Source organism: Eschrichtius robustus, chromosome 19 (assembly GCF_028021215.1).
Source record: "Eschrichtius robustus isolate mEscRob2 chromosome 19, mEscRob2.pri, whole genome shotgun sequence".
In the NCBI taxonomy this organism is placed as follows: domain Eukaryota; kingdom Metazoa; phylum Chordata; class Mammalia; order Artiodactyla; family Eschrichtiidae; genus Eschrichtius; species Eschrichtius robustus.
The window spans coordinates 57,620,345-57,742,240 of record NC_090842.1 but is presented as its reverse complement, the minus strand read 5'-3'; the positions used below and the strand labels follow the sequence as shown (position 1 = coordinate 57,742,240).

The 121,896-nt window shown below is 48.6% G+C and overlaps 3 protein-coding genes across 9 annotated transcripts; all 3 read right to left on the bottom strand.

Annotated features, from left to right (window-relative positions):
• Positions 1 to 699: 699 nt before the first annotated feature.
• HNRNPUL1 (heterogeneous nuclear ribonucleoprotein U like 1) lies at positions 700 to 36,057 on the bottom strand. Of its 6 annotated transcripts, none has more exons than XM_068529460.1 (15): positions 36,005 to 36,057; positions 30,214 to 30,339; positions 28,050 to 28,206; positions 26,241 to 26,314; positions 24,549 to 24,688; positions 22,423 to 22,522; positions 20,533 to 20,645; positions 15,620 to 15,886; positions 14,373 to 14,495; positions 14,147 to 14,275; positions 6,460 to 6,628; positions 5,545 to 5,826; positions 4,119 to 4,408; positions 2,516 to 2,710; positions 700 to 1,925 (listed from the first exon to the last, which is right to left on the bottom strand). In XM_068529460.1, exons 2-15 carry the CDS (start codon positions 30,332 to 30,334, stop codon positions 1,809 to 1,811), a joined length of 2,277 nt encoding a protein of 758 aa, XP_068385561.1. In that variant the 5' UTR covers positions 30,335 to 30,339; positions 36,005 to 36,057; the 3' UTR covers positions 700 to 1,808. The 6 variants fall into 6 exon arrangements, with proteins under 6 accessions (XP_068385561.1, XP_068385558.1, XP_068385559.1 ...); XM_068529457.1 differs by lacking the exon at positions 36,005 to 36,057 and adding an exon at positions 34,071 to 34,533; XM_068529458.1 differs by lacking the exon at positions 36,005 to 36,057 and adding an exon at positions 34,071 to 34,529 and having other exon boundaries at positions 28,050 to 28,203.
• Positions 36,058 to 37,341: 1,284 nt separating this feature from the next.
• On the bottom strand, positions 37,342 to 67,540 carry AXL (AXL receptor tyrosine kinase). Of its 2 annotated transcripts, XM_068529463.1 has the most exons (20): positions 67,002 to 67,540; positions 65,618 to 65,840; positions 65,188 to 65,288; positions 64,459 to 64,635; positions 59,221 to 59,301; positions 58,974 to 59,089; positions 54,999 to 55,209; positions 54,546 to 54,685; positions 53,685 to 53,835; positions 53,444 to 53,470; positions 51,166 to 51,298; positions 50,776 to 50,867; positions 48,122 to 48,217; positions 47,892 to 47,969; positions 45,948 to 46,040; positions 45,442 to 45,563; positions 44,724 to 44,833; positions 41,083 to 41,242; positions 40,423 to 40,559; positions 37,342 to 38,652 (listed from the first exon to the last, which is right to left on the bottom strand). In XM_068529463.1, exons 1-20 carry the CDS (start codon positions 67,063 to 67,065, stop codon positions 38,301 to 38,303), a joined length of 2,664 nt encoding a protein of 887 aa, XP_068385564.1. In that variant the 5' UTR covers positions 67,066 to 67,540; the 3' UTR covers positions 37,342 to 38,300. The 2 variants fall into 2 exon arrangements, with proteins under 2 accessions (XP_068385564.1, XP_068385565.1); XM_068529464.1 differs by lacking the exons at positions 65,188 to 65,288; positions 65,618 to 65,840.
• A 7,903-nt stretch (positions 67,541 to 75,443) lies between these two features.
• On the bottom strand, positions 75,444 to 87,248 carry CYP2S1 (cytochrome P450 family 2 subfamily S member 1). Its single transcript, XM_068529465.1, has 9 exons — positions 87,075 to 87,248; positions 85,662 to 85,827; positions 83,648 to 83,797; positions 82,988 to 83,148; positions 82,670 to 82,849; positions 80,263 to 80,404; positions 78,752 to 78,939; positions 75,961 to 76,102; positions 75,444 to 75,867 (listed from the first exon to the last, which is right to left on the bottom strand). Exons 1-9 carry the CDS (start codon positions 87,246 to 87,248, stop codon positions 75,686 to 75,688), a joined length of 1,485 nt encoding a protein of 494 aa, XP_068385566.1. The 3' UTR covers positions 75,444 to 75,685.
• Between the last annotated feature and the right edge of the window lie 34,648 nt (positions 87,249 to 121,896).

Here is a 121,896-nt window from a genome sequence, read left to right as displayed (position 1 = left end):
AATCAGAAAGTCTTTTATCCCAGCTCATTCCTATCTTTGAAAAATTTCCCTTCTTCATGAGGCCCTCACCTCAACCCCACCCCCACCCCAAGCTCTCACAGCTGACCTTGGCGCTGTCACCATTCCATGACAGGTCCGTGTTACCTCTGGACGGAGAGCCCCATGAGGGCAGGGTCCAGGACTGCCTTGGTCATGCTGTGTCCTCCTCAGCACTGTCCAGAGTGAGTGTGGGTAAGGAACAGAGCAAGTACCTAACACTACTGGCTGGATAAAGAAGCTCCTGGAATCCCCACTAGCCTGGATCCAGGAGCACGGTCAAGAACCATCCTAAGTCCAGCACACAGGCCAGGCCTAATGTGGATGGGCGGTCACACCAAGGGATGACCCCAACAGTCCAGCCCTAGTCTCCAACCATCACCCTACCTTGCTTGCTCTCTGCCTAGGGACTTGTTCCATCCTTTTCTACTCACAAATTCCGGGAGGGATTTGGGACTGTGGGTGGACTGGAAAGGGCAGAGACCAGAGAACCACGTTAAAAATGAACTAGTGGATTTTAAACTGAGGACCCCAGGTTTAAGGGGGCATCCCCAGCACCAAAAATGGGGACAGGCACACAAATCCCACAATCAGTGTTTAATGAGTAAATAATGTCCCCTTGAAAAGGCCCCCACCCCAATTAAAGGCCAACTGCAGTAACACTTCAGGGTTGAAACCTTGCTTCCTTCCTGCTAGGAGGTGCCATGTCATTTATTGAAACAAAACAAAAACAAAACAAAACAGGGCAAACACATTTCTTAATAAGTGCAGTTTGTTAAAGTCCTGTTAAAACATATGGGTCAAGGGGAAGTAAAAATAATCAGAGGATCACTGTAGGAAAAACCTTTAGGTCTGGCACCTGGGAGACCTTTGGAGAGGAGGCAGTGGGAGAAAATCCATGTTCTGAAAGGAAGGAGCCCCCCAACTCCCTTCTTCCCTCTCACCCGATTAATCCCACCAGAAACTACCAAGACACCCGGAATAAAAGGTTTCAAGTTCAATAGTCACACTCTCTCCAAATACAAAAGGCAGGTACAATTCAACGCAACACAGAAGCTTGTGTGCAAAGTTACGGGAAACTGAGACATTGTATAAAAAGTTAGGTTAAAGATGATTCTGTGGTTTTGTTTTGTGTGTGTTTTGTTTTGAGGGTGTGGCTCTTCCTCGGTCACCTGAACTCAGCAAAGAAATGGTTATCCTGATGAAGTGTCAACAGCCGACCCACAGTAAAAAGGGACAAATTCTAAAAATTAAAAAAAAAAAGCATAATTACCAAAAAAAAATGTCGCTTCTTCCTCCTTCTGCATTTTGCTTTTTTAAACTTGTGTGTGTTTTTAAGTTTTTGATTTTTTTTTTTAAATCCTGAAAAGCAGACAGTCAAACAGCTCCTGGAAGAATTTACAACCAACTGCATGAGAATCTGGGAAGCTGAGGGGCTGGAGCAGGGCTGGGACCGGAGGACAGGAAGGGGCCCTCCCCACAGCCCTGTAGCCTCACTGTATGACCAAGGGAGGGGGGTCTTTAGTCAAAAAGGAGGAAGGGAGGAAGAGGAAGAGGAGGGGGGTGGGGGGACAAACAAAATAAATGGTCATTGTTGCCTGTTTGAATCCGGAGGAAAATGCCCGGCCCTGTGTGGGGGAAGAGCCCCTTGGAGGGGAGGCAGCCCTGGGAGGACCCGTCCCCCAGCACCACGTGACCCGGTGGGGGTGGACAAGGGGGGCCAAGGTGGGCGCTGGTGGAGGAAGCCGGCAGGGGCCTCCAGGACACACTGGCTACTGTGTGCTTGTGCCCCCCTGTGTGTTCCCGGAGTAGCTCCCGTAGTCGTAGTTCCCGTAGTACGGCGGCCACTGGCCCTGGTTCTGATAGTACTGGTTCCACTGCTGGGCATACTGGGGAGAGAGAAACCAAGAGCACCAACCAGGTTGTCGTTCATCCAGACCCACATCTGGCTTCTCCCCTGACGCCACCCTCACCCATGGTGGAGATGGGTACGGTGATGACAGTCAACACATAGGTCTGACAGAGAAATCAAGGTACCTTGGGAGGATAAGTGAATGACCTGATGTCACATGGGTGGGCAGTTAAGAGACTGAAGCCCAGGTCTCCTGGCTTGCCAACCTAATGCCCTTTCAGGTATAGCTAGATACCATGTTCAAAATACTCAAAAACAGGCATGGGGCCTAGCATCAACCAATCAGAATGGACACTGGCCATGGTGCTGAAGCAGGGTTTGAGGCCCCCTGCTAAGCACTCTGCTTGCTGCACTGGGGAGAGGAACTAGGATGGCAGTTACTTAGCAGCCAGTGTAGAAGCGTTCAACAAACGGCATGGCTATACTGTACTAGATGCACACCAGCCCGAGGCCAGAGGGCTGCCCATCTTTTCAGGGATAAGCAGGGACACGGGTCTGGGAATGCACATCCCTGTGGGGCCCCTAGAAGTCTCCCCATTCTCCCCCCCCCCCGCTTCTGGCACTCACCTGTTGGTACTGGTTATAGCTGGGCTGAGGGTAGGTCTGCGCGGTGGGGGGCGGCGGAGGGGTGTAAGGGGCTGGGTTGTAGCCGCCGTAGCTGCCATAGTTGTAGGCAGGCGGTGGCGGAGGTGGAGGTGGTGGAGCTGTGTAGCCCTGGCTGTAACCTCCCTGGTTGTAGGGAGGTGGCTGGCTGTAACTCGGCTGGAAAGTGGAGGGAAAAAAACAGGTCTCTGTGAAATAGCCAGCTCAGCTGGGATGGAGGAAGGGCCTTTGTAAGCAGTGGGTCCACAAAGGAACTTCCCTGGTGGAGGCTGTTTCAGGGCTGAGAAGGAGGTGGGTCAGCTCTGTGACATGGCAGGACAGGGTAGGATCAAGAGCTACATTCTGGACTCTAATCCCAGCTCTGAGACCCTGGGGGAGCAAGGCACACAGCATCTCTTGAAATCCCAGGGTTTTTATTTTTTTCTGTAAAATGAGAATTACAACGGAGCCACCCCTTTGGATTGCCTTGTGTATTCACTAAGCTTACGTGCACCATCCACTGGGCACAATAAATGGTGGTATTTGTTACAGGAAGACCTGCTAAGAAAAACAGTAGTGGCAATTTCCTAAGTGCTTCCCACATCCAGGCTGGATCCTTAACTCCTCTAATCCCCCCATCAACTCTCTGAGGCAGGCTCCATTGGCTTCGTTTTACAGAGAAGGAAGCTGAGGCTCAGGGAGGTGAAATCACTAGGCCCAAGCCACACAGGTAAAGTGGCAGAGCTGTGACTTGCCCCCAGGTCCGCCTAGTTCCAGAGCCTTACCTGCAAAGCTATGATGTCATCTTCCCCTCACAACAAACCTTGGAAGTGAGTTCTACTACTAACTCTAGTCCTTTATGAGGAAAACGAGGTCCCAAGAGGTGAAGCTGTTTGTCCAAGGTCACAAAACCAGAACGCTGTGGGGCTGGGGTTTGAATTTGTGTCTGCCCAACTCCTGTTCTAGGAAATATTCTGGTTAGACCAGGACTAGAACCGTTCATCTGTGTCTCCTGGCAGCTGCCTCCAGGCCTGGAGTGTGGAAGGTGCACAGCAAATGGGGACTGCTCTGGTTAAGGGGCCTGTGCGTACCAGAGCTGAGCACTGGCTCTCTGAGAACTCAAACCGAGCCTGGAGCTGCTCCGCAGTGAAGCTCTCAGGGCAGAGGTCAAGTCCTCATCAACCTCAGAGTCTGTCCCTACATCCCGAAGACAAGGGGATCAGCCCCTTCAAGCCTAGGTTGAAGGGGTAACTCCAATTGAGTGCTTTCTTGGGGATTCAGCGAGGCCAGTGACACAGCCAAGAGAACGCAGCCAAGAGAAATGTACTTGCTTGTGGGACCAACACATACAGCCCGCCCTCAGAGGGACAACAGAACAGGTAGGTCCCCGATTTACTCTGGGTCTGGAAGGCATCTGGGAATATCTAGGGTCTGTCTAAGCCAAAAGCACTGGCAGGGAAGGGAGAAAGGGCAGGGCTGGAGGTAAGAGTGAAGACCTGTGGCTGGAGCACATGTTGGTGATCTCCCTGGACCCACCTCCTCTCACCTGTTCACACACACATGCACGCACGCACGCTTATCCTCTCACCTGTGGAGGGCTGTAGCTGCTGACAGGAGGGGTGCTGGTATTGGCGCTCGAGCCAGGGATGTTGCTGCTCTTCGTGTAGCTGCCGGCCCCCGGGGGGTTCCGAGCAGGGCTGTAGCTGGGTGGCGGTGGAGGCTGCTGAGGCGGCGGCTGTGGGGGCGGTGGCTGCTGTGGCGGCGGCTGTTGCTGGGGAGCCCGGTTGTAGCTGCCTCGGGTGTTGGAGTTGTTGTTATCCCGGCTGTTGTTACCCCAGCGGTTCTGGTTGTAGCCACCACCTCCACTGCGGTTGAAACCTGCATTGGAGAAGCAGGTGAGAGGCCCCGCTGTTCTCAGTTTGGGACCCTGAGGAGCCGGGCTGTCTTGGGGACTGCTGTAGCTCCAGTGTGACCAGGCACAGAGCAGGAGCCCGGTCCCAGTGGACGAGTAAAGCACCCCCTCCCGCCTTCCCCAGAGCCCTGGGAGCACTCCCCCATGCCGCCCTGGTAACACGCAGTTGTCACGGCCTGCTGACAGGTTTGTCTTGCCCATTGGACTGAGCCTGGGACCAGGGCTGTCTTAATTTCTACTGTGTCCCCAACATCTAAGCACTGGGGACAGTCCTTTTCAGGCTTGGCCAAATGGGCTGGCCTCTTCTGAGCCTTTGTGCAGTTTTCGTGAGCCCAGAACCCTTCCCCCAGCCAATTCCTACTGGCTCCTGGACCTCAGCTTAGACATCAGCACTTCAGGAGGCCTTTCCTGAGCCCTGCTCCCCTGCAGGCTGGATCAGGTATCATTGGAGCTCAAAGTACCCCCGGGCTGTGCCATTCAGCCCAGAATCCTTCTGCACCGTCACTACAGGGTGATATGGTGCCTGGGTCAAGGCTCTGTCCCCAAAACCACCCAGCACAAGACTGAAACAGAGTAGGGCATGCTTATTAAATCATGATCACACACTTCAGAGATAGCATAACTTAGTAAGAACCTGGGCTCTGGATCCATCATCACTTGATCCCAACTATGGATTCAGCTGGGTGAATCCTGGGCAAATTAACCTCTCCAAGCCTGTTTCTCCATGTGTTTTAGAAGCAAAACCAGTCCTGATATTTGCCCTGTGCCAGGTCCTGAGGTGGGATCCAGGACTGGCAGTAAACTCGGTCTGGCCCCTCTTCTCAAGGAGCTCATGGTCAGATGAGGGGTGGGAAAGATTCATAAAAATAATAGCGATGCAACATACAAATGGGCAAGGGCTTCAGGAGCAATGTCCAGGGGGGAGCATGACAGTGGGAGAGTTTCCCTGAGGCCCCAGACTCTGATTTATCTTAGTTCTCTACCAGAGTTCAGCCCACAGCGGTGACAGGGAAGCGTCATCTGCGGACTGAGGACGCAGTCACAGAACGCAACCCTGAACCAGGAACCAAAGGCAGGGACAGCTCAGTGTGCGATGCCTCACCTCCTCGGTAGCCGCCTCCTCCGCTGCCTCCTCCGCGATTCTGGAAGCCTCCTCGGTTGCCCCCGGGGGGACCTCGGTTGTCATAGCGCTGGAAACCGCCGCCACCCCCACGGCCCCGGAAGCCGCCACCGCCTCGGTTGTCAAAGCGCTTTTCAGGGGGTGGCCCAGCCTTGCGGCCTTCCTCATTGTATTGCCTCACCAGCTTGTCTGCTTCCTCTCGCTGCAGCTCAATGAACAGCACCTCGTCCAGGAAGTCCCCAACATCTGGCAACGTGAAGTTGGCTAGGAGGAAGGGAGGGCCCCAGAGGGAACAAGAAGAGGTGGTCAGCACCTTCTGAGGTCTGGTCTCCTTCACCCCCAGGACACTGGCCTGCCAGAAGGGAGGAGCAGGAGGGGACTGCAGTATGAGCGACAGAGGAGAGACAGGGTCCCAAGCTCGGCCTCCCTGACAACAGTAAGGGGCTAACAAAGACCCTCTCCTCCCTTTCCTGAAGAGGTGGCTAAGCCCCACCAAACCGATGGTTTATATATAACCCAGGGAGTGAGCCTGGCAGGTGGAATCATCATCCTTATTTTTACACAGAAGCAAACTGAGGCTTGCTCAGCCAGCCCGCCCAGTGGGTGCCAGAGGCAGACGACCAACCGTGCAGGTCTCTCAGCACCTGTTCCCACACATCCTCTCCCTCATCCTGCCCCAGCCCCATCTAGTCTGAAAACCCTGCCCCAGGAGGGATACAGGCAGCTTTTCCATTCACAGCTGTACCAGACAGAGAAGGGACAAAGCAGAAGCACAGAAAGAAAGAACAAGATAAAAAAAAGAATAATCAAGGAGCTGGGAAGGGAAAAACCGTGCGAGACCCTTTTTCTCTTAAGGACCCTGCTGCGATGTTCCTCTGGGAACTGCTCATCTCCTACCTTTCATTTCTAAGACCGCGTGATCTGGGACATCCTTCCCTTCTTCGTCGGTTCGCTTTATTGTTCGGTCTTTTAGGTCCTCATCAGTGGGACAAATTACAATAGCTTTGCGCTGGAAGCCTTCAAATGGTCTCATTTTTCGTCTCTGGGCTGACCCATAAACATTTGTCTAGGGGTAGGTAACAGAAGAGGCAAGAGATGGTCATTACAAGTTGGTTTTTTCCTCTGTGGGGTATTATGTAGGCCAGGGACTGAGAAAGGGATACTAGTTCTCCTAAGCAGAGAAACTCAGGAAACTGCTCCTCTTCACTTTTAAGATTCTTGAGACTACCCTCAGAAAATGAACTGACTTGGGAAGTGGCTGCTGACAGTGACAGGACAAGGGATTCCTAAAGTTTGGGCTTTGCTTTTTTAATCCTATTTGTTCGTGGTATTGTGCATTACAGCCCCCTCGGCCCCCATTCTAAAAGTAACACATGCTCACAGTAAAAAAAATTCAGAGTACAAGCTGTAAAGTTCAGAGTAAGAATCCTTTCATCCACCTACTGCCACTCCTACTTCCCAGAGATGACCTGTATTGAATTTCTTATGTATTTCTAGAAATATCTGTGTGATTTTTAACACTAATGGAATCAAACAACACACACTCTTCTGAAGCCTTTTTTTCACTTAATGTTTCTCTGTCATTTTTCTGTGCTGGTGTTCTCCTTTTTTTCCTTTTGGGCCGCACCACGCAGCTTGCGGGATCTTAGTTCCAACCAGGGATTGAACCTGTGCCCTCGGCAGTGGAAGTGCGGAGTCTTAACCACTGGACTGCCAGGGAATTCCGTGGTATTCTCCTTTAATAATATTTATAGAATGGATGCCATAATTAACCAGCCCCTTTGACAGTTGTATAGACCGTTTTCATCAACACTGTGGTTCTTTTATTCCCTTAGTCCTGCTCTGAAACACCAGACTCACCCACAAGCTTCTAACCAGGGAGCTTGACAAGGCAATAACCCGTGCTTTTAGCAAGTGCAGTTTTGCTACTAACTTCCTCTTCCCTTCTTCTAGGTGATGGTTAGGTGCTTCCTGGGCTGGTGCTGGCATAGAGCAGTGCTCTACGACACATCTGATTGAGAGCCGTAGTAAAACAGCTTCCGTTCATTGAATACCTCCCACATGCTGGGCCCTTTGGGACTGGTGCCCAGATCCGTAAAACCCCAGTGCTCCACGGACTCAGCCTGTGTACCTGAATCGCTCGGACGCTACTGAAAAAGAGAGTGGCTCAAACCCCACCAGAGTATTCCCCAACCCCAGTCTCTGGAGGTGGGACCCAGGCACCTGTATGGGTATCTTTTCCCATTCAGACGCTCAACAGAACTGGAGTAATAAGTAATGTTGCATTTAAACAACTTTTAGTAGCTCTGAAAGGTACTCAAGGGAGAAGCCACAGAGGGGAAGAGATGTGTAAAGGGGCATGCACAAACAGACAAAAAGTGTTGTATTTTGCAGCTGCAGCCTGGCGGGTGGAAAAGCCCAGCATCAAGGCCTAGTGTGGCCACTCACTCGCCGTGGCCAGTCCTGGTAGTTGCTTCACCTGTTAAAATGGAGGGGAAAAAAGCCTCCCTCCTGGGCCTGGTGAGGACTGAGCGGGAAAAGGACCACAAAGCAACTGACCAAGTGTGAGGAACTCCTGGAGTGGGGGCTACATTGTGGCCTTCAGGGCGGAAGCTGCCTGGACAGAGGCAGGTAGCGCAGGGGCGATGGCTCAGCACATCCTGGCTCTAAGATGACTTGGTCAAGTCAAACTGTGTGGCCCTGAGTGAGTGACTTCCACTCAGAGCCTCAGTCTGCATACCTACTAAGTCTCAAGCCCTGAAAGGGGAAAACAATAGGAAGTTCATATGGTCACTATTAAGACTGAAGGAGCTCATGTGAGTAAAAGCCCTTGGTTAGCCCAGGGTCTGGCTCACAGCCAACACTCAACAAATGGAGGTCACGGTTGATATGATGTGGCGTCACTGGGTGGGGTGCACTGGATCTTCTTACTGTAAGGTTGAGTTGAAGCAACTCAGACCAAGGGAACGTCAAGCTATAGTGACTTCCCATCAGAAAGGCAGGGACGGTGAGACAGGGTGGAAAGAACACAGGCTCTGGGAACAGGCTCGAGGTTGAAATCGCAGCTGTGCCCTCTACTATTTGTGAGGCTGTAGACAAGTCACCTAATTAGTCTGAGTCTCAAATTTCTACATCTGAAAGACAGAGATCCTATCACCCTCCTGGTTCTGGTGAGGATTTACAGATGTGAAAATGGCAGGGAAAGAAGTCTGCAAATATGACCAACAGGACTGACACTGTCCTAGGAGAGGCTTCCCAATGGAAAGGACCAAGGAAAGTTAAGTTTGAGGAAAGGATGAGGCACAAGACAGCCTATTCCAAAACACAAGGAACAGGAAGCTGGGTTATGGGTCAGCCAGAGGCCAGGGACGCCAGTGCACACCTGTTGGGAGGTGTGGGCTGTGGGTACACCTGTTTTCTAAACCAACCCAACCCTGTGGCCCTGACACACACAGCAGGCAAAGATGGTCTTCCCTGTTCCCCAGGGAAAGTGTCTCAACATTAACTGGGGGTGGGGGCCCGCAAAGTGGGTATGTGTGGTGGGCATACACATGTTATCTGTGCCTTGAACACTGGCCCAAGGAGAGGGCTTGAGCCACAAATGGTTGAAAAGCACACAAGTTACAAAGGAAAAGTCAAGTCCTTCTCCTCACTGCTCTTCCTAGACTCCATTCCTAAAAGCAAATCAGGTGGCATCTGGTCACAGGAAGATAGAATTTGCTTTCCTCTAGCTAAATAATGAGGTTTTCTCCTGGCACAAAACCCAGAATAGGCGGGTGCCAGGGGTGACTGTGGCCCCAGCCACTCTGTGGACAATCCATTCCACTGTTTGCTTGCCCATAAGAAGTGATCCTATTTTGATTCCTTTGAACCCCAAGGACATGGATAAACACCTCTTGGTGGTCTTCTATGGATGAGACCTACCCCGTCAATGTCCTGATGAGGGGACAGAGAAGAGAAGCATCACTGCCAAGAGGGCTAGTCCCTGCAGCTTCACAACGGGAGGAATGGGGGCAGAGCAGACAGCACTCATCAACAGCTGGCCTCTGTCCTGGGAAGTGGCTAGACTCTGAGGAATGGCTCCTCAGACATTCTGGAACTGAGGTGCTGAGAACCCTCTTGGTGACAATTTTCAAGACCGCGCCTCCCTCCCCTCCCTCCTCGGCTTGAGGAAGGAAAGAAGAGCATCTAGGCCAGCCAGCAGAAATGCAAATGCTTGGCTTCCCTGGAGGAAAGGGAGTTAGCTGTCGGTGCTGTTGCCACAGCAAACACAGTGAGGTCAGAGCCCCTGGGCTGGCCCGGCGCTGCTGTGGTCACTGGGGGCTGCTGGGGGCCGCTGCTAAGAGACCAGCACAACAGCAGGTCGGCTCTTCCGGCTGTGCAGGCGCCCTCCGCCTAGCTCCTGCTTCTCCCAGTCCCACGCTGCTTGAAGATGCGGACCCTGAGGAGGTCTGGGGCCGCCTGTGTTCCCTGGGCCCAGGCTACTTCCATTCCCCCGTGATGTGGGCCAAAGGACAGGGGCTGGGTTTCTCAGAGCAGCCGTGGGGGTAGTTTTGGTGTGTGACAGTCTGGGGGAGTAGGGAGGAAACACAGCAGGCCGCTCACAGCCTGAGGTCTCTAAGAGCCCCTCTGTCCCCTGTCAACTCTTGTCCCCCACCCACAACTCAACAAGGTCAGGCTGGCAGCAGGAGAAACAGGGTTGGATCCCAGGGGAGCAAACTTAAAGCTGGTGACGCAAGAGTTCACTCTAGGCTCAGCGTGAGGTGAACCCAGTAGAACGAACCACTTGTGAGGGAAGAGACTTCGCCAGAGTGTCAACAATGGAATGGGCTGAGGCTCTGGGGGTGGGGAGGAGAGAGGAAAGAAACATCCTCTTCTCCAACGCCTGCCAACAAGAGGCAGTTTACTTTGGGTCTCCACTGTAGCCCCGGATTTCTGTTTCAGGCAAAGGCGTGGCTCTTGCTAAAAGGGATGCAAAGCAGGACTACAACCCTTTGTTCTGAGGGCGAGGCAAGGTCGCATGTTGTCATATCCAGCCCTGCCTCTGAGCACTGCCTGGCCTAGCTCTGGGCTGTTAGACTCCTAAGAGAACTCCTAGGCTGCAGACCTCAACCCTGGGGGTGGTTTGGGCCCTCACATATGGCCCTGCAGGGGCCTTCTCAGAAGCCTCCAGGAAGGCAAGTTTGCTGCCTCACAGAGGCCAGCTCCTACTCTGCACCTTGGTAGGCAAGGGACAGGCCAGGCAGCGTTTCATTCCAGAGGATTTCCACTGGCAACAGAGCCACGTGAAGCAACGTGGCCTACCTCTTCTTTCTTTTCTTTTTCTCCTCGGCTGTTCCACTGCTCTAACACCCACATGATCTGAAGAGGGTACTCAGGTCACCATGGAACGTAGGTAAAAGCCCCAACTACACGGTTCACTTGGCCTAGCTTGGCTTCTGTAGCTACGTTCTCCTCCCCTCTCAAGGAGGGGCATTTCTGAGGTCAAACTACCAACAGGAGACCCAGAAGAGCCGAATGTGAGGAGGTCTGACCACTCAGGAAAAACCAGAGAAGAAAAAAGATGGTGCTGGGCTGAGACGCAGGGGCCGCAGGGACTTTGCCTGTAGTACCAGTTTCTGCTCTGGGAACCCCGTGTAACTCAGGAGACAGCTGAGCATCAACTTACCCTCGCTGCCAAGGCTGCTGGGGTAGGAAATGCCAGGGTCTGGCCTGGGGCCTGCTCTGTATCTCCTACACACACGCTCACCCACCCAGGGTTTTCTGGAACACGCTTTTTGGGGTTTAAGCCAAAACAGGTCGAACCACTGGCTTCAGACCGCTTCCCAGGCTTCAGCAGTCTCTAGTTTCGGGCCCCAAGTCAATCCTCCAATCTGTGGCTAACCAGAGAGCCCTGCTCCCCCACCTTCCGAGTTTAGGTTCTTTGGCCTCGCTGTTGGCCTAGAACACTTGCCCTGACCTGCATGTTCCTCCACGAGGAGGCCAGCAGCCCTGAAGACCGCAGGTGCACCTGGAACAGCCCTGGACCCTGTCCCTGAACAAGGCAGCGTAAGCTGAGAGGGCCAATGACAAGTCTTCACTGGGCTCAACTGTGCCTGGCTGAGGGGCTGGGGCCCTGACCTCTAGAGAAAGCCCACTTTGAAACGCTGGACAGAGATGTTAAGACAATTATAACCCCTAGGATTATAAACTTTCTCCACGGGCCACATATTTGAAATGGGTTTCACAGCTGATTTAACTAGTAAACTGAGAAAAAGACAGGCAGGGAAGACTTGCTGGGGTATCCAAAAAAGGAATTCTCAAGGTATTAAAACACCACTGCTCTCTCTTTCAGGACAGAATCCCACTGGGGCCAAGCTGGACCAGAACTCCAAAATGCCCTGACAAGAAAAACGGGGCACAGGGAGGCCAGGGTTAACAAACAAACGAACAAACAAAGTCTTCAACGGCGGAGAAGGCTGGCTGTATGCGTTACGGACGGGGCTGAGCTGGGGCAGCAGCCCTGAGTAGCTCTTGGACTACCCTGTGCCCAACCGTCCCCTTCCCCCATAAATATATTCTAAACTTTAGCCCAGTTAGTAGTTTTTTAATCAAACTTTACTATTATGGGATCATGTCCTGTCTTCTTCACAAATGTGAGTCTTCAGGGTTCAATCCCATGGTTGCGGCATTGGTCACTGGATAAAAGTAGTACACCTTTTCATGTCTACTTTCCAGAAAAGCAGAACCCAGAGTAAATCTCACATCTCCACCATCACAGAAGAATGCCAATTGTATTGCATAGCCTTGGCCAACTGAGCATAACTGTCTCATCAGCAAACCAGATTTCTACTCTCAGTACCTAACTGCTTGGCAAGATCATTTAATTTGTCTGTCATAAGGAACTATCACCAGCCAGCAGCCATTTTTTGTCTTTAAGAATAAGTTCTTACTATGTACTCCTTTCAAAGGTTGGATATCGAGGCATCAATTTTTCAACTCTAAACACTAGATTACCAGTATATTATAAAAGGATATAATGCAGGAGCAGCCAGATGGAACAGACGCAAAGGGCAAGCTATGCGGGAAGGGGCACAGAACTTCCATGCTCCCTGAAGGTGCCACCCTCCCCAAATCTCCACTTGTTCACCAACCCAGAAGCTCCTGCTTAATCGTTTGTTTTGTGTAAGATGCTCACTCCTATGCAAAAGCACCTTGATCCCCTGGAGTTTCCAACCACTTTTCTTTCTTCCTTTTTTTTTTTTTTTAAAAAAAAGGTTGGAAGTTGGCTTTAATTTAATTTACTTATTTATTTTTGGCCTCTCCATGCGGCTTGTGGGATCCTAGTTCCCTGACCAGGGATCGAACCTGGGCCCCCTGCAGTGGGAGCGTGGAGTCCTAACCACTGGACCGCCAGGGAAGTCCCTCCAACCACCTTTCTGATCAGTCAACCACTAAAGCCAGCTCCACCCTCATCAGAAGCCCTCTGAACTCATGGTAACCAAGTACCCAGGACCACACATATGGAAGGCACTCCAGTTAAGGGTGCCAGGCTGGGGGTGCTACTTAGTTTACATTATTTGCACACTTACAGGTTTTTAAGAAAACATAAATACAAGGCTGAGGGGGAACAGAGGCTTGTTTGTACATCCTCAAATACAAAATCTGCTACTTGAGAAAGCCCTCAGGACAAACGTCAAGGAGGTCTCATAGGTGGTAAACATGAAGCACTCATTACTCTGAGACAGGGATCTTTAACCATGTTTGGGTCACTCATACTTTTGAGAATGCCGAAAGCCATGGACGATCTTCCTATCCCAACTCGAAACTTTTTAGTTAAAAAAAGAACATATCTGGGACTTCCCTGGTGGTCCAGTGGTTAAAACTCCACGCTTCCAATGCAGGGGGCATGGGATCCCTGGTCAGGGAACTAAGATCCCACACGCCATGCAGTGAGGCCAAAAAACAAAACAAACAAACATATCTGCATCTTCATACAAAATTCTGTGTTTAATTTCAAAAGTTCCCAAATTGCCTAATGTTAAGAACCTTGCTCTTCATTGAAATGCAGGTAAAAAATACGTGACATAGAGGTACCTGACAGTCATAAAACATGCTAAGGGAAGCTGGGACACACCTATTCTGTAGGTTAACAACCACCTCCAGCTACTATGTGCCAGTCCCCATGTTAGGTGTGTGGGCACCATTTTGAGCTGTGTTTTACAGACCAGGAGACTCAGAGCATAAAGTCAGCTGCCCACAGGCACGCAGCTAGGAGGCGGCAGAGCTGGGATTCAAGCCCAGGTCTGTCTGGCTCAGAAATCCATGCTTTTCCACTTCACAAAATTTGCTCTCACAAAATGTTCTTTTGTGCTGCTTGGGGCCTGAGCTAGGCCTGGATTGCTGCTCCAGACCCCTGCTTGCAGACCAGACTCAGAAAGCTGTGTTAAAGAGTCTGGGACTGTGCCATCATGTGTGGCTGACCTCTAACCAGTACTGCAGTCCAAGAGCATTATGGGGAAAAAAATACAAGGACCAGAGAGGAATTCCCAGGCACCCAATGGCCCCCTCCCTCTCCTGGGGCGTGACAGTCACCAGTAAGTACCTGATCTAGGATATAGTTGCGTTTCTTCCGGGCAGCGATCTGGATGAGGCGGTTGAGGCACTGGGTGGCCTGCTGGATCAGGACGTCCCAGCGGCCGGCGTAGTTCCTCTGACGGCGTAGGCCCATCACCTGTGGGCAGGGGGTGGTGAGGGGTGGGTGCTCCTGTTTGCTGAGCAGTATTCAGGGAGTGGGAGGTGGATAAGGAGAGACCAGGGGCTATCCTTACCCGCATCTTATCCATGATGGCATTGGTACCCAGGATGTTGTACTTCTTGGAGGGGTTGGAGGCTGCATGTTTGATGGCCCATGTGGTCTTACCAGCGGCAGGCAGGCCCACCATCATCAGAATCTATAACAACAGGCCCAGGAGGGACACTGTGAACCAGGAACAGTGTGTGGCATGGCAGCCTGGCATCACCCTGACTTGACGGTGACCGTGAGGGTGACTCCAAACCTCATGGCCACCTCTGGGAAATGGAAGCAATAAGAGCGTCTACCTCATAGTACTGTTGTTGGGATTCAAAGAGATGAGGGTTGTCAGACTCTCAGCAGAGGGCCTGCTCTTATGAGTATTTACATTTGTTTAGGCAGGATTCAGGGGCCTCTGAAAGGGAAAGGCCCACGGAATAGGCACAAGGAGTGGTACAACCTTCCTGGAGTCTCAGATGGGGACAGACTGTATGCATAAGGACGAGAATCATTTCTAATCAGTACGTTTACAATTTGGCAAACACTGGATGTAACCAAAATGCCCAAAAAGAGGAAAACGGTGAGGCTAATAACAATGAGTTTCAAAAGACGTGTTCATATGGTGGGACAAAGCTCACAAAATAACATTAAGTGAAAGGGCAGGATATCAAAATGCTTATACCATAAGATCTCAACTGTAAGTGTGTGTGTATAAATGGCACCTAGCACAGCAAAAGGCATAGGATAAGCTCCAAAACTTTCAAAGGAAACTTATTTGTGGATGGTGGAATTAAAGGAAACTTTAATTTTCTTTATATTTCTTAATTTTCTAGAATAAACACAAAATCACATATATCAGAAAGAAACATTATTTGAGGACAAAGACCACCAGTACAGCTTCTGCAGCCAAATCAGCTCTAAGTCCAGTTGCCATTTTTGTCCTCGGAGAGCCCTGGATGGGAGCGTGGAGCTGCACAACCTCCTCCAAGAACTCGCTCACCAGGAAGTGCCTTCACACCCTCTTCCGCTGGGAGGAAAGACTCCTTTTCCAAGATTCTGACCACACCCGAGGAGCAGTGTGGCAACTTCCTTTTGGAATCTTTCTGACATTTAGGTGTCTTACTTCGGCCCCTCCCTCTTTGGACTAAGCCGCACACCCACAGCCCTCACCTCACTCTCACAGCAGCGTTCACCACACTCAGCTGCTGAATGTCTCCCCTCTGTCTTGGCAGCAACATGGCTCTGGAGAGGCGGCCACCAATTCAGGCTTCCGGGCCCACTCACCTCACACTCTGCCTTGCTCTTTGGTCCGACAGTGCCCCGGATTCGCTCACTCAGGGGAAGGTGCTGGATGAAGGTGAAGCCTGGCAGGACAGAACAGTAGGGCTCTGCCCTCTGCCCGAAGTTGAACTCCACTGCACAATTCTTCACCAGGACATGAGGGTAGAGGGCCTGACCCCCTAAGGCTTCCTTCTGGATTCGGAAGGCAATGCCCATCCACTTCCCATTTTTGGTGAAGGAAAGTTCCACGTCATTTCCACATTCAAAGTCCTAGGAAAAAAAGCCAGAGAAAGATAACTGCCAATGTTCTGCTTAAGGCACTGGGAGGCACAAGTCAGAGCAGATGCAGGGAATGAAAACAAAGCTGGCATCCCAGATTCAAGTGCGTCCCTCCTCAATGTACAGATGCATCGGGAAGCACCAGGGAACAGCTCAGACAACATGCAGCCCAAAGCCCTCCTTGCCCAAGACCCAAAAAGCTGGTGGATGTGAAGTGTGTAATTTTAGGAAGCTCCAAGTATTTGAGTCTTGTGCCTAGCCTGAGATGGAGAGGAAGGCAAAAGCGGTCCTGTCCATTCTCATCCCCAGCAAGATAACAGATGGAAAGAAAGCCACAGCAGGGCCTTTTAAGTCAGGCCCAGCTCTACACGTGCATTCATTTATATGCTCTTCTTGATGCTTATGTCTACAGTGATCCGGGCCTGACACAGCTCAGAGCCTAGTGGGGAATTAGACAAGGACACCATCCTAATTCAGTAAGAGCACCTACACAGGAGCAAGATTCTCTGAGGAGGAAGTCAAGTCCTGAACAATAAACGGGAATGAGCCAAGTCTGGGGTGAGAGGAGAGAGTCCAAGAGAAGTGTTGTTTGTGCACAAATCTGGCAGTGAGAGAACGTAGGGTCAGACTGGCTGAAGCATACAGGATTGGGGGTTGGGGGTTGGGGAGTAATTTCAGGTACAGCTGGAGAGCCAGGAAGGGACCATATTCATTAATTCAACAATTTATTGAGTCCTTACTGATCAGCTTAGTGGTTAAGATCCTGTTTTGGAAGGCAGGCTGCTTCAGCTCTACCATTTACTCCATCTTCAGTTTCCTTATCAAAAAAGAAGGGCCAGGGACTTCCCTAGTGGTCCAGTGGCTAAGACTCCAAGCTCCCAAAGCAGGGGGCCTGGGTTCGATCCCTGGTCAGGGAACTAGATCCCGCACACCGCAACTAAGAGCCCTCACGCGGCAACGAAGATCCCATGTGCCACAACTAAGACCCGGCACAGCCAAATAAATAAATAAATATTTTTTAAAAAATTATTAAAAAAAAAAAGAGGGGCCATGATAAGATTCTACACTGCATAGAGTTGTTCTGAGGATTTAACAGGTGAACGTGCTTACTACAGAGTGAGTGCATAATGAATGCGTGCTCTCATTCCAAGATGCCAGGCACTGCTCTGGGCTAAAGTGGTGGGGAGGAGACATGGTCCCTGCTCTCAGCGAGGGAGGGGCTCTCTGTTACCTCAGAAGTTTGGATTCGTGCTGACAGCAGCAGAGCAGAGCCCCTGACTTGTTTCAAATAGGGGAATGGCCTGGTCAGAACTGTGTTTCAGAAAGATCACTTTGGCTGCAGGGTAAAGGTTAACAATTACGGGAGACTCAAAACTTGGGATCATACAGGAGATGGAAGCAAAGGTCGGGTTCCTGATAGAAAAGTACAAGATGTGGTATTCCCTCCCTTTTGCATGCAGAGACCACCTTGGGACTTGCCCTTTGAGAAGCTGTGGAAGCCCCTTCCCCCAAGGGGCCTCCTCACCACCCTCCTCAGTGCTCACAGGGCACAGTTCTACACAGTCCTTTATATCTGTAAGTGTCCGTAAGCGCCCACACAGGTCGAGACCACGCAGGGCAGACACACAAACATCTGTTGGACTAAATCCTGCCTCGATCCTCACAGCACGGTCCCTGCCATGTCTTCTCACCTGAGCAAGAGTGGCCCAGGTCACCTTTGCTCTACTGCGGAAATGAACATCGTGGGGGTTAGCCTTCCTTACGTCCACCAGCTTCACTATAGGAACTTACCATGTTGTACACAAACCAGCACCCGCAACTGACAAACCCACCACCGACAGCGCCAACTGTCAAAGAGGCAAGGGTAGCTGTGTCACTTCTGCAAAACCATTCCTGAGTGCCACACCAGGGCCTAAGGACCCAAAGTCCTTAAGCCTGGCATTATTCAAAGTGTGCCACTTTTGTAGCCTTACCTTTCACATCTCCTAGTGTCGTCCCTGAGGTTCCAAGTATTTTACTCCTTATGGTTTGCTTAAGTGAGTTATACTGTTCTCTCTACCTGGAAGGCCGTTTTGTCCTTTCTGTTTTGTGAATGTTGAGAACTCAAGTTCTGACACAAACGTCCTCCCCACCAGTTCCTTCAGGTCACTGATTTTTCACACCCCTTCTAACCCTTCACTCTGAGTCTTTTAAAGTGATGGCATTCTTTAAACAAAGGAAACTGAACATAGAATCTTAAAAGTAGAAGTAAAAATGAACAGGCTGAAGCAAGAGTCAGGCCTAAAGTTCCAAACTACCACACACTCACAGAACCTCACGCTCAGATGGGACAGAGTCTGGGGAACCCAGTCACATGCTGATCAAACATTAAATTGCTACAACCTCCCTGGAGTACAGTCTTGATGGTAGCTATCAAAAATTAAAAATACACCTTTGACTCAGAAGTTATACTTTCAGAGGTAAATGTTACAACCATATTCCCACAAGAATGCAAAGATGTGCAAATTGCTCATGCCAGCACTGCTAAATGTGCTCCAAAGGGAAAGTGGGCGAGACTAAATCACACAGGATATCCATGTATGGGAACACGAAAAGCCCTCCAAGATACTCGGGTAAGTGGGAAAAAGATAAGCTGTCACTGCAGCACTGACTTCCAGCAAATAATTTCCAGGTCCACCAGGGGGAACTGACACCTGCATCAGAATACTAGGCAGCTACTAAGTAAAAAGGTGAGAAACTAATCAAATGTCCGTTAATAGTTAATGTCCGTTAATATAAATATGGTAGATCAACACAATGACTACAGACTATATAAAAGAACGAAGAAGTCCTGTGTAGCGATATATTAAAAAAAATAACTCTAAGATATATAGTTAAACAAAAAAAGATACAAAATAACATGTATAATATGCTACCTTTTGTGTAAAAGAAGAAAAATAACAATCATCTTTCTTGTATTTTGATAAAGAAATCCTGAGTACCAGTGGGCTTACGTGTAGGGGAGGGCATATGTGAACCATGGGTGGAGGGGGAAGGTCTGAAGAAGACTTTATACTGCATACCTTTCTGTATTTCTGGATATTTGTGGATACCACAGGAATTTATTAACTATTCAACAATGGTTTAAATTGAGCTAGATCTATACTATCTGTGCATACAGGGAAAGATAGCTGAGATTTACTGTTAAATGGAAAAAAATGCAAGGTCTGGAACAATGTGCAGAATATAAACATGGTTAATTTTTGTTTAAGAAAACATGCTTTTTATTAAAAAGATAATGAGGTTGTGAAAGACAAAGGAAGACTGAGAAACTGTTTCAGGCTAAAAAGACATGACAATAGAATGCAATTCGTGATCCTGAACTAGAAACCAAATTGCTCTAAAGGATGTTGTTGGGACAGCTGACAAAATTTAAATGTGGACTATGGAGTGGGTAATAGCACTAAATCAATGTTAAATTTGATAACTGTACTGTGGTTAAGATAATAGCTCTATTCTTAAGAAATGCATGCTAAAGTATTAAGGACTAAAGACACAATGTAGGCAACCTACTCTCAAACAGGTCAGATAAAAATCATATATACACATGTACATATATTTGGGAAAAATGGTAAAGCAAATGTCAGAATCTGGACAGGGCTCTATGAGAATTCCATGGCTTTTCCTTAAGTTTGAAATTATTTCAAAGAGGGGAAAAAAAAGAAAGAAAGAAAAAAAAAGAGTACCTGTGCACAAATATGAGGACGGAGAGGGAACAAAACCAAGAAGAAGCATCCACCTGGGTAGCCACTCCTCCCTGGGGCTTCATGGCACATTTTACAAACATTTAACTTCTAGTGATAATAGTGTTAAGTAGTATTTACTGAGCATTTATTATGTGCCAGACGTTGTTGTAAGTGCTTCTAATGGGTTAACTTAATGACTCCACATGAAATTCTAGGGTAGATGCAAAGATTCTCATCGAGAGGAAACTGAAATACAGGGAGGGTAGTCCAGGGCTGTGAATGGAAGAGCAGGGACTGGGTCTGGGTCTAGGGATTCTGGCCCCAGAGGCAACAGCCACACTCCACAGCACTGTGAGTGCTGGTCACTGCTCTTGGGGACTGAACTTCAGCAGCAGTTCAGGCACCCTCTATCTTGTTCTGCTTTGCATCCATCCCCACCGTCCTCAAAGGCAACGCACTATTGGAAGCCTGGCTTAACCAATGTGAGGTGAAGGAAGGAAGAAGTTTTGGGATGAGATGATGTTAAAGTGGGACAAGAGCCAACATCACTGCCTTTGAGAACAGACAGGCTATTCTGTAGCAAAGGAAGATAAGAAATTCCTCAGTCTGTTTAGAAAATGTAACTCTGGTATCTAAGAAGGGAGGAAGGTTGTGCACACCTGACATCCCCAAACTTCTTCAGGGTGCCACCTGACGGCTTTGCACAAAAGACCTGAAGGGGTAGAATGGCAGAATTTCGCACAAAATGACTGCAAACATTCCAGTGCATCAAAGAGAGAGAAAGAGGTATGGCGAGAGTGGTTGGACACAGGGCAGACAATGGACAGAGGTATTCTGAAAAAGAAGTCTGCAGGTTGACCTGACAGGACCAACATTCGGTTCTGCCAACTCCCACAGGCTGCCAGCACTCACCGCAAAGCAGCCAATCACATCATTCTCTGCAAACTTGTCTCCGTAGTTTTCAAACCGGCTACTGGTGGACTTCTTCCCAGTGCCTCCATAGCCATAGGAGAAAGGCTCTTCGCCTGATGGAAGAAACAGGCAAAGGCAGGTTAAACCTGCGATGGTCACAACAGCCTTTATGGCTGTCATGTAGTTTTAAATAAAAAAATCATTTTCTTTACTAGTTTTACTAATCAGATGCTTTTGGCAGGGAAGGTAAGAAAGGTTCCGTTGAAAGGAAGCCCCTCGTTATGCAGAACTTCTGAGGGCTTGATGGCTTTAGATGTTAAGTCTGGGAGTAGGAGCTGAACTGAACTGCTTTGCACAGAAAGGGAGAATTTGGAAAAAAAAAAAAAGGGAGGAGGGAAGAGAGGAGCTGGGATGGAGGAAGGTTGTATACTGTGATGCATCCCTTCGCTGTGACATTCAATATTCAGTTAAGTCTCCTAATGGCGTCAACTTTTGGTCAGAAATCAGTAAAAGGGTTTTGCTTCTGCAGACCATGAGGTCTAACCCCTAGGAAAGGTACTGGATTGCCTTAGGCTACAGAACTGGGTGCCGATGCAATATGACTTGAGACCCCAAGGGCCCTGGCTGACATCTGGGTTATAGAGAGATCCTAGGCCAGGAACCCAAGGAGCATCCTGCCAGTAAAGCAGGAGCCAACAGCATGAATTCCAGGCCCAGTTCTAGTATGAATCAGCTGTGTAACCTTGGACATCTGCTCCACTGTTCTGGGCTTTGTATCTTTATCTGTATCAACTACTTTCCACTTATTCCTCAAAACTGAAAGAAAGATAAAAGGAGATGACACATGAATCTTAAATAAAAACTGCTAATACGTATCAAAATGAAAAGTGCTCACTGTTTTTAACCTAGCATTTCTACTTTTAAAGATCAGACTAATTACACACAAGGACAGCTCAAGTGTTTAACAGCAAAAATTTGCAATCAACTTAAATGACCTACAAAACATTGATAAATAAGTGATACAACTGTAAAGTGAAAAATTATGCAGTGGTCAAAAAAGCTATATTTATTTACAAAAATACACCCATGGATATTAAGTGGGAAAAAGCAATCAGGTTACAATAGTCCGTATAATGTGCCCCATCTGAGAAACACAAAGGACAAAGGAACTGTCTGGAAGACTACAGATGAAAATGTTAACATTGGTCGTTATCGCACAGGTTTAGAAGGATTTTCATTTTTCTCCTCTGTAATGGCCTGAATTTTCACAAGGAGCACACAGCATTTTCACTTTTTTCTTTACACGTTATTTTCATAATCAGAATGTTTTTATGACCAAGGAGGAAGGTCTCAGCACTGGTCACTGAAATCAGTCACTTGGGGTCAGAAGGTCACTGAGGCCTGGGGTTCTGTGAAAATTCAAAACCTCTCAAGGCAGCCCCTGCCTCTCTCCACCAGCCAGCCCTGGCCCCACTGGTCTCTGCTTTCTCTTTTACTCTGGGTTAAGCTCTGGACAGAAAATTCCAGATAGGATTTAATGGGACTTGAGGAACTTATTACTTTCAGCTTGGTTTGAGAACAGGAGACAACTGGTCTTTTTTTTTTTTTTTTTAAAGAAAGGGAACAGTTTTCTAAAGAGAACTTTGGACCCTCTTCTTAAAGATGCAGGATAAATTTTTGTAGAAAAGTTGTTATATCACTGTGGTCCTTCCAACTGAATCCTGTATGTCTGAAGATGGGCAGCAGCACAAGCCTAATCCTTGTTGTCTGTTCCATCCCAGGGTAGTTCTGTTCTGGGTCCAATGTGGGAAAGAGAAACTTAGGAAGCTTGAGAATCCAGGGACAGAGGCACCTGCTCTACTCTGGATTGTTTGGCTGACCTCCTCTTACCTAGCTGAGTGCTGCAGGAGTCCAGGGACCAACCAATACGGACAACGTGTGGGTCGGGCTCTGTAGATGGAAGGTGCTTCACAGAGATTTCCTCATTGATCTGGGAACAGAGAACGAGAGGGCTCAGAAGTGATTCTCTGGAGGCTGACGGGTTACGAGGCAATACAGGAGGGAAGTGCGCAGATGTTAAAGAAAAAACAAAACAAGAATGGCTTTTGTTGCTGGGGAAAAGGTATCCACACTGCTCTGAAGGGCCTGTTGTACTGAAACCAGGGCCTCTAAAGGGCTTAGGAGAGTTCAGGGCCACAGAGAAGGGAATTTCAGAAAGTTATTTTTTAGTTTTAACACTTGCTGCAGGGGAAACAGGGACTCCCATAACATTTGGTGTAGAAACATAAATTGGTACAACGTCTTTGGAGTGCAAGTTAGCAGTCTTTATTAACTACAAATGCACATGCTCTATAACCAAGCAATTCAACTTCCGTTTATCCTATAGATACATACACACAAAAATATTCAGTGAGGCAGTGTTTATGTTGAAAAGGAAGGAAGGGAGGGAGGGAGAAAGGAAGTAGAAACCACCTGTAAGGCACTGGTCACATTATGGCACATCCCTGACACAGAATATGATGCAGCGGTTAAAAAGAATGAGGCAGGGCTGATACACTGGGGTATGGAAAAATGTCCAAGATACAGTATTAAGTAAAAGCAGCAGAAAGAATAAAAGGTACCTTCTGGGGACTTCGCTGGTGGCGCAGTGGTTAAAAATCTGCCTGCCAATGCAGGGGACACAGGTTCGATCCCTGGTCCGGGAAGGTCTCACATGTCGTGGAGCAACTAAGCCCGTGCGCCACAACTACTGGGCCTGCGCTCTAGAGCCTGCGAGCTACAACTACTGAGCCCACGTGCCACAACTACTGAAGCCCACGTGCCTAGAGCCCCTGCTCTGCAACAAGGGAAGCCACCGCAATGAGAAGCCCACGCACCGCAACTAAGAGTAGCCCCTGCTCGCCGCAACTAGAGAAAGCCTGAGTGCAGCAATGAAGACCCAATGCAGCCAAAAATAAATAAAAACTAAAAAGAAAAAAAAAAGGTACCTTCTGACTTAACCTTTAATTAAATCAGAGGTTAGACTGTCTAATAACCAATATCTATCTGCATTAGATTGTGGCTTTCGGAAAGTTACCCTATGTCACTGACTTTTGCACACACATTTTTCACATTTTAACATCTCCAAAGTCAGGATATATCTTACAATTGATGTGTGAAAGCCCTCTGTCAGTATAATTGGGAGTGTTTCTCTACGAGTAGCACAAAACAATGTGCAACTTAGAATCAACGTCTTAGCCAAGCAAATACGATAACCCTTGGTCTTAGCTTCCACCTCTGAAAAATGGGGGACAACAGTACGTATTTCATGATGATACTGTGAGGATTAATGGAGATATCCATGAAAAGAACTTGGCACTGTATCTAGCACATGCAATGTGTTCTGTAAGTATCACCTATCATAAATAAGTTTGGATGTGCAAAGGATACACAAGAAATTGTTAACACATAAGGTATCTCTGGAGGGTAGGATGGGGATTGGGAGGAAGTGAGTATACCTCCGGTTTTTACCCTATACTCTTTTGTGCCTTCTGAACTTTATTAAACACGAGCACATATTATTTTCATAAACATAACCGGACGTGGAACTGTGGAGAGATGATGGTAAAGGATGACCTGATGGCAGAACCTTTCTTTTTCCTGCTCTTCCCTGGCCTCCCTTTAATTGGTGATGAGCAACTCTTTCTAGCTCACTGTTCTTCCAAACAACTCCTTTTCCCAGGTCTACAAATACGTCATCCCTAGAGTGGTTGGCTATACAATTCCTGGGTCAAACCCCATCAAGGAAAAATCTGTTTGATGAAGCAATGTATGGTCGGCCTGCTTTCCCCATATATTATTTAGCAATGACATAGTTCTGAGTTCATTTTACTTTTTTTTTCTTTTTGCTGGGACACAGTCCATGCTCAATCAAATCTCTTTTGCAATCATGGCTCTGACCAAGGTGGTTGGTGACAGGCTATTCCAAAGGATGGACCTATTTTCTGTCCCTATCCCGTCCGGTTGCTCCCACTCACCTTCATCTCAAAGCACACACGGCCCCTTCTGACCCCATAGCTGGCACGGGCTCCTGACCACAGGTATGCAAAACCTTCAATTGTAAGTGGGTAGCCACTACTCCGGTCTCGGGCCACCTTGAAGTGGAGGTCGCAGTTATCTGTGGAGGAAAAAGCCTGTATTTGGCTGATGTTTTAATGGTCCCGAGAGGGACAGGCACAGGCAGAGGTAAGTTCCCCAAGAGTGTTAACCAGGAGTACACAAACTGACACACTGTGGGGGCAGGTTCATGAGAAGCCAGCCGCATCCCCTAACCAGTCTCCCTTTTAGCACAAAGGCCCTGGACTACTGCAAACTGGCCTGCACAGGATGAAAGCAGCCACTCCACATAGGAACGAGGGTTCTTCACCTGGCTGAGGTCCCAGGATGGCTGTCAGGGGGGGTGCCCCTGGATATAATACACACATACTTCTAATGGGGATGTACACTTGCTAGGGGAGAGGGTCCATATTCTTACCAGTTTCAAGGGATTTTAGAATTTAAAAAGGTTAATCCCCACTGCCATACACTTCAACCATCTCCCATGCTAACTCTATTAGTGTGGAAGCCAGACTCCTGCTGCCAACAGCTGCACAAACATCTGACCCTGATCCACACCCACCACCCAGGACCACTGTCAGGTGCACCACAGACTCCCACCTCCTCGTGTGGGCCGAGGACTCTGCTGCTCGGACTCTCCCCCCTCAAGTCTTTTCTGACCATCTCGTCCAGCAGGCTCTCTCCTTTCTCTAAAGGCTGAGTGCCATGGTCTGTACAACTGGCATTTGATCAGATGCTGCTTCATGGACCACCGCCACCCAATACTTTAAAAAATGTTTAGCTCTACTCTGGGTATACTGTCTTTGAGATCTTGTGATAGAAGGGACCGCGTACGAGATGTCTTCATCGCTTCCAAAGCATGTAGCCACTGGTCTATAAACATGAGCTACGTGAAGAAGTACATGAATGAACTGCTGTTAACTTTCCGCTCTGTTGAAAAGTGCAGTTCTCAGACTTGATTGGGCTTCTGGGTGTGTTTAAAAATTCGGATTCACAGGCTCTACCACTTAGAATTCGTCTTAGGAGGTCTGAGGAGGGACAGGACCTCTATATTCATTCCCCCAAGTGTTTAGATGCACAGCCAAGGGGAAAGCCACTTATCCAGAGGAAAGAAAACTGAACTGGAGGAGACCAGGGCAGGCCAGGTTAATGCCTGAGAAGACAAAACGGCATTGGTTTCACCAGGAACGTGAGCAGCTGATGGAAACTGGGGAAACGGCCGTCAAAGAGTTAAGTTTCCTCAGCAGCACTCAGGTTCCCTTCCCGCTTAAATGACAACCCTCCGTGTTTACAGGGTGCTAGGGTTTTCCAACTTGCTCCGGTATCCACTCTCTGATGAGTGTCACTCAAAGTCCTCTGAGGTACTAGGGCAGGATTATTCCTCCCTGAAGAGAAGCTCAGAGAAGTAGAATGACTTGCCCAGAATCTCACAGTTAGAGCTGAGAGCAGATCTCCTGTCTCCAAACCAGCACCCTCATTCCAGAGCTCTGCTGTTTCTCACATCTGAACTAACACTGGCTCTGGATGGTGCCGGGCAGGAATTCTGTGAAGGTTAAGGCAGCCTCCCAATACTGACTGGAAGGCAGTATCAAACAGGCACTCCAAAGACTCACATGTGTCGATGGCAACAAGGGTGTCGTCAAAGTCATCTTCATCCTCTTCAGCGGGAGGCTGAGGAGAGCGGCCCCTGTGTCATATAGAGGTATTAAGTTACATGAGAACGGACGGACAAGGGAAGAAGGGAACTGAAGGTTCTGCTTGAATTTACAAGTGGCCTCCAAGCTGCTTCCTGGATTTCAAGTTCTTGCCACAGAGGTTAGCAGAAGAACTCTGGAACCTTATATCCTTGCAGTGAGAGCAATGACTGTTAACTCCTAGGGTAGGGTCAGGGACTGAAGAGGGCCTGCTCTGCTAACAAGGGCCATCAGAATCATTTAGAAAGCTTTTCCAAGAAGAACGCTTCTCTCACACCCCCAGATTCTGATCCACCCCTTTACACGCTGAGAATTACCTCCATGCTGAACTGTGTTACCAGTGGGAGGCTATGGTAGCCCAAAGAGTACTGGGCTAGGAGTGGGAATCTGTAAGAATTTAGATAAACCTTTTATTACAATTTGTCCATATTCCAGGCTTCCTAAAACTCCACATCTGAAAGGATTTGAAATGACCCATTTTTTTCAGTCTCTTTCTCTTTAAAAGTGTCCTAAATTATGAACAAGAGACACTCCTACCAGAATACTAAAAGGGACTATGTGAAAATACTGGTGGTTTCCAACATATGGGAATAAGGGCAAGGGGTGGAAGCGCGGAGTCTAACGTCCAGCGTGCTGCCTGGGGCGGGCTGGACGGCCTCAGCCCACCACGCGCTCAGACCAGGTACACTGTGCCCGTCTAGCTCCCGGCACTCCCCCAGCAGCAGGCGTCCCTCGGGTGGAGTGCCCTTCTGACCCTGCCAGTCCAAGGCTAGCACAGAGCCTGGTGCGAAGAGAGATCATCACATGCTAAGTCTATCCTAGGAAGCTTTCCCTGTCACCCCTGGAGGAAAGCAAGTGCTCTTCCTCTGCTCTGCATCAGCAAGTAGCTCTAGGCCTCTATTCTATGGGGGGTAGTAGGAGAAACTCATAAGAGGTGGGTTCCATCTCCTGACTTTAGTCACAGCCATGAGACCCAGGCCCTGTCTTAAACAGTCACAAGCTAATTAGAGAATGAACTCCACCAGATAGGAAATGAAATGTGTCAGATGACCAGCTCAGATGAATAGAGAAGGAGTGATCATTCCTAGTTTCCCTGAATGGAAAAGGCTTCACACAGGAGCTGAAGGAGGAAAGGAGGAAGGGGTAGGTCTGGGCCTGGGGGCGAAGGGAGGGAGAAGGCTTGTCAGGAAAGGGAAAAGGAAATGACCAGGGGGGAGGCCACTCCCACCCATGAGCTCCTGACCCTCACGCAAAACCCACTGTCCAAATCACCTGTGCCTCCAGGGTCTAGTCCAAGGGTGGGCACGTGTGAAAGCACTATGAGTGCTGATAATGAATGAATGAATGAACAGATGGATGGAAGGGGTGTGTTTCGGAGTAGATGAGGAAATAAATCTTTCTTTCAACTGAGGGATATCAAGCAACCGTTAAGAACAGAACACTGTGCTGGACTGCAGGGCAGTGGGGCAAAGGACTGAAAAGGCATGCTGGCATCTCACATGTGTTTGAACTTTACCCTGCAAGCAATGGGAAGGGAAGAACTGAGGGAAGGACCAAATATTTAGCAAAGTTGAATCTGGTAGCGAGTGCAGGAAGAACTGGGGGAGAGTGTGAGGGCAGGGAGAACTCTGCTCTGCCCCTCCCGGCTAGTACGAAGGTGACGGGGGCACCAGGCTACAGACATAGAGACCTACTGGAAAACGGGTGACTACTGCCTCACAGACCCACCTCCTATCCTCTCGGTGCTCGAAATACCCCCGTCCCCGGTTTTCTTCGTAAGGCCTCTTGCGACTCTGGAACTGCTGTCTGTCAGGTTTGAGTTGAGATGCTTCGGGCGGGAGGAAGCTGGTGGGTGCCTCTTGCTTCATCTCTGTCTTCACTTCTACTGTCAGGACAAATCCAGATGGTCAAGACACTCAGAAACTCCTCAGCTATCACTTTTCTGGTCCCCTTTACCTCAGGAGATACTGGCAGGATCCCGACTATGGTGATGAGGTCTGGGCACAGGCAGCTTGCTGAATTCAACGGAAGCCTGCTGAGGGAGCCAAGACGGCTGTCCTGGATAACAGGGCTAGAATAAAGGGAGGCTGGGGATGGCCATCCAGGCACATCAGCACCAGCAGTTGATGGGGTAACAGATGTCAGTCAGATAACTCTCAGGCTTCGTGGGGAGGAAGCGGGGACTTCAGCACTAAACAAGGACAAGCTCGCTAAGGGCCTACCCAAAGGTGAATGACTGCCTTGGCTACCTTGCCAAAGGCCCCAGGAAAGTTGGCAGCTACCTTGGCCTGCACCAAGTGGGAGGGAGCCCCAAAGACTTCTAAGATTCCACAGTTCCACATTCTCTAATTTCTCCTCTCAAAGAATCTCTTCACTTCAGTTCTTACAAAGTTTCTTCAGTCTAGCAATGGAGGGGAGAAAGTCAATTCAACAGTGTTGTGGTCCCACAGCTAACTCTACCGGCTTTAATCACTCTATTACAAAGCCCAGAATCATTCCAGAAGGGAGGGTCTGCAGTTAAGCCAGCCCACAGGTGTGATGGTCTCATTAAGTCACACCACAAACAGGAAGTCAGGATGGGATACCATGCTGTGGACCACAGGAAAATCCCAGTCTCAGGCAGACTCCAAGAATCCGTGCCTACCGAGAGAAACCCGTGGATGCAGTCCCGCCTCATCTCTCTCACAGCATCTATGGATGCTGTGGATCACTCACATCTACACGTTTCAGCATTCAGCTCAAGACCACCTTGGGTCACTCCCTGGCTTTGGCATGCAGACCAAATCTCTCAGAGAAGGCTCCTCGTTTGCTAGGGCAGAGATGGTGCTCACTCACCTGAAGAGAACTTCCATGGTTCCCAGCACAGCGCTGGGCTCACAGGAGCCCTTCATAAATGTCTGCACGGAAAATACTCTCCTTGGGCCAAATGATCCCACAAGTCTCACAGAGCCTGACACAAATCTACGGTTTAACCTACATTCATTAAAATCCTGAGCCACCCACGAGAAATGTCGGGGGATTTCACTTTGTGGATGAACCAGAATGGAATCAGATAGAAACAGCTAGATTCACTAAGAAAAGGCACTAGGGCCACAGTACAGTGAAAGGAGCACAAGACTGGGAGCCAGTCCTGGCTCTGTCATTACTCAGCGGTAGGACCCTGCTTCCCCAATACTAGGACACTACTGGTGAGGAGTGCTGCTTACTGACCAAGAGCAGTGGCCCAGAAGCCAGTTTCCTGGTTCCAACCCCGGCCCTGCCACCTCCCCCATCTGTAAAATGGGGAGACAGCTACATTACAATTGTATTTCCCAAACTGGCACTACAGGGAACTTTGTTCTACAAAGACACATTTACATGCTTGGGAAATACTGGGTTTAAACAATGTGACACAGAGTTTTTCCCAATCCAGGACTTCTCAGCATCTTTAATGCTCTAATGAGCACAGTGACTCTCCCAGAGGTGGTATAGAATACGCTGCATTTTTCAGATGCGTTTGTCCAAGGAAACTTTTTCTGAGAAGTCCCTAATAACATCTCCTGGAATGATACTCTTCAGAACGTGGGAAACACTGGACTAGATTTAGAAGGTCCTTTCTGGCTTCCACATTCTAAGATTCTAAGACTCAAATATTGGCCTCCAGGTCTCAACTCTCTAGGCTGTTGGTACTAACATCTGAAAACATACCTTGAAGACTCCCCTCTCCTAACACTTGGGAGTGGGACTAAGTTCTTTCCTTCAAAAAGACCTTGCCAGAGTGACAAAGCCCAAGTGGAATGCCCAAGAGAAAGATGCAAAGTCTCTGGGAAGATAGGCACTAGGCAGAAGGTAAGGGCCACCACACATAGATTCCATTTCCTTCAAGAGAGACAGATCACGTGCGTTTTCCCACCTGGGCGATAGGCCTGCTGCTGCTGATCCATTTCCAGCGTTCTCCTCTCGTAGCCTGACTCGTTCTCTTTCTTGATGACCTGCGTCTCATAGAATTGGTTCTGCATGGTAATATTGTCCATGACATCTTAAAACAAAAAATGGCCAGTTAGAAGGGTGTTTCTTGGGACTAGAGGTAGCTTTTTAATGCAAAACGACACCATCCCCACTGGGGACAATTAGTCTGCCAGAGGCTAAAAGGTGTGATAACAACCTCAGATGGAAACCCACCTGGGCAATCAGGGGCCCCAGCTGCCTGAGGACATGCTCTCTTGCCCTTCAAAAGGTTGGAGATCTATCTGTGATTGGGTTCTACAGAATCCCAACATACAAAACCAAATGAAGCAGAACCGCTCTGGTTGAAGCAAGGAGATGGGAGAGTCAGAGAAGGGGTCCAGCTTGACCTCGCCCTCTAAGCCCCCACTAGGGTGGGGGGTAACTCCACGGACACCTGGGATTCCATGGAGCACAGTTTAAAAATTACCAGCCTAGCTGTCCTCTGATGTGGTATAATGCTTGGAGAGTTACCTTTAGGGTACAACCTTAAAAACTGTTCAGAGCACAAACCAGTCCTCTGTCCGACCCAATTCACTATTCCCACCTGCATAGCCAACCCTCTTTAAGAATCTCTTCCACCCTGCAACAGCTGTAAAGATCAGGGGTAACCATCTCAGTTGAAGAGGAAATGGGGGAGGAAGGAAAGGAACTGTTAAGAAAACAGGAGTCATGATAATAGTGGCCTTCAGACTCATTAGGGATAAATCCTAAAATATTTGGAGTTAGGTGGGAAGGGTTTCAGGAAGGTGTCTTGTGGGTCCAGGAAGAACTCAACTGAAGGGTGGCAAGAATAACAATATCAGGGAATTCCCTGGAGGTCCAGTGGTTAGGACTCAGCACTTTCACTGCCAGGGCCAGGGTTCAATCCCTGGTTGGGGAATTAAGATCCCGCAAACTATGCGGCATGGCCAAAAAAACAAGAAAGAAAGAAAGAAAGAAAGAAAGGAAAAAGAATAATAACATCAACTATTTATGCAGTACATACTACATACCAGATGCTGGGATACAGCTGAGAATAAGCTTGCCTCACTAAAAGCTTCAGTTTAGTAAGACAGACACACGTTAAACAAATACGTAAGCACAAAAATTATGATTGGGTTAAGGGCTATGAAGAAGTACCAGGGGCTAAGATCAGGGACCCAGAAAGTAAGAGATAAGCCTTTACTCAAAGGATACATAGGTGATGATAATTCAGTGACGAGAATGGAGAAAACATTCCTGGGCTTGGGATGACACGTGTGAGAGCTCAGAGGTGGGACTAAAACCTGAAACTCCCTCAAGAACCTTGTAGGCAAACCCAGAGAGAACTCTGGAAACCTAGGGTTAGTAGTAAGCAGGTTCTCCACCCCAGGGGCAAGCTTTGCTAGGTGCCTCCAGAGCCCTACTAGTGGCTGTGCCAGGACTAGTGAGGCAGCACCACAGGGAAGGGCAGACTATTCTGCTGCTTGCTAACTGATTGGATTCTTTCTCAGAGGACAAATATATCTGGGCACAAACCAGGTGCGGCCAAAGGGAGGAAAGTCACAGATCACGTGGTCTGCTACAGGTCTGTTTACCAGGGTTGAAGGAACGGTTGGAGGGGGGCATAAAAAGGGACCCAAAGGATTTTGTTGTAAGGAGTAGGGGAGAAAGGAAGACACAGAATAACTCCTTAATTAGAACACAGGGGACCCTTTCAAACCATTTTCTTTCTTCCAGGCTCCAAGCACAGTGTTCTTCTCGCCACGGAAGCCTCACACCTCTCTTTCTGAGAATCTCCTGTGCTCACGGAGGAAGCCGTGCTCAGAGAAGCTAGGGTTCTGGGGCCCTTCTCCACTCTCTAAAACATCCACTTCCTAATAACAGACAGGTCCAGTGCTAAGCCCCTTATGAACATAATCTCATTCATAACAACCCTGGGGGGTGGGGACACTATTATTATCCCAATTTTACACACAACGGAACCAGGGCTCACAGAGGTGAAGCGACTTGCCCAAGACAAAATCTGAGTCTAGAGCCTATGCTCTAAAGCACATCACTTTTCTTTGGAGCCGCCTCCAGCCATTGGCCCTTCTTCCTAGGCATTCCTGCCAGGGTCTCGCCTGCCCTAGGCAGGCACACTGGGCCACTCCTTCCTTCCTTCACAGGTCTCTGCAATGGGAAGTACTTTTCCCAGCATCTGAGTCCTAGACAATCGCTCTCCACCCCAAACCTACCCTCAGATTGCCCTGCTCCAGGAGATTCCATCTCTCTTCAACAAGTAAATACCCAATGCCAACCCCAAATCCAGTCTCTTCTCTGACCCCCTTGCTCTCCCCATTTCCTTAGCCCTATGGCTGAGGATACCCTCTTTTCAGAGAAACAACACAAACTCTGAATGCCAAAGTCCTTTCTACTTACTCTTCAACCTCTCCGATCCCTGTCCTGCTAGAAAGCCACCCTTTTCTAACTCCAGATTTAGTTCTTCCCATACCGGGGTCGCCTCCCTTCAGAAAGTAACAGATCTACTCCATCCCCTCTCCTTCAGAGTCACACCTTCTGGCTGATGCACAGGTTCTCAGCTACCCCTTGAGGCCCCGCCAATCCCTGGGCACAAAAACAACTGCTTCTGGGGACCAAGGAGCCCTCTTGTGGAGATGCTCAGCCCCAGAAACACTTCCCCCTACTCCACCCTGAGGTCCCCAGCCAAGTCAACAGGTTTTCTTTCACCCTCCACATCCTACACACTCTCCCCTCCCCTATATTTGACAGACCAGCTACACACTCCTGTGCTAGACACAAGGATCCTCTATCCCCTAGATACTCCATCGAGTATCTACTTGTTATCTACCGCCCCCGCCCCACCCCCGCCAGCTACCCTTGTTCTCCAAACATCCCATACTGTTAATCTAAGACCATTCAGCAGTAGCCACTGCGTTATCTGTTCTCAGAGCCTTCCCAGTTCTAGACCTCCAGGTCTCTCACCCAGTGAAGCATCCTTCTCTCCCCCACCAGCTTCTGGACACCAAGGTTCCATATACCTCCTCTACAAGTCAACCAGAAGGTCCCCAGATTGCCAGCACCAAATGCCCAGGTTGCCCCTGCCTCAAGGTTGGCCTTTCAGCCCCGGATCTGAGTCCCCCAGGCCATCCTCAGTCAGATGGGAGTCCCCCCTAGTACAATCACGTGGTGGTCTCCCACATCCCCTAAGTGCTCCCCAGTCAAACACCAGAACACACAGTCCATCAGACCCTCCCCGGCCAGACACCAGCACTCCATTTTAACCAACCCGTAAGAATTCTCGGTACCACATCCAGCAGCAAACTCCAGGATCCTCCATCCTCAAAACTCTCCCAGCCCTGAAAACACGGCTCCCAACGCCCAGCCCATAGACTGGGCTAGCATGGCTCCCAAGCCTACCCAGCTGCAAACCCTAAGATCACCATTTCCAAGATCCTCCTCGGTCCCCCGATAGAAAACCTCCTGTTCTTCCGACTGTCTCCGGCTCCAGAAACCACGGCTTCCGGTTTCCGAGCCCTAGGCTCCGGAATCCTCTACACCCCCGGACCTTCCTCATCTCCGAAACCGAGAGCCCCCACTCCAGTATCTCCCCTGCACCGAACGCCAGGATCCACCCCCTGGTCGTCCCAAGGGCCTTGTCCCCAGATCCTTTTCAGCCGCGGATGGCGCGATCCCCCGATCCTCAGATCGTCTCCCCGACCTCAGGCGCCGGAATCCCGCGTCCCACAGCCCTTCCTCGGCCCGGACTCCGGGCTCCCCGGCCCCCGCCCCGCGCACTCTCACAATGTCCGTCCGGCCCCGAGTAGCCGCCGGGCTCCGGGTGCGGCTGCAGCCCGGGCGGCGGTGGCTGCGCGGTCCCCTCCAGCTCGGAGCCCCCCTCGGTCTCGACCTCCTCGTTGTTGTGCCCAGGTCGCCCCGGTTCGTCGTCGGCCTCGAGCTCCCGCTCGTCGTCGGGCTCCTCGGCCTCCAGCGCCGCCTGCAGCCGCTCAGCAAGCTCGGCCTTGAGGCCGCGAGTGTCCAGGCCGCGGCGCTGCAGCTCCTCGCGAAGTTCGTTCACCTTCAGACGGCGCACATCCATGGCCCGGGCCCCCGGGGCGGCCCCCGAGCCCGGCCCGGCCTCCCAGGGCTCAGTCCCCCTTAAACCTTTCCTGTCAGGAGGCGAAGGGGGAAAGGGGGGGGCCCCCCACTCCAATGGCGGCGGCGGCGGCTCAAAATGGCCGCCGCCACCGCCTCCCCCCTCCTCCGTGGCCCCGTGCGATGCAACACGGGTGCCAATTGGCCATCGCATGGGGGCAACGGGCGCGAACCCCGGGGCTCAGCCAATCAGAGCGCGTCTTTCAAAAGAACGTCAAAGAAAGGGCTTAGGAGCTGCCGGGGAGGAAGCGTTGGCCTACGTCGGTGCCGGGGCCGAAGCGGGAGGGCGGGAAAAGGAGGGAGGAGGAGCGCGCGGTGATTGGGTAGTGCCCGCGCGCCCGCTCACGTAGGGTCAAATGAGGGAAAGGGAGTAAAGATTTGGACCAATCAGTGATGAGAGCTCAGAATGAGAGTTTCTCCCCCCACCCACGGCCTTTCCTGTGCGGTCCTTTCATCAAACTAGTGTCTCTGTAACACATATCTTGATTGGTCTAAATCTCCCGCCCCTAGAGGAGTACAAGCGGGTAAAACCACTAGAAACCAATCAAATGGAGGGTCGGCAGACACCCCCGCCCCCCTTTCACGATTGCCTGTAGGAAACCGGAAAGAGATGAATTCACTAAGGACCTGCCCCTTGCCGTTAGGGCGGTTTCAAAACAGTCTGTCCACCAATCTCAGTTACTGTCTTATCTCACTAAAGCTAGTACAGTTGCATCGTTTTAGGAAAACCTACCCAGATTGGCCGTTCTGGTTACGGTCGGCCTTACGAATATTGCTGTAGAGGGAAGTATACGAAATCGAGATTAAGTAGATAAATTATTCTTAATCTGGAAGAAAGTCAGTTGCCTTTATGAAAAGCAACCCTTTGACTTAAGAGAATCCTGAAGGTTTGAAAATAGAGGCTAGACTAACAGCGGGAGAAAAGTTGTAAAGGGAATCGCACTCTCTCCCCTTTGATAGTACATCTCACGGGGCGCCTCTTTATAGCTGCGCTACCGTCTTCCTCTATGGTTGGTATCATACGTGGAATAGGGCACTCTGCACGCGATCATAGAGCCTTCCCCTCCGGAAAGACCTCCACAGTTGCAGGGGTCTCTACCCCACATCCTCTAAACTGCTGTTCAGTAGATCCGCCTGTTCGGTGTCTATATTGACAAGCTCAAACACACAGGTCCGTAGTTAAGCCTCACTCTACTAAACTCCACAGAGTTTCACAATGTCTAACACTGCACCACCTGTCGCCTCTAACTCAAAAGACACAAAGCTTCTGTAAGGTACACTACCGAGATACACAATGCAAACGCCCGCTGCCCACTGAGCCGTACCTAAAGCCCACAAAAGCCACACAAAACCTCTACTTAGACAAAGGCGCACACACAACACAGATAAACAAATGGCGTGTGTGGGATCAGAAGCATCAGTTCAGGGGATAATACACCAAACTTCGGTGTAGATGAGCCCACTAAGGTCGCCACAGGCAGGCGGCTTCAAATGATAAAGACACACAGGACAGTTACACTACAAGCTTACACCACGGCAACATAGACACACAGCACCCACTCAGAAGCGGGACAGACACTCACGTGGGCCCGTAGGTTCCAGTCCAGACACCCCGCCCCTCGCCCACGTCCGACTTCCTCTCTCCTCCCAGCTTTCCACAATGATTTGTTCTAAAAAAGTTTGTGGCCCGGATTGAACCGTTCTCGGTTCGCAGGAGCCACCACCTGGGGGCGTCCGGGCGCTGCCAAGGATTCCTCCATCTGCTGCTGGACACACCCAGGAACTTGTGCCTGCGATGTTTGCAAAACACAGTGGGCTTGTCTTGGCAGGAGTCCCTTTGCGGGCTCGTGATGATCGGAGGTGCTCTGTGCCTGTGTTTCTATGTGAATCTGAACGTTTGGGTGTGTGAGTGTCCTCTACGTACTCTATATTTCTGAGTATTTGTGTATGTATCTGTTACTCTAGTTTCTTCCTATTCCTGGTGACTGCCTGGCTGTGCATGTTTGTAAAGATGTTTGTATCTGTGTAATTTTGTGTTTCTCTGTGTCTGAATTTGTGTCTCTGTATTTGTGACCAGGTGTGCTTGAGTATGTCCATTAATTCATGGGTCTGTTACTTTGGAGAGGCGTAGGGTCTCTGTGTGACCCTGTGAATATCTATGTGCCTATTCCTCACTAGGGGTTTCAGTGAGTCTGCTTTTGTTTGCCTGTCTTTTTGTCTATGTATATGTCCATTTCTACCCTCTTTAGTGAGGGGAGAACTCCAAGACCCCACCAAACCCTCCTTTTTACTGGGGAAGCTGAGTTGCCAGGGAGAGGGGCCATATGACAGCTAAGTGGAGACAAGAGGAGACAGAAGCATGGTTACAAAGTTTTATGTGATCTGAGCCCCTCTGGAGGTTTCAGAGTCCACACTCTGTTCAGGGGGCATAAGGGACTGGCTCAGGGGGGCAGCATGGCCCCAGAGGAGGGAGTTTGTCCTTTGGGGAAAGGAGGCATCCTTAATGCATTGCACAGGCTTGAGGGTGCACACCCCACATGAGGGGAAGAGGAAGCAGAGGTGGCTAAGAAGGGAAGGATAAAACTATCCCACAAAGGATAAAACTATAAGTTTAAAACCCTGGAATTGTATCTTAGAATTCTAGACCTGTAGACTTTTAGAATCTTACAACATGTGAATCTTAGAACTATAGTGCCTAGAATCTTAAGACTTAGAACTGTGAATTCTTGGCCCCTTAACTAAAATCCTAGAAAGACAGAATGCAGCATAGAACTTAAAGGTGTCCAAAATTAAAAATGATTAAAACTTTGGCATCTGGTTAGCCACCACCAACTGTAGAGTCTTATACCATAGATGCTGAGGATCCAGAATCTTGGACCAATAGGATCTAGAGTGCCTTGGAACACAGAACAGAACAACATTAGAATCTTAGAGTTTAATAATCTAGAATCTTGAAGCATATGATCCGGAATCTTAGACATAGAGAATCTAGGTTCTTAGACTAGGTCTTGGAACATTGCATCTTAGAACATTAGACCTTAGAACCTCCATCTTTAAACTCTTAGAACTTTCTAATTGCAGATTCTAGCATTTTAGATCTTTAGGATCCAGAATCTCATAACAAAAGTTTCGAGGACCATAAAGCCTTAGAACCTATAACTGACCAGCATTAGAATCTTAGAACTTGAGAAGATCAAATCTTGAAGCTTTATGATCTAGAGTTTTACAGCCAGAGAAATTATACTCTATGAGGCTCAGAACATCAAATTTTAGAACATCAGACCTTAGAACCTCCATGTCTAGAATTGTAGAATTTTTACAATTGTAGAATCTTACACTCTAGGGATTCAGAACCCTAGAAAAATAAAATCTAGAATCATAGAGCCTTAGATCCTAGAATTAGAATCTTAGGGCTTTAGAACCTAAAATCTTGTGGGCTTTATCAAGAATCTTAGAACCAGAAAAGTCTAGAGCCATAGAATCTCACAGCCTTAGAATATAGGCCTTAGAACTTCCATGTCTAGAACCTTAGCACTTTAGAATTAGAAACTTTTGGAATTTCAGGTCCTTAGAATCGGACTCATCTTTGAAACTTAGAACCTCTGAATCTAGACTCTTTAAACCTTAGAATCTAGAATCTTGGAATGTTAGACCTGGGAGGACCCTTAGGGATTGCAGTCCAATCCCTTCCTTTTACACATGGGGACACTAAGGTGTGGAAAAGGGAGAGGATCTGTCTGGGATGGAAGTGGAATGGGTAGGAGGAGAGGGCTAAGGTTGGGGGTAAATCCTGGAGTGGGAAAGTGAGGGGGGGGGGGTTTCCCCCAGTGGCAGTGCCTAGCTTGGGTCCTGAGAGGGAGTCCCAGGTGGAGGGTTGTCTCAGGCGCCATCCTCCTGCCCTGGGGGTGCTGGGGAGCTCCTGTCAGCAGGCAGGGCGGGGCCAGGAGCTGTAGAAGGGCAGAGGACATAGCGTCCAGCAGGATGGACCTCAGCGGCGGTGAGGCAGCTGCAGGAATCCTTAGGGTCAGGCTGAGTTAGGGGGTCAGCTCCTCCAGCAGCTCCAAGTGGTTCAGGATGACCCCCACCCTCATCCATGTTGACATAGAGGATTTCGTCTGGCTCCTGGGCAGGGGGCAGGGCCTTCAGCGTATTCTCCAGATCTTCCCGAAGCTCTGCAAAACTCGGCCGGTCTCGGGGGTTTAGCTCCCAGCACTGGGACATCAGGGCATACCTAGGGTAGCAAAATGAGGAGTGGGAGACTGAACAGGGGAGCATTCTGGGAGTTTGGGGGTATTTTAGGACACTCAGAGGACTGAGGGTATTACAAGGGAGTGGAGGAAACTGTAGCAGTTCGGGGGCCATCTATGGGGACTTGGGAATTCTCAAGAGTTTCTGAGGTGGGTCCTGGGACAGACACACTCAGGAACTGGAAAAAGTCTTGGGAAATCTCTCTGGGTAGGGGGTGATGTTCTAGTGAGGGTTTGCTAGAGTAAAGCTTCCCAGTGTGGTTCCCCAGAACAGACTCTAGCATCAAAGCTTTGCAAGCTGTATTGGTTTAAAATATGTACTCAGGGACTTCCCTGGCGGTCCAGTGGTTAAGACTCTGTGCTCTCACTGCAGGGGGCACGGGTTCGGCCCCTCGTCTGGGAACTAAGATCCCGCATGCCACACGGTGTGGCCATAAATAAATAAATAAATAAATAAATAAATAAATAAATAAATAAAATTAAATATGTACTCAAATTCTTTGACATTCCTCCCTTGAAAAGATGGAGGCTACCTTCCCTCCCCTTGAGTGTGGGCGGGATTTAGTCACTGGATTCTGACTCGGCAGCAATGATAGTGTGTGTGATTCTGAGACTAGGTTGAAAAGGTATTGTGGATTCCTCCTTGTTCTTTCTCTTGGAATGCTCATCTGGGGGAGGCCAGCCACCATGTCATGAGGAAACTCAAGCAGCGCTATAGAGGGGTCCACGTGGCAAGGGACTGAGGCCTTCTGCCACAGCCATGTGAGTGAGCCACCTTGCAAGAGATCTTCCAGTCTCAAACTTCAGATGGCTTCAGCCCCAGCTGACATCTTGACTGTAACCTCATTAGAAACCCTGATCCAGAATTACCCTGCTGAGCTGTTCCCAGACTCCTGACCTTCAGAAACCATGCGCGGTAATAAATACCTGTTGTTTTAAGCTACTGGATTTTGGGGATATAGATAACTAACACACCAGCTATGCAGCCTTTGGCAAATGATTTTCCCTTGACGTGGACCTCAGTTGCGCATCACCTGCCTACGGGAATAATAAGGGTGCCCACCCACTTCATATGGCTGTAGTGAGGACCAAATGACTTAATGCACGCAGAACACTTAAAACCATACCTTCTAGTAAATTGTATAGAAATGTTAGCTATTCTTCCTGCCCTCAGCTCTTGGAGCACCCAAGGAGGACCTGGAGAGTCTGAAGCCCCAGGCTCTCCCCTCCTTGACCCAAGCAACATCTTCTCTTTACCCCCAAAGTGCTCTCCCCTGTGTGTTCCATGGGATGGCAAAGTTTGATAAGCGCCACCCTGAAGGATTCCGAGAACATCTCACAGGAGCCTGGAGAGTTTGGAGAAGCTCATTATAAGGGTTTGGCAGAGGGCTCTGGGTGTTGAAGAGCACGTGGGGGGGAGTGTGGGTGCTCAGGAGCCTGGGAGGAATTAGAATTCTTTGCGAGTGGGGACGTGTCATTATTCACTGCCCACGGACACCTGGCCGGGGTAGGGGTGCTGCTTCAGCCTGCGTTCCACACACAAAGCAAAGGAGGAAAGGGCACCTTTTGCTAATTCAGGCCTCATGGGCTAATAGTGGTTCCGTGGAGCATGGGTGAAGGGGGCAGGTGGGCTCCTCAACGGTCTGAGGGATCCTGTGGTTTTAGAGGGTCCTGGATATGTCAGGGCCATGCGGGGTGCTCAGGGTTTTGCGGTAAAATCTGAGATGGGGGGAGGGGATACTAAGGGTCCTCACAGTCCGTCCAGACAGTCCACAGGCTGCTTCAGGCGGTTTCCCTGGCGCAGGTAGTCATAAATCTCGCTGTTCTCCACTCCTGGATATGGGGTTTGGCCTCGAGTGGCAATCTCCCACATTGTCACCCCAAAGGACCACTGTGGTGGGGCAGAAGGGAGAGAATTTAGGGGGTGTCTCCTGCACAGATGCCCTCACCCAACATACAGATTCATGGGTATCCCCACACTTACGTGGACACAGCTGTCTTTGTGGGTGCATCACAGCTATTCACAGAAACACTTTGGTACAGGTACACAGTTACAGAGGCAACTTGTGTGCACACATAGACCTGCCCACCCGTGCAAACAATTATACGATCCATGGACACGTGGTCTCGGGTCACCCTCCACACCTTGGCTGTACACATGTATACACTTACCACTGCCCCTCCCAACCTAAACTGTCTACATATCCCATGTAGCAACCTGTCACCATGCACCCATGGGCCTGTGCATACCCCCGGCATGTCCACACCACCGTTCACAGATGCCCGCCACACATGGTCCATGTGGCGGACCCCTGCGCAGGGAAGCCCTCATGTCCCTGTGAGCCCAGGTCTGGTGTGAGGTGATCAGGCCACGCCCTCCCCCTGCTCCCCACTCCTGCCAGGGGTGCACGTACCACATCGCTCTTGCTGGTGTAGACGCGGTCAGCCAGGCTCTCAATGGCGATCCACTTGACTGGCATCTTGGCGATGCGTCCCTGGCGGTAGTAGTCCCCGTTGTAGATCTTCTTGGAGAGCCCGAAGTCCGCCACACACACCGACATGTTCTCGTTCAGCCTACAAGATTGGAGAGAGGAATGGGGTCACGGCATCAGCCCCCTCCACCAGGAAGCCTGCCCTCACTCTCAGACACGTCTCCATCTCTTGCCCTGGCTGTCCTGCTTGGGGCTGGGGATCAGTCTCCCCGCCTTGCCCCAGACTGGGAGGGAACTGTGTTACTTCTTATACCCTCTGTAAAAGGTGGGTGGGAAATGTGTTGCTATGGGCCTTCCCAGCTCTGGCTTTTTGCCAGATTCTAAGGTACTTCCTAGGCTCCTTGGGTTGGAGTCTCTGATTTTTTTTTAACTGTGTTTTTGAAGTATACTATATACACAGAAACATGCACAAATCTTAAATGAAGAGCTCACTGAATTTTTTTTTTTTAACAAATTTATTTATTTATTTATTTATTTATTTTTGGTTGAGTTGGGTCTTCGTTGCTGCACGCGAGCTTTCTCTAGCTGCAGTGAGCGGGGGCTACTCTTTGTTGTGGTGCACGGGTTTCTCATTGCAGTGGCTTCTCTTGTTGAGGAGCATGGGCTCTAGGCGCGCGGGCTTCAGCAGTTTGGCTCGTGGGCTCCAGGGTGCAGCCTCAGTAGTTGTGGCGCACGGGCTTAGTTGCTCCACGGCATGTGGGATCTTCCCGGACCAGGGCTCGAACCCGTGTCCCCTGCATTGGCAGGCAGATCCTTAACCACTGCGCAACCAGGGAAGCCCGAGCTCACTGAATTTTCGTAAACACACCCAGGTACAGAAACCAGATTAAGAAACAGAACATCGTGGGGCATCTGTGCAATGGAATACCACAGAGCAAAGAAAAAGAACTACTGATATGTACAATGACATGGACTAATCTCAAAACTTCATTCTGAGCAAAATAAGCCAGACACAAAGGAGTCAAAATTGCGATTCCACTTACATGACATTTAAGAAGAGGTGACAGAAGTTGATGGGGACAAAAGTACAGAATAGTGGTTACCCCTTGGGGGCAGTGATTGGGAAGGGCAGGAGAGAGCCTGCCAAGGGCCTAGGAATGTTCTTTATCTTGATCTAGCGGTGGTTGTTTCCATGGGTCTATAGACACGTAAACATTCATTGAACTGCATGCATAAAATGTGCATATTTTAGTGTATGTAGAATAGACATCGATTTTTTAAAATGAGAAAGAACGATTACCGGTCCTTCCTTCCTGGCGTATAATTACCCCTCCTAGGGTGATCAAGATCTTCACTTCTAGCAGCATGGATTACTTGTGCTTGTTTTTGTGCTTTATATAAATAGAAGATTCCCTGATTCTTGCATCTGAGTTTCTGGGATTCTGTTTTTTTAAGAATTGATGATTTCGGGGACTTCCCTGCTGGCTCAGTGGTCAAGAATCCACCTGCCAATGCAGGAGACACGGGTTCGGGCCCTGGTCTGGGAAGATCCCACATGCCGCAGAGCAACAAAGCCCATGCACCACAACTACTGAGCCTGCGCTCTAGAGCCCGCAAGCCACAACTACCGAGTCCGTGTGCCACAACTACTGAAGCCCGCGTGCCTAGAACCCGTGATCCAAAACGAGAGAGGCCACCACAATGATAGGCTCACGTGCAGCAACGAAGACCCAACGCACCCAAAAATAAATATAAATAAATTAATTAATTTTAAAAAAAGAATTGATGATTTCTACCCAGGGTGATGGACTTGGGTAATGACCAACCAGAACAGACCCTGGAGGCCCCTAGTATGCTAGGAGTTAACCTTTAACTGCTGTGTCTGGGGGGAGGGGGGTGGAGATGGGTGATATTCAGGCATCTAAGCTGGTGGCTGTGGAGCACATGGGAAGCTTGGGGAAGTGGCCAGTTGCCAACTGGTAAGGAAGTATTTTAATATTTTAACGACTTAACAGAAAACGTGACAGGTGCATAACAATTGATTGTCCGCTCTGATTTTTTGTGTCACTGTTACATTGTGGGCTTGACTAGGATCAGCCCACATTACAGAAATAAAAGAACTTCCATTTTGACTGAGTCTATTCATGCCTTTAGACCTCCTTTCCAGTTTATAGGAAATAAAGGGAACACAGGAACAAGGCAAATGCCACCACAAGGAAACAGACACAACTTATACATGGGACATCCTACAAGAAAACTGGCCTTGATCTCTTCCAAAAGAATATGCCACAAAACTATACACAGGTAGTGGTGGTGGAGGGTAATTCTAGATTCAAAGGGACCAAAGGGGTACAACAACCAAACGCAATCTGGGAACTTTGCATAGATCCTGGTTTTTGGGGAAAGAATATCCCGAAAAGACATTTTGGAGGACAATTGGAGGAAATGGAACATGGACATGATCATAGGTTGTGTTACAGAATTATTGTTAATCTTCCTTGGTGTGATAACAGAATTTTGATTGTTTAGGCATAAGTCCTGATTTTAGGAGATACCTACCGAAGATTTAGGGGTGGAATGTCACATCTTGGCAACTTACTTTCAAATGGTTGAGGGGAGAGAGAGAAAGAGAAGAGAGGACAAATGTGGCAACAACTCAGCAAGGAGGAGCTATGGGTGTTCATTGCACAATTCTTTCAACTTTTCTGCAGATTTGGAATTTTTCAAAGGAAAAAGTTGGGGGAGGGTGTGGAATTCCCTGGCGGTCCAGTGGTTAGGACTCTGCACTTCCACTGCAGGGGGCACGGGTTCGATCCCTGGTCCGGGAACTAAGATCCCACATGCCCTCGCGGTACGGCCAAAAAAAAAAAAAATAACTGGGGGTGGGGCGGGGGTGGGGCGGGGGTGAATAAAGACATTTGTGAACATTTGCATGTCTTATAGAAGATTCTCTGATTCTCTTTTTTTTTTTTTTGGCCGTGCTGCGTGGTTTGTGGGATCTTAGCTCCCCGACCAGGGATCGGACCTGGGTCCTCAGCAGTGAAAGTGTAGAGTCCTAACTACTGGACCACCAGGGAATTCCCAAAGATTCTCTGGTTCTCCAGCTCCTATTTCTGAGTCCAAGAGTGTAATGAGACTAACATTCTAAGCCTGTGTGTACGCACACACATACACACACACACCTCGCCCTCACTTTAGCCCTGGTTCTGGCCTATTTTCTGCTTGTCCCTTGGCAGGGGGTGTGGTCTCTTTATCCAGTGTGGCCCCTCCCCAAGGGGAGCCCCAGGTAAGACACTCAGCATGGAGGGTGACAAAGATGAAGCTTAAATGTCACCACCCTCATCGGTCACCTCTGCCCTTTTGCTCACCACATGCTACCCACCGAGCCCTCCCTCTTGTCACTTTTCTTCACATCCCAGTACTCCTTCAGGATCTCGGTTCAGGGCCCACCTCCTCCAGAAAGCCGGCCCCAGCCTCCTTGCTCACCTCTGTATTCCACGCCTGAGCTCTGACCTGCCTGAAGGCTGTGTGTGTCTAGCGCCCTCTTCCATCCTGGGGAGGAGGGCGGGGCGGGGGGCTGTGTCCCGGAAGGAGGGGGGATTCCTGGAAGGGTGGAAACTCACATGCAGTTCCTGGCGGCCAAGTCCCGGTGTATGAATCTCTTGGTACTCAGATACTCCATACCACTGGCAATGTCTGCCATGAACTTCACCAGCATCTGAGTGGGCAGGAACTGGGGGGACCGGGGCAGGAGGGAGTAGAGGTCAGCAGAGTCCCCGAGGTCTATCCCTCTTCCCTTCCTCCGTCCTAGCTCTGCCCTGCGATGCTTTCCCAGGGCTCCAAGAATTAAATCCCACCCCTTTCTAACACGGCCCTATGTCATCCCCTCCTGCCTTCTTCTCTGTCTTGATCTCCTATTGTTCTTGCCCTTGACATATGCTCCAGCAGGGAGCCCCCTTTCTGGTCTTTAAACAAGCCATGCTTGTTCCCACCTCTGAGCCTTTGCACATGCTGTGTCCTCTGCTGGGACTGCTTTCTCCCAGATCTCCCCACCTCCCACCAACTGGCTCCTCCTTCAAGTTCCCCTCCTCAGTGAGACCTTCCCTGTTCACCCAAATTAATTGCCTGGCCTCCCTGTCACTCATCCGGCTCTATTTCCTTCCTAGCACTTAAATTATCTTGCTTATTTATTTAACTTATTTATTGTCTGGTCCCCCCACTGGCAGACAGCTCCATCAAGCAGGCTCCTGGTCACCTTGGCCTTCCCAGTGTCTGAGCAGCGCTGGGCACCTGCTAGGTGCTCCATTAACACTTGTGGGCCAGACAATAAAATGCTCTCACCACTGGCTGGTCCCCAAGCCGGGAATAGAGAAGGAAACTGTGTAGGTCTCCGTGTTTCATGAAAGGTAAGATGACCACGGGTGCCGGGAAGCCCTCTCGTTCAGAACCCTGGAAACAGACGCCTGAGTGCCCCCAGGCAGCCCTGTCACTGGAGTTGGGCAGAAGGGGAAACCACCCCCTCTCCCACCTCTGTCTCTCCCTCCCCCTCAAGTCTGGCCTCCAAATTGTTGAGGAGGGGGGTGATGGACCAAGCTTCAGAGAAGCCATTTCCAGCACTGTTCCCAGGGTTGTTTCTCCAGCCCTCCTGGGGACCTCAGCTATTTCTGGGAAAGGTCAGATGTCACATTCCAAGCTGAGGGAGAGAGGAAGGGGGGAACTTGCTGACTCTCAGGGAGCGGGGAGGAGGAAGCCTGGAGGTTTGATTTTCTCAGTGCCCAAGGGAGGGGTCTTCCCTCTGCTGCGGCCTCCACGGGGCCTGTCGACCCCCTAAATCTGCCCTCCCTCACCAATGAGCCTCATGACGTTGGGGTGGTCGAATTCTTTCATGCAGACGGCTTCACTCAGGAAATCCTCCAGCTCTGACCTTGTGCAGATGGCAACTTGTGGGGGAGAGGAAGGTGGATGAGGAGGAGGGGTGGGGAGGGAGGACTCTCCCTCCTCCTCCTCGGCCTCATCACCATCATCATCCTCTTCTTCTTTATCAAACGTGATTTGTAAGTACCAGATGCTGTATTCAGCGCTTTACATCTATTAACTCATTTAATCCTCTGAGGAGCTTCTATTACTTTCCCCATTTTAAAGATGGGGAGGGGCTTCCCTGGTGGCGCAGCGGATCTGCCTGCCAGTGTAGGGGACACGGGTTCGAGCCCCGGTCCGGGAAGATCTCACTTGCTGCGGAGCAACTAGGGCTGTGCACCACAACTACTGAGCCTGTAGAGCCCGAGAGCCACAACTACTGAGTCAGCGTGCCGCAACTACTGAAGCCCGCGCGCTTAGAGCCCGTGCTCCGCCACAAGAGAAGCCACCGCAATGAGAAGCCCGCGCACCGCTACGAAGAGTAGCCCCCGCTCGCCATAACTAGAGAAAGCCCGCGCGCAGCAACGAAGACCCAACACAGCCAAAAATAAATAAAATAAAAATAAATAAATTAAAAAAAAAAAAAAAGATGGGGGAGACCAAGGTACAGAGTGGTTAAGAAACCTGCCTAAGGGCACACACTGCTAGCAAGAGGACTAGGCAGAGCTCAAACGCAGGCAGTCTGGCTCCGGGGTCCATGTGCAGCTCTGTGCTAGGCTGCTTCCCAGCACAGTCGCAGCAGCCCTGGGAGCCCTACCCTTGTCCCTGTTTTGCAACTCAGGACACTGGCTCATAGAGGCAAAGTGACTTGCTCAGCGGCACACAGCTGGGATTCAAACCCAGGTCAGGAACATAACCTGGTATGCAAGAGGCACTCAGTAATGAATGAGGGAATGCATGATAACTCCATAACCCAAGCTTTTAGCCACTGTGACTCTGAAAGGATCATTTCTCTCTTACCTCCAGTCCGACCCTCTAAGCTTCATCCCTACGTGGAAAGGGCTTGGCCCTGGACTTCCTGTGCTGTGTGAACCTGGACTGGCTCCCACCCTCTCTGATGATGTAAATAATACGGTTTTAGTCCACATTAATTGTGAGTTCAATGTGCCAACCCCAGCATTAAGTGCTTTGCCACACAACACCCTAGGAGGTAGGGATGTTATGATCCTTTTCTCCAGATGAGGAACGGGGGGCTCAGAGAGGGATAGTCACTAACCTGAGATCACACAGCGAGTAAATGATGAAGCCAGGTGTGCCTCATTCTCGACCTTCCCCTGCCCTGCTATGCATCACAGGGGGCTGGGCCCTTTGAAAACTACATTTCCCAGGCTCCCTTCCCTGCTGTTTCCTGTTGGAGTCTGCCAATGGGAAGCACTGATGGGAGATTGACAGGTGGGCGAGTGGAGGGGAGAAGTCAGGGCATTTCATCCTCTCTCTTTCTGCTTCCAGTATTGCCTTGGCGGTGGCTGTGTCTCCTTTGTGTTTCGAGCTCCCACAAGGTAGCCCCTAACTCTGTGATTCCTAAATCCCATCTGGCTGTGGGCTCTGGCTGTGGGCTCTGGTAACACCACTTCCTGCCTCTGCCCTTCGGGCCTGGGGGTGGAAGTGACATAGTGCTGCTGCTAATTGTCTCACTGCTCCCAGCTGTTCCTTCAGTTTTCCCTACACCTTTGTAGTAATCTCCCTGTATTAAGTTCCCTCTGTTGAAGGACCTGGCAGGGACTCCATTTCCTGTCCAGAAACACTGAGGTTCTGTGGTTGGGCTAAACTGCTGTTATCTTTCCAGTTCTTCTGCTTCCTTAGGGAAACAGGGAAGGGACCTGAGATTAAGGGATGGGGGTCCCGCATGTGTGCACATGCATGTACAGACTCACTCTTCATCGTCTTCACAGCCACCTTGAGGATGGAGTCATCCTGGTTGAGCTGGCCTTCCATCACAGCTCCAAACTCTCCTGTGGGGGACCAGAGAGAGATGCTGACCTCAGGGGGGCGCCGTAGGGACTGCATTTCCTGTGGTTGGGCGGGGGTGGGGAGGACTTCATGGTTCAGGGAGATGTGTGTGTGTGTGTGTGTGTGTGTGTGTGTGTGTTATGGGGGGACTCACCTTCTCCCAGGGTCTTCCCCAGGGCCACCTTATGCCGGTCCACCATCACATCCCGCAGCTTCTCCTTCAGCTCTTCACTGATGCCCAGGCTGTTCACTGCATGGGAGGTAGGGGTAGACAGAGCCACGGAGCAGGGCTGACATCCAGACGACACTCGCCAATAGGGATACAGGCGTGCTCATTTTATTGCGCTTTGCTTTATTGCACTTTGCAGATATTGTGTTTTTTATACATTGAAGACCCGTGGCAACCTCGTGTCGAGCGAGTCTATAGGCGCCGTTTTCCCAATAGCATTTGCTTGCTTCGTGTCCCCGTGTCACATTTTGGTAATTCTCGCAATATTTCAAAACTTTTCATTATTTTTATATTTGTTATGATGACCTGTGATCAGTGATCTTTGATGTTACTACTACAATTCACTGAAGGCTCAGATGGTGGTTGGCATTTTTCAGGAATAAAGCTACTTAAAATTAAGGTATGTACATTGTTTTTAAAGATATAATGCTATTGCACACTTAGTAGACTGCAGTATAGTGTAAACATAACTTTTATATGCACTGGGAAACCCCAAAATGCGTGTGACTCGCTTTATTGCGTTATTTGCTTTATCGTGGTGGTCTGGAATCAAACCCACCATATCTCTGAGGGTATGCCTGTATACCCATTGTTAAAATGCTGAAATACTTCTGCATTCATTCAAAATTAGCTAATGCCCAGAGCACCCCCCCAGCCCCACCCTAGCTTCTCCTCTAAACCCCCTGAGCCTTCCCCCAGAGCAGCAACTAAAGGGTTAGAGCCTGGCACATAATCTTGCACCAGTGGGCACCCTGATTGGTTAGCGTCCTGCCGTACCAGACGTTTCTTAACTGTTTATTGAAGTATAAACTGCAAAAATCATAAGTGAGCAGCTCAATGGATTTTCACAAACCAAACGCAGCAGTGTAACTAGCACCCAGGTCAAGAACAGACCATGACCTGCCCTCTCAGGAGAGTCCACTTCCCTGACTTTTCTTAGTCTTTTAGTCTTTTCTGTTTTGGGATGATTAGTCTTTTCTGTTTTGGGATGTTATAAACATGGAATCACATAATATGTTCTCTTTTGTGTCTGGCTTCTTTCACTCAACACAACGTCTATGAGATCATTGTAATGTAGTTGTTGTGTGTAGTTGGATTTATTATTTTCACTGCTGTGTAGCAATCGTTTTCCAACTTATTGGCCTCAGGACCCCTTCACATTCTTAAAGCTATTGAGGCCTGAAAAGAGCTTTCTTTTATGTGGGTCATCTATACACCAGTATTTATTGTGTTCAAAATGAAAACGGAAAGATTTCCTTTTTCTTTTTCTTTTTTTCTTTTTTTGGCCTCGTGGCACAGCATACAGGATCTTAGCTCCCCGACCAGGAATCAAACCCGCGCCCCCTGCAGTGGGAGCATGGAGTCTTAACCACTGGACCGCCACTGCCAGGGAAGTCCCACGGGTAGATTTCCAAAACACAAGGATACACAAGCACGTGTTCAATCAATCAACAGGACGATGACATCATCACATATTAGGAAGCCTCTGGAAAGCTCCATGGAGCGCTTGCGAGGGAATGAGAGTGCGAAAGGGCAAAAGATGTCTTGGTGTTAATATGAAAATAATTTTGACCTCGTGGACCTCCTGCGAAGGTCTTGGGTACTCCCGGGGACTCAGGTCACACTGCGAGAACTGCTGCTGCACGTTATTCCATTAGATTGCTGTGACCTCCTCAATTCCTCTTCCTTCTCCTTTTCAATAAATGTCTTTCCCAGCCCCTTCTGGTGTCTCCCTGGGGCCCTGACAGTCTTCTCACTGTGTGCCAGGAAGATACCTAACTCTGTCCCTTTTCTTTCTGGATCTGTTTCCCCAACTGGAGAGATTAAGAGATTGGACTGGATGGCATCTGAGGTCCCTCCTTAGCTGGGACCCTCCGTAACGCTACAGTCCTCTGAGTGTCTATAGTTCTAAGATTCTATGATTTTTAAGATCCTAAGGGTCTATAGCCCTGGATTATAATTTTTTAGGCCAAGATCTATTCTACCTCTCTCACATTCTTTAATTCCAAGAGGCAGTTAAGAGGATGGACTTGAGAGCGAAACTGCCTGGGTTTGAATCCCAACTCTCCAGCTCACAAGCTGTGTGGCCTCCAGCAAGTTACTTAACCTCTCTATGCTGCAGCCTCCTCATCTCTGAAGTGGGGCGGGGGGATAACGTACCTAACTCATTGGGTTGTTGTGAGGATTAAATTAAGTGACGTGTAGAGCACTTAGAACAGCACCTGTCACAGAGGAAGCGCTAGGGTTGGCTGTTATCATCAGCATCATAATCATTTCATCAGCAGCATCTTCTTCATTGTCATCTTCATCATCTTTATCATTATCATCATTATTACGTTGTTCTAAGATCCTATGGCTCTAAGTTTGGTCTTTCTAAGATTTACTATGTCTAAGATTCAATTATTCTAAGGTTGTGTGTGGTTCCACAATTCTGTTGCTCTTAGGGTCTGTGGTTCCAACATCCTAGTATTCCAAGGCCTTCAGAAAATTTTGGTTCATGCACCTGCAGAAGCCCAGCAGGCCCAAAGCTCTATACTTCTTATCCCAAACCCAGGCAGGGAGGCATGGGGTTCACTTACAGGTGGCTTCAGTGGTCCGACGGCTGTATGACTTGCGAACACGGTACCTGACCACCAGCTCGCCCCTCTCCATTGTTGGTTCGAACACCTCTCTGGGGGGAATAGAGAGGAGATGAGGGCAGGGCAGAACCATGTGGAACCCCCTCCTTCCACCAACAGTGAAAGCGAGCGCCATCCCCCCACCCCCAGGCCTGCCCGCCCTCTCCTCCAGTGTTTGCTGAGCAAGTCTTGGACGGCTACCTTCTGCCTTCCATTCACTCCCCAGAGCCTTGCCCTCATTCTGATTCTTGGTAACCTCTCCTCCTGCACCAGCCTCCTCACGGTCTCCCCACCTCCGGCCCCTCCATGCCAGTCCATGCTGGCCTTCCGACCCACGTGGCTCCAACTCACCCGTAGCGGGTCTCTTTCTTCCGCCGGTGGACGAGGAACAGGGCCAGGATGAGGACACAGGCAGCAGCCACCACTGCTCCCAGCAGTACGTACCACCAGGGCCACGAGAAGGCAGGGACTGGGGGTTCACTCACTGTCAGGGGGTACGCAGGACAGGTCATGGTTGAGGTCTTGGTTCCAGCTCCCTGGGCCCCAAGGGGGTGATGTTGAAAGGAGGCAGGTGTGGATATATTTGATGAGGCATGTGACAGGTGCCTTCCCCTATCTGGGGAGACTGGGCTGGGCTGGACAGGACATGCAGTGGATACGATCGGAGTGGATGTTAAAGGAAGAGCGTGAAACTTGTAGGATGAGTACGGTGAGTTAAGAGTGGGATGGACAGGGACTTCCCTGGTGGCTCAGTGGATAAGACTCCGCGCTCCCAGTGCAGGGCGCCCGGGTTTGATCCCCGGTCAGGGAACTAGATCCCACATGCATGCCACAACTAAGAGAGTCTGCATGCCGCAACTAAAAAGCCCATACGCCTCAACTAAAGATCCCGCGTGCCGCAACTAAGACCTGGCGCAGCCAAGATAAAAAAATAAATAATAATAAATTAATAAATATTAACGAAAAGAATGGGATGGACACTGGGGGATTGTGTGATGCGCGTGGAAGGAGTGTGGGATGGGAGTGAGAGACCTGTGCAGGGTGGGCTGTGCAAGGTAATGTGAGCACGGGATGGTTGTGAGTAAATCTCAAGTGGTGTATGGGTGTGTGATACGTGTGATGATCGTGCAAGGAGGGGGGACTTGGGTGTGGAAAACAGATGAGTAGGGAGAGAACGCATACAGTGTAGGAGTGGTGCACGAGGCATTTGCAATGAATATGCAAGGAGTTTGAGGCTCCAGGGACCAATGGCCAAGGAATATTTTTGAGGAGTGTGTGATGTCTATGGACGGGTTTTATTTTTATTTTTGGCTGCCCTGCGCCTTCTGAGATCTTAGTTTCCCGACCAGGGATCGAACCCAGGCCCTTGGGAGTGAAAGCGCCGAGTCTTAACCACTGGACCGCCAGGGAATTCCCTGGAAGGGTTTTCGTAAAGCAAGGGATGAGAGTAAAATAAATGTGTAAAGGGGCATAGTGTGCAAAGGACTGTGTAAAGAGTGTCAGATGAGTACTGGAGGAACTGGGATATGTGAGGATTCAAGGAGTATTCAAGGAGTTTTAGATACAAGGAGGAGTGGTATTCGTAAGGATGTAACTTTGGTGTGAGAGGAGTGTGGAACAAGCGCGCAAAGGACACAGGAAGGGAAGATGAGAAGCATGGGATGAATGGAAAGGGTGTGCAAAAAGGTGGGAGTGAGTGTGTAAGGAATGGAGGATGGGTATGTGCTGAGTGTACCAGGAGTTTGTTGTGGGTGTGTGCAGAAAGCGGGCATGGGTTAGGATCGGCTTGGGGTGAGGGAATAATGTGTAAGGAGTGTCGAGTGAGTGTGCAAGGAGAGTCGCAGAATGTGGGATCGTGTGGACTGAAAGTTTTACAGTGCTTGCAATGTTGGAGGTATGGTGAGTGTGTAAAAAGTATGCAGAGTGTGTGAATGAGAAGTGTGGGTGTGCATTGGGTTTGGGAGGCACGTGTGAGGAATGAAGGGTTATAATGGGATGAACGTGAAAGGAGGGTGGGATTAGTGTGGAAAGGTATGCAAAGAAATGCAGGAAGGCATGTAAGGATATTTAAGGATAGTGGGTTGAGTTACAAGAGGGGCTGTAATAGTGCTAGGAGGGTACAATGGGTGTAGGAGGAATGTTTGAGAATTGTTGGAGAAATATTTGAGAAGGATGGATAGAAGGGGGATAACTCACCTGTCTGTTCATTTATCCATCCATCCACCCACCTACTAATTGATTCATCCACCCAACTACCCATCCATTCATCCATCCATCCATTCATCCACCACCCGTCCACTCATTCATTCATTCGCCATCCACCCATCAATTCATCCATCCATCCATCCATCCACCACCCACCCACTAATTCATGCATTCATCCATCTACACATCCATTGATCCACCATTCCATCCATCCATCCACCCATCCACCTTTCACTGTGTACCTACAATGCACTGGGTCATTCCAGCCACCTCCATCAAGGACCACACAAACCCAAGAAGTAGAGGATTAGAGTGATGAGTTTGAGAAATATGAAAGGGATGTGCAAAGGGTATGTGTGGTGATGAGGTCCTCACCGGGCAATGAGGGAAGGGAGGGAGAAGAGGCGGGTGCGAAAGTCCTTACCCAGCTGGTGGATTGGCTGTCCTTGTCCTGTGAGGAGAAAGGACAGAGGGAGGACATGCTCAAAGAGGGCAAGACTGGTAAGACACGGGTGAGGGAGTGAGGCTCTCAGTAAGGTTCCAGGTAGGAACAGAGCCTAGACTGGGGTAATGCTCAAAGGTACAGGGAGCAAGTCACGGGCATCTGGGAGAGACTAGGTCCCTGTGGGTAGGTTGAAGGGGGCTGAGCACGGCTTTGGAGTTACCTGGGCGCCAGAGCACCAGGGGCACAGGGAGGCTCCAGGGTCCATCCCCAGCGGCGGTGTAGGCTGCCACGCACACCGTCAGGTTGGGCACAGACCCGTCCCCCCGCAGCTCCAAGGTCACTTCTCGCCTTAGCCCTACGTCCATTAGCACCTAGGACGTCCAGACGTGGCATCAGAGTAGAGCTCCAGCCCCAAACGCTTAAGCCTTCACCCTCAGCCTCAACTCCCCATCTTTCTCAAAGCCCTCTCCTCTCTCCTCATCTCCAGTCCCTCATCCCCTACCTCTTCCTACCCTTCATTTCTCATCCCCCATCCCGTCCTCTCCTTTCCATTCTCCATCCCTACACCCACTAAAATAACAGCTCCACCAGGACTGGGACTTTGTCTTATTCACTCCCATGTCTTCAAGTCCTAGCATGATGCGTGGAACACGGTACTTTTGTTGAAGAACTGAATTCTCATCTTTTCACCCTCATCGCTCCATCCCCTTCTAACTCCCCACCCTCTCTCCCACCCCATCTCTCCACCCCAGGGTGAGGCTGTTCATTTATCCATCCATCAGATAGTACCTTTGTGCCAATTAGGAAGAGGCACCCCTTCCTCAAGATGTTATGCCACTATCTGCTGTAAAACTGTCCTGGTAAATATAGGTCTACTGAAACGCTTTGTACATGATTCATAAATAGCCATCCCTAACCCTCTCCCGGACCCCTTTAACCATCCCACAATGTGCTCTCCTAGCACAGTGTGATGGCGTCCTACCCAACCTGCTCAACTGCCCATGTCTGCCCTGTCATCTTCTCCCCACCACTCCTCCCTCCTCCACAGCCACTCCGCCCCGACCTAGCCAGCAGCACCCACCTCGGGGGTATCCTGACCTCGATAGGCCAGTCGGTACCCTAATAGGGTGCCCTGCAGGGGCGCCCTTGGCTCCTGCCAATGCACGAGGGCTTGGCTCCCATTCCGCATGGCGCTAACGTTCTCAGGAGGGCCCAGGGGCGCTGGAGGACAGGGAAGAGGGGAAGCTGGCATCCCCACCTCTTCCTGACCCCCACCCCTGTTCCCAGGAAGTAGGGGCAGGGTACAGAGGGCACGCACGTGGGCAACTCGTGCAGGCCTCCCACGAGCAGAAGCAGAGGGAAGAGGTCCGGGAGAGATGCCAGTGCGCCACGCTGAGGAGTCGGGGACCAGGCAGGAAGGAGATCGAAGCCACATGGGTTAAATGGGTGAGAGGAGATGCCAGGGATCATACTGATGTACGCAAGGGTCAGTGGGGCAGTGAGCGACGTCTCCTGGCCACCAGCCCCTTCTTACCTCCCTCCGGTGTCTCCACAGGAAGCCAGTGGGTCCAGGGTGAGGGGCCCTGGCTACTGACACACGCCACCCGGATGTGGTAAGGGGTGTGAGGATGGAGTTTGCCCAGCCGCAGTTGGTGAGGCGGAACAGATGCTTGCAAGGTGAGGGGTTCCTCTGGGGGGTCTGGCTCTCCCAGCCAGGTGCCCACCCCATCGTCTGACAGCACAGCCTGGGGAGAGAGGGGTGCGTGAGGACAGGTGGCCACGCAATCACTGGAGGTGCTCACACAACTCTCAGTGGTGGTGATCCTGCTGTGACGACACAACTTTGCAAGGATGTGTGTGTGTGTCACAACTCCATGTTAGTGCAACATGGGCACCTGGGTTTGCAAAGTGAGGAGACCACCCAGCTGCACAATGTGGCTCTGCCATCACTTGCAAATGCCACTTCTGACAAGACTTTCCCTCTCTGAGCCTCAGTTTCCTCATCTGGAAAATGGGGGCTTAGAGGAGCAAATGCCTTCCAGGGTTGCTTAAAGATTCAATGTAGGACAGTTGCACAGTGCATGGCAGGCGGTCAGCATCAACAATAATGACAATGACATTCAACCACAGGCAAAAGCAATGTCCCACAATAGAAGTCAGAAGAGGGAATTCCCTGGTGGTCCAGTGGTTAGGACTCCGTGCTTTCACTGCCGTGGGCCCGGGTTCAATCCCTGGTGAGGGAACTAAGATCCCGCAAGCCGAGCGGCTCAGCCAAAAAAAAAAAAGTCAGAAGAGTGGGCATCTCTAGGGGCTGAGGGAGCCTTCAAGGGAGCTGAGAAGTGTCTGCATCTTGATTCAGAGGGAGGTCACATAGGTTAAACAATCTAGGTGTACACCAAAGATTATGCACATTATATATGTTATACCTTAATTTTAAAAAAGAAAAGCCTTGGGACTTCCCTGGTGGCACAGTGGTTAAGACTCCACGCTCCCAATGCAGGGGGCCTGGATTCGATCCCTGGTCAGGGAACTAGATCCCACATGCATGCCGCAACTAAGAGTTCGCATGCCACAATTAAGGAGCCGGCGAGCCGCAACTAACACCCGGTGTAACCAAATAAATAAATAAGAAAAGCCTTTTACAAATCTGAACTCATTTGATCCTCACCTCAGCTTTGCGTTGTAAGTATGTGCTGTGCTTATGCCCATTATATGGATGAGGACACTGAGGCTCAGAGAGATGGAATCACTGGCCCAAGGACACCAGCTTGTCACTGATGAAGTTGGGACCTGAACCCCATCCTGTCTTCAAAACCTTTGCCCTACTGACAACAAGAACGTCCATTTAAGAGCATCAGTAATAGTAATAATACTTTTCTTCTGTTCAGAGAGGCAATGCAGCTTAGTGCTGAAGAGCACGGATACTGCATCTGGTATTCAAATCCAGCCTCTACCACTCCCTAGCTCTGCACCTGTTTCCTCATCTGTAAAATGGGATAACAACAGTGTTTCCCTACTTCACAGGGTTAACTGAATTGACTCTCGTAAGTGTGTAGAAGAGTGTTTGTGCATATCGAGAGTTTGTCATTATTATTTTGTGTGTGTGAGGTTGTCTGGCCATGAGTGCCAAACTCTGCACATCCTGCACAGCGGCACAGGCTGCTACATCCACCTGGTCACCAGGAGTGGCACAATCAGGATGGCAGGGGCCACGGCTGGGGAAGACGTCTGTACAGCCCTTCCCCACAGAACCACAACCCGCCACAGCCACACAACCCACAGCCACACAGCTCAGGGGTGCTGCCTTCACCTTGGGGAGCAATCAGGCGATGTAACCACGTCACACAGTGTGTTGGGAAGTTTACTGCTTAAGGCCAGATTCCTTTGGGTCCAAATCTTGGCTTGGATATTATTTGCTGTGTGATTTAGAGTGAGTGTCTTAACCTCCCTGGGTCTCAGTTCCTGTCTCTGGAAAATGGGCTTCCAAGAGTCCCTCTCTGTCAAGGTGCGAGGTTTAATGAAATGATGCCCGTGAACTGGCTTGCACATCTTGTCAACAGCTAACATTTTTTGAGTGCCAGCTGTGTCCCAAGCACCTTGCCAAGCACATTCCTGGATGAGCAAATTGCCTTCTTACCACCACCCTATGGGGTCAATTTCTTTTTTCATTCCCATTTTACAGATGAGGAAACAGAGGCCCAGAGAGATTCAGCAGCTTGCCCAAAGTCACACAGCCCCCGTGTGGGGAGACAACAGCATTGCAAGGCCTGGGGAGGAGATGAGCAGATGGTGGGTAGCAGGATGTGGGGAGTAGGTCTCCATGCCTGATCTCTGACCCACAGTGACTGACCAGAAGGGGAACCTCTGCTGGGACAAAGGGGACGTGGGTGCAGACAGTCAGGCTCTCCCTGCCCACTCCTACTTCTCTTTTCCCTGGGATGGCTGTGACCTCCCACTTGAACCCTTAGCCCATGCACAGCAGGAAGTGAGACCTGGAGAGGAAAGAGGGCACACTTCTGCTTTCTTGGGGACACTGGATGGATGTGGGTTGCGGGTAGAGTTGGTGTCTGACCTGACATTTGAGGTCTTCCCAAATCAGCCCGGCCTCTGGGATTGAAACGGTTTTATCCTTTTTAGGCATTGGGGAAGGCAGGTCACTTCCCCTCTCTGGGCCTCAGTTTCTTATCTTGAAAATGGGAAGATGAACAGCCACTACTTTCTGGGGTTAAAATGTCAAGTGAATGTGAGGTTGTCTCCAGGGCCAGGATCTTTCTTATAAGAAAGGCAGCTCCCGTTTAATCAAGCACTAGCTCTAAATGGTCTTTAGGAGGTCAGGAGTGCCCTTTGGGTTTGGCGAGACAAGGGTTCGAATCCCACGTCTGCCACTTCCTGTCTGTGACCTTGGGCAAGTTGCTTAACTACCCTGAGCCTTAGTTACTTCATCTGGAAAATGGGTGTATCCACAGACCCTACTTCACAAACACTCGAGGGGCTGTGTGAAAAGCTGTAACGCAAGGCGCAGCACATAGGTGACATTCAATAAAAGTTGGTCGTTTTCCATTATTGTCATCTCCCATCACACACACTGTCCCATCCTCACTTAAACTTAAAATCTCAGAGAACTTCAGGCCAGAACTGGATCTCATATTCAGAGATGTGTGTTGGTTTGTTTTTCTTATTCTAGAGTAGGAGCAACTTCAGTGCAGAAGGCTGGGTCTAGCTCATCTGAGTTGTTAGGTATTCTTCCAGCAAACATTCCCTAGTCGATGTCTGGCCCTGCGCTGGGCAATAATAGGGACCCAGTGGTGGCTAAACCAGGCCAGCCCTGACCTCCCAGAGCTCACGGTCCAGGGGGAGACAGACTCACCCCCAGACAGTGACAACCCAGGGTGGTCAGGGCTGGGACAGGAGAAGTACAGGGCTGTGGGTACCCAGTGATGACTCTGGGCCCTGCTGTCTCGGGGTTCCCATTCCAGCTAGAGTCAATATCACTAACACTAAAAAAATGAAAACAGCCAATAGTGTTTTTTGTTTTTCGTTTGGCAGTGCCACATGGCTTGCGGGATCTTAGTTCCCCAACCAGGGGCTGAACCCACGCCCTCGGCAGTGAAAGCGCAGAGTCCTAACCACTGGACCACCAGGGAATTCCCAAAAGCAGCCAATAGTTTATTACACATTTCCAAAGTTCCAGATACTATTTTAAGTTTGTTAATTGCATTCACTCATTGAATCCCCACAGCCAGCCTATCAGGTAGGTACCACCATTATGCCCATTTTATAGATGAAAGAACTGAGACCCAGGGAGGTTGTGTCACCTGCCCAAGCTCATGCGGCCAGCAGCTGGCGGAGTCAGGATTTGAATCCAGGACATCTGGCTTAACCCAAGGCTTTAGTGCTTCTCAACACAAGAATGGGTGGGAAGGGCTGGTTTCCCAGGGAGAGGATGAGGGCCTGTGGCTGTGGACGGAAGGAGGGCTGAGATGGAGATGAGGAAAGCCTGAGGTCTCACCTGCAGGGTGCAGTGGGTGAGGGGATAAATGCCGCTCAGGCCTGGGGTCCAAGCCACCTCCAGCTCCGTCGGCTGGCTGGAAACCAAGTGGAGGTCGCGGGGCCGCTGGGGGAGCACTGTGGACAGAAGAGGGGAGGAGCTGACCCCTTGCCCAAAGCTCCCCACCCTGCCCTCAACCCCAGCTCTGACCTTTGACCCAAACCCCCCACCCTCTGACACCCAACTCTCCAGCTCCCTTTCCTGTCACCTGTGATGGTGGCCGTGCGGGATGTGGTGACCCCCTTGGCGTTATGGGCTTCACAGGAGAAAGAAGCAGTCTTGTTCAGGCCTGGGGAGTCATATGAGGGAGGGGCCCAGTCAGAAAGGGGAAGGAGGGGCTCCCAGGCCACACTGAGCATCCCCTCCACCACACCCTACCCGACAGGGTCAGTCTAGCACCCAGGGGCGCCTGCTTGAAGGGAGATTGTGGGAAAGGGAGATAATGCACTGGGAACACAGGCCTCCATCCCCAAACACAAGGCCAGCTAACACCCTACCCCACAGACACCCACACCCACACAGATAGAGACACATGCACACATACACACACAGACACATACACTCAGAACCACATACCTAGACACACACAGGCACACACAGGCACACACACGCTCATGCACAGAGATACACATACATACACAGACACACAGACGCACAGAAACACTCATACTCACATAGACACACCAGACGCACGCAACAGCACACACAGTTATACACACAGACGCACACAGAAGCACACACTCACATTCAGAAACGCACATACTCGGGGACTTCCCTGGTGGCGCAGTGGTTAAGAATCCGCCTGCCAATGCAGGGGACATGGGTTCGATCCCTGGCCTGGGAAGATCCCACATGCCGCAGAGCAACTAAGCCCGGGCGCCACATTTACTGAGCCTGAGCTCTAGAGCCCGTGAGCCACAACTACTAAAGCCTGCACGCCATAACTACTGAAGACTGCGCGCCTAGAGCCTGTGCTCCGCAACAAGAGAAGCCACCGCAGTGAGAAGCCCGCTCACCGCATCGAGGAGTAGCCCCCGCTCGCTGCAACTAGAGAAAGCCTGAGCGCAACAACGAAGACCCAACGCGGCCAAACATAAATAAATAAACAATAAATTAATTTAAAAAAAAGAAACAAGGTAATCAAAAAAAAAAGAAAAGGAAACGCACATACTCATACCTAGACACACACAAACACACAGACGTACACACACTCACATATACACACAAGAATAGACAAAATCACACTGAGCCACAGACACCTGTCTCGAGGCATACACATCTAATAGATACACACTTAAGAAACAGGCCCTCATGGGGGTGTGGAAATGTAGAGGTGTTTGCTCATTGACAAGCTTGGCTGCTACCAATCCCTCTCCCCCGCACTCACTCACTCTAGCTCCACTGGCCTCCTGATGTTTCTAGAAGGTACTATGCATGCTCCCACCTCGGGAAATCTGCACTTCCGTTCCCTCTGCTTGGAACAGCATTCCCACAGACATCCGCGTGGCTCCCTTCCGCCCTCCTTCACATTTGTCACTCAGATTCCACCTTCCAGTCGCCTCTGTCCCCAACCACCTTGTTGAAAACCGGAACCTCCCCTCCACAACTAGCCTCTTCCCTGCTTTACTTTCTCTTTGATTCTTCTCATCACAGCATCCTTTACACAGTCCTATGTATCCTGTTCACTGTGTGTTGACCCCACTAGCATGTCAGCCCAGGAGGGTAGGGGTTTCTGTCTGTTTTGCCCCCTGCTGTATCCCCCCTGGGGCCTAAGATGGCCTGGCACACACTAGGTTCTCCATAAATGTTTGTTGAATGAGTGGATGCATTTATGTGGATACATTTATGTACTTAAGAGCACTTCCGGGTGTGTACGTAGCAATGTGAGCATGTGTAATTCCGTGGGTGAGTTCGTGTGTTTTTGAGTGTCTGAGGGTGGATTGCCTCCCCTTTCCCAGTGTGGTCGTGGTGGGAACACAGGCAGATACACACACATGCACACACACAAAGGCACATACAAGTACACAGACAAACACAAGAGACGCAGACACACAAACACAGAGATACACAACACACAGAGCTATACAACATACACAGATTCACACACACGGCAACAGAGACATGCACACCCACAATGTCTGGGTGACAGGATGAAAGGAGGACCAAGTCTTCAATCTATGTGTGACTGCAGATCTGTATCTGCCTGTGTTCCTCTGCGTGTCTGTGGATGCTATACGCGTGCGTGTGTCTCCTGCGTTTGTTCTGCGCTGTGCTGTGTTCCCACCACCACCAGCTACCCGCAGACACAAAGTTTCCTTTTCTCAGTTAGCAGAGGGAGTGGAAGGAGGGAAAGGCGGCGAGGCCGGAAGGGGGTGGGCAGGGAAGCTCCTCAGCTCTGCTGCCCAGGCCGAAGTTCCCAGCCAAGGTCAGGTGTCCGGGCCCGCAGCCTCCGCTGCCCCGGGGAGGGACAGGACAGCCCCGGGCGAGCTGCCCGAGGGGGCGGGGAACCTGGGTCCCGTCCAGCCACCTGGCACGTGGGGGCCCGCCAGGGTCACCGCGCGGGAGCCCGCGCTGCCCGCCGCCGTTGGAGCCCTGGGGCGGGAGCGGGGTCTGGAGCCCGGTCCAGTTACGACCGCAGCATTCCTGCCCCCGCGTGAGTCACCGGGGCGCCCCACCACACCCGGCACTTCCGGCCGGACTGGGATCCCCCTTCCCGGGCCCCAGCGGCCCGCACCTTGAGGGAGGGGGAGACAGGGGCGAAAGGGCCTGGGACCCCCTCCCCTCCGGCGGGCTCTCCCTCTACGACCAGCTCCAGATGTGCTTTCCAGATGTACCGTCCCTTTCCTCCCTCTCCCCCTCGGCGCCCCGCGCCACCCTCCCCCACCCCAGAGCGCATTTTGCTTTTTCCGAGGGAATTGGAGGGATGGAAGGAGAGAGGGGGCACGCCCTGAGTCAGATCCAGGGACAGACACACACAAACGGACGAAATTCCTTGATACAGCACACACCACGAATTCCTACACACACACAATGAATCACACTTAACGTACAGGGGCCTACAGGGCACGTTACTGGCCCTAAAACAGAAAACAGCAGCACTGGTTAACTACACAGGAGGACGCTGTCGCAAACAGGCAGTGACACAAAAGCATACTCCATGACTGACACGTATACACAAGGGGCTGACACTGACGCACATACACAAAGAGAGACACACACATACACAAACACGCAATCGAACGAGCACACACTGACTACACACACCTAGCAACACAATACACACCTAGGCTGAAGCTGACAGACACACACACCTCCCCGCAGTTCGAGATACACCCACCAAGCAACAAACATACATTGAGGTTGAAGTGGACAAACGGATACACAACAGGACACAAATCAGGTTGATGTTGACTGGCTCACACAGAAACACAGCCAAGCCTTCAAAACAGAGCTGGACACACTCAGGTTGCTTCAGACACATTCCTCAAGATGCAGGCTGATACGGAAACACACACTTGCATCGACACACAGAGTTGCTGCAGACACACAAGCGTGGAGAGTGGCACAGACACATATATACACACTGGCTGGTGAGTACCTCAAGTTCCTCCACCAAGAGGCAGTCAGGGCTGTGACTGACATACCAGGAGAGCAGAAAGAAGCAGAAGGGTGTTGTTACTACCTGCTGTGAATCACACACACACACACACACACACACACACACACACACGTCTATAGGGGTCCATGGGACAGAGTCACATACCAACATGCTCACCCTGTGACATATACACAGATATCACAGAGCCATCCATACACAGCCACAGGCAGTGGAACCACACCAAGAAACACACCAAGTTGTCCAAGGACACATCCTGAGTCCACAAAGAAACAGAAGCTCCCACTAAGACACACTGACACCTAGAGGCACACGCCTGTAAGCTGGCATTGTCACCTCTATACAGGGAGGTATGGAAAATAGACACAAGACACACTGCCGTCCATCACTCTGCCATCTCTCTTCACACACACATACGCACTCCACCCTCTCACAGTGAGTCACAGCTGTGAACACACAAACACAAAGAAGGACAGATAGCAGGCCGACACTGGGATACTTAGTCACACACACACACACACACACACACACACACACACACTGACAGCCCCTGAGAAACTTACAGAAACATGCCATAAAGACCCAAACACAGTGGGACAGACACCTAAGGTGACAGAAACATAGCTAGTCTCACACACACACACACACACACTCACACTCTGAGACATCCACAGAAGCCGGCCCTCACTAAGGCACACCTTCATACAAACAGGTAGATGCACTGAGACACAGATCCAGAGGGACAGGGACACACCCAGACCTCCCACCCCGCCCCACACACAGAGACACACACAGAGATCCCCACCTGGCAGCTCCCTCACAAGCTGATACACACACAGATCCTCTCACACCTGTGCCCTCCATTTCTCCCTCTTCCTGGGATGGGGTGGGGGAACCATCCCCCTCTCCCTCCCTTTTGCCCGGGTCCTGCCAGGCTGACTCAGGCCCCAGAGCTGTGGGCCTGAGTCACCCCTCTGGAGGCCAGCATGCTCACCCCTGCTTCCTCGTACACTCAGGGCCCCCGGAATGCTGGGAATGTGGGCACCTCCTTCCACCCTAAGAGACCCTCCGTCAGGAGTCCCCTCCCCACGCCAGCAGATGGAAGCAGCAGGTTGGGGATGCTGGAAGCCGATGCCCTCCAAGGTCCAGCCGCCTCCCTCTGACTGACTCAGCCTCCCCCATCTGTGTTCCTCTGCCTCTCATTCCTCAGTGAGGGGAACCCCCTGTGCTCAGGGTCCCCCAACTCTGGCTGACCGCTGTGTGACCCCAAGCTAGGTCCTGCCCCATCTGTGAGGTGTGGAAGGGGATGGTCACCCTGAGGCTGGGAGGGTTTCTCCTGTCACTCAGACCTGTCATGTCTCTCTCCATCTTGGGTTACTTCTGTAAGGAGCTAGAGGAGAGGAAGGCCCAGTTGATTCCGGTGCCCTGCTTGGGGTCAAGGGCTGACACAAGGGGCATCAGACCCCCACACACTTGGCCATGGAGCAGCTCAGAGGAAACCCAGGACAAAGAATTCTCTGCAGAGAGGCTGGCATGAATGGAGGTGGAAAGAGCAGAGAGACGGGGAGACAGACGCACAGAGCAACAGAGAGAGATGGAGAACAGAGAGACAGAGAGAAAACATACAGAGGGAAACAAGATAGATGGGGACAGAAATGCAGAGACAGAGATACTCAGAGACAAAGAGAAAAAACTAGAGGGAGACTCAGAGACAGAGACAGACAGAGAAGGACAGAGGGACGAGCAGACCCTCACACAGAGGCATGAAGGGCTCCCCACTTCCATCCTGCCTGGCCCTCTGCGCTGAGCTGACCGCATCCCTGGACTCACCTGGAACACGGAGTGTGTGCTGGGCACTGTGGTCCACGGTCGCAGCTAGGGAGACAGCATCCTGGAGCCAGAGTAGGTCCACGGGCTCTGGGGGTCCCTGGGCCTGGCAGCTCAGGTTGAAGGGAGTATTGGCAGCCACAGTCCTGTCCTCAGGCTCCTCCAGGAAGTAAGGCAGGCCTGGGCGGGGGGGCAGTGGTGAAGGCTGGGGTCCCTCTGAGCCCCCTAGGTGTCTGACTCACCACTAGGATGTTGTAGGGTGCAGGGTCTTTGACCCCTATGTCTGACCCCTCAGGACACCTCTACCCCCAGGAAACATGATCCCAATATCTGACTCTCCCCACCAATGTCTGAGCCTCTCATGTCTCTTTTCCAGAATGTCTTACTCCTGTTCTTCATGCCACTTTACCTATGAGGAAAGTGAGGCCCCCGGGGGGTGGGGGAGAGGGTTCAGTTGTGCCTCAGATCCTTGATCTGATGCCCGAATGCCCTGCCCCAACCACGTCTGACCCCAGGACAGCTGACAGCCCCAAAGATATCTCTCCCACTGCCCAAAACATATAATCTTGCGCAGGCCTGCCCCCAATAATTTATAGACCCCTCCAGCTGCGTGATCCTCCAAGATCTCTGACATTCCTAGGTTGTACGGCCCCAATGCACGCCGTGAATCCTCCAGCACCTCTGACCCCTCAGGATTCTTGGTCTCCCACGACCTCTGAGCCCAGGGCTCACCCTCCAGCCCGACGTAGCCAGGCTGGGACACGAAGGTCTTTCTGCCCAGGACCACGGCACACTGGTACCATCCAGCGTCTGAGAGCTGCAGGGACGAGATTCTGACAGGGCAAGAGGAGGGATAGAGAGGTTCAGGGTCAAAGCTGCACCCGGGGAGGGGGTCCTCAGAGCTGAAAGAGGAGAGTCTGGCCTGGAAACTCGTAAGACCGAATAAGTGGGTACTATTATTAACTCATTTTACAGAAGAGGAAAGTGAAAGCCAGGGTTAGTTATGTCACATGCTCAAAGCCACGCAGCCAGCGAGTGGCCACGCTGGGGTCTAACCCAGGTGGGGCTCCTGCGAGTGACTTTGCACGCACTGTGTGATGGAGGTGGGGACACAGGGGTCGGGAGGGATGCGGGTCGTGTCTGGTTAGGGGAGGCCGGGCACCTGAGTTGGCTGACCACTTTCCAGTCATCCTGCCCATCTTCGCCCAGGGGCACCTGGGTCTGGGTGCTGTCTGCCAGCTCTAGGACCTGTCCATCCCGAAGCCAGGTCACCTCGGGGGGCTCCCCCTGAACCTGGAGCTCACACCGAAGGGCCCCCATGAGTCCTCGGGCACCAGTGATGTTCCCTGGACTCCCCACGAAGGGGTGCCCCGCAGCCTGTGGGCCTGCAGGGAGATGGGGAAGAATTCGCTCAGGAAACCCTGCTCCCCGCCGACTCCTCGGTTCCACCCCTGCCGGCCTGCCTACTGCCAGGACCCCGCCAGGCCCTTAGGCCCACATAGTTGCAGAGTGACCTCAGCAGGGGGGGTGGAGGGTGGAGGCTTTGAGGGGAAGATGGGAGCCTTCCCAGGGGACTGGGGTCCGGCCTCCATCCTCCGTCCGTTGGGAGTAGGCCGGGGATCTGGCAGCCTCCCACGCCCTGACTGCCTGGCTGGCCTGCCCTCCCTTAGGGTCTCTAGAGACTTGACAGATTAGGCTGGTGGATGGTGGGGAAGAAAAGGGGATGGGAGGGAGAGGAGAGAGAGAGAGAAACAGGGAAGGAGAGGAGAGAGAGAGAAACAGGGAAGGAGAGGAGAGAGAGAGAAACAGGGAAGGAGAGTCAGAGAGAGGAACCAGAGAAAGTCAGGCAGACAGAGAGGGACAGACACCCGGAGCGACAGAGGATAAGAGATGGAGAGAGACACCCCCAGAGGGGAAAAAGTGGTCGGAGAGACACACAGAGGGAAACGGACAGAAAGAGACAAAAACAGACTGACAGAGACACCTAGGGCACAGGGAGAGATAAAGACAGAGACGGGAGAGAGAGAGAGAAATGGAGACCCACAGAGATGGTAGGATTGGAGGCAGAGCCCCTGGCCCCAGAGGTGGAACGCGCAGACAAACAGCCATGGGGTAAGGAGAAGTGGGGGGTGACAGTGACGAGGGATTTCCCCTAGGGCTCTGGAGCCTCCTCATCCCGCTGCCTGACTTAGGGGTCCTTTCTGGAAGATTCCTTTCTGGGCAGCCCCCAGCTCAGCCCCTCTCCCCAAGGCCCCCAACTCAAGTCCAGCCCCTCCCCTTGCCCTCAACTTCTCCTGTCTGTCTGTCTGTCTGTGTCCATCTCTTCCCGTCTCTGACCCTCTTAGTTTCTGTTTCTTGTCCTTTTGCTCCTCTCTCAAGAGTCCCTTTTCCTTTCCCTCTCTTGGTTTGTCTCTGTGTACACCCTCCCCCTCTGTTGTCCCAAGGAAACTCCCTGAGCCAGACCAGGACTCCCGACTCACCCCCCTCAAACACCTGCCATCCATCCCTCTCCTCTCCCTCCTCCCCCAGCCCCCCCCATCACTCACCCTTGGGAGCCACGCACCCCCAGCAGCACAGCACCCAGCACCAGGCCGGCAGGACCCTGCCCATCCTCGGGGCACCACGCAATCAATGCCAAACTTTCCTCAGAAGTTGCTGAGCACCCCGCGGGGGAGGGGGCAGGGCCGGGTTGTGCCCGGCCCTCCCCCCAGCTCCGGGCTCCCCGGATTTGGCACTGCCCGCCTGGCACAGCGGGGCGGGGGGCGCCCTCACCCGGCTCTGCTCAGCGGCGCCTTCCCAGCTCCCCTGCCTCCTTCTCTCCCTCCCAGATTTCGGGCAAAGCTTTCCCCGCCCCTGGCTCCCCCCTTGCCTCCGCCCACGGGCCGGAGCCCAAGGGGCCACCTGGACCTCGAGGGGTTAACGCGGAGAGAAGAGGACCAGCTCTGTCTTAAAGGGGCCCTGGAGGGAGGCTGAGGAGGGGGAAGGGGGCCCCAGGTGGCTACGCCCCTAATCGTGGGCCAGCGAGGCAGGGAAGCTGTGCGTCTCCCTATCCCGGCTCTGTCCCTCTGGGCTCTGTCCCTCTGGGCTCTGTCCGTGTCTGGTAAACATTCCTCCAGAACTCCGCTCCCCTCTGCGACGCCCCCCTCCCCTGCCTCCACCCCCAGCCCAGCCCAGCCAGGCACTCCCCCTCTCACTCACAGCTCCTCAGACAAGGACACACACACACACACACACACACACACAGACACACACTCACAGATGTCATCCAGACACAGAGGCTGGGACAGGAGGAGACACGCAGGGGCATGCCACCGGTTCACACTCAGACAAGCCAGGTCAGGAGCTCCTCCATTCCTGGAGAAACCTCAGAAACCAGAAACGGGAGGACACTGCTGCGTGGGCATCTCTGGGGGAAGACTTGGGGAGATGTGGATCCTCATACAAAAGAGATCCACGTGGGCACGGAAATAGGACATCAGTGGATGGGCACTCACAGGGGTGCCCAAAGACCTGGGTGGGAATCCCGCCTCTACCACTAACCCTGTGACCTTACAAGTGACTGGCCTCCCTGAGCCTCGGTTTGTCCATCTGTAAGGTGGGAATAACAACAGAACCCACTTAGTAGGCTACGGGGAAGCTGTCCTGGGACAGTGCACACGTGCAGTTTTTTTGCACGTGGTGAAGACAGCTGACAAGGTGCCCTTGATTTTTTGCATCTCATCTGTATGTCTCTCTGTGCACTTGCATTGCTGTCTCCCTCTGGTGGATTGTGTATCCTGATCCTTGTAGATCCAGGGCCTGTGTGTTGGTTCTCCTGCTTGTCCATTACTTCCCACTATGTGTTTTGCACATGGTGGAGGTGGGGGGGTCTCTGCAAGCCTGAGTGTCTGTGTAGGAGGGGGCTGGGCACCCATCTCTCTGCTCTTGGCTGTTCTGTTTGTGTATTGGTATCCCTACAGCTCCTTATAAACTCCTCTCCTTTCAGCCTCCCGATGTCTCTCCCACCTGCCTCTTCTCACTCCGAGGAGTCCAGCCCCATCCTTTCCCACCAGGACCCTGCCTTGGCCTCCTCCTTGGCCTCCCCCCAGGCCTCCTTGCCTCCACTCTTACTCCCTCCAACCCATCTCCCATTCATAAGCAGAGGGATGTTTCTGAAACTCAAATCTGACCCTGTCCCCTCCCTGCTTAACCTTGGCTCCCCACTGCCCTCAGGGCGAGCTCCCGGCTCCACAACCTGGCACTCAGGGCTCTTCCCCATCAGCTTTCCTGAGCTGTGTCATTTGTGTCCCATTTCAGTGACAGCCTCAACATCTATTCTGCCACCCAAGCCCGACCCTCAGGGTCCTCTTGGACACCCCCCACTCTCAATAAGTTTCCAAGTGCCAAGGAGGATTCGATTTAGCTCCACAAACCTTTCTCCTGCCTGGCCTTGCTGTTCTCCCCATGGTCTCACCCTGGTCCAGCCCCATCTTCTCCCACCTGGACCCCTGCTCTGGCCTCCTCCCTGGTCTCCTGGCCTCCACTCTCCCTCCCTCTAACCTGTCAACAGCAAGAAGAATGTCTCTCAATCCCAAATCAAACCCTTTTCCACCTTTGCCCTAAACCTTCCAAGATAAACCCCCAAACTGCTTGCCTCGTGACCCCTCATGTCCACCTGGCTCCTTTCTCTTGTTCACAAGCTTTAGGGCCTCCTCCTGCAGCTCTATGCCCCCAACTCCTACACACCCCTCTGCCCCATCTCAATTGTCCCTTCTCCTTGGCATCACTGCCTGGTCCTTCCCAGTCAACTCTAGGTCCCCGTGTTGTTCACTCCTAACACTTTGTCCTTTTCTTTGGCTTGGGTGTCACAATATATTTATTGGTGTGACTGTGTGTCTCATGGTCTGTGGGCTCTGGGAGTGTAGGCACTGGGTATATCTTTGGTACCACTGTGTCCCCACCACCCTGTAAAAGATCTTTCATAAAGGGGCCAATTAATTATTGTGGCATTTTGGAGGGATGCAAATATGTGCAAAGATCTGCCCACTTGTTTGAATATGTTGGGTAGCCCTACACACCTAGGACACGTGTGGACCCAGCTGTGTGCGTGGCCAACTTGAATCTGTGTTCGTTCTTTCAAGAACTATTTGCTGAGTATCAAATACGTGTTTGCAGTTGGCTTTCAAATGCATTTTATTTATTTATTTTTTTATACATAGTATTTTAATTTTATTTTTTATTTTATTATGGTCCTGCTGTGCGGCATGTGAGATCTTATTTCCCCCACCAGGGATGGAACCCTAGTCCTACAGTGGAAGCGCGGAGTCTTTTAAACCACTGGACCACCAGGGAAGTCCCTCAAATGCATTTTTAAAATGAGATGGGGGAATTCCCTGGTGGTCCAGTGGTTAGGACTCCGTGCTTTCATTGCTGAACTACTGAAGGTGCAGGTTCCGATCCCTGGTCGGGGAACTAAGATCCTGAAAGTCGTGAGGCGTGGCCAAAACAAACAAAAAAAAAGGTGAGATGGACAGGTGCATAGAAATGTTCCCTGTGGCAGAGGCGGGGACTCCACAGTGAGCAAGACTGCCCTCGTGGAGCTCCTATTCCAAGTGGAAGAGGGAAAACAGGCAGAGAAATATTTATCAGATTGCAACATGGTCAGTGAAGAAAAATAAAGCTGGGGAAGGGATAGCAAGGGGAGGGGGGAGTGCCATTTTAGAGAAAGTAGTCAGGGAAGTCCTCTCTGAGGTTATGATCAAGATCTGAAGTAAATTAGCAAGTGAGTCATATAGGAAAGGGCATTCCAGGCAGAGGGAACAGCCAGTGCAAAGGCCTGGGGGCAGGCTTGCAGAGAACTTCAAGGAGAAGACCCGTGCGGCTGGAATGGATGGGGGTCAGGGAGGAGGTGAGGTCAGGGAGGGCATTGGCCTGGGGAGGAGGACTTTGGCTTTTATTCTAAATATGACAGAATGCACTAAGGGACTATTCCCTCCACCCAGCTTTACCGAGGGATAATTGGCCAAAATGTATAAGTTTAATGGGGAATTCCCCAGCGGTCCAGTGGTTAGGACTTGGCCCTTTCACTGCTGAGGGCCCAGGTTCGATCCCTGGTTGGGGAATTGGGGAACTAAGATCCCACAAGCCATGCGGCACGCCAAAATAAATAAATAAATAAATAAATAAATAAATAAATAAATTTAAGGTGTACAACATGATTTACTACATGTATATATTGCAAAGGGATTACCACAATAAAGTTAATTAACCCATCCATTACCTCACATATTTACCATTTTTTGGTGTGTATGGTGAGAACATTTAAGATCTATTCTCTTAGTAAATTTCAAGTATACAATACAATATTAGCTATAGTCACCATGCTGTACATTAGGTCCCCAGAACTTATTCATCTTGTAACTGAAAATCTGTACCCTTTGATCAACATCTCCCCATTTCTCCCCCACCCCCAGCCTCTGGCAATCACAATTCTTTTACTTAATTAAGTAATTAATTAATTTTTATTGAGAGACAATTGACATATAACACTATATTAGTTTCAGATGTACACAGTGATTCAATATTTGTATACGTTGTGAAATGGTCACCACAGTAAGTCTAGCTAACATCCATCACTACGCAGTTACAATTTTTTTTCGTTATGAAACTTTTAAGATCTACTCTCTTAGCAACTTTCAAATGTATAATACAGTATCATTAACTATAGTCACCATGCTACATGACATCTCTCTGTTTCTATGAATTCAGCTTTTTTAGATTCCACATATAAGTGAGATCATACTGTATTTGTCTTTCTCTGTCTGATTTATTTCATTTAGCATAATGACTTCAAGGTCCATCCATGTTTGTCACAAATGGCAGGATTTCCTTCTTTTTTATGGCTGAATAATATTCTGTTATATCACATTTTCTTGTTTAAAAATTTTTTTTTTTTTTAAGTTTGGCTGCGTTGGGTCTTCGTTGCTGCGCGCGGGCTTTCTCTAGTTGCGGTGAGCGGGGGCTACTCTCTGTTGTGGTGCGCAGGCTTCTCATTGCAGTGGCTTCTCTTGTTGGGTGGAGCATGGGCTCTAGGCACGTGGGCTTCAGTAGCTGAGGCTCGTGGGCTCTAGAGCGCAGGCTCAGTAGTTGTGGCGCAGGGGCTTAGCTGCTCCGTGGCATGTGGGATCTTCCCGGACCAGGGCTCGAACCCATGTCACCTGCATTGGCAGGCGGATTCCTAACCACTGTACCACCAGGGAAGCCTGTCACATTTTCTTTATCCACTCATCAGCTGACACTTAGATTGCTTCTGTATCTTGGCTATCGTGAATAATGCTGCCATGGACACAGGGGTGCAGATATCTCTTTTGGGATACTGATTTTGTTTCCTTTGGATATATACCAAGAAGTGGGACTGCTGGATCCTATGACAATTGTATTTTTAGTTTTTTGAGGAACCTCCATATTGTTTTCCATAGTGGCTGCACCAATTTACATTCCCACCAACGGTGCACAAGGGTTCCCCACTGGGGGGCAGAGCAGGGGAGAGACCTGATTTGGTTTGGTTTTAAAGGCCAGTAAGTGAAAAGTTGATGGGAAACTTTCTAACAGAGGGATCAGGACCTGGACACACTATATGGGACCATTTATTATTGAGATGTGATGCGCCTGGAAGGGGCCCAGCCCACCCAGTGAGGAGCTCTTGGGCCAGAATGAGCCCAAATCTGATCTAACTCCCAGTTTACAGAGAATTCCTGGCAATGGAAAGACATCTTGAGTAGCACCCCAAAGATGCCATCAGCCAAATCTGGAATGTGAAAAATGGCACAGGGCAAATGACCCAGTTTCTTTAAGAAATTAGTGGCATTACCAAAGGGGAAAGGCGGGGAGGGATAAATTAGCAGTTTGGGCTTAAAATATACACCCTACTATATATAAAATAGATAACCAGCAAGGACCTACTGTATAGCACAGGGAACTACTCAATATCTTGTAATAACCTATAATGGAAGAGAATATAAAAAAAAGAATTATATATATTTATGTATATGTATAATTGAATCCCTGTGCTGTACATCTGAAACTAACACAACATTGTAAATCAACTATATTTCAATAAAAATTAAAAAAATAAGTGGCATACAAAATGTTGGGGAATGGTTACAACTTTAGAAGACCTAAGCCTCCAAATGAAGGCACTGCATGATAAGCCTTTGGATGTTGATTTGAACAAACACGCCTATGAAGTACATTTCTGCAACCATCAGGGAAACGTGAACACTAACACAGCAAAATTGCTAACTGTGATAGGTGTGAAAATGGGTGTCTTGGTTGTGACTCTTAAAAAGTGGATTTTAGGGAATTCCCTGGTGGTCCAGTGGTTAGGACTCCACACTTCCACTGCTGTGGGCCTGGGTTCAGTCAGGGAACTAAGATCCTGCAAGCCGTGTGGCCAAAAAAAAAAAAAAAAAAAAGAGTGGATTTTAAAGGGGAGTTATTTTCTTAATAAGTTAGGAGTCTTTGTTGGGCATAATGGAAGTTTTGGGTATAGATAGTGTGATGGTTATACATTGCGAATATATTTAATGCCACTGAATCGTACACTTACAAGTGGTGAAAATGATAAATATTATGTTACGTATATTTTACCCACCCCCCCCAAAAAAAAAAACAAACTGAACACCACACTGATTGTAAATACTTTTACTTTGGGGTCCAATAATTATTGTTTAAGACATTTTGAGTTTATGTTTTTCTTTTGCTTGCTACTGGAATCATCCTAATTCATGTCAACTTTCAAATTGATGCAGTGCAAGGTCCATCCTTCCTCAAATAAATGAATTTGCTGGTATTTCTGATCCCAAAGTTCCCTGAATGTGAATTTTGAGTGCAAAGGAAAGCAAGTCATTGCCTTAATTTAAAAGGAGGAAACCTCAAACCTCATTCATTCCTTTTCATATCACACTGACATAAAGAGTAGTAATAATAAATCCAAGAACTTAGCATGTATTTCGTTCCTAGTAAGTTCCAGAATTTTTCACATCTCTTCTTTTAAATTTGGCAAATCTTTTAGATGCTAAATCCTCAGTGAAGGTGCCATCAACTAGAAAGTGGCAAAGTTAGGATCTGATCCCCATCGCATCTTTCTATTTTCCATCATATCACTGTTTTGTGCTACCTCTGTAGAATTTAAGCCAAAAAATAAAGTGATAACATCATGGAAAATTTTTTTTTTAAAAAAGGAAACTTTAGCTATCAGAGGTCGATGTCTGCAATTTATTTTTTTGTTTGTTTTCGGCCATGCGGCATGGCACGCGGGATCTTAGTTCCCTGATCAGAGATCGAACCTGCGCCTCCACAGTGGAAGTGCGGAGTCCTAACCACTGGACCACCAGGGAATTCCCTGCAATTTTTTCTGAAATGCCTAAAAATATGAGCTGGCTGGGCAGGTGGAAAGAAATGTGCTAATGCAGCATGGCAACCGAAGTGGGAGAGCCTAGGCGGTAGCCCATGGGTATCCCCGTATAATCCCAACTTTGCTCCATGTTTGAAAATTGTCATAATAAAATGTTGGGGGGAAAAATGTCCTTTACTATTAGAAATGTGTATTCAATTATTTTCTGAGATTTGCTTTAAAATCACTGTAAGAGAGTGATAGATGAAATAAAAATAGCCGAAAGTTGATGATTATCGAATGAGGCCCGGTCATGGGCCCACGGGTTCATTGTACTATTCTCTCTACTGTTGTGTGTTTGAAAACTTCCTTATTAGATAATTGACAAAGAAAAAGATGCTTCTGGCTCTCTAGTGAAGAGAAGGGAGGAGGGAAAGGGTGGCAGGAGAGGCCAGAGTGAGGGTAGGGTTTGTGTTTCGGCGTCTGCTTTCAGTTTGGGAGGGTGCCCAGGGTGGGAAGCGGTCACCTTCGGTTTTTCCCTAACTGAGGCCCCCCAACTCCCCTACCCGAACGCCTCCCACCCCCTGCCCTAGGCCCGCAGTTCTGCCCACCCCCCAACATCAGCCTCACCGGAAGCGAGGCCCAGGACAGCTCCCTCCCCACCGCCCTCCACCACCTCCACATCTGCTACTGATGTCAACAGCCAGGGTAGGCGGGGGCCATGTTTTTCGGTTCCCGCCTATACTCCAGGGAGGGGTGGACACCCCCATCCCCGCTCCATACTCACAATGATGGACACTGTCACACACATACTAGGCCCTGCCCTGGGCCAGAGACAAACTTTTATTGCAAAATGGGGACCTTCGAGGCACAAGGACGTCAGACCTGGCCTCTTCCCTGAAACGGGGAGTTGGAATCTGGCTCCATCCACTGGGTCTAACTGGAGGCGGGTGGGGGGAGCAGGGGAGGTGTTCAACATGGTTATATAAGCTGGAGTGTGTGCGTGTGTGTGTGTGTGTTCCCCTGATCTGAGTTTCCACGTATGTCCAAGTTTACTTTGTTCCCAGGCTTGTGCACAATTGCACACTGGGGTGTGTCTGTATTTGGGAGCATTTGGGGGATCAGGCTGCCTGGAAAGGGGTGCCCTTGAGGGCTGAAGGTGAGGAGGAGGCCAGGACTGGGCCTCCGTGGGAGTCATATATCTTAGCGGGAAGATACCCCGGAGGTGGGCGGGTGTCCCACATGGGCTGGCTGTGTGGTTCAGTGGTTGGGGGCATGTGGATGTCGACAGTCTTAGGCCTGGATAGCGGTACGGTCACTCCAGGGCTGAGGACAGAGATGGTCTCTGTGTGGTGACATGACCTGGCGTGGGGCATGTTTTCTGCTCTAGGCTTCCAGAGACGGTGGCCCTGGTAAGTTTGATGAGTTAAGAAGGCACGTGGGCTGCAGACACTGTGGCTGTTTCCGTGGCTTGTGAAGGTGGCAGCTGAATCCCCACGCGTGGGTTGTGGGTCCAGGGGAGCTGTGCTGTGTATGAGTTGGTGGGTTATCCGGGCATGTGGTTGTGATTCCAGATGGACTAAATTTATGTCAGTAGAAAGCTGCGTGGCCGAGTTGCCTTGTGGCCCTCGTGGGTGTGTCTGGGTGTGTGGTTGCATGGGCTGATGACCCTGTGGATGTGTAGGCTGAATATATGTGTGACCGACTCTAGAAAACCGCTACAGGTGTGCGAATGTGGCTGCCTGTGGTGTAGACGTGTGGCTCAGGAGACACAGCCATGTCCATGGCAACCGCCAAGGCTACCACCTCCCAAGTTTCCCTTCTTCATCCGGTCCACACAGTGGGGTGGGGTGGAGGTCAGCGGGGCTGGAATTGCAGCTGGAAGGCTTGAGGGATGTTGAAAAGGCCACTGACGGCTGGCTGGAGGCTCAGGGCACCCAGTGGGCATGGGTTCCCCAGTGAGAAGGCCTGTAGGATGGCGGTGAACAGGAGGAAGAGCTCGGTCCGAGCCAGGCCCTCCCCGAGGCAGACACGCTTACCTGGAGGGGAGACAGATGGCGCTGGGCCAGCCGTCCTCACACCCAGGCCTGTGGGAGGACCAGTGGGTGGACAGGGGCGGACCCAGCAGATACCTAAGGAGAAGGGCAGGAAGGCCTCGTGCTTTTTGAACTTTCCGTCTGCATCCAGGAATCGTCCTGGGTTGAACTCCTCAGGCTGTTTGAAGACCTCGGGGTCATGCAGGATGGAGCCAAGGAGGGGGAAGACCTCCGTGCCCTGAGGGGAGATCATAACAAAACTACAAACATCCCTCACCCCCCAGGCCTTCAGTTCCCGAGGGCAGAGCACAAGAGTCTGGTGTGTTGGGGAAACCGGTTCACAAAACACAGCGGCATCAATGTTTATCGAGTGCTTATTATGTGTCAGGCACTTTATTAAGCATTATATATGTATTGCCTCATATGTAATAGGTACATGTATTATACTTACACACACACACACTCACAAACATACACACAAACTCACTAAATCTTTTTAACAAGTCTAGGGAACATTTAGTAATATGATCCCATTTTAAAGATGGGGGAGGGACCTCCCTGGTGGTCCAGTGGCTAAGACTGCACTCCCAATGCAGGGGGCCCAGGTTGGATCCCTGGCCAGGGAACTAGATCCCACATGCATGCCACAACTAAGAGTTCGCATGCCACAACTAAGGAGCCCTCTTGCCGCAACTAAGACCCGGCACAACCAAATAAATAAATAAATAAAATATTTAACAAAAACAAACCAACGAAAGATAATGTCTTAGAGGCTGCTTATAGGGTGGGGAAGATAACTGTCCACTGGTTAAACAGGGTGCTAGGAACAGTCAGGTCTGTAACTCGGTAGTAAAAATGGATTAAAGGATAGGGCTAACACTGATGCAACAGTGTGGAATATTAAAAAAAAAAAAAAAAAAATATGGAGGACTTCCCTGGTGGTCCAGTGGTTAAGACTCTGTGCTCCCACTACAGGGGGCACGGGTTCGATCCCTGGTCAGGGAACTAAGATTCTGCAAGTCGCGTGGTGCAGCCAAAACAAACAAACAAACAAAAAGTGGAAAACAGAGGCCCAGAGAATTTAAGCAACTTGCCCAAAGCAACATTTGGACATGGCAGAGCTTGTTATTTTTACATTTGTTTTTAAACTTTGGGGCTACGTTGTGATTCAGCTGTGGCTGTCCTAAGGCACTTGGCTAAGAGCCTAGCTTTCTGCCACTATGATCTTCTGGAGGTGAAGGGTGGGTGGATGGGGGCTGCCCATGAAAGCTTCCCCCACCCAGGTTCGGGGAGAGGGGCCGCCCCTTCCGCTGAGATCAGAGTCCCCATGTTCCCAGGACTGTGGTGGAGGGTGAAGGAAGGTAGGGAGTACGAGGAGAGGGCAAGGGATCTCCTTTGTTAGGGACTCTGGCTAATGGGGCTCTGAATTGGGAAGGTGAGTGAGGCTTCAGGAAAAGGCCACGCTAATGTTGTTAAAATAAGAGAGAGGCAGATAGCAGTGGTTAAAGCATAGGCTCTGGGTTCAAATCCTGCCCCTACCGCTTGTTGGCTGGGACAGCTTGCCAAGTCTTCTAACCTTTCAAGGCCTCAGTTTCCTCATTTGTAAAATGGGTGTGATAATGATGTAGTGTTGCTCTGAAGATTAAATAAGGTAATACATGTAAAGCATTTAGAATAATACCTGGCACAGAGCAGATCCTCGATCACAGATGCCTGTTATTGCTATTATCATTATCAGTAGTTGCTGTAGTTGCAAGAGTCATTGCTTTAGCAATAGTCGCTGCTGTGGTGTACATAGGAGCCCCACCCCCTGCACAGAGTTCATTCGGTGTTTTACAAGCATCATTTCACAGATTCCTTACAATCCCAAGATGATACTATTATTATTCCCAATTTAGAAGAGGAGGGACTTCTCCAGTGGCACAGTGGTTAAGAAACCACCTGCCAATGCAGGGGACATCGGTTCGAGCCCTGGTCCGGGAAGATCCCACATGCCGCGGAGCAACTAAGCCCTTGAGCCACAACTACTGAGCCTGCGTGCCACAACTACTGAAGCCCGCGCGCCTAGAGCCCGGGCTCCGCAACAAGAGAAGCCACCACAATGAGAAGCCCGCGCACCGCAACAAAGAGTAGCCCCTGCTCGCTGCAACTAGAGAAAGCCTGCGCGCAACGGAGACCCAACGCGGCCAAAAATATATAAATTAATTAATTAATTTAAAAGGAAAAAAAAAAAAAAAGGAGTAGATGGAGGTTCACAGGGTGAAGTGATTTGCCCAAGGTCTCAGCTAGAAAACAGCAGGACTGGATTCCAACTTCTATGCACTGGATTCTACAATGAAGCTCAAGGAGGGAGCAGCTTGCCCGGAAGGCACCTTCGGTTTCCAGGGAGAGGTCGCCCCCTGGTGGTGCTGCTTCTGAGTTGCTCTGTAATGAAGGGGCAGGAACTGAGTGAGAGAGAGAGAGAGAGAGAGAGAGAGAGAGAGAGAGAGTGTGTGTGTGTGTGTGTGTGTGTGGGTGTGGGTGGAGGGTGAGGGCCTCCGTCGGCCCTCAGTTCTCAAATTGCCTGTCACGTTATCTGATTGTCCCCACCACGATTGGAAGGAGGTAGAATTAGGATCCATTGGACACACGGGGGAAACCAAGGCTCAGAGACAGAGTCAAAAGGCAAGAAAAATGTACACAGAAAGAAACAAAGAGAGATGCAGAGACAGGGACACAGAGAAAGAGAGGAAGATGTCAGCCAGAGAGGAGAGAGAAAGAGGAAGAAGATGCAGAGAGAGAGACAAACTAACCAAGATCCAGAAGAAGAGACAAAGATAGCAACGGACTCAGGCCCTCAGGCCCAGGACAGAGACAGCCGCTGGGCCTGGCTGACCCGCACACCCACCTGGGGCAGGGTGTACCCCCTGAAGCGGGTGGTCTTGACGAGGGCTCGGGGCAGTCCCATGGGTACCAGCGCCAGCAGCCGCTGCGCCTCATGCAGAACCGCGTCCGTGTAGGGGAGGCGGGCTCGGTCCCACAGGCTTGGCGCCTGGCCGGGCCCCAGCTCCCGCGTCAGCTCCTCCTGCACACGCTCTGCACCCAAGAAGAGGAGAGTTGGAGGTCAGAGGTGGGGCGGGGCCCTGCGATCCTCCCCTCGGACGCCCCATCTTCTTTATTTTTAAAGGTTTATTTATTTATTTATTTGGCCGTGCCACACGGATCTTAGTTCCCCAAGCAGGGATTGAACCCGGGCCCTCGGCAGTGAAAGTGCAGAGTCCCAGCCACTGGACCTCCAGGGAGTTCCCGGACACTCCATCTTCCTGAGCAGCTGTGGTTGGGGTGAGGCTGGCGGGCAGGGAGGAAGAGTCCTCCAGCCCTCTGCAGCCCGGGTCCCCCACACCCCATGTGGTGGGCATCACATCTCTCCTCTTTCAATTCCCACAGCAGTCCTGTGAGGTGGGGGACCATAATCTAGCCCCATTTCCCAGATAAGGACACTGAGGCCTAGTGAGCTGAAATCTCAGCTGACTCCTTGATTCCACCAAGGCACCCAGGTCCCATCTTCCAGGTCAGCCCATCCCACTGGCTCGACAGCACTGGATGCAGTTGCGTGACCCTGAAATGCTGGAGTTCCTTGGGGCACATTCCCAGCCCTGCCTCACCCACTTACCCTCCCTCACCAACACAGCTTCAGGTCTTGCCTGTGCCCTGATAACCCCAATTTGTTTCTTATCTCCAGTCCTGATCCAGGTGTCTTGTGGCCTTCTGGATGCCTCTCCCTGGTGGCTCCAGGTCCCTCACACTCAAATTGTCCCCAAATGGCTTCAGCATCTCCCCTGAAATAGCCCCTTATCCCTTCTGTCCCCATCTCAGGGTGGCCTCATGGTCCCCCGGTCCCCTGGCCAGAGCCCTGGGCCTGTCCCTGGATGCCTCCCTCCCTTGTCATTCCCCACCACCTGCCTACTTGGACCCCTCTCTCCTCCCCACAGCTTGGCCCAGCCCTGTTTGTTCTCTCCGGCCTAAGTCCCTACCTTGTCCTCTGCCTAGGGCTCCTGGCATCCTCTTTCAGACCCTACAACCTACCTCTTCATGACAGACCAAAGGATTTTTCTAAAATGCTCATTTGTCCCTGCCCTCCCCTGCTCAACGACCTTCCATGGCTCCCCATGGCTCAGGATTAGGTGCACAATGTAGCACCAAGGCAGCAAGGCCGGAGACGCCTCCTGCCTCATTTCTCATTTTGCTAGACCTCTCACTGCAGCCGGCAGTCGGCAGACTTCTTGCTCTTCAGACGCCCCAGATGCCAGCTCATTCTCGCCTCCAGGCTCTGGCTCAGGCTGTCCACTCCCCTAAACATTCTTCCTCTCGAGCCCTCCCTCCTGTTCCCAGGGCCTGGCTGGTGGAGAAGCTGCCTACCTTGGACCTGAGGATATTTCAGCAGAAGCAGGAGAGTGTAGCGAATCGTGGTGCTGACTGTCACCGTCCCGGCGAACAACAGATAAACGACCGTCATCAGCAAGTTCTTGTCAGTGAATTCTGTGTTTGGGTCTTGCTTCTCCTGGGGGAAACCAGGCAGAGGGGCTCAGAGAACACAGGCTGCGGGGAGTAGAGACCCAGCACAGCCAGGTTTGGGGTGCAGCACAGCAAGTTATAACTTTGTCAGGGAGTTTAAATAAATGTGTGGGAAAGTTGGGAAGTGGGCTCTTGATATTAGTTCTCTCGGGGTGAAACGTTTTAAAAATGAAAGAGAGTGGCCACTATAAAACAAACAAACAAACAGAAAATGACAAGTGTTGGTGGAGACGTGGAGAAACTGGAACCCCTGTCGCCAAGGGGGTATATAAAAGGGTGCAGCTGTTACGGCAAATGGTGCAGCGGTTCCTCAAAAAAGTAAAATAGATTTACCATGTGATCCAGCAGTTCCACTTCTGGGATTTATCCAAAAGAGTAGAAAGCAGGATCTTGAAGAACATTTGTATACCTACGTTCATAGCAGCATTATTCATAATAGCCAAAAGGTGAAAGCAACTCCAAGTGTCCACTGATAGATGAATGGATAAAGAAAATGTGCTATATCCACACAATGGAATATGATTCAGCCTTAAAAAGGAAGGAAATCTTGTCACACGCTACAATGTGAATGAAACTTGACGACATTATGCTAAGTGAGATAAGCCACAAAAGGACAAATACTGTGTGATCCCACTTATATGAGGTCCCTAGAGTAGGCAAGTAGGAGGGTGGGGGATGAGGGCTGGGGGAGGGAAGGATGGGGATCTGTTGTTTAATGGGCATAGAATTTCAGTTTTGCAAGTTGAAAGTGTTCTGGAGATGGATGGTGGTCGTGTGAATATCTAACACCACTGAACTGTACACTTGAAAATGGCTAAGTTGGTAAGTTTTATGTTATGTGTATTTTACTATAATTAAATTAAAAAAAAATTTTTTTTTGGCCATGCCACACGGCTTGTGGGATCCTAGTTTCCTGACCAGAGATCGAACCCGGGCCTCCTGCAGTGGAAGCACGGAGTCCTAACCACTGGACCGCCAGGGAATTCCCATTCCCTTTCATTTCTTAAATTAAAAAGATTTAATTATATTTGAGATTAACAGATACACACTACTATATATAAAATAGATAAACAACAAGGACCTACTGTACAGCACAGGGAACTATATTTAATGTCTTACAATAACCTATAATGGAAAAGAATCTGAAAAAGAATATATATATGATTCAGTTTCATATATATATATATATAAAACCGAATCACTCTGCGGTATACTTGAAACATTATAAATCAAGTATACTTCAGTAAAAAAAAATAAAAATTAAAAAAATTCGGGGGACTTCCCTGGTGGCACAGTGGTTAAGAATCCGCCTGCCAACGCAGGGGACACGGGTTCGAGCCCTGGTCCGGGAAGATCCCACGTGCCGCGGAGCAACTAAGCCCATGCGCCACAACTACTGAGCCTGCGCTCTAGAGCCCGCAAGCCACAACTACTGAGCCCGTGTGCCACAACTAATGAAGCCCATGCGCCTAGAGCCCGTGCTCCGCAACAAGAGAAGCCACCCCAATGAGAAGCCCAAGCACCGCAACGAAGAGTAGCCTCCACTTGCTGCAACTAGAGAAAGCCTGCTCACAGCAACGAAGACCCAACGCAGCCAAAAATAAATAAATAAAAATAAATAAATTTATAAAAAAAAAAAATTCAGGAATTCTCTGGCTGTCCAGTGGTAGGTCTCCGTGCTTTCACTGCCGAGGGCCCAGGTTCAATCTCTGGTGGGGAACTAAGATCCCACAAGCCACATGGTAGCCCCCCCCCCAAAAAAAGGACCACAGAGTTAAGAAAAAAATCTTTCTCTCCATGAACAGGGCGGCTGCATTTATTCAAAGGATGTAGCCCTGAATATCTCCCATAATTGCAAAGTATGTACAATTCAAAACTAGTTATTTCCACAGGGGTCATCTTAATTCTAATTTTATCATATGATAATTGTTCTCACATAATTAATAAAGAGGACTTTATTAGTCTAATTAGACATTGCAAGATTTCCTAAGTAAACGATTGTAATTCATAGGAACTTTCCTGTGTGGGTTGGGGGAAGTCATGGCGGGGATTGCCGGCGGCAGGTCACTGGGCATGAGGCCTGGGCAGGGGGCTGAGGTTGGAGGGAGGAGAAAGAGGAGAGATGCAAGTGACTCAGACACACATTCACAGAGCGACGTGCAGAGAGAAAAAAGGAGGGTGACAGAGTGTCCCAGCTATACCCGGGCGTAGGGGCTGGCCCGGAGGCCCCCCAACCCTAAGCTTCCCCCACCTTTGCCATCTTCAGCAAAAAGGCATCCACAAGGTCGCGTGCGGGGCCTGAGGTGTCCAGGCTCCTCTGGTGCCGTTGTATCTGCTGGACGGCGAAGGCAGCCACCGTGCGCACTTGGCCGAAGAGCTGCGTGTAGGGGCCCGGGAGGTGCTGCAGGAGCCGGGAGAACATCTGGTAGGTCTGCGGGGGGACGGGCAGCCGTTTTCACGGGGGCCTGGCCCTGCACCAGGGCGGAGGGGAGGGTGGGCAGGGCGCTCTGGGGTTACCTGAAAGAGGTGGGCAGGAGCCTTTGGGGAGAGAGGGGTCCCACCCCCTTACCTGGGCCCACGGGGAGCTGACCCCCACGACGATGCCACCAGCCGCCCGGACCATGGCCTTGAACTCCTCATTGTCATAGGGGAAGCGGAGGCGGAAGACGAGGGAGCAGATAATGTTGGAGGTGGCCTGGGCCAGCAGCAATGAGGGCTCAAAAGGCGATCCTGCGGAGGAGGGGACAGGGAGGGGGGTTGTGATGGAGATGGGCAGAGGGGCGCTGATGTAGGGCGGAGCCGGTCCACGAAGGTGGAGTGGGGGCCAGACCCAACCGGAAAGAGACAGGCACAGAGAGTGAGACAGAGACAGACAGACAGGGAAAGAGAGAGTTAGACACGGAGAGAGACAGAGAAAGACAGAGGCAGACCTACAGGAGAGAAAAACAGAAAAATAGGGACTTCCCTGGCGGTCCAGTGGTTAAGACTCCGCACTTCCAATGCAGGGGGCGCGGGTTTGATCCCTGGTGGGGGAACTAAGATCCCACATGCTGCACAGCGAATAAAAAAGAGAAGAGGCAGAGGAGTGACGTGACAGTACGAGGGACACAGAGACCCTCAGGGAGACAGCAGGACAGAGGCAGAGGTGGAGGAGGGGAGGGTTGAGTGACTAGAATCCCCAGCCCAGTCCACGAGGGAAGGCCCTACCACACTCAGGCGCCCTGCTGACCTCTGGTCCTCCGGAGCGCCTCCACCAGACACCGGGCCTCCGCCTGGATCAGCTCCTCTCCTTCTCGTTTCCCCATGCCCAAGTCCCGCAGGGCCAGCGTGGTGAACTTCCTCAGCTGCCTCCATCGCTCCCCGTTAGAGAATAAAACCCCTGCACAGAAGGCTAGACTCAAGGAGGGACCAGCCCTCCCCCCTTCCCCAGGATTCCTCCCTTCCTCCCAGTGAGGTGCCCTGTCCTGAGTCCATATGAGCCTAGCCCAAGGAGGAGAACTCACGAGGTGCTCAATAATTGCCTAACCTTGCATCTGAGGGTGACCGTCTCCTGAGGAGGTGGTAACTGGGATTATCCAGGCTCCTTGTGTTCTGTGATTCACCAGCGTGAGTGAAGATTTCTTCCTTCCTTCTGGCTATCCATCTTTTTATTCCTCTATTCACCCACCCATCCATTTATCATTCCTTCCTCTTTCCTCTTTCTCCCTCCCTCCCACCCTTCTATCCATCCAACCATCCATCCATACCAACATTTATGGAGTATTATTGGGTCCCATGCCCCATGCCACTTGGGAGGTTGAAAACGGAGGGAGGAGGATGGAATTGCACTGTTTTCCTCCTTATCCAAGAGGCCTGGACAGTCTCTTCCCTGGTCTGAGCTATTTCCACTTGTAGAATGCCAGTCTATAGCGGCCTTCTGGATGCCTCCTCCTGGATGTCCCGTGCCCACCCATCCCTCCACTGTGTCCCAAACTGGCCTCAGCATCTCTCTTCCTTGTCTCAGCCGCCGACCATCCCATCTCCTGGCTAGAGCCCTGCATTCCTCTCCCAACCACCTCCCCTCCCCACTCAACAGCCCCAGCCCTGGTCCAGCCCAGTCCCCTCGCTGGGCTCCCACATAGCAACCAGAGGATCTTTCTAACGCTGACTCTACCCTTTCCCAGAAACACCCAAAGTCCAGACTCTGGCTTGACTCGAGCCCTGCATGATCAGGCTCCGAAGACTTCTCCAGCTTTGCTACTAATTCAATTGCACTGGCCTTTTCTCACTTCCTCAAAGGTGCCAGGATGCCCCCTCTAGGCCTTTGCCCCGGCTGTTCCCTCTGCCTGGATCACTCACCTCTTCATCCTCACTGAACTAACTCCACTCAGCCTTCAGGTCTCGGTTCAAATGTCACCTCCGCTAGGAAGCCTTCTCTGATTCCTCCCATTCTCCCCTCCAAATCCCTCTGCTCCCCCGGCCAGTAAAGGCCCCCAGTGTCCTGCTCTTAAGGCTGTACCTCTCATTTTAGAAATCTAGTCTCTCCCTCCATTGTCTTATTGCAAAGCCCACATCTCCCACAGTAAGACATGTCACCACATCTGTCACCTCTGTGTCCCCAGTACCAAGCCAGGTGTAATGCAAATTTGTCAGTTGATGAGTGAATGCTTCTTCCCTCACCTCCCTGCTTTTGTACGTACTGATCTCTCTGCCTGGAACACCCTTCCCACTCATCCTATGAGTCTCAGCTCAGACATCCCGTCTTTTAGGAAGATGTCCTGGACAACCTCCACCCGACAGGCTGGGCCAGGCGCCTCCTCCAATTCCTCTCTGGACTGTCTGGTGACAGGTCTGTTTCTTCCTGGCCCATGCGCTCTGGGAGCAGGATTGAGGCTGTTTATTCAAGGCTGTGTTCCCTGGAGCGCCCAGCACCGGCCTCCAGCTTTCAGTCTTAACAGAGAATAGTTTGTACATTTTGAGTGTTTGCCCATTAATTCCCAGCGCCTCAAATGCTCTCCCTCTTCCTCCCAGCCCTGGGGCTTCGCCTGGAACATTAATAACACTACTACCACCAGGTAACTAATGAGTGCTTACTTCGTGCCATCCTCAGTACAATCCTGTGCAATAGGCACTGCTATCATCCCATTTTAGATGAGAAAACAGAGGCCCAGAGACACTGAACCGCATGGAAGGTCACATACCAGTAAGTGGTGGCAGGCTCTGAGTGAAGGACCCAGCAGCCTCCAGCTCCCCTTTTGACTCACCATGGCCATCAAAGGTTCCGTTCAGTGTTGCCACCAAACCCCGTCCGCTGAACGCCTCGGCCTGACTTCCCAGGGCCTCCTGCACAGCCTCGCGCCCAACCAGGACCACCACGCGCCGCCAGGGTCCCAGGTACACGGTGAACACTGGTCCGTACTTCTTACTCAGCTGGGAGCAGGGAGCGAGAAGGGGTGAGTGACGTGGGGAAGGCTGCTGCCTTTTAAAGTCTAGTGTCCATCGTGGCCCCTGTCGCTGGATGAGCCACCTAAGAGGACCCCCTCCTGCCTCACCCCAAACTGAAGCAGTCCCTTTGGAAGATTCAGTTCTTGTTTTGCACTAAGCTCCCAGCATTTCACCCCGCCCCCCCGCCCCAAGAGTCCTCCTTCCCCAAACTCCCTCACCCGGCACCCTCTCTGGTCCCCATTCCCTTACCCCCTGCAGAGCCCTAACTTCTGACACTGGGACAACCCAGAACTCACCCCTGCTCCCACAGCATAGACCTATAGCAGCAAAAATGGGCAGCTGCAGCTGTGGCCTCCCATAATCCCTCATCTCCCCACCCCCCCCAAAAAAAACCCCAAAAGACTAACTACCCCTTTCAATCACTGCTAAATCCTCAAATTCTGGGGCAGATACCACGGAGCACTGGTACCATCTCTCCCCAAGATCGCTACCCCCTCCTTGCCATGTCTGGAGGACACCGGAATGGGGAACCTCTGGCCTCTTTTCACTACCCACCCCCCGCCCCCAAGCCAAAAGTTTGGGGACTGCCTCAGCCTTCTTTCTCTCTCTCCTTCCTTTCTCTGTCCCAGGAACTTCCAGCTCCCTCCCTCCTAGCTGAGCTCCGCCTATCCCCCCCTCCCCCAGCCCCCCAGCCCCATCGGTCTCTGCAGACGGATTCCTGGAGTCCTACAGCCTCTGCCTCCAACTCCCCCGGGGACACCCTCTCTTCTTTATTCTCTGCCCCCTCCTCAGGATGCTCACGTGTATCTCCCCACTACCTCTCCCTCTGGGTCAAGCCACCACCATCACACCATCAGTTTCTCTTCTGCTTGAGGACTCGTCTCTCTCACCTTTGGTTCCCTGCCGCCCCCCCCCCCCCCCGCCCCCACCTTCCCAGGATTCTGCCAGTCTCTCTAACCCGGGATCACTGGCCCTCTGGATCCTGCTTTCCAGCTCTCACGCCCTCTCCAGGATTCAGGGGGCAGGATTCTTCTCCTCCTAGCCCGGGTGCCCCACCCCCTCTCCCCGCGACTCCCCCAACTCTCTCAGCTCTGCCCTGGGACCCTTCATCCGCATCCCCTAGGATACCTAAGGGCCTCTCTGCGTGCTGTGTCTTCCTGGGGTCCCCTCCCTCTCCCGGCCCTGGTACCCTCCCACCCCCTCCTAGCCAGGGCGTCGGCGCGGCCCCTCACCCGTAAGAGCCCCAGGTACAGCGCCCCAGGCCGGAGCTGCAGGAGGTTCCCCAGCAGCGGCAGCGGCGTGGGCCCGGGGGGCAGGTGGCCTCGCGTCCGGGTCCCAGGCAGCGCCAGCGTCAGCACCAGTAGCAGCAGCACCAGAAGCAGCGCCCAGGTGCCCGCCGCCTCCATCTCGGCAGGTTGGCTGCTTCTCGGGCTCCCAGACGCCCCACGCGGCTGGGCCAGTTGGGGGCGGGTGCCGGGCGGCTCCTTCCCCGAAGAAATCTGGCGGAGGGAGGCGGGGCAGCTAGCCTTTCCCCCTGCCTCCCGGCAGGATTCTCTCCCCGCCGCCGGATTTCTTTCTCCCAGACCACCGCCGCCGCCAGGCGTCCGGGACACACTCTCGAACGCTAGTCTCCCTCGTCACCCAGGTTCGAGGGGGCGGAGACAGCTCTTTGCGCCACAGGTAGGGCGTGGGCAGGCGGGAAGAGCCTGGAAACCAGAGACTTTGGCCGCCTCCAGGAGGCCACACCCCGTGCCTGGCGGTGACCCCGCACCGTCCTCCCCGACTCCTACCTCCCTCCTCACTGTTATCCGGGTGTGCATTCGCGTGTGCGTGCGTGTGTGGGGTCTTTAAGCCAATTTCCTCCAGCATCTTACATCTTCACCACGAACTAGGAGGAGGGACGTGACCTTGAACCATACATAAAGTAGCTAACCCACAAGGACTTACTGTACAGCCCAGGGAACTATACTCGATAGCTTGTAATAACCTGTAATGGAAAAGAATCTGAAAAGGAATATATATCTGGGACTTCCCTGCTGGTGCAGTGATTAAGAATCCGCCTGCCAGTGCAGGGGGCACGGTTGGAGCCCTGGTGTGGGAAGATCCCACATGCCACGGAGCAACAAAGCCCGCGGGCCAGCCTGCGCTCTGGGGCCCACGAGCCACAACTACTGAGCCCGTGTGCCACAACTGCTGAAGCCTGCGCGCCTAGAGCCCGTGCTCCGCAGCAAGAGAAGCCACCGCAATGAGAAGCCCACGCACCGCAACGAAGAGTAGCTCCCGCTCGCTGCAACTAAGGAAAGCCCCCGCACAGCAACGAAAACCCAACGCAGTCAAAAATAAATTAATTAATTTTAAAAAAGAATATATATATGTATGTATAGCTGACTCACTGTGCTGTACCTGAAACTAACACAACATTGTAAATCAACCATACTTCAATAACAATTAATTAATTAATTAACAAACAGAAAAACAATAAAGGATCTGAGGTTCAGAGAGTCTTAGGCCACACAGCTAACAAAGTGGCACAGTTGGGATTTGAATTCAGACCGGTCTGAATGATTGACTAAATCATTCATTCACTTAGCAGTATAGTATAGTGGTTAGAAACGTGATGTCTGAAGCCAGACCACTTGAGTTCACAGCCTAGCTTCTCTGTGACTCTGTTAATTCTTCTGTAAGAATGGGGATCTATTTCAGAATTAAATAGTTACGTGTGGGAATTCCTTGGCTGTCCAGTTGTTAGGACTCTGGGCTCTAACTGCCGAGGGCCCGGGTTCAATCCCTGATCCGGGAATTAAGATCCCACAAGTCGTGCAGCCAAAAAAAAAAAAAAAAAAAAAAAAGATAGGTACACGTGTACATAACTTAAAACAGGGCCAGGTGCATATATAACAAGCATTAAATAAATGCAAAGCTAATCTTCTTCCAATTAATTGTTATTGAGGTCTAGTTGTAATAGAGAGAAGGACCTTGCCCTCTCAGAGCACTTGTCCCCATGCAAATGAACTTGTAAATTAAGATAATTTCAGGAAGTGCAAAGGCCTGCCAGGGGAATGGGCTTGTTGAGGCAGAAGATGGTTACAATGTCAGATCCATGCTGCAGCCCCAGCATCTAGAGCAGTGCCTGACACACAGTAGATGCTCAATAAATATCTGTTGCATCAAAGATTGAATGTAGGCCGATGATGCTATCGAGGTCAGCAGGGACATTGTGGAAAAGATTTGGCATTTTATTTCTAGTGCAAGGGGAAGCAGTTGAAGGGTTTCTAGCAGGAAGTTACTTGGTTTGCTTTGCATTCTCATTTAACATTTTATTAGGAAAACTTTAAAACATACAAAAGACACCTATATATTCACCATCTAGCTTCCACCAATAACATTTTAACTATCCTTGCTTTGTTATGTATCTATTCATCTTGTCTCAATTCATCTTTTTTTTTTTTTTTTTTGATGCGTTTCAAAGACAGTTGCAGGGCTCTCCTGGTGGGGCAGTGGTTAAGAATCTGCCTGCCAATGCAGGGGACATGGGTTCGAGCCCTGATCCAGGAAGATCCCACATGCTGCGGAGTGGCTGGGCCCGCGCGCCACAACTACTGAGCCTGCCAGCATAGAGCCCATGCTTTGCAACAAGAGAAGCCACCGCAATGAGAAGCCCGTGCACTGCAACGAAGAGTAGCCGCTGCTCACCACAACTAGAGAGAGCCCGCGCGCAGCAACGAAGACCCAGCGCAGCCCAAAAAAACCTAAAAATAAACAAAGACAGTTGCAGACACCAGTACCCTTCACTCCTAAACACATCAGCATGCATATCATTTGCTAGAGTTAATATTGGTGTACAGGTCATTCCTTGCCACCTCCCAGGTAAATTTACACACGATGAAATGCACAAATTTCGACACATAGGTACATCCTCCGTGTGACCCAAACTCCTATAAAGATACAGAGAGTTACCATCATCCCAGACACCTCCCTCCTGACCTCTCCCGTCAATTCCCCCACTCCCACCACTGTACTGATCAATGCCGCCCCCGCCCCCCACCAAAGATTCGTTTTCTCTTTGCATTTTTTTTTTTTTTCAGCCGCGCGGCTTGTGGGATCTTCGTTCCCCTGAGCAGGCATCAAACCTGGGCCCTTGGCAGTGAAAAGCGCAGACTCATAACCACTAGACCTCCAGGGAACTCCCCTCTCTTTGCATTTAAAAAGATCCTTCTGGCTGCCTTCTGAAGAAGGAACTGTGGGGAATGGGGAGCAGGGGAAGAAAAAGCTGGGAACCTAGTGCAAGCAAGGTCAGGCAAGTGATGACAATGGCTAGGAGTAGAGTCGGTAGCAGTGGGGAGAGAAAGAAATGGATACATTTGGGATTTATTTGGAGGTAGAGCCAGTAGGATTTGCTGACAAATTGAGTTTGAAGGCAAAGGAAGGAACCCGGGTTTTTTTCTGTCGAATACAAGTAATTCTGGTATGAGGTAAGAAGAGACTGTATTACAAAAGACTATTTCAGGGGCTTCCCTGGTGGCGCAGTGGTTTAGAATCTGCCTGCCAGTGAAGGGGTCATGGTTCGATCCCTGGTCCGGGAAGATCCCACATGCCGCGGAGCAACTAAGCCCGTGGGCCACAACTACTAAGCCAGTGCTCTGCAACAAGAGAACCCACCGCAATGAGAAGCCTGCGCACCGCAAGGAAGAGTAACCCCCACTCACTCGCCACAACTAGAGAAAGCCTGTGCGCAGCAAAGAAGACCCAACACAGCCAAAAATAAAATAAATAAATAAATTTATGAAAAAAACAAAACAAGAGACTATTGCAGTAGAGGGACAGAGACCGTTGCAAAGACAATGAACAACACCAGAATGTGATAACCCAGAAGGATGTATTTTCTAGTGAAACAAATATTTTCCCTAATCCTAGATTGCTTTTGTCCTCAGCAAGTGGGAAGGAGCTGGGGACCAACAGAGATGAAAAACTGGTGAAGCAGGTTTTACAGGAGGGAGCGGAATCAGGAATTCTCTTTTGGCCCGAAGAAGTTGGAGACGCCTGTTAGCTATCCCAGGAGAAGAGCTGAGTGGACAGACACGTTAGAGGTTGGACTTGGGACCTCCCATGACCCTCCAGAAGGCAAAGGAGAAACTAAGAACTGGCACCCACTTCATGGCAACAAACTGTAGGCCAGCCTCCCCCCCATCTCTCTCCAGTTTCAGGAGACACCCCTGGGATGTCAGAGGCTAGAATCAAGGCCTGAGGAGACTGCAGAGAACATTCTGGCCATGTTTTGAGAGAAAGGGTTTTGGCCTAGAATAGAAATTTCAAGATTGCAAAGGTCTAAGTGTCTACTGTTTTAAGATGAACTTGATTGCAAAATCCTACAGATAAGAAAATGTAAAAGTTCCCAAGATTCTAAAGATTCCAAGGCAAGACTACCCACTACCGTGGTAATAAAATTCAAGTCCCTCATGGTGGCCTACAGGGCCCTTTTTGGGGATCTGTCCACTGGCTGCTGAGTTTGACATCATCTTGGCCCACTCTATTCTCTGCTCATGATAGTCCACTCGTGCTAGCCTTCCTTCAGTTTTTTGAACACCAAGGTGGCCTCAGGACCTTTGCACCAGCTCTCTGCCTGAAATGCTTGGCCTGGAGATTGAGATTGGCTCATTTTCTGTTCTCAGCTTAAAGGCCGGTCCCCTCCAGAAGAGACTTTTCCAGATGAAACAAGCTGAATTAACTCCCTCCCCAATCCCAGACCCTGCTTTAATTTATTAAATAAGGTATTTAATAAATATTAAATGAATTAATATTTTCTAAGAACTTACAATAATAGTGCTTGGCATATAGTCAGCTTTGAATGTGTTTGTTAAATACATACAGAATTTTCTTCATAACCTCTTATCACTACCTTGAACGCATCTTATATATTGATTTACATTTTCATTCTGCCTTCCCCCACCAAAATATTCTCTCCATGATGGCAGGGACTTCTGTCTGGTTTACTGTTGTGTCCCCAGTGCCTGGCATACAGTAGGTACTCAATAAATATTTTGTTGAATGAGTGATTTGAATACAGTTTGCTAGTCTCTCAAATTCATCTAAAGAGCAATCAAGGTTCCCAAATTCTCAGTCTAAAGAGCAAAGATTCAGAGATTTCTACCATAGATTTTGCAGTAACTGAGTTATCTGTGGTGGATCCTGGCCTCTCCTCCCCTGGACTGGGAGATGCCCATACATCTTGTTCTGTGGCTGACAGCTGACCCCTCACCAGCTACTTCCCATCAGACCTCCTCTGATCTGGACTGGGTGAGAACCTGGGTGACTTTTAATTTATTTATTTTATTAATATTTTGGCCATGCTGTGTGACTTGCGGGATCTTAGTTCCTAGATCAGGGATCAAACCTGGGCCCTGGCAGTGAAAATGCGGAGTCCTAACCACTGGACTGCGAGGGAATTCTCCCCTGGGTGACTTTAAATTTAGCCTCCTATGATGGATTTTTTTTTATTTTTTAAGATTTAATATTGTATTTATTTATTTATTTATTTGGCTGCATTGGGTCTTCGTTGCTGCGTGCGGGCTTTCTCTAGTTGCAGCGAGTGGGGGCTACTCTTCGTTGCGGTGCATGGGTTTCTCCTTGCGGTGGCTTCTCTTGTTGCGGGGCACGGGCTCTAGGCACGTGGGCTTCAGTAGTCGCAGCATGCAGGCTCAGTAGTTGTGGCACATGGGCTTTGGAGTGCAGGCTCAATGGTTGTGGCCTACAGGCTTAGTTGCTCTGCAGCATGTGGGATCTTCCCGGACCAGGGCTCAAACCAGTGTGCCCTGCATTGGCAGGCGGATTCTTATCCACTGCGCCACCAGGGAAGTCCTATGATGGATTTTTTAAGACCACTCTGGGGTCTGCCAACCCCAGGGTTCCAGCAGGCTGAGTGGTGGGTGGGTTCTGGAAATTGCTGGGGGTTTATTTTGCTTGAGCTCCTCCAAGCCTTACAGTTCTAGAACCTGACTTGCTATGTGTTGATGAGCCATGGCCAGCTACTCTCTGGCCTATGCCTTCCCAGTAATGTTCTTTTCCCAGCTCTGCTTATCTTAGTTTCTTTGCCTTCCCTCCTGCAAAGCTACCCGACCCAGCACCCAGAACTGGGCAAAGGGGAAGTTTAAGATGAGTCTTGGGGCTTCCCTGGTGGCGCAGTGGTTGAGAATCTGCCTGCTAATGCAGGGGACACGGGTTCGAGCCCTGGTCTGGGAAGATCCCACATGCCGCGGAGCAACTAGGCCCGTGAGCCACAACTGCTGAGTCTGCGCGTCTGGAGCCTGTGCTCCGCAACAAGAGAGGCCGCGATAGTGAAGAGGCCCGCGCACCGCGATGAAGAGTGGCCCCCGCTTGCCGCAACTGGAGAAAGCCCTCGCACAGAAACGAAGACCCAACACAGCCAAAAATAAAAATATAAAAATAAATAAATAAATAAGACCCGGCGCAACCAAATAAATAAATAAATATTAAAAAAAAAAAAAAAAAAGATGAGTCTTGCTTCCTTCCTGCTACCCTGGGCTTAGGGCTTCCCCAGATTCCAAGAGCATCCTTGGCTGTGAGTAACATGAGGGACTTGACTATGTCACAGACCACAGGCAGCAATGTTGTTTGGTCTTCTGCTGCTGTCCCCCATCCCATCCCTTATCCCATCTCTCATCCATCCCCTCATCCACCCCCTCATATAACCTCTCACTCACCACTTCATCCCATGCTCTTGAAACCAAATCCCCCTAAAACCACATTCCTCTGCTGAGTTTATGATTAACCTCTCTATCCAAAACTGTATTCCCTTTCTTGTCCCAGCCCTGTTCCCCTCAGCAGGAGGGAGCAGGATCCTGTGGGGCCTTCCTGGGTACAAAAACCCTTTTGTGTCCCCGTTTTCTTGTTTGTAGAAAAAGGCTTTTGTCTCCTAGGCCTTCTCTGAGTTCCAAAGAACAGACTTAAGCAGTTACTAATTAGGGAAGTGAGGGAATGCAGAAGCAAAGGAGGAGCAGTTGAATAAGAAAAGTAATGATAGCTTAAACAATGTTTCATTGGTTCCATTGATAAAACAGGTTCCTAGTTCCTCCTCAACTGATATACACAGCAATCTGATACATATCTTTGAGCTGTTCTGCAGAAACTAAGACCCTCCACCCCACCCAGGTGGAGGATGGTGACTACATGGACCACAAGCAAGTAGACCCCAGACTGGTTGGAACCACAAGGTTGATGATTAAGTTTCCTGAAACATCATCCTGTTACCTCCCCATCAACCAATCAGAAGAAAGTCCACAAACTGCAACCTCACCCCAAATGTTACCTTTAAAAAACCTTCCCTGAAAGTCATTGGGGAGTTTGGGTCTTTTGAGCATGAGCTGCCCATTCTCCCTGCTTGGCACCCTGCAATAAATGCTGTACTTTCCTTCACTACAACCTGGTATCAGTAGATTGGTTTTGCTACATGGTGGGCGAGTGAACCCAAGTTGGGTTCAGTAACACTCTCACCCCATCCTCTCTTTTCCTGATACCTTCTATGTATCATACTGTAGTGGGGGAGGGGAGTTAAAAAAAAGTAAGGCACTGCCCCCATAAATTCATATCAGGAAGGCAGCCATAGGCTGAGAAAAATAAAATTGCAGGTCTTTCCTGTGAAGATTCTTGCTCCCTCCCCTCCATCTACAACTGTATCTGATTATGATCTGGTTCCACCTACCTTCCCTTTCTGTTTTAGAAATAATTATTTCAAATACAGAGACAGGACAGGTTTTGAGGAATTGTCATGATTAGTTGTGTCTGCACACTTATCTTTATTATATCTTAGCATTTTTACCATTTATTTATTTAGAGAAAGAAAATATTCCGGACTGAGTTGGGGTCTCCTGTGTCCCCTCTCAGATGTCATATTCCTTCCCCCCCTCCCCGCCCTGCTCCCTCCCTTCCCCAGGGAAGCCACTCTCTTACTGTTAATATTCTGACATATCTTTTTATTCTTTTACTACATATGTGTGCATCCAACACAATATTTGGGAAAGTATTCTTTTGCAGGTTTAAGAACTTGATATACAGGGCAGCACATAGCATACACATATCTTTTTGCAACTGGCCTTTTTTCTTGGTTTTCGGGATCATTCATATCCAGTACATGCAGCTCTGGTTCATTTGTTTCAACTTCTGGGAGGTATTTCATGGAATGGCTCTGACACAATGTCTCCATTTCTCTTACAGAAAGCAGTGTATCTTTCTCTTGGTTAAGAATTTCCTCATTTCAAATGCCTGAGTCATGGGGGTCTGGTTCCTTCTGCCTGCAACATTTGGTTTCAATCTGCCCCCTCCTATCTTCCCTTTGGGTCCAACCTGGTCTCCTCCTAGAGCTCCTGGCATCCAGGCCTGCAGACTCCCATCCACCTTCCACTTGAAGCCAGAGGGTCTTTAAATTGCACATCTTTGATAATTTCTGATGCTGGTTGTGCCCCAAGCCCAGAGCTGTACGGCATCCAGGGCAGGGACAGGGTCCATCTTCCTCACCCTGCAACACCTGGCCAGGAAGACACAGATGTTGAGTGGGATGGAAGTGTACAGTCTCAGCAGCTGACTTTGGAATTCTCTTAGGGGAAGAACTGCCTTCGTTGATGAAAGTATGTGGTTTAGCCAGTTGGTGGAAGTGAGGTGGGGATGGGGGTGGTGGGGTTGGGTGGGGGGTTGGCGGGTGGGAGATTGTAGGGTAGGAGGGTGTAGAGTGGAATGCTGAATGGTTTAGCATTCTAAAGGAACAGGAAAAGTTTGGGGAGATGGGCTGGAGGCCCAAGTGTGAGCTTTGAAGGGCTGGAGCCTCCAGTTTGGAAACTTTTGAGAACAGGAATTATCTGAATTCAAGTCTCTGCCTTGCCACTGCCGCAGCTCTCTGTGTAACTCTAGCAAGTTATTTCAACCTCTCAGTTTTCCCTATCTGTAAATCGGGCTCATAATTGTACCTACCTCCCAGGGATATAGTCACCATCAAATGTGATAATGGGGCTACTCTGCTCCTTGGCCTGCACAGAACATTTTGGTGAGCCCTAAGAGCAGGGGCTGGGTTTTTGGTTCACCTCTGAATCCTTGGGCTTTAAAGCCTCAGTAAATAGTTAGCCCAGATCCCTCACCTCCCACCCCAGGCTGGGTTAAAGAATCTCCTTGGGGTCCTCCTAGAAAAGGCTTGAATCCTATTATCCCCTATTAATGCTTTGCGGGAAGAGCTGGTATACCATCTACATCAGATGAAGAAATTGGGGCAGAAGAAAGTCAAGGTTACATGCTCAGGGTCACATAAGTATCTGTTGCTTTGGGTTGTTTCTTCCCTCTCCTATCTCAGTTCGGGAGGACTGTTTTGCTCCAACCCTACCCGGCAACTTGCCTGTTACAGAGTGGTTGCTCTGGGCTGTGATGAAGAAATGAAGGAGTGGGACTTCCCTGTCAATCCAGTGGTTAAGACTCCACACTTCCATTGAAGGGAGCAAGGGTTCCATCCCTGGCTGGGGAACTAAGATCCCGCATGCTGCTCAGTGCGGCCAAAAAAAAAAGAAAAAGTGTTTAAGAAATGAAGGAGTGAGCCCCACTCTGATGCCCGCCCTTCCATATCCTGGTAGGACCCCGGAAGGGCCTCACCCCCATTCGCTCCCACGCTCCAACCCTCCGGCTCCCTCCGTGGCTCACACACAACTTCCACCTGGGGGCGCCCTCCGCCCCACAGGTCACTGGACTTCAGCCTTGAGGGGTAGAGAAGGGAGATGACCAGAGAGGGGGAGAAAACCTTAGACTGGAGGGAGCGAGAACCTGAGAGGGACGGAGGATAAACTTCCCCCTCCCTTCCCTCCTCCTCCTCTTCCACCTGCCAAGTGTGGCCACCTGGGTTCGAATCCTGCGCTGACCTCGAGAAGCTGTGTGACCTTGGTCAGGCGAGCTAATAACCTCCTTCTATTACAGTTTCTCATCCGTAAAATGGGGACGTTATATTAGTATACCTTCCCGGGAGGATTAAAGACATCGCATGACTAATGGCAAATCCTGGCAGGCAGTGTGAGTGCTACAGCTCACTGCTGTGTCTTTCTGGATGTGCGTAATGTGTCAGACGTGGCGCTCTGATCTCACAGCAGCCCAGAGTCAGTGCCATTGTCTCCATTATCGTTTTCCATAGAAATTCAGTTATACAAGTAGTAGATGATTATGAGCTCATTAAAAATCTCAAAAACTAGGGGTTCCCTGGCGGTCCAGTGGTTAGGATTCCGTGCTTTCACTGCGGAGGGCGCGGGTTTGATCCCTGGTTGGGGAAATAGGATCCCGCAAGTGGCGTGGCCAAAAACGAAAAAAAGAAAAATCTCAAAGACTGCACGGAAAGAATCCCTTCAACTCCTCACTCCCTGGACCTGCCCATTTCAGCCCCCAGGCCTAGCCCTCAATGTGGGGGAACACCTAAGGTTTCTCATGTTCTCAGTTCTGCTGCCCAAACAGGTCTGGACTGGTTCCATTATTTTCTATCTTTTTACCAAAGGAGACCCACCCTTGGACAGCTGACGGAAGGCCCTGCCCAGGGTCAGGAGGTCACTGGCTCCTGGTGTCACTTTGGGAATGTCACATTCCCCCTTTGTCTCCAAATCTAAAGTAAATTCCACCTGCATTTAATTCTGTGTTATTTCAACGTACCCCAGCTTCCCGAATAAGAAGTGGCTGGAGGAGATCCAGAGGGCAAGGATGCAGAAGGTCCCTCTGTCTGTTCTTAGTGCTGGAGGCCCCAGGAAACCCTGGCCTCAGCTCCTTACATCCAGAGTTGATGCCAGCTAGCTCCATGGCCAAGCTCAGCTGGGCGATGCTGGGGTCACAGTGGTGACAGAGACAGCTTTGCCTCTAGTGGGGTAGTCAGATCAGTCACATTGACTGCCCAGTGTGGTCTGGGCTGGGATGGGGGAAGCACAGGCAGAGGGGTCAGGTCCTGGAAAGGGGAGGCACAGGGGACTGTGGGAACCCAGAGTACGTGCCTGCCCCAGCCTGGGAGTAGTGGGTATCAGGGAGGTCTTCCTGGAGGAGAGCATATGTGCTTCTGAAGAATGAGTAGAGGAAGGTCATGGGGAAGAGTGTTCCCTGCAGTGGGAACAGCATGTTGGGAAGTTCAGAGTAGAGGAACTCAGGGTTGTGGATGATGATTCCAGCGCAGAGTGCTGGGGGCAAGTGTGGGAGGTGGTGTCTCCCCTCAAGGAGGGGCAGGACTTGGAAGGAAAGAGGGGAGCAAACATTCCAGGTGGGGAATCAGCCTGTCCTGAGACCTGAGAGGTAGCATGGACACCCAGCAAGGCCCTTGTGGCTGGATGGGAAGGGGGCAGGCAGGGGCCAGAAGATGCCAGATCTGCGCAGCGGGCATAGGTGTGGGGTCCTTAGCAGACAGAAGCCCTGTGCATTTGAAGCCCTGGGAACGGCTGGGTTCACCCAGGAGAGAGAGCAAGGAGAAGACCTGGGTCCTAGCCCCTGGAATCCTTACTTTTGGAGGTGAGTAGAGGGGGAATCAAGAAGATTGAGGGTGAAGGGCTCCAGAGAGAGGAAGATGGCACCACTGGGTAGGTGGAGGAGAGGTACTCAGCCAACTCCCTGCCGGAGTTTGTATAATACTTTTCAAAAATGATGTGTAGCCAATATTTATTTTGCATTAAAATTTATCTTTTTGGAATTCTGTGTCAGTCTTGGAGATCACTGGAGATACTTCTACTCTCACTATTTTCTTTTTTAAAAATTTTTATTAAAACAATTATTTAACTTCTATTTTGGCTGCACTGTGTGGGCCACAGCAGTGAAAGCGCAGAGTCCTAACCACTGGAGCACAGGGGAACTCTCCCTAGCTTACTATTTTCTAGGAAGTTTTCACCAATATTGTAAAATTTATGACCAGAGTTGAGTGTTTTTAAAAATCATAACTTTGGGGATCCTCCTCTGTGAACCCTTGAATTTGGTACCACAATTTTTTTTTAAAGTATTTGTTTTATTTATTTATTTATTTATGGCTGTGTTGGGTCTTCGTTTCTGTGCGAGGGCTTTCTCTAGTTGTGGCAAGCGGGGGCCACTCTTCATCGCGGTGCGCGGGCCTCTCACTATCGCGGCCTCTCTTGTTGCGGAGCACAGGCTCCAGACGCGCAGGCTCAGTAATTGTGGCTCATGGGCCCAGCTGCTCCTTGGCACGTGGGATCTTCCCAGACCAGGGCTCGAACCCGTGTCCTCCGCATTGGTAGGCAGATTCTCAACCACTGCGCCACCAGGGAAGCCCGGTACCACAATTTGACTGAGTTCCTTCTCAGTTACCTGAAGAGCAGTAGTCTTCTTTTTTTGTTTGTTTTAATTTTTAAAATTTATTTTATTTTATTTATTTATTTTTCGCTGCATTGGGTCTTCTCTAGTTGCGGCGAGCGGGGGCTACTCTTCATTGCGGTGCCCAGGCTTCTCACTGCGGTGGCTTCTCTTGTTGTGGAGCACGGGCTCTAGCCGCACGGGCTTCAGTCGTTGTGGCTCGCGGGCTCTAGACCGCAGGCTCAGTAGTTGTGGCGCACGGGCTCAGTTGCTCCACAGCGTGTGGGATCCTCCCCGACCAGGGATCGAACCCGTGGCCCTGCATTGGCAGGCGGATTCTTAACCACTGTGCCACCAGGGAAGTCCCAGCACCACCAGGGAAGTCCCAGTAGTCTTCTAACTACTTTGCTTATGTAGCACATAAAACGTTTTGAAAAAGCTTATATCTGAACATTTTTAAGTTGATGGCAAACTTTTTTTCATAAGTTTAAATTGTTGCAATTTCTGATGTACTGTAAATATTGGCATTTAAAATAAAAGGTATGCCACTCTTTTTAAAAAAATATATTTATTTATTATTTTATTTTTCACTTATTTGGCTGGGCCGGGTCTCAGTTGCCGCACTCAGGATCTTCCTTGCCGCATGCGGGATCTTTACCGGATTAACCTTAGCCCCCTGCATTGGGAGTGAGGAGTCTTAACCACTGGACCACCAGGGAAGTCCCTGCCACTCTTCTAAATATGTGCAGTGGAATCTTTGAGACCTGTGATCCACTATTAATCATTTAAAGAAAAGACATAAGAAAAAAAAAAGACATAAGCATCTTTTTCTTTAATTTAACATTTCCTTTTTTATCTTTGAAGTTCTATTTCATTCCACTGCCACCACACAATTTTATCCTAATATATTTTTGTGCTTAAATGACTTTTAGTGGCATATTATCATATTTATGCCCCAAAAATATATGTAAATAAATAGAAATTAAATAATTTTTTTCTCGTGACCATTAGGCTCTAAGCAATTAACATTTTCCCTCCTGAATTGGGTTTTTAATACAACTCATTTGTACACAAGTGATCAAAACAGAAATCTTTTCATAAGTTGATATGTAATTGTTCAATATAAAAAGCAAAATTATATTTCTTAAGATGAATGAGCTTTTTTCCTAATTAGTTCTTGTATCTGTGAATAAATAGGACTCATTTTACTAACAGAATTCTGCTCAGTATGTATGATGCCAGAGTCAGGGAGTGCCAGGTGCACAAAGCATCCAGGCTTAACAGGTGCAGGGTGTGATGGGGGAAGCCAGAGGCATTGGTGGGAACCTCTCCCTGTTGACATTCTGATATCTAAAATTCTTGGCACAATTTCTTTCTTCTTCTTTTTTTTTTTTGAAAACAAATGAGTTTATTGTAAAACAAATCTAGCAGTAGAGGAGACTTGATACCAACCTTAATTCAGTAGGTAACTAGTTGTACATAAGAAGCATTCCTATGGAGAACTCCGTCCCAAGGAACTTTGTCTGCTAACTCATCTGGGATAACCATAAATGGGCTGTTTGAAAATAATGCCCAAAGATCTCAGGAACATAATAAAATTGCACACCCACAAAGCACTCTTGATATTATCTACTAAGGTTTTCCTAATCTGGGCTTTTTTCTTTTTGGCAGCATTGTATCAAACGGAAAACTCACACTTCTGAAGATATTTCTTAAGTACTCACCTGCATACTACGGTTTCTCTGTCCTTCTCTGAAATTGTGAAAAATTCAAGTGTGTTCCTTCACACTTCCTTTTTCTTAAATGACACTTATCAAAATAAGGGTAAGTAAAAAGACACTTGTTTTAAAAGCTATCCATTCTTAGGGAAGGTTGGAATGCGTGTACATCATAGTACCGAATATACATAGGAAAATCGGAAAGCATTTCATTTCTGGGAGCCTTCTTTAAACATTGGAAATAACTGGTTTGGTACCTATAGAAAGCAACTAGATTTTTCTTTGTAATCAAACTCAGTCTCTCACTTGAACCTACCTTAAAAGCATGTAAATTTTAATAAACACTATATCTGACAGATATTAAATACCTGAATGAAATGTGTAGCCTTCATTCAATCATACATTTTTTTTTTGAAATTTATTTATTTATTTATTTACTTATTGGCTTCATTGGGTCTTCATTGCTGCGTGTGGGCTTTCTCTAGTTGTGGCGAGCGGGGGCTACTCTTCGCTGTGGTGCACGGGCTTCTCATTGCAGTGGCTTCTCTTGTTGCGGAGTGCGGGCTCTAGGTGCGCAGGCTTCGGTAGTTGTGGCGCATGGGCTTAGTTGCCCTGTGGCACGTGGGATCTTCCCAGACCAGGGATCGAACCCGTGTCCCCTGCATTGGCAGGCGGATTCTTAACCACTGTGCCACCGGGAAGTCCTCAATCAGACTTGACTTTTTTTTTTTTTTTAATTTTGTCCTGTAAGTGACTATTTACTTTTTTTTTTTAAATTTATTTATTTATTTATGGCTGTGTTGGGTCTTCGTTTCTGTGCGAGGGCTTTCTCTAGTTGCGGCAAGCGGGGACCACTCTTCATCGTGGTGCGCGGGCCTCTCACTATCGCGGCCTCTCTTGTTGCGGAGCACAGGCTCTAGAGCGCAGACTCAGTAGTTGTGGCGCACGGGCCCAGTTGCTCCGTGGCATGTGGGATCTTCCCAGACCAGGGCTCGAACCCATGTCCCCTGCATTGGCAGGCAGATTCTCAACCACTGCACCACCAGGGAAGCCCCATACATTTTTAATATGTAGTAAAAATTTGATGGATTGACTTGTCCACATGTTTCATCTGGATGTTTTGAAGTCAGATAAAAAAGGTTCTTCTATAATCTTTTCCCACACTTAACTTTAAAATCACTGTAAATATAAGTAAAATACTGTGTAATGAAAATTATATATAAAGTGATACACTGGAATGAAAAATGTTAGTGGAGAGACAAAGGGCTTTAAACCTTCACAGATAAATAGATCCCCATATGGTTAAACAGTGATGGAAAATCACTAGACATAGATAAAAAATTGGATAAAAAAGTCATGGTATCCGAGAGTTAAAAGTAATGAAATATCATGAGAGTCATATGGAAAAGATTAGAGATCTAGGATAGAATTATAGCGCTTAAATATACATCTTTGGAATCTTGAAATCTGGATTTATACTCTCACTCTCTCTCTACCTCATTGAAGGAATTGATTGCCTTTTGATCTTAGAACCTCCCTAGTTATTAGCATACAATAGGGATGAATAACTAACAATATCTTAAAATATGTATACTAAAATTTCCTTTGTTATAGGGTTTGGGGATAGGTACTAAATGATGTCATTGGTGTAAAATGCTTCCTGTAGTGTTTGGCACACAGGGCTCATTAAGGTGGCACAATTTCTTTTGAAGATAAACACCTAAGGCAATAGCTGTGTTCCTTAATCTTTTGAGAAATTTCTCCCTGAGGCAGGGGCAGGGCTGAGATGACTTCAGGGAAGCCCAAAAGAGGTGCTATAAGAGCCTGGATTCTCTTCCAGGACCTCAATGAACAGGGGCTGGCCAATCTTAACCACTGTGCCACCGGGCACAGAAAGCCTGCCACAGAATGTCCACTATCAGGGGACGTTCCAGGAGAGTCCACATCAGCAGAGCCCTGACCCCAGGTAAAAACTGACTGCTGATCCAGACCCCAGAATGAATCTTAACCCTGGATCTACACTGAACCCTAAATCCAGCCATGGAGGGAAATCCAGGGAGAGGGGAGAGCCTGGGCAAAGCGCAGGAGGTGAGACATAGGTGGTCTGATTGGGGGGACCAGGCTGTTTAAGCCAGAGGGACTCCCCAATCCTTTGTTGCCACAAAAGCCACTGCAGGGATATGGAAAGGAGGAGGTTGAGGCCGGGGATCATTCAGGTACGGGGCCCCCTTTTTGTCCCATTTCAGAGGGACTTGATACTTGGGTGTATTAATTTCCTATTGGTGCAAATTATAACAAATTTAGCAGCTTAAACCAACACAATTTTGTTCTCTTAGAGTTCTGAAAGTCAGACATCTGAAATGAGTCTTAGGGAATTCCCTGACGGTCCAGTGGTTAGGACTCTGTTCTTCCTCTGCAGGGGGCACAGGTTCAATCCCTGGTCGGGGAACTAGGATCCCACAAGCCACGCGGTGTGCTCCGCGCCCCCCCCCCGGAAAAAATGATAACTATAAAAGAATAAAAAAGAAAAAGATTGATAGATTAAAAAAAATAAAATGGGGATAATGATAGTGCTTTAAAAAAAAAATGCAGTGAGGGACTTCCCTGGTGGCGCAGTGGTTAAGAATCTGTCTGCCAATTCAGGGGACATCGGTTCGAGCGCTGGTCCGGAAAGATCCCACATGCCGCGGAGCAACTAAGCCCGTGCGCCACAACTACTGAACCTGCGCTCTACAGCCAGTGAGCCACAACTACTGAAGCCCGCGCGCCTAGAGCCTGTGCTCTGCAACAAGAGAAGCCATCGCAATGAGAAGCCCGTGCACCGCAACGAAGAGTAGCCCCGCTCACCACAACTAGAGAAAGCCCACGCGCAGCAACGAAGACCCAACGTGGCCAAAAATAAATAAATAAACAAATTTATATTAAAAAAATACAATGAGTCTTAGGGGGTTAAAATCAAGGTGTCTTGATTTTAACCAACAAAGCTGGCTCTTTCTGGAAACTCTAGGGGAGGCTCTAGGGGAGAATCTGTTCCCTGCCTCTTCCAGAATCTAGAGGCTGCCCACATTCCTTGGCTCATGGCTGCATCGTGCAATCCATTGTCTCAGTTTCCTTCTCTGACTCTGACCCTTCTGTCTCCTAGGGACCCGTGTGATTACAATGGGCCACCAGGATAATCCAGAATAATCTACCCATCTCAAGATCCTTAATTTAATCACACCTGCAAGGTCTTTTTCACCAGGTAAGGGAGCATGTTCTGAGTATGAGGGCCTAGGCAGCTTTTGGGAAGGGAGCCATTATTCAGTCTCCCATTCTGGAACACAGCTGATCCAGGGACCTCAGTCTCTTACAGAATTCCTTCAGGAACCAAATCCTGGGATGCCTTTGGTGAGAACTCCCCTCTGCACTCACCCTCTTCCCCTCTCCTCAGTTCCTGAATTGAATTTATCGCCATTTCTACTTAAATCAACATTGAGTGTTTACATTATTATGACTGTGTAATAGAGTTTCTAGCTGGGCCATGTAGTGACCTATAGCTACTTGTTCTTTCTCCCACAGGCATGTTTTTCCTACAGATGATAACTGCTTTGTCTTTCATTTGCTTACTTTTCTGGGCGCTTGTCAGTATTTCATCCCTAGATTCTGACATAACCAGGAAACTCTCACTGTGATCAAGCATATCAGGGAATCATCATGAGACTAAAAAGAACCTCATGGGTCACTTTTGAAGGATGCTGAGGAACAAATTCATTTTTTGGAAAACTGATAAAAATAAAAGAAAGAATCAAGCATTTCTTTTGCTTTTTTTTTTTTTTTTAATAAAACTGTACTTTGGGAACTCCCCACCCCACTTTCTCTTAAGCTGAAGATCTTGATTCTTAACACTTTATTTTTTTTTTCTTTCCTTTTTTTAAAAAATTTGTCCAAGGCAGACATGATGTAAGGGATACGCACCGCCAGAATAACTGTCTGGGCCACAGAAGCCATGCTGCAAGCCCACCTGGGTGCTGACTGCCTCTTGACACTTTTAAAAATTGTCATTGCAGCGGTGGTATGGATCCTGTCAATTAAGCGGAGAACAGGGAAGCAAAGGTTTTCCCCCAAACCTCTAAGGTGGGTTTTTGTTTGGGGTGGTTTTTTTTCCCCCCTCTGGATTTTTACTTTTAAATCTTAAAAGGATATACAGCAGGCCTCAGGCATGACAGGCAATAAGCAGGTGAACAAACAATGGAAAAGTGTTCCAAAACTCCAGTGTTAGCTAACAGGCTTCTGAATGTATTGCTGTGATCCACAGAGAAGGCTGGAGAAGGTAGCAAGGAGATGCTGTATCAGCTACTGCAGCCTTAAAACAAAGTTGGTGTCTCTTTGGGCTTTAAAGTTGTTCTTATGCAGCTTATTTTTTGTTTAATCAAATAAAAAAGAGGGTTTTTCCATGGGAAAAAATATGTATTTATTTGCTTTATCTTTGCTATGTCAACTGTTATCTATTTATGCATCAAAATCATATGGCTATATTGTATTTCATATTTGCTTGCACTTTCAGGTCTTTGATCCATTTCAAGTTAATTTTGGGTATCACGTGAAGTAAAAGGCAGGGTTCATTTTCTAAAAAAAATTTATTTATTTTTTACTGAAGTATAGTTGATTTACAATGTTGTGTTAATTTCTGCTATACAGCAAAGTAATTCAGTTATATATATATACATTGTTTTTCATATTCTTTTCCATTATGGTTTATCACAGGATAGTGAATATAGTTCCCTGTGCTATACAGTAAGACTTTGTTGTTTATCCATTCTATATATAATAGTTTGCATCTGCTAACCCCAAGCTCCCAGTCCTCCCTTCTCCCACCCCCTTCACCCTTGACAACCACAAATCTGTTCTTGAAGTCTGTGAGTCTGTTTCTGTTTCATAGATAGGTTCATTTGTGTCATATTTTAGATTCCACATGTAAGTGATATCATATGGTATTTGTCTTTCTGTTTCTGACTTATTTCACGTAGTATGTTAATCTCTAGGTCCATCCATGTTGCTGTGAATGGCATTATTTAACATTTTATTTTTTTAAAGCTTTTTTATTTTTTGGCCGCATGGCATGTGAGGTCTTAGTTTTCTGATCAGGGATTGAACCCATGCCCCCTGCATTGGAAGTGCAGAGTCTTAACCCTTGGACTGCCAGGGAAGTCCCCAAATGGCATTATTTCATTCTTTTTCATGGCTGAGTAATATTCCATTGTTTGTATGTACCACTCTTCTTTATCCATTCATCTGGACATTTAGGTTGTTTCCATGTCTTGGCTATTATAAATAGTGCTGCTATGAACATAGGGGTGCGTGTATCTTTCCGAATTATACTTTTCTCCGGATGTATGCCCAGGAGTGGGATTGCTGGATCATATGGCAACTCTATTTTTAGGGGTTTTTTTTGAGGAACCTCCATACTATTTTCCATAGTGGCTGCACCAATTTACATTCCCACCAACAGTGTAGGAGGGGTCCCCATTCTCCACACCCCCTCCAGCATTTGTTATTTGTAGACTTTTTTTTTTTTTGGCTATGCCAAACGTCATGTGGGATCTTAGTTCCCCCACTAGGGATCAAAGCTGTGCCCCCTGTGGTGGAAGCGTGGAGTCTTAACCACTTAACCACTGCCAGGGAAGTCTTTTTTTTGTTTTGTTTTGTAGACTTTTAAAAAATTAATTAATTTAGTTTTGGCTGCGTTGGGTGCTGTGTGTGGGCTTTCTCTAGTTGCGGAGAGCGGGGGCTACTCTTCATTGCAGTGCATGGGCTTCTCATTGCAGTGGCTTCTCTTGTTATGGAGCTCGGGCTCTAGGCGCGCAGGCTTCAGTAGTTGTGGCATGCAGTCTCAGTAGTTGTGGCTCGTGAGTTCTAGAGTGTAGGCTCAGTAGTTGTGGCACATAGGGCTTATTTGCTCTGTGACCTGTGGGATCTTCCCGGACCAGAGTCGAACCAGTGTCCCCTGCATTGGCAGGTGGATTCTTAACCACTGTGCCACCAGGGAAGTCCCTCAACAGTCTTGACTCATCTGATTCTTGAACATGGTGTATCTCATTTATTGTCTTAGTTTCCTTGAGTAATGTTTTGTTGTTTTCAGTGTACAGGTCTTACCCATATTTTATCAAATTTATCCCTTAGTATCTCATGATTTAGTTGTGATGGAAAATTATGTGTATTTAGTTTCAGTACATATGAGAAGTACACACAACAAGTATCTGCTCAATGAATTGTTACAAAGTGAAACCCAGGTTAAGAGACAGAATGTAGCCTGCATCCCTGAAGCCCCTCTACCCCTCCTCCCCATGACTGGTATCTCTCTCCTCTCAAAGAAAAGCACTTTCCTGACTTTCATAGAGTTTTAGTGTGTTTAGCATTTTACCTCCTAAGCATGCAAACTTAAATGCCTGTTTTTATGGACTTTGCATAAACGCAACATGTAATACATATTGTTTTGTGTCTGGTTCCTTTGCTCAAAGTTATGTTTTTGAGATTCTTTTTTTTTTTTTTTTTGGTCAAAGAGAACACATTTTAAATTTTATTTTATTCTATTTTATTTTTTTAACTTTTTAGCTGCATCACACAGTTTGTGGGATCTTAGTTCCCCAACCAGGGATTGAACCTGGGCCCTTGGCAGTGAGAGCGTGGAGTCCTAACCACTGGACCACCAGGGAATTTCCTCATCCTTTTTATTGTATAAAACTGCAGTTCATTCATTTTCCTTGCTTTACAGTAATTGATTTTATGACTGTGACTATGTGTCTGTTCTGGTCCTTTGACTTTTTTTTTTTTGCCTTCATTTTTTTGTAGGTATAATTTACATACAGTAAACCACAAAGGTTTTAAGCATACAGCTTAATGAGCCATGTTCATAATAGATACAGAATTTTTTTATATACAGAGGACAGCTCTGTCCTGCCCTTTTCCAGCTGATACCCACCAAATGGAACCACTATTCTGATGTCTGTCATCTAGAGTACTTTTGCCTATTTTAAAACTTCACTTAAAAGTATCTGTTCAAATTGTTTGCCCATTTTTAAATTGGGTTGTAAATTTTCTCATTACTGAGTTTTGAGAGTTCTTTATAAATTCTGAATAAAAGTCTTTTCATTAGATTAAAAAACTCGTTCACCTAAAGGGAATCATATGCTATGTATAGTATGCATTCTTTTTCTAAATTTTTTTTATTTTTTGGCCACACCACATGGCATGTGGGATCTTAGTTCCCGGACCAGGGATTGAACCTGTGCCCCCTGCAGTGGAAGCCTGGAGTCTTAACCACTGGACCTCCAGGGAAGTCCCTCTTTTTCTAAATTTTAAAATTTTGGGGGCAAAGTAATTTCAAACCTAAAAAAGTTTCAAAAATAAATATAGTATAAATAACATCCATTTGGTGCTCTTTACCCAGATTAACATTGGGTTAACATTTTATTTCATTTCCAATATCATTTGTCTCCCGTGCCCAATATCTATCTGATACTTTTCCTGAATCATTTAGGGTGCATTATTACACACAACATGGCCTTTACCCCTAAATATTTCAGTGTGTATTTCCTAAGAACAGAGATATTCTCTGGTACAGCTGCAGTCTGCTTATCAACTTTAGTAACGTTAACACTGATAACAGTACTTTCATCTCCTAGTGTTTATATTCCAACTTTGTCAATTTGAGAAGCAAACTGACAACTTTGAAAAGGAGTGGCTGAGTTGTACTGTTGTCTGAGTGATGCCACACTCCAGAGGTATCACAATAGCCAATGGCAACAACCCTGGAACCAGACCACTGGGGTCAATCCAGCCTCTGCACCCCATCAGCAAAGTGACCTTGATCAGGTATGTGACTTCTTCATGCCTCAGTTTCCCCAACAGCAAAATGGCGATACTTTTAGGGATACATAAGTGAAAGTATTTACAGGCGAAAATTGATACACCTGGGCTTTGCTTCAAAAGAGTTCTGATTTTTGGGGGGTGTGGAGGGAGGGGATGTTGAGAGTATGGATGAAACAAGATTGTCCATGAGTTGATCATTGTTGAACGATGATGGATACAGCGTTATATTTACTTTTGTATATGCCTGAAATCTTCCACAATAAGAATATTTTTTTTTCAAAGAAAAAAGTGTAAAATAACAGTGGAGAGGGGTGGAGATGATTAGTTATTAATTAACTGCCTTAAAGGGTTGTTAGGAGGAGGTATTAAAGAAGTTAATTTAAGTTAAATCTAAGTAAAGCATTTAAATCAGTGCCCGGCACATTGTAAATGCTCTGTGTTAGCTATTACCTTTTTATCTTGTTTTCTCTCCTCCTCCAGAAGCAGCTCAGACAAGATACCACCAGGTGACGCTGTACCCCCAGCTCCATAGGGAGTCAGGCGCAGGAGATGATTAGCCCTGAGTATGAATCCAGCTCTGTTGCTTCCTAGCTGAGACCTTGGACATTTACTATCTCTGCATTTCATTTTATTCATTTCTAAAGTGGGGACAATTATAGGAATGGTTCAGTGACAGTGATGTAAAGTGCCTGATGCATTATCTGGTGCATGCATACCTTTCGGGACACCTGTTTCTGGGGTTGGATCTGCCTCTGGGCAGTGTTTCCTGTCTTTACTAAGGGGATTCTCCATCTGCCAAGTGACTGTGAGAATCTGGAGTGGTTACAAACAGGTTGAGAGCTTTGTCCCCTAGCCCTGCCACATGCATTCCTTATTTATTTATTTATTTATTTTTGGCCCCATAGCTCGGCATGTGAGATCTTAGTTCGCAGACCAGGGATCTAACCTGGGCCCCCAGCAGTGGAAGTACATAGTCCTAACAACTGGACCACCAGGAAATTCCCTGGCCTTTACATTAATTAATACAGACAGTCTCTGGGCCTTCTTCTTGGAGATGATCTGATGGATACCCTTGGTCCCACCTGCCATCAGTAACGTGGCCAACATCTGTCTGTAAGTCCAGCTCTGTTGACTCCCCTCAGGGGTCTAGAGCTCTGATAACTGTTGCTGAGAGGCAAACTCTCGAGGGTGGGTTCCAAACAGTGAATGGCTGTGCAGTTGTGCAGGCTGTGCACTGCACAAGGAGTGAGCAGCAAATGCAACCTGCTCACACTTCACCTGCCAAGTCACCCACCTGGGTGCAGAGCTGCATCCAACCACAGGAGGACACTTTTTTTTTTTCAAGAAAGTATCGATAGCACTCATCAAACTGCACTTTGACTAATGGCTCTGCCCAGATGAGATCATTGTTTCCATCTAGAGGGAGAGTCTTTTTCTAATTAACACAAAGGCACCCCATTGACCCTGGGTTTAGATGCAAGACCCAGGAGCTGTCAAGATTTCTGGTATTACAGACAACCTCCATGGAGCTCCTGTAATCAAACAAGAGCTCGTATGCCCATAGCGCAGAAAGCCCAACTCTGGGTATTTGCAGCAAAGTAAGGGCCTATTTGTAGGGCACCAAGCAAGGGAGTGGGAGACAAACCTCAGATCCACTCCAACTCAGTCTTTGAGTGAGGGATGTTTTAAAGAGGAAGAACAACAGAATTGGGACTAATCATTGTCTTGTGACATTTCTTAATCATAGTCTCGGGAGTCGGGATGTCTTCAGTTTACGATATTGTAGCCAGGGGGCCCATGGCTTAGGGGTCTCCGAGTTCATCTTGCCCTGGAGAAACAACCAGAGTTTGTAGTTAATGATGATATCTTTAATAGCAATTTTAGTACATTAATGATGTTATGACAACAGCAATCTTAGTCATCTGACTCTGGTTAATTAGTGTTCAAGTCAGCACAAGATTGAGGTTAGAGGGGACAAGAAAGGGATTGAGGTCAGAGGAGACATGCAAGGGAATAAAATTTTGGATAGAGAGATTAATCATAAACTTGGTAAAGGAACTCAGTTTTAGGGGGACTCACTTTCATTCTCAAGAACTGAAGCATCTCCTAATGCAGGTTCAAGGGAGTTGTCTAAATATACTCTCGGTCTGTGGTTGATCGAGGCAATTGTAAGACCCCATGAACAAGAAGAAGCAAAGCAGCCCCACTGCAGGAGGGATGTCCTCCTCTAAACTCCCTGCAGGCTGGACGAGGAGGACAAGGTGGAGAATTAACTTTCAGGGAAGAGAATTAGAGGCAGCCTCGTTGGTTGTTAAAGGGAGTCACTCTACTGCCATGAAGTTGGCAGTTAGAAGGCTTTCCCTTGCAAGTAGCAGAATTGTTGAGAAAGGCAGCCTCCTGTGTGCAGTTTTTTGATCCCCTCTCTGCTGCATAAGAACGGGCCTTGAGGGAATTCTCTGGCGGCCCAGTGGTTAGGACTCTGCACTTTCACTGCTTTGGGCCTGGGTTCAATCCCTGGTTGGGGAACTAAGATCCTGCAAGCAGTGTGGCACCAAAAAAAAAAAAAAAGAAAAGAAAAGAAAAAGAAAAAAATGAAGCTCTTGAAAAAAAGAAAAAAAAAAAAAGAGTGGGACTTGAGCCTGGAACACTTCCTTACCAAGAGATAAGGAGCCGTCACAGCCTGTGCTGGGCTTGTCGCCTTGTGAGGGAGTAGCTTTCCCATTATGGACTCAATGAGTACTCACTCCCTTGTTCTGCCTAAGAGGATGTGTCAGTGGCCCTCAGGCACAGCGTCAGCTTTCTGAATTTCAGACCCCATGGGGGAGGGTTCCAGGTCCTGTTACTGCAGCACGAAATAAGGTGGGTGCCATTACATCATGGGCGTTGGCTGCGGAGCGGATCGGTAGGTCACGGTGGGCCGGGGGGCAATGCATTGCAAGGGGCTGGATCTCCTGCACTCTGCCTCCTTTCTTGTGGATAAGGAAAAGCTATACTGCTTGAGAGTGGTGTGCAGGTTGTCTGTTCTCAGTGACCTTGAATCATGCACTGGTCTCTTCCCTGGATGGCACTTATTTGCCTCTTTGTCTTGCTGCACAGTGAAACAAGAATCTTGGATCAACAGTGGATTTTTAAAAAAAAAATTTTACTGGAGTATAGTTGATTTACAATGTTGTGTTAGTTTCAGGGGTACAGCAAAGTGAATCAGTTATACATATACCTATATCCACACTTTTTAAAGATTCTTTTCCCATATAGGCCATTACAGAGTATTGAGTAGAGTTCCCTGTGCTATACAGTAGGTCCTTATTAGTTATCTATTTTATATATAGTAGTGTGTATATGTCAATCCCAATCTCCCAGTTTATCCACCACCCTTACCCCCAGGTGACCATAAGTTTGTTTTCTACATCTGTAAATCTATTTCTGTTTTGTAGATAAGTTCATTTGTACCAACAGTGGATTTAATAATAAAGGTATTTAATTATCTTACAAAGCAAAAGTCTGGAGGTAAGCAGTGCCAAAGCTGATTCAATTAGTCAACGAGGTAATAAAAAGCCCAGTTTACTCCATCCTTTTGCTCCATTATCCTGTTTGTTCACTTTTAGGCCTCAGCCTCATTGTCTTATTATTATTATTTTTTAATTGAAGTATTATTGATTTACAAGGCTGTGTTTATTTCTGCTGTACAGCAAAGTGATTCAGTTATACATACATATATATATGTATATATATATACATTTTTTTCTATATTCTTTTCCATTATGGTTTATCACAGGATATTGAATACAGTTCCCTGTGCTATACAGTAGGACCTTGTTGTTTATCCATTCTATATATAATAGTTTGCATCTGCTAATCCCAGACTCCCAATCCATCCCTCCTTCTCCTCCCTTCCCCGCTTGGCAACCACAAGTCTGTTCTCTAAGTCTTTGAGTCTGTTTCTGTTTCGTAGATAGGTTCATTTGTGTCATATTTCAGATTCCACATATAAGTGATATCATATGCTATTTGTCTTTCTGTTTCTGACTTCACTTAGTATGATAATCTCTAGGTCCATCCACGTTGCTGCAAATGGCATTATTTCATTCTTTTTTAAGGTTCATTGTCTTATGATTGTAGGTGGCTGCCATGGCTCCAGCCATCATGTCCTTGAATCACATTCTCCAAAGAAAGAAAGCAGAGGACAGGCGGCACTTTAAGAGGACTTCTCTCAAGTTCTATTCTCTTTTTATTAAAGGAGGATAATCTTTTTTTTAGAACACCAGATCAGGAATCCCCCCTACATCTCATTGACCAAAACTTTGACATACAGAGACGCCTAGCCAAAAGGAATGCTGAGAAAATGAGTATTTCCAAACTCTTTGACAGGACACAGGTCCTCACAGTCAGAAGAAAGAGTGGGAATATCTGTGGTATAGGCAGTCAACGAACTCCACCGCAGAGTGAAGAATGGTTTAAATTGTCATTTGGTTATTGATTTTGGACATCTGACACCTCACTGTCCTGTGTGCCTTGCACGTCACTCCGAGTTCCTTGATTAGACACTGGCACAGAGATTAGACTTAATTTTGGGGAGAAGGGTAAATGAGTTTTGGTTGTGTGTGGAAGAGTTGCTTTTTGTTGAGTGGGGACATTTTTGAGCTGTAGGTGTGAGCAAGTGGGTGTGTCTCGATTCTGGTCTCCTCAAACGAGGACTACAGCAGACTAGGACTGAGGGATCTACTATTTACTGTCATATGACACGTTCACTTCCTCCCCTACCTGGTAACCTGCTGATTTGGGGAACTTCCCCCACAGCACCTTGCTCCAGGTGGACTGTCAATCACACTGTCCTGCCTCTCCCACCATCCTCGAGGATGAGCAAATGGCTCTGGCTGATACCGTCGAAAACTCATGGTTGGGGCTTCCCTGGTGGCGCAGTGGTTGAGAATCTGCCTGCTAATGCAGGGGACACGGGTTCGAACCCTGGTCTGGGAGATCCCACATGCCGCGGAGCAACTGGGCCAGTGAGCCACAACTACTGAGCCTGCATGTCTGGAGCCTGTGCTCTGCAACAAGAGAGGCCACGAGAGTGAGAGGCCCGCGCACCGCGATGAAGAGTGGCCCCCGCTTGCCGCAGCTGGAGAAAGCCCTCGCACAGAAACGAAGACCCAACACAGCCATAAATAAATAAATACATAAATAAATAAATAGAATACCATGGCCAAAAATTAGTAAAAATATAAAAACAAAAAAAAAAAAAACCAATGAAGTGATAGACCAAAGCCGCCCCCTCACCATCATCTCATTCTCAGACTCATTTATTAAAAAAAAAAAAAAAAAAAGAAAAGAAAACTCATGGTGATTGGACCAAGGATAGGCATGTGACCAAGGCAGAGCCAATCAGAGTCTCTCCTGAGTTATGTAAAGCTGGGACTGCTGAGGACCATCTCTCCTACCAAAAGATGTGAGCATGAGGGCAGAGTGAAGCCATAACAAAAAGTTGGTGGGGGACAAGGCAAAGGAGGGAGGGGGAGAGAGAGAGAGCTATTGAAGCCAGATACACTCATGGAATACCCTATTATGGGAACTAATAAATAACCCCTCTTTGTTTCCTTTTTGCTTTCTTAACTGGTTTGAGGTGAGTTTCTGCTGTTTGCAAAGGAAAGAGAAACAGTACTTACATGTTTATTATCAGTCTCCTCTGCAAACATCCAAGGTCCATGAAGGCAGGAATTTTGGTTCCCTGCTGAATTCCAAGTACTTGGCACAGTGCCTGGCACATATTAGGAGCTCAGTAAATGGTTTTTGATTTAATAAACAAACCCTAACGATTGAATCTCCATGACCAGACACCTACTGTGTTAGCCAGAGCGAGCTGAACACCATTGGTGTTCTGCTTTCTGGAGTTGTGGCTGTCCACTTGGTATTACATGGATGAGACCATATGACCAATTCTCACCAAAAGAATGAGATGAGAAGTGATACATGTCACCTCTGGGTCAAGGTGATTATGCATCTGGGGTGAAATCCTCTATACTCTTTCCCTCCACCAGCAAGAAGATAGAAGAGCCACAAAATGGAAACAAACAGAAAACCAAACCCATCTCGCCTATGTCCTTAAGTCACCACTAGGGGGAGACCTGCCAAACCCTCATCCAAATGGGATGTGATCTGAGAAATAAACTTTTGTTGCTTTAAGCCCCTGAGATTTTGGGGTTCTTTGTTATAACAGTTAACCCACCCTGACTATTACACCTAGGAGCCACCCTAGCCTCCTCCCTCTCCGACACCCCAACATCCAGTGTCATCCTCTCTAATCCAGTCTCCAAACCAGAGTGAATGTATACATTTTTAAATTTATTTGTTTTTGGCTGTGTTGGGTCTTTGTTGCTGCGCGTGGGCTATCTCTTGTTGTGGCTCGCGGGCTGTAGGCATGCGGGCTTCAGTCGTTGTGGCGCGTGGGCTTAGTTGCTCTGTGGCATGTGGGATCTTCCAGACCAGGACTCGAACCCTTGTCCCCTGCGTTGGCAGACGGATTCTTAACCACTGCACCAGCAGGGCAGTCCCAGAGTGAATATTTTATTTTATTTTATTTTATTTTGGCCGCACCATGCGGCTTGCAGGATCTTAGTTCCCCGACCAGGGATCGAACCTGGGCCCCGTGCAGTGAAAGCACCTAGTCCTAACCACTGGACCGCCAGGAAATTCCCCAGAGTGAATGTTTTAAAGCACAAATCTAATTGTGACTCTCTCTGCTTAAAATCCTTCATGGTTCCCTAAGGCCCTAAGAAAAAGTCAAATACCTGTTTTTATGGACTTTGCATAAACGGAACATGTAATACATATTGTTTTGTGTCTGTTTCCTTTGCTCAAAGTTATGTTTTTGAGATTCTTTTTTTTTTTTGTCAAAGAGAACACTTTTTTTTTTTAACTTTCTGGCCGCGTCACACGCTTGTGGGATCTTAGTTCCCCAACCAGGGATTGAACCAGGGCCCTTGGCAGTGAGAGCGTGGAGTCCTAACCACTGGACCACCAGGGAATTTCCTCATCCTTTTTATTGTATAAAACTGTAGTTCATTCATTTTCCTTGCTTTATAGTAATTGACTTTATGACTATGACAATGTGTCTGTTCTGGTCCTTGGACTTTATTTTTTTTGCCTTCATTTTTTTGTAGGTATAATTTACATATAGTAAAGCACAAAGGTTTTAAGCATACAGCTTAATGAGCCATGTTCATAATAGATATAGAATTTTTTTATATACAGAGGGCGGCTCTGTCCTGTTCTTCTCCATCTGATACCCACCAAATGGAACCACTATTCTGATCTCTGAATGGTATTACTAAAATCAATTTGTAAAAGAGCTCTATTTAATTGACTTAAAAGTAAGTGTAAAAAAGTAATAGTTGGGAATTCCCTGGCAGTCCAGTGGTTAGGACTCTGTGCTTTCACTACCAAGGGCCCAGGTTCGATCCCCGGCCGGGGAACTAAGATCCCAAGCTGTGGGGTGTGACGGAAAAAAAAAAAAAAAAGTAATAGTAAAATTCCAGAAGATTAGAATGGTCTTTTGGTAAAGTATCAAATTTTGGTTGTAAAGCATTTAGTTAGTTGAAATAAGAAGACTGGGCAGAGGGACTTCCCTCGTGGTCTAGTGGTTACGACTTTGCCTTCCAACGCAGGGGACGTGGGTTCGACCCCTGGTCGGGGAACTAAGATCTCATGTGCTGCGGGGCAACTAAGCCTGAGTGCCACAACTACAGAGCCCATGTGCCCTGGAGCCTGCACCACAACTAGAGAGGCTGTGCGCCGTAACTAAGACCCAACGCAGCCAAAAATAAGCAAACAAACAAATAAATAATATTAAAAAAAAAAGAAGTGGAATTGCTGGGTTGAAGGCTATGCCTGTATTCAGCTTCAATACTGCCAGACAGTAATTTCCAAAATGGTGAAAAAAAAAAAAAGTAGACTGGGGAGGAAGATGATCCCTTGAGTAATGAATTAGAAAAGAACAAGAAGATATCACGAATGCTACTCATAAAGAGCTTCAAGAACTTTCTTCACCCATTAAAGACCTTGTTCTCAAATCTAGGAAATCATCAGTGACAGATCTTAATTTATTTTTGTCATATAGTAAACATTTTCCCCAAAAGTTAAAGGTGATTGGTTACAAAATAATATTCACTTCATAGTCCCCAATGCCCCCAACAGCTCCTGCCACCAACGCCATTCAATTAAAACAATATATTCAATGTAAATCTTATAAAAATGTGAATTTTTTGTAAATTGGGTTCTTCATGGAAGATTTCTTTTTCACATTATAGTTCTAAAATTACACATTTCATGTTCATTTTCTTTCCAGGTGATAAATGAAAAGTACACGCTCCAATACCTTTCTTCTCTAGGAAAGGACTCATTTGTTGTGTTACTGAATTTCAAGTGACATTATTATATTTATGCACATTAGGCAGAAATGTGTCATGTTCTTTAAAAGAAATCCCTTTGGTGTCAAAAATCAAAATAGCTATTTTATTTTAAAATTAACAGAGAATGCTTCAAAGCTAAAATACAGACATTTACAATTTTAAAACTAAGTTTTTGCTCTCATTTCTGGCAGAGAGAGGGTCTCCCATCTCCACCACAGGAGTGAACTTTTATGTGGTTGGGGGGTTTCAGGGATGCCTTTGCAGGTGCAGAAGAACACCAGAGGGGCCCATGCATTGCCGTGCTTTACTCTAAAACAAGATCCTGACAAGAGTGAGAGAAAAAAATGTCATTTACCCCTAATAGGTATGTCACATTTTAACATTGTAATAACTAAAAATTTAATACAAATATTTTTCTTCAACCCAGCTTGCATTTCTAAATTTCATTTTTTATGGTCACTTTAACATTTAATACTTTGTTGTAGGGGGATCTATAAGTGTACTTAAATAATTGAAACTTTTATTTTTCAAAAATGGAAATTCTTACTAAAAAAATAGGTACTCTTGTTTTCTAAAGATTATTAGTAGTCAAAAGTAACTAAAATAGTTCCTTGGAGTAATTGTTTCAAATGATTTTTAAACAACAATTTATCATATATGAAAAAGGAATTTGATTATTTTGAATATAATAGTAAATTAAATCTCAAATATTCTTAAAAATACTATTTTATATAATTCCTTATATGGTATTTAAAACTCTATGTTTAAAAATGTTTGAATACAGGGAATTCCCTGGAGGTCCAGTGGCTAAGACTCCATGCTTTCACTGCTGAGGGCCCGGGTTTGATCCCACAAGCCACGCGGTGCAGAAAAAAAAGTTTGAATACAAAGATCAGTCTACCGCTACTATAATTCTAGATAAAGTATTAATAGTGATTGAAAAAAATTAACATAATTGTCAACTTATTAAAGTTGATAGGAATGTAACACAAATTTTAAAATGTTTTCCATTGGTAATTTTCTATTAATCTATTTTTATATCAGCAAAGAAAGAAAAATGACAAATTTCCTGTGACAAGAAACTCCAATTAGTTTTATTTGTTGATTCAGCTCTCAAAATATTGAGCACCCAACCTAATTTTTTTATTCAGTCTTTAAGGATCTTATCATTTATGTTTCAGCAGATACCAAGGTAATCCACATTTGTGTCTAACTAGATTGTAGACAGTGAAGCAAATGAAATCATTCTGACTTTCTTAATTTGTGAAGATAAAAATAGAGGAGGTGATGAAAAAAAAAGAAAACCATTCCATCTTAAAAAAATAAATTCAATATTTCTAAATGTAATAGAAACTAACCCCCAAATTTTCAAGATTATGTGATCTAGGATTAATCCTTAGTAAATAAAATTTGTTTGTTGATTTAATTAAATAGGCCTATCTTTAGAGTTATCAGCATTAAATGTGAAACTTTTATTGTACCTAGATTTACTAAAAGTTAAATAAGTTCATGTTATCTCTGTTACAAAATTTGTGAACAAGAAAAATAACTTGTGACATTTTCATAAGTAATTAAATAAGTATAAATGGGATAAGAGTTTTTAGAGGAACTCTTTAAGAATAATTATGTTTTATGGTATGTCTATTTAAAAATAGTTTCTCCAAACCTTTTTGGTGACTTGAAACTTTCGGGTTTTGCTAAATTAAGTTGAATGATGAAAACTTATTGAATACCTAGATTATTCCCAAATAAAATAAGATACTGAAACATTAATTACTGAACATAGGTTTCTTTTTACAGAGAAAATGAAGATATTTAGGACTATTGGTAAATATATTTGGCGCCACATTGAGAAATTTTCTACAAGAAAGCACGTGTTTTTAGACGTTGTAAATAGTATTTACAAGTTTGCCAATCTACAGAATGCTAATGTAAAATTGCCCACTTCTTAGTTTTCACTAGAATTTAAGGTTTTTAAAGGTTAAGGATTGTAATCAACCTATGTGATTAAAACTACTACAAAGTTAATAAGGAAAACATCTTTATATGCAAGGGGAAAGAAAGGTATAAAGAATGAAAATGAATTTTGTTAAGGGAAAAGAAAGTAATTTTGTCCTAAAGCTGGTTATTTCTAAATGGGAAAGAAAACAAGGGACAAACTAAAATGGACATAGAAAGTTGTAAAAGGTTTGTTTTGTGAGAAAAAAGGAATCTTTGGAAAGGAATTTTATGTGTGGCCAGGAGCGGCTAAGATTAAAATGAATTTAATTAAGTTAATGAGTAAGCTGATGCAAAGTTAAACTTTGTTTTTTTTCCCTCTGTTAAGAGAACATTTTCTTGGAATATTGATCTGCTTTTGATAACAGATTGCAAAATTTATTTTACCTTTTAAGTAATCCTTTGTAATTTTCTCTATTTGCCTTTGAAATCTTTTATTGTCACATTGGTTAAGTGAATAAGTATTGTTTCACAGTGACCTATGATTCTACTTGACCAAGTGTTTTAAAACCTTTTGATATATTTGACAAACTTCCTCAAATCAAATTCTAAATGAAGTACCTTTGACCTCTAACTAGCTCTGAGATTTTCAGAGGGCCCCTGAAACATCTCAAAGAGAGATATTAAATTAATTAGGCTTATTTGGTATATTAAATTATATGGGAAGCATTGTCAAATAAGTGATAAACTTCTTAGGTCATATTGCATGGATAAATGTTACTAATAAGTGTTCTAAAATTACATGAAATTCCTAAAAATCTGTTACGTTTTGGTATAATGTCATCAGTCATAATTCTAGTTATTACCTTAAAATGCATAACAGACAAGTTTTCTTTGCCAGTTACATTATAACTGGAGTTTTAACCATGCCATTTTAAGTCTTTTGTCATTTATAGATTGTTATTGTTTTACTCTGATGGTTTTGCAAAAGATTCATAGAAAGAACTTTTTGACAAGTACGGACTTCTGATAAACTTTCAGACCATACCATTGAACTGGGTAAGAATTCACAGAACCCTAAAAGAGAAGCTGATGGCTTCATAAAATTGCTAACAAAAGATCAAGATTAAGAATTAGTTACCTAAGACTGAATGAATTGATGAATATGATTATAATTTTTATGATTTTTGTCTGAAATATTACTGTTTTTTTGATCTTTGTTTTCCAGAAGTAAGGAAACCTTTCCTCTTAAGGTAACTAGGACTTGCAGCAATTTGATAAAGTATACCTTTGTAAACAAAGATGAAACATTTATCTTTTTCTCTCTGCCTGATCCCCCCAGAATTTGGAAACTCTTATTTTGGGGAATGGCACCAGAAAAAGAAAAAGACACCTGGAGACAAAAAGGATTTGACTCCAACAAAGAGCTTTGGATAGGCCCAAACGGGAAGCCTATCCTTTGTCTGGAGCTCAGTACCTTATTTTACAATATATTCATGAGTTAACTCATTGGAACCCAGACAAGATGGTATTATGGGATCAACAATATTTTTAGAAGGCTTCTTTTACAATAGCTCAGAAGGTTTATTGAAGATGTACTGCTTGTCCAAAATATAACTCAGGGAAGCCATTGCATAGTTCTCAAGGACATTTTCCGTTACCTGCACGTCCCTTTGAAATTTGGCAGATTGATTTTGTACAAATGCCTCCCTCTCAAGGTAATCAGTACATTCTTGTTACGATTTGTATGTTTTCGCATTGGGTTGAGGCGTCCCCATGCAGACAGGCCACAGCACAATCAGTAGGGAAATTTATTTTAGAAAGGGTGATCCTCGTCTGGGAGTCACCTCAGAAATACATAGCGACAGAGGAACTCATTTTACTGGACAAATTGTAAAAGAAATTTGTAATATTGGGCCAATTATGCAGCATTTCCATGGTGCTTATCATACCCAGTCTTTTGGGTTAATGGAAAGAACAACTGGAAAAATTAAAACCCATTTGGCTAAAACTGTAGATGCTTTTTCCTTACCCTGGTCTAAGTCCATTCCATTGGTCCTCCTCAACCTCAGATCTACCCTTTTGGCAAACATCATTGGTTTCCTTTTGAGATTATTATGGGGAGACTAATTAGGTTGGTTAAAGGATAATATGAACCCATATTACTGAAAGGGGATATATTACATTATTACAAAAGTTTCACTGAATTATTAAAAGGACATTTTAAGCTTGTTTCTGAAGCCTATCACACTAATTTATCTTTGGATAGGGAACAGATGTGCCATGACTTACAACTAGGAGATTATGTATACTGGAAAAGACATCATTTAAAGGATTCTCTCCAACCTAGATGGAAGGGCCCTTATCTGGTATTCTTAACTAGCTCATGTGCAGCAAAACTGAAGGGAGTTGACCCTTGGACTCATATTTCCCACTTAAGAAGGGCCGCTGCAAGGGACAGGTCCATAGAGAAGACTTTTGATCTCAAACTCACCCTGAAGTGACACTTGAACAAGGAAGAAACGACACCCACACCAAGATAAGAAGAAGATGACATCAGAAGTAAACAGCTATCCCAAGATCCTGGACCTGACCCATATGAGTATTTGTAGTGTTTTCTTGGTTTCTTGGACTTCTGCATATGAATTGAAATGCTTTTCTAAGGACTTCCCTGGTGACACAGTGGTTAAGAATCCGCCTGCCAATGCAGGGGACACGGGTTCAAGCCCTGGTCCCACGTGTCGCGGAGCAACTAAGCCCATACGCCACAACTACTGAGCCTGCGCTCTAGAGCCCGTGAGCCACAACTACTGAGCCCGTGTGCCACAACTGCTGAAGCC

Coding starts and splice junctions, on each gene's coding strand:
- AXL (XM_068529463.1), bottom strand. CDS start 67,065: ATGGGCAGGGTCCTGCCGGCCTGGTGCTGGGTGCTGTGCTGCTGGGGG. Junction 59,090..59,220: donor CCGCACGGCCACCATCACAG/GTGACAGGAAAG, acceptor TTCTGTCCACAG/TGCTCCCCCAGCGGCCCCGC. Junction 41,243..44,723: donor TTGGCCGCCAGGAACTGCAT/GTGAGTTTCCAC, acceptor CCAATCTTGTAG/GCTGAACGAGAACATGTCGG.
- CYP2S1 (XM_068529465.1), bottom strand. CDS start 87,248: ATGGAGGCGGCGGGCACCTGGGCGCTGCTTCTGGTGCTGCTGCTACTG. Junction 83,149..83,647: donor GGCGCTCCGGAGGACCAGAG/GTCAGCAGGGCG, acceptor CCTCCTCCGCAG/GATCGCCTTTTGAGCCCTCA. Junction 75,868..75,960: donor CTTCCTGCCCTTCTCCTTAG/GTATCTGCTGGG, acceptor TCTCCCCTCCAG/GTAAGCGTGTCTGCCTCGGG.
- HNRNPUL1 (XM_068529457.1), bottom strand. CDS start 34,365: ATGGATGTGCGCCGTCTGAAGGTGAACGAACTTCGCGAGGAGCTGCAG. Junction 28,207..30,213: donor GCAGCAGGCCTATCGCCCAG/GTGGGAAAACGC, acceptor TTGTCCTGACAG/TAGAAGTGAAGACAGAGATG. Junction 6,629..14,146: donor GCAACTATATCCTAGATCAG/GTACTTACTGGT, acceptor ACCTACCCCTAG/ACAAATGTTTATGGGTCAGC.